The following is a 143,087-nucleotide window of genomic DNA, read 5'->3' as shown; positions in this document are numbered from 1 at the left end:
CTGAGGACAATGGTGAAGTCTCTTCCACTGAGAACCCCAGGAGCTGATGGGTGCTGAGGCCATTTGAAAACGTGGCACTACTGGAGAACCCTATTGGCATTCCTGCTGGAGGCATTAATCCATGATGATGGCTCCTAAAGTGCCCATCGCTGTAGCATCTAGGCATCATCTTCCTTCAGTCCCAACATGAAATCCCACGGGCAAGCCCCCAGCCCTTCTTCCCTGCATGGCTGGTTGGCTCACTTTTGGCACTAAGCTCACTAGCCAATAATAAACACATTGCCAACACACATCCTCTTCCCAGTCCGCTCTTCACTCATCCCCTTGCTCATTCACTCCATTTATTTCAGGGTGAGGGGTAAAGTTCTACCTGGATTAGAAAAGGGGTAGCAGGGGAGGGAAGGTGGCTTAGTGGCTACAGCACTGGGCTGGGATACAGGAGAGCTGGGTTCAATTTCCCAGTCAGCTACCCCTTCCCTTGAAACCTTGGTCAAATCACTTAATCTGCCATGACTGTCAGTTCCGCATCCATAAAAAGGGGCTAAACCCATTGCTGCCTCACAGGGCTAGTGTGATGGTAACAAGCCATTGAGGCTTGGCTGGTGCTACCTTGATGGGGCCATGTAAACGGACAGAAAACAAACAGCAATGAGTGGTTGGGGTCTGTGGTACTGGGTGCAGACATTTATTAATGATCAGGAACTGAGCGGTGAGCCGCAAATTAGCCGGGTTTACATCTGCCGCACAATGAGTGGGGGGCTTTCTGCAGGCCACATGGGAACAAAGCTAGGTGACACACCCACGAGAAGGATGGCAAAGGGAATCACATTGGGGCAGAACATCCCTCAGCAAGTCATGGGCAGGAACTGAGCCCAAGACCGCAGGATCGAATGCATGAGTCTCTACAGCTTGAGCCAGTTGTAACTAGCTGGGGGCAGCAGCCTCAGAAACATCCAAACCTGGGCTAGCCATCAAAGGGAGACAAAGCACCATAGTGTTTGTGTGTGTGTGGAAACCCCTCTACTGCTGCTCTGACAGTGTCTGAACCCTGGCTGTTGGGTGGTTTGCTGTCTGAATATACTGGGGTCCATGCAGTGAAGGGCAGAAAGGAAAAATGATCTGGATGCAGAAAGAATGGCTCAAGAGAAGTCTCTTGAGGGTTGTTAAGAGACAATGCCAGGACAGGGGACGGCTCACACACCCCAGAGATCTGAAGGATTGGGGCAGATTTAGAAAGGAGCACTCGAGATGGAGATGTCATTCAGGGGTACCGGCAGGGATTCTGGAGAAGTCAGGCCTGCCATTGGGGGATGGGAAGGCCTCAGGTCAGACAGAGAGCTGTGCAGACTGTTTTCAAATCACTTTTTCTCTAAATGCTGCATCTCTGCTGATAAAATAAACAATCCTGGGGGTTAAGGAGCCTGGCAGATCCCTGGGAACCGCTGGTCCCAGCTTCCCAAAGGGGGGAATGGCCGGTGTCTGAACCCAGTCAGACCTGCTGGGTAAGCACAGTTGTAGCCCTGAGCTCCATCTAAGAGGGGGACGGATGTAAAATTCCAGCCCAGGATAGGGAAAGGCCTGAGAGGGTGAACTCAGGGAGCCCAGCAAGGGGACAGCGTGCAGCTAGACCCATAATTGTGGCAGCCTCCACAGGGAGATGAAAAAGATAAGGACAATCTAGTCTAAAGGGAAGCTAAATAAGAGGAGATGATACAGAGATGCATAACATAATGGAAAGTGTAGGGCAGGTCAGTCAGGTGCACCTGCGTACCCTCTCAGAATAAAATAAACAAGGGGGAAGCCTCTGAAATTAACCGACAAAAAAAAATTAAAGCCCACCCAAAGAAGTCCTGTTTGATATAAGGTATTTTACCTGTGGAACTCACTGCCACAAGGTATCAAGGCAGAGAGATTAGCAGGATTTGTAAAAAAAGGCTTAGCCATTCATATGAATAATAAAGATCTTGTCCTACAGCGATGCCAGCCCCGCCATGAACCAGCCACGCAGACACCAGGTTTTCAAATGAGTTCTGAACATCTGGCCATGTCAATGCAGTGGCCAGCTGTTCAGAAGTGTTCAGCATTTAGTAGCAAGCCATGAGACCAAGGGAGACTCCCTGTGTTGGGTGCTGAAGGAATGGAATGGAAAGGCACCACTGTCTCGTAGTGTAAGCACCAGAGCAGGCCAGTTCCTGCGGGTGATGCAGCCGCATCACGGGTGAGTGGGTAAGTCCAATTCTCGAGCAACCATCCTTGCCACCGATAATGCAGGTGTAAGGTGCAGGGCCAGAGGATGAAACTGGCACACTACTAGAGCGTGAGCCTGGCAGCACTTTTCACTATCTTCCCTTTCCTCTCTCTCAAGCACGTCTCTTCAGCCTCTTTGCCTCCCTGGCACAGCACTGTGAACCAACGGGGCCTCTTGCTAGGTGCGTCTTTCCAGCTTGCCGTGATGATATTCTATGTTTTCAAGTCCCTCTTGCAAACATCCTCGAACCTGAGCTGAGGTCGTCCCAGTGTCCTTGGAGCAGCCACCAGTTCTCCGTGCAGGACATACTTTGGAATGCATCCAATGATCCAGTGCAGGTGACCAAGCTGGTGTTTGAAAATCTGGTCATCAGAACCACAGTGATCAGCATCCAAGAAAAACCTAAGTCAGATGATCAGCTAGAACAGAGAACAATCCACTGGCTCCGCCACCGGTGCATCTGTTAATGGCTCCACACTTGCACTTACCCTCAGCCCACTAAGACATGAGAGAGACGCAGCTGAACACACCACAGATGGCCCAGGGGATCAGAGCAACATCCTCCAAACCACTTGCACTCAGCCGAATACCCAGCATGGCAGCCTCCCTTCCCACACAGTGCACTGCTGAATTAGTGATGGGATCACCTGTCAGTCAGCCGAGCTACTAGCACCTAGTTCAATTCAGTGCTTAGTAACTGCAACCAGAGACCAACAGGGGAAGGGAGAGAAGCCATCATCCAGGGATGCTCTCAGTCAGGCCTGGACTGCCGCTGTGACAGCACTGCTCACACGCCTGCTCTGAGGGATCACGAAAACGGTGAATGCCTCCTTAGCACCACATGTGGCAGTGCCCCTTTCCACACGAAACACAGCCAAGCTGACTCCAACGGGCCTACTCAGAGCACTAGACTGGGACTCGGGTTCTATTCCTGCCATCGGCTAGCAGGGTGACCTTGAGCACGTCACTTCACAGCCCTGTACCTCAGTTTCCCCATTTGTGAAGTAGGAATAAAGATGCTGGCCCCTTTGGGGAGCACTCGGAGATCCACAGCTAAGCAGTGCTGTAGAAGAGCTAAGGATTACTATGATACAGTTAACCCTATGCTGGACCAGGGACCACATGCTCAGCACTTTGCAGAATCAAGCCCTTAGTAGAGACAGTGAGGCTAACGCTCTGAGTGCTGGTATCATGCGTCTCGCCTCCCCCTTGGCACTGAATCTTCTGTGGGGCAGGTGACTTGGGCAGCAGCAAAGGAGTGGGCTAAGATCTATGGGACCCTCTCCCTGCCCCTGTCAGGAGCTGCCTGTTTGGGGTATAGGATGCAGCAATAGATTTGCAGGCAGCAGGGGGGCGAGTTCAGGGGATCCCCTCCTACCTTAAGCCATTCAAAAGGGAGCAGGAGCCAGCTCCAGGGCATGGTCTGTCCTCACTGTGCAGGAAGCCCGTCGAAACAGGACCTGGGTTGGGGGCTGTCTCCCTGCCCTCCACACCCCCAACCTCTCTGTATCTGCCCACTGATTCTTTCCATACCTGCAGTAATTGACCAGTTAAAGCCCTGGATACTAAACATGCCTCCAGCCAATCAGGGTGTTACCTTTCTCTGATGCACCCTCCATCCCTCCCACAAGGCCTCTCTTTGGAGGTTGTGATTGTTCAAGACTACAACAAGCTGATTTGACATACTGTCAGCATTAATACCTAGGGCTCATATGTCCCATTCAGTCATAGACCTCCAAGCCCTTTACAAAGGACGCCAGTATCATGACGCCTATTGTACACAGGGGGAAACTGAGGCATTAAGTGGTGACGTGACTTGCCCAAGGTTACCTGGCTGAGCCAGGAACAGAACCTAGGTCTCCTGGCTCCGAGGCCTGTGCTCTATCAACGAGGCAACACTGCCTGTCCTCTGCATTCGTTAGCATGTATCCCAACGTTATCGTAGTGTATTTAGTGATCTCACTGTTAAGCTTTTGTTTTCTGAGCAACTCACCTTTCTATTCCTAGCCCGATGCCATTTTGCGTTTGGTTCAGATGCTGCCTGGGCAGACAGAGAGAGACAGGGCTCTAGGGAGCCTTGATGTTCCTTTCTTGTTTGGCAGCTTCTGTGCGCAAGGACAATGGTACAGCCAACCCCACACTCGCCTCAGAGCGGCGCCGCCTCAGAGCTGTGGCTGCCCTTTGGGGAGCTCACACGGGACGTGTGAATGCAGAGAGGATGTTGGAAGGATGATTCTTTTCCAGCTGCGGCAGCAGCGCACTTCAGAGGCTCCGGCTCCCAAGGGCCCTTGAGGCTCTGTAGCTGCTGGTCCCTCAGAAGGCAGCAGAGCTAAATGCACCTGACGAAGGAAATGCAGCGATCAAAGTGATGCGAGCCATCGCAGCTTCCCTGCTTGGCTTGGTCACTTTTGGCGGAGCAGGTCTTTTTGAAAACACATAGCGCAAGTGGGCAGGGTGGGGCCATAGTGGAATGGTAGCGGCTGGGCATTAGTACAAGAGGGCAGGTGTTTCTAAAAGCTCTTCTCTGGGAATTACTGGGGGGGTAGGACGCAACACAAGACCTCCTGCTCCCAAAGCCCAGGTGCCTGGAGTGAAAGGAAGCTCACCAGGCGCTGTTAGCAGGGCCAGGCCTCTGACACGCACTGGAGCCATTCCAATGCCATCCAGCAGAGGGCAGCACACTGTTCATTTAAATACTATCATCATCTTTGGTAGTGTCAAGCGCTGGGAAATGGCAACCCATTGGTCGAAGGCAGTACCTGCCCAGCTCGGGGCACAAAGTACTGATGAAGGGCAATAGGGCTACCGGCCCTTTCCTGGGGTACCTGCCCCTCTCTGCGGGGTGTTGTCAAGGGGGGGTATACAGGAGTACCTGCCCCTCTCTGGAGGAGGGTGTCGGGGGGGTATACAGGGGTACCTGCCCCTCTCTGGAGGGAGGTGTTGGAGAGGGGGGCTATACAGAGGTACCTGCCCCTCTCTGGAAGAGTGTCGGAGACAGGGGTATACACGGGTACCTGCCCCTCTCTGGGGGGGGAGTTTGGGGGGTATACAGGGTTTGACTGGGGGCAGGGGGCAACCTGCCAGGCCCTCAGCAGCACCCATGCAGCTTGTTGGGTCCTTGGATCCTTGCCCCAACAAGTCTCCATGGGGAGCCCTGGTGGTGAATACAGGGTGGGTGTGGGGGTAGGTCATTCTCTGCAGGGCCCCGCAGTGCAGGAGGGACTGCATGATCATTCAGGAAGGGAGGAGCTCATGACTCAGGCTTCTCCTCCCACTCGGGCCCTTCTCAGGGGCTCTCCTTTCATGGGGTGGGGGCAGAGACTGGGGGGCCTTTGTTCTGAACCACACAGCTCCCATCCCTGCCATGAACCCCAGGATCCGACTCCCTTGTGCCCCAGAAGGAGCTGGCACCCTGGGCAGGGGTTGGGGTGGGTGCCCATCTGAGTGACCCATGCAAGTGGCTGGGAGCGGGCAGCCCATCCATGGCTAGTAACGACTGATACCCTGGGAGCAGCCAGAGGCCCAGCCAGGATCGAGACCCCGTTGTGCTCAACACTGCCCAAACACACATGGGGATATGGCCCTGAGGGGCTCACATTGGCAGTGACAGCACAGAGTGCACATAGTGGGCACGGCGGGGCAATGAATGAGGGGACGGGGACATGGGGCAGTGGCACAACAAGAATTCATCCAGTCTGTGAGTGGAAGTTGTAGCTCTAGCGGGTTCCTGGGGCCCATGATCCCCGACCTGGCCTCCCGAGGCTCCATACCAGGCCGGCCCCCACTCCTGCGGCGGTAGCCACATTGGTGTGACAGAGCATTTTGAAAAGCGCTGATCCACCAGCATGGGGGGCTCTGGCCATCCCCCCCCCAGGCAGGTGGGAGGCAGGAGCGCACCGGCTGCGGCTGGCTCCTCGGGATAGCAGCACACGCTGCGTGATCTGTTGTGGCAGCTTCCCTGCAGCCTGGAGCCAGCCTGGAGCTAGCACTGAGGATGGCTTTAATTGCTTTCAGATTCGCTAGTGAGCCCGTGACAGCCTGGGCTGTGCAACTGGAGCAGCTGCAGCGCAGCCAACTGCCCCCGCTTTACTAGGGACAGGGCCCGGTTTTCATCCCTCTTCCGGCTGCTTTTGAAAGGAAAGAACGAAAGGAAGGAAAGATGCCGCCTGTGCCCCTTTCCAGACTGGCAACCTCTTCGCTTCGAGCCCGGTGCTCTAGCAGCTTCAGGCGGCCCCTCTGGCCCAGCGCCTCCAAACCGCTGTGACATGGGGACCCCCCAATCTTCCATTAACTCTATTGGGCGGTAACAACACAACCAGTAGCAACCTGCTTCCCCTCACCCGCCAGCTGAGGTTTCCATGGCATGGCACACACCTCAACTGAGCCTCATGTCCCTGCTACAGTGTCTGGTCATCAAGCCCATTTTACAGAGGGGGAAACTGAGGCACAGAGCAATGACATGATTTGCCCACGGTGACGAGAGTCAGGGGCTCCCAGAACCCTGTTGTAACTTCGCCATGGCTTCTGGGCCCTGAACTTCCACCCAACTAAGCAGGCTAATGCTCTGTAAAACTCAGCTTGCCTCCCACCCCCACAGTTAACCATCTGAAGGCTGGAAATGGGGCTTTAGCTCTCACCAAGGGGCTGTGATGTTTGCCCTGAGATGAGCGATAACAGGAGTGTCACAGAGGGATGGGGGGGGTTCAGGGGGGATCAGACCCCTAAGAATGTCAAGCAGGCGAGGGTGATGACAGAGCGATGATAGAGCCAATGGGAATATTCAGTCTGAAGGGCAGAGAGCGCAGTCTAGTAGGGGTCATCATGCCTCAACTCTGCCTGGGATCATGGGCAAATCACTGCCCTTCTCTGCTCCTCGGTTTCCCTGCCTGGCTCCTGGGGTGAGACGACGCTGGGGAGGCACACTGGGATTCTCAGCCTGAAAGCGCTGTAATATTATTACTGAACAGCCACGTGACTGCGGGACAGGAGAAACAGGGGCCATTCTTTTTGAAAGGGACAATTGCCATCTGACATCATGCACCCCTCCCTCCCGCTCTCCTCAGGGCTCAGGCAAGTTCCCCCTCCCCGCCCACCTGGGCATGGTCAGCAGGGCTCACTGGGCAAGGGGCTCCACAATTAAAAGCCTACACCCGATTGAAGCTGCGTGGGTTGGCCCCTCTTCACCATGATTCCTGCCATAGAACAGCATTCACGTTCAGCCCGCCTCTCCCCAAGCACCACTAAAGCGCTAGCCAGGCCAAAGCTGTCCTGCGTGGTCCAGCACCCCCGGGGGATAGAACCGGGCACCCAACCTTCTGCTACCTGAAGTAAAGGGGGTGCCTAGTACAGCTCTGGCAGCAGTAGCCCCGTACACCACTCACTGTTATCAACCACTGGAGGGAGACAAAGGCCCCCACCTTAGCCTGGGGGAGTGGAGCTGTAGCATCACAGGCTTTTAAAAGGCTCAGCCCTGTTTGCACCGCACCCGGGGCCCATCACTGCAGGACTGTAGCAAGGACTCCCACCCGCTGCACAGCGCTGTATGTAACAGTTTGGGCACAGCGTAGAGGGGCTCAGCAGCCATCCCCTCTGTCACAGATCCCCAACAAGCACCTCCTGTCAACCGCTCCCCAGATGCTGTGAGGGAACCCAGCTGCTGGGCCCCAGGTGTTTTAAACTTGAAAAGAGTCCAGGAATTTCCTGCAGTCTTGGGGTCCCTAGGCTCACACTCAGGGCACAGACCCTCTATCTTGCACACACACACCCCCCGAGACCTGGACCCTGCTTGTCCGGCTATCTGGCCCCTTGGCTCAGACGCCCCCATCCCATAAACACAGCCTCCTGCAGACGTGAGCCTTCTGGGTTAGTCTAACTCTCTCAGGGGGGCCGTGGTCAATGTAACCATACAATCCAGAGAGCCATTCTGCTCCGGAGCTAACGCCATCTCTCATTTACGTAACAGATACAGCACAGGAGAGGACAGATCCCATAGAACACAACAACCTGCCATGCTCACCCCCATCAGCTCATCTGGACCTTGGGAAGCCTGGGTGATCGCCTGTGCTCAGGTAGGCAGGACCCCTGCCTCCTCAGGCCCCTACATACTGGGTTGCATCTCCCTGCTCCTGAACTGAAGAAAAATGGATCCTGAGCAGCTCCTGGTCTTTTATAACTTTCAGCCCTGCCCACCCCCAATCAGGTGATGTCCTTCTCAGGTGATCACAGACCTCGGCCAAGTGACTTCGTTGCCAAGACAACTTCTCCCCTGCTAAACCAGTTCTCCTGATTGAAGCCATCTATTGTTTAGAGCTATTCCATTGCAATAGAGAACACTTAACATCAACAAGCCTCTTTTGCTGGCCCTTTGCCACCAGTCTTGGGCATTTCAGTCTGTTGTGGAGGCAACCAGCCAATGGAGAAAGCAAAGGGGGGCTGCACATTCAAAACGGAGTCTGTGGTCTGGTAAAGTTCCCTACAGAGAGGGTTCCTAAGCTCACACAGCATTCACACATTGTATGGCCAGATCCCCCAAATCCTCACATCTCACCCACCTGACTTACCCTGTGACAGCTCAGTACAATGTCTATGCAAGTGAGCCAGCCCTCTTCAATACCATGGCAGCCCTGGCTGACTCTGGCAATGAGGAGCAGGCTCTTGGTCCAGGCAGACTTTCTTTTTAAACCCAAATTCCATGGACATCAGCCAGGCTGGGGGAGGAAATGCTGCTGGATGCATTGACATCCTGCTTGCTAGACAGGAGCACCAGAGCAGCCACAGATTTATGGCTCTGGCATTCCCATCTTCCCCAAGCCACCCCAGCAGGTAACGAGCCCTTCTGCAAATGCTCTCAATAGTTCTGTCACTAGAGCCACAGATCTGTGCAATAACTGACCCCGATCAAGGCAGGAGGGGGTGGGAGGGGTAACTGGGAATCAGGACTCCTGGGTTCTATTCCCATCCACTGGCAGGAGCGTGGGCTAGTGCATCAGAGCTGGGGCGAGGGAATCAGGACTCTTGGGTTCTGTTCCCGGATCGGGGAGTGGGGTCTAGTAGTTAGACTGGGGGCTGAGAGGCAGGACTCCTGGGTTCTGTTCACATTACCTGGCAGGAGTGTGGTCTAGTGGATTACAGCAGGGATTCTATTCCCAGCTCTGGGGAGTGGGGTAGAGCATGGGGGACTGAGAGTCAGGACACTGGGTTTTAGTCACAGCACCTGGAAGGAGTGGGGGTTAGTGGTCTGAGACTCAGGCTTGTTGGGTTCTGTTCCCAGCTCAGAGGATTAGGGTCAAGTGGTTGGAACTAGGGCCTGAGGGTCAGGACTCCTGGGTTCTCCTAGCGCTGCCCCTGACCTGATCTGTGGCCTTAGGCACATCACCTCTGTCTGGTCATCCAAACTGCCAATCTTAGGTGTGTTTAATTTGTCTGTCACCCCCACAACCTGCAGGTGCTAAGACCTCCACCTACCCTGCGCCTCAGTTTACAATGGAGAGAATGGCTCTTCCCCAAGGGCAGTGGGAGACGGCATTAATGGCAGAACGGGCGTCAGATTCTTGGTGGCCAGGTGCTAGAGGAGCAAAGGGGCTCAGCAGCAGTGGGTGGCGATGGGGAGGACACCCCACTGTGAAACAGGGCAGGCCTCATGGCAGACTGGGCATGATGTGCACACACACAACGCTCCAGGAAAGGCTTTGCCCAGGTGGCTGAATGGCAATGGCAGCTATTCCCAGGTCAGCTCTCTGAGCAGTGTTATCCGAAATTGGGCCAGCCAGTAAGCTTAGGGAGGACTAATGACCCACCAGAGTTTGGCAGAAAGCAGCACGTTTATTATACTGATAGCTAAGCTCAAAAGAAGGGTGTTGGGGGTCACACTCACACTCGCATATTCACGCTCCCAGGACAGGCACAGCACTGGAGATGTCATAATCCTTCAAGGTAAGTGTCCCACAGCGCAGCCATGGACAGTGCGATGAAAGTAAGTCTTCCCAAGGCACCATGGAATACAACACTGTGAACCACTGGCCAGGCGGTCCGGAGGTACAATCTTGTGAGTGCACTTCTGAGCACATGGCCCCTTCCCCTTTTACGGACCTGCTCCTCATGGCCTGCAACTAGAGATGACTTGGCCACATACGGTTGGTCACACTCCACCACAGGCAGTGTCCGTGCATTGGGCGTGTGATCGCTGCCTAATCAGACTGCCAGACACCTTGTCTACCTGGGAGCTCTTCTGATCTTCCAGCTGCTCAAGCAGCCCATACATCCCACAAGCATTCCAGGAGGGTGGGAGAGGGAGAAAGCCATTTCACAGGTATTCAAGGAGGGAGAGGAGACAAAACGGGGGGTGGGACAGGTGTAACAGACCTTTTGAGCATACAGGTTATACACTGGAGTCCATTGGCAGAGCTGGGGGCAGAGGGTCAGGTTAGGGGTCTGAGGTACATGGAGTGTGGAGGAGGTGGAGCCCAGCACTAGAGTAGCAGGGGGCTGTGGGTCAGGACTGAGGGGTATCGGCAGAGCTGGGGGGGCAGGTCCCCTGCACACATAGCTCTGCCAATGCCCCTCAATCCCGACCCAAAGCCTCTGCTAGCCCAGCCCTAGGCTGCCCTTGAGCAGACACTCCCCGTCCCACTAGCATGGCATTCTACTTCTGTGCCTGGGGTTTGAACTCACGTAGCATAGTACCAGTGTGTCACCTCACTGCCCCATTCCCTCTCTAGAGGTAATTACCTGCCTGGTCATTTCTGCCCCCCCCCCCCGTGCTAGGCAGGTGATGCATGAGCCAGCAGAACCATCAATAAATCCCTTAGCCCCGCCACCTTTGGGCAGTTTTCCCAGGCCCCCCTCCAGAGACGCCAGCCCTTCCTGCTGGTTCATAAACCCCTCTGCCCCCTTCTCCACAGGAGAGCTGTGCCCGAGGCCAGCCAGGGGAGGGCTGGGCAGGTCCAGCGAGAGACCTCGAAGCCTCCTCAAGTGGGTGGGGTGAGGGGTTGACATGTTCCCCTGTGAGGATTTACACTGTCAGTGCCCACAGCAGAAGCCGGGGGCTGCTGGAGGTGCTGGCTTTCAAGGATGGGACAACCCCTTGGGTGTGACAGCTTTGGGGGCTGCGCTGGAACCCACTCAGGTGGGGTGTGAGTTGGGCCATTGATCCTGCTGTCCCTGTTGTGTGCAAGGAGCTGCATTTGAACCACCAGCGGCACAGGGACTGCAGGCCCAGAGGAGACCTGGGCCAGGGATGTCTTGGCCAGCAGCTCAGGAGACCTGGGCCCAGGCCTGGGGGGAAGAGGAGGAGGCCGAGGCTAAAGCTGGAATCTTTCCTGCTGGGGAGTGGAGGCACTGGCAGCTGCGTACGGCCTGGAGGCCCATTAACCTGGCTGCGAGCGGCCTGCATTATTGACAAGGTTGAAGCCAGGCCCTGGCGCAGGCAACCACCGAGCCAGCCCGGCTGCATGTGCGTGGGGCCGAGTGTGCGGCAGGCAGCCCCCAGGCAAAGCACTCTGCCTGCTCCACAGAGCCCCGCTCCCCGGCAGCTGGGCAGGGGCTGGGGGGGGAGGCTGCTCAAAGGAGTCTCTGAGTCTGGGGAGTGTTTCGTGGCAAGAGGCTCCTTTTTGGAGTGGCTGGAAGGTGTCCAGCATCTGAGCAGGCCTGGATTGCTCTGGACCCAGGGTATGGGGGGTGGTGGCTTGGTCCAGAGACAGGGATCCCAGGGGACAGCACTGTGTGATTCCTTCCCCCCGTCCCCCGCTCACCAGGCTTTGGCTGCCCTGGCAGGGGTTTCATAGGCAAGATCCTGGCCAGAGACATGCTCAGTGCCCAGAGCATGGAGATGCTGTGCCCATGGTTACCCTGCCCAGCCAGCACCGCTCCTCCATACTGACAGACACATCACATGCGGGTGATGTCACATAGGGATGGTGCATGTGGGCAACACAAGGTATCACATGGGCACAGGGGTCCTCACATGGAGGTAACACAGGGGGATGGTACAGGGGATATCACATGCGAAGGCATGGGGGGTATCGGGTGGCATGGAGATGGCTCAGGGTGGCATAGGGATTATCTCTAAGGGGTGACACAGAGTTGGCATAGGGGCATCATCCATTGCAGAGCACCACACTGAAGCTGGGGTGGGGGAGGCGCTGAGGCCCCTTGCAAACCCTGTCTGTTCACCCAGATACTGAAACCACCAGCCCCGCCGGTTGTTCTTTTCAAGCCTCCCCTCGTCTCAGCGGAGCTCCACGGCGTGAAATGCACAATATGCTCTATCTGCCCTGTGGGAGCCATAAAATATTCACCAGCAGCTCCCATTATCGTCAGATGCAATCAAAGAGACAGAGCGCGTGCGAGGCCCTGCTCGGTGACACGGTCCCGCGCTCTCCTGAACGGGGCAAACTGGCCACATGGCCCGGCCGTCACTGGCCCCCGCCCAGCAAGACAGGGAGACTGCTAAACAGGCTCTGCTCAAGGGGAGCAGAATCCACCGCAGATGAGGCACCGGTGCTAGCACCTGACAGGTGGCCAGAACCCTTCCAGGTCAGCGACTGCATGCGTACGGAGAGGGGCCACTGAGGCTGCCCTGGTGCACGTCTGCCAGGGCACAGGGTGAGGATGGGGTTTGGCGGATGTAGCCCAGGCCGAGTGTTGTCCTGATTTTACAGTGCTCTTCTCCCATCATGCACTACACCCAGCCAGGCTGCCCTTCCCCTAGTCACAGTCACCACTGCTGCACAGCTCCACCTGCCCTTCCCGCCCAGCACAGGCATCGCCTTCCAGGACGTCCTGGCCTTGCCAGAGTTCAAGGGCGGGATCCTCCACTGTCGGCGCTGAGGTCCTGCCCCACTCCATGCCCATGGCCCTGGGGCAAACGCCTGCCTTTGTGCCCTGCCCAGCTGGCCCAACACTGGAGCAGGTGAGGAGGCGAGCTGGCCAGTTCTAAGCCACCAGTGCTGTTTTTCTGAAGCATTGTCCCCTGCCCGGTAGCGATTAAGACCTGGATGTGGGTTTGTCTTGTATTCTTATGTGGAGTCACTGGGGACATGTTGGGGGCTGTTTTTTACAGCGTGCCAACCCACCCCCGCCAGCGTGACGGTGCATGCAAGGTCATGCTGCTGGGAGCAGGGCGCTCTCAGCAATGGGGTCCGCTCACAGCAGCACCAGAATGTCTGATATTCTGGAGATGCAGCAGTGCGCACGCTACCCCGTGACCGCTGTCAGCCTCTCTGCAGGGGCTGATGCCCTGCGGCAGGGCAGTAACACATGCAGGCTTTGCCCTACAGGATGATGGGAAGAAAGTGGCCATGCCCCAATCCCAGCTCCTGCACCAGGAGCTACTGCCTTTAGTGGATCCGCGTGCGCACAAACACACGAGGCGAATCGGGACCAGGCCGGCCAACGGGGCAATTGACAATCCCACAGAAATCACTTTAAAGGTCTTTCCTCATGGCAGCCAGCTTTGGCCTTGACTCCAGCTGACTCTGAGCGAAGGACATCGCCTATGGACTCATCAGCACCACTTCCCTGGAGGCCTCCTATCGCTACATCTAATTACCACCACGGGGGACAGAACTTCAGCTAAACAAGTAGCTTGATCCTCTCTGGCAGCAGGAGTAGGCTCTTATCCTCTCTGCAGAGTAGCCACCAGAGGGGGAGGTGCTAGACCTAGCTAGAGCAGGGTGTTGGAGCTTGTTGGCATGGCCAATTGTTGACTGCATAGCCCCAGATGATCTGGCTCCAGGACGGTCACTCCCCAGCATGTGTTGTGTGAACTGACAGCTGGTAGGGTCATGCACAGTCCCTGAGCTGCAAAGCAGGATACTGTGCAGTGGTGAATAATATATTTATATTGTATAAGGGGGAGTTGCCAACAGAGCTGGACGCTGAGGCCACCAGGTGCCATCACACTGCTCTTTAATAACTAAGTGTTGCCATTGTACAAATACTGACAGAGAAATATGGAGAAACCCAGACATTGTTTGTCCTGGCAGATTTTTTAAAGGAGTCTTTAGAGATAACGGGTGGCAATAGAGCCGGGTAAAATATTTTGCGTGAAAAATTTTTCTGGCACAAAATGAAGATCCAGCAACACCTAAACATTTCCCACATCTGTGTCAACTTCACCGACCTGGCCATTTTCCAAATACCCTACCAAAAAAATTCTGAAATACCCCAAACTTTTCATCTTCACATTTTTCAAATGAAATGTTTCAATGTTTTGGTTTGAAACAACTTTTCATTTCAAAATTTCCTTTAATTTTATTTTTGAAAATTCAAAAATGTTTTTAAATGGTCATAATGGAAATGTTTTTCCACTTTGTCACAATGAAACATTTCATTCAACCCCAACAGGGTTTTTTCAACTTTTCAATTCCCCAAAACTTTTAAAAAGTTTTCATTTGCCATCTGAACCAACACTAATTTTCTTCTGACTTCTTGCCAGTGAACCCAAAACTCCATTATTCACCCATCTCTACTTGGCAACGCCTCTGTTTGCCAGCGGCAGAGAAATCGGCACCCTATTTTGGTTGTGAATGTGACCATTATGGTTACAAAACCTTTCTATAGCTCTGAGTTTTGACTGTTGACTGGTAATGATGGGGACTTGTATGTGAGGTCATTAAGGCTCAGACAGCATCTATGGTCTCAAACTGGGGTCCCTGGATTGCTGGTGGCTCATGGGGCATCTTTGCTTTTCCTCAGCGCTGGTTGATGAATCTGTGAGTCTCCAAGAAGTGCCTAGTCCAGAAATTTAGCCAAGCACATCTGCTGGGCATGCCAATCCATCGTTGGCTGGGCAAAAAATTATATCAAAAAGAACCTCAGCATCAACTAATCTGTGTTGCCACTGTCCGTGTTCTTGAGAAGTCAGCACTAGGCCAGATAGATACTGCGGTGATGGGCACCTTAGAGATGTGGACGGTCAATAGCAGAAGCTGCTGTTGCTGCTGTTGAGGGAATCCAGTGCTTGGCTGTGTGCACTGATGGAGGGCCACCTACATATTTAGTCTGCAGAAGAGAAGAGTGAGGGGGGATTTAATAGCAGCCTTCAACTACCTGAAGGGGGATTCCAAAGAAGATGGAGCTAGTCTGTTCTCAGTGGCGGCAGATGATAGAACAAGAAGCAACGGTCTCAAGTTGCAGTGCGGGAGGTCTAGGTTGTATATTAGGAAAAACTATTTCACTAGGAGAGTGATGAAGCACTGGAATGGGTTACCTAGGGAGGTGGTAGAATCTCCATCCTTAGAGGTTTTAAGGCCCAGCTTGACAAAGCCCTCGCTGGGATGATTTAGTTGGGGTTGGTCCTGCTTTGAACAAGGGGTTAGACTAGATGACCTCCTGTGGTCTCTTCCAACTCTAATCTTCTATGATTCTATATCTCCAGACAGAGGTCTTCGACTGCCAGCAACAAGGAAGACTCAGGCCAGACAGCGGGTGCTGTCCTCATTTTAAAGACAGGTTCAATCATCAAATAATAATTAATTAATTGCTCAATTGCTCATTGAAAGGCAATTTCCCACACCCCTCTCTCTCAGAGCTGTGCCCCCACAGCTTACCCAGTGCCCCTCAATCCTGATCCCCAGCTCCCCCACTATCCCTGCCCGGAGGGACCTGCACAATAGATGGCCACAGCTGCCTCAGCTTAAATCCAGGCTCAGGACACCTCTCTCAGTTTGGGCCCCCCCAAGTCTGACTCCAGCACCAAACAGCACCCCTCCCCCTCTTGTCTCCACCCTGCTTCTCTCTAGTTTGACAGCCAGATCTGGTTGTTCCTGTATCGCTCCCATCACAGTGTTGTGAGCTATTTGGGGGTCTCTGGCATTGAGTCGTCCTTGTCAGGATCAACAAGGAGTCTGGTGGCACCTTAAAGACTAACACATTTATTTGGGCATAAGCTTTCGTGGGTAAAAACCTCACTTCTTCAGATGCATAGAGTGAAAGTTACAGATGCAGGCATTATATACTGACACATGGAGAGCAGGGAGTTACTTCGCAAGTGGAGAACCAGTGTTGACAGGGCCAATTCAATCAGGGTGGATGTAGTCCACTCCCAATAATAGATGAGGAGGTGTCAATTCCAGGAGAGGAAAAGCTGCTTCTGTAATGAGCCAGCCACTCCCAGTCCCTATTGAAGCCCAGATTAATGGTGTTAAATTTGCAAATGAATTTTAGTTCTGCTGTTTCTCTGTGAAGTCTGTTTCTGAAGTTTTTTTGTTCAATGATAGTGACTTTTAAATCTGTAATAGAATGACCAGGGAGATTGAAGTGTTCACTTACTGGCTTTTGTATGTTACCATTCCTGATGTCCGATTTGTGTCCATTTATTCTTTTGCGGAGGGACTGTCCGGTTTGGCCAATGTACATGGCAGAGGGGCATTGCTGGCACATGATGGCATATATCACATTTAGTAGATGTGCAGGTGAATGAGCCCTTGATGGTGTGGGCTGATATAGTTGGGTCCTCTGATGGTGTCGCCAGAGTAGATATGGGGACAGAATAGGCAACGAGGTTTGCTACAGGGATTGGTTCCTGGGTTGGTGTTTCTGTGGTGTGGTGTGTAGTTGCTGGTGAGTATTTGCTTCAGGTTGGGGGGTTGTCTGTAAGCGAGGGTTGGCCTGCCTCCCAAGGTCTGTGAGAGTGAGGGATCATTTTCCAGGATAGGTTGTAGATCATGGATAATGCACTGGAGAGGTTTTAGCTGGGGACTGTATGTGATGGCCAGTGGTGTTCTGTTATTGTCCTTGTTGGGCCTGTCCTGTAGTAGGTGATTTCTGGGTACCCGTCTTGCTCTGTCAATCTGTTTCCTCACTTCCCCAGGTGGGTATTGTAGTTTTAAGAATGCATTCTTAAGAATGCACCCTGATTGAATTGGCCCTGTCAACACTGGTTCTCCACTTGCGAAGTAACTCCCTGCTCTCCATGTGTCAGTATATAATGCCTGCATCTGTAACTTTCACTCTATGCATCTGAAGAAGTGAGGTTTTTACCCATGAAAGCTTATGCCCAAATAAATCTGTTAGTCTTTAAGGTGCCACCAGACTCCTTGTTGTTTTTGTAGATACAGACTAACACGGCTACCCCCTGATCCTTGTCAGGATCTGTCTCAGTCACTTAGCTTTGCTCCGCAGCTCTCTGGGTTGTGAACCATACCTCAACGTGCGTCAGGCCTGAAATCCTGCTTGCCACAGGCTGGCCCGACCAGCTTCCAACCCCCTTCCCTTGCTCTTCCTGCAGACCTTCCCTTTCACGTCCCCCACCCTCAAGATTTAGCCTGGCAATAGGCTCAAAAGGGGCAGCTGATTTCATGGTTAGACGGTGATGGCTTCCATTCTGTCTTGGGGTAGTCCATCAGCCATAGCCCTGTTTCAGGTATCCCCACCACTAGTACCAGCAGGTTATTATCCAATGTAGCCCTGGCTAGTTAACTTGCCTCATGGTGGTCAGGGCCCCTAAAAGGCAGCTAACCCCAATATTGCATTTTAGTATGAATGGGAATTTGTCCAAACATTTGTATGGGAAAGCGTGTTACTTGCTCATTCCTAGGCCTGTGTTGTATGTCATCTAGTAAGAAAGCAGACGTGCCATCATGTGACCTTTGGTAACCAACCACAGGACAGAGATGGCAAAGAGTCAAGGCAAACAGTTGGCAAGGGTCCCCTCGTCTGAAAATGCTGCGGTGAAAACTTGCGAAGAAGAGAATGAGGTGCACCAACCAAACTGGGACTGCAATGCACCAGGAATCGTTCTCTGCTAATACCCACACCTACAATAAAGGGAAATCCTCTCACAACATCACAGTTTTGCTTTGGTCTGGCACGGGAATTAGACGCCAGAGAAAACCGGCCTTGTGGGAATATTTCAGAGGGAGCCCAGTGAGCAGTGCAGTGATCAGAAAGTGGAGTGAGGGTGCTCTTGGAGGAGCAGTAACGTCCTAGGTGGCAGGGAGACAACGCCCCAATTCTGGAGTCCCCTGAAAGGCTCAGGCCATCCTGTATAATTCACACCTCAGCTGCCAGCACTGCTGGTAACAAGCATCAGCCACAGCCACCATTATCTTCTTGGTGACTGTCTCCAAAACCACCATCATTGCTGCTGCTGGCTGCAGTCCCCGCATGCCTTCCGTCCACACTGCCAAGAACGGAGACTCAACAGCCTCTCAAACAAATGGGGGACGCAGCTAGGGTAGAAGCGACAGGCTCTCTTCCATGACTGCTCGACAGGGGCTGTAGGGGCCCCTGTGTAGGGACAGGATGCGTTAATCATTCAAGGAGTTAGTATCCCCCTTTTTACTCAGCCTTACTGACCCCAGCCTGTCTCCTCTCTTCGCTGAGGGACAGGACAGAGGTAAGGCCTAGCTGGTGGAGGAGTGGGGTGAGCTAAGGAAACCAAGGGCAACTTGAACCTTGTCGGTGGGTGGCTGCAGAGCGCACCCCGACACAGCACTAGGGTCTATGGCAGAACACTGAGGCAGCATCGAACGGGTCCTCCCTTCACTCTGCCCCCTGTATTTGACACTGCCCCCCATGCTCCAGCAAGAGATGTCGGGAAGCTGATGGGACGCAGCAGGGAGGGGAAGCAGCTGAGGGGGACAAGGCATTGAAATAATAACTCCCTCCCTCTCTGAGATGTCCCTTCCTGACCAGAGCCAGGCCCCAAAGCAATGGGGAAAGGCGGGGAAGCCGAGGAGACGCTGTGCCTGCCCCCCTCCCCCACCCCAAATTAACTCTCCATCTGTTTCTTCTTGGCTGAGGCTGATGGCTTATGACAAGGCCTCCTCACTGCAAAGCTGTTTTGCCAGGAAAATCTATTACAAGTTGCTCTAAGAAAGACAGAAATTCTCTCCTTCTGTCTCGCCGCACTGGTCTCTCAAGGTGCCCACCCCAGGCAAGAGAGAGGTTTGGGAGCTGGCGTGCGCGGTCTGCTGCCTCCATCGAGGTGGAAAGCTCGCCTGCTGACCGTGAGGCCAGGACTTGGGCTGCCTCCCTTTCTCCCCTAGGCTCTTGGAGGTGGAGGGCATCCTGTCCATCTCAGGGGGCCAGGCCTACCTTGCCTGTTACAGTCAACAAGAGGACACCCCATTGTACCCCTGTGCGGGGGGGGGAGAATGGGGATTCAGCCTTTTAGGGGCTGTAAATGAGAACTCCACACAGTCCAAAATAGACAGGCAATGCAAATCCCATCGGCTATTCTAGTGCTGGGCCACCCTTCCCTCCCAGCACTGCTAATGCAAATCCCATCCCTTGACTATTCCAATGCTGGGCCACCCGGCTCCTCATCACTGCTAATGCAAATCCCATAAGTACCTACATGGGAAACAAATATTTAATAATGGGCTCTTCAATCTAGCACAGAAAGTATAACACAATTCAAAGGTTGGAAGTTGAAACTAGACAAATTCAGATTGGAAATAAGGTGTACATTTTTAGCAATGAGGGTAATTAACCACTGGAACAATTTACCAAGAGTCAACTCATGGTAGATTCTCCAGTGCTGGCAATTTTAAAATCCAGACTGGCTGTTTTTCTAGGAATTGTTTTGGGCAGGTCTCTGGCCTATGCTATGCAGGAGGTCAGTTTCAATGTCCCCAGCTCCCCAGAATCTAATGAATTTGGAAACTGGGGTCAAATTCACCAAACTGTTGTGGGGGGGGGGGGGGGGAAAACCTAAAAAAGAATTCCAAAGAAATTGAAACCCTGTTTTTTTCAATTTGAAACGATTCCTCCTTTCAACACCTTCAACTTAATTAAAGAATATTTTAAAAATGCACTCAGGAAAAGAAAAAGAAAATGTTTCCTATGAACCAAAATTTATTTATTTATTTAATTTTAAGTTCACTGAAACTTTCAGAAACTTTTCATGTTGGATCATCATCAACTTGAAATGAAAACTTTCTTCTACATTTTTTCAGAACAGCCAGCGAACTGAAAAATCAGGTACCTCCCCAGCGCTAGTGTTTAGTACTAATGCCAGCTGTGCCACTGGATCCCTTTATAGATTAAGCTAAAGTACGGCCCTTCCGTGCCTCAGTTTCCCCATCGATGCCATGGGGTTAGAAGGATTGGTCTACCTCCCAGGCAATCATGAGTGTTCATTACTCACACACTCGTATGTAATCCCAAGACCAGCGATAAGCTGCACACCCCACACCACCGTAGGAGCCAGGAGGGGGGTTGATTAGCACTTTTGGGGCCTCTTTTGCTCTATTAATAACTTCATAGCAGTGGTGCACAGACAAGGCAACAGGCTTCTCAGTGAGTCACAGCTACAACGCAGCACTCAGCCACACATTGCCCAGGTGTAATGACCAGGTGGGTAACGAGGGCAAAGTCCCCTCGTGGAGTGTTGCTCACTGATGGGTGTCAGAGGCAGCTGTGGGTCAGAGCCCACACACTGTGGGGTGCACAGTCCTCTCTGGGGGCACACGCAATATCAGGGGCAGAGGAGTGAGCTGCAAAGGCCTAGCAGCCCCCAGAGTCCATCCCCTTCCATGCACAGAGCAGGGCTACGGAAAATCCAGGCATTGTGCTGATGGCCAGTGGGATAGCAGGCCTGGTGGAGAACAAGCCAAACCTCTCTGGCTCTGGCTGTCTCAGTGTGGAGCCAGCCCTGAACCCACTCTGCTGGCGTAACTTGGCAGGCTTTGGATCCTAAGGCAATGACTCCAGTTGACTGACACAGGGATGAGCTGGGGCAATTGGCTCTCTGGAGCTGCCTTCTGGGCCATGCTGAAAGCAGCAAGTCATGTGGCTGGGGATGGTTCTCACCTGGGTAGTGCTGCACTCGGTGCAGCCACATGCTTTGCTGTGCTTTATTATTTACAGGGGATTTAGTGACCCCACTGCCCCTCCTCCAGTCCCTTGGGGTCCCAAGAGTAAAGGCTCCAGGCCCAGTGCAGTCCCAGTGGCAGGCTGAGACAGAGGAGGGAAGTATGGCCTGGGAGACTAGAGAAGGGCTAATGGGGCACCCATCTTTAAATAGGGGGAAAAGGAGGAGCCGGGGAAGTATAGACCAGTCAGCCTGACCTCAATACCTGGGAAACGACTACAGCAATGTATGAAACATTCCATTTGTGAGTACCTGGAGGATGAAGGGGTGATCGCTAGCAGCCAGCATGGATTTACCAGAAATAGGGTAACTGGTTTGGTGGATAGGTGGAATGTGGTGGACATAATATACCTGGACTTCAGCAAGGCTTCTCCCACAGTCCCACAAGACAGTCTGATAGGTAAGCTGGAAATATGCAGACTCAATGGAACTACCATTAAGTGGATTCAAAATTGGTTAAACAACCACAAACAAAGTATTAATGGACTGATGTCAGATTGGAGGGAGGTCTCAAGTGGGGTTCCACAGGGATCTGTTCTGGGGCCAGTGTTGTTTAACATGTTTATTAATGATTTGGATGTAGGTATAGACAGCATATTGATCAAATCTGCAGCTGACACAAAGCTGTGGGGGGCGTTGCCAATATTTTGAAGAATAGATCTAAAATTCAGAGGGTTCTTGATAAATGGGAGAACTGGGCTAAAGACGACAAAATGAAATTCAACAAAGACAAATGTAAGGTGCTACGCTTAGGGAAGGAAAACCAGAGACAAAAATAGAGAATGGGGGGAAACTGGCTTGGCAGCAGCACTGCTGAAAAGGATCTGGGACATATGGTGGATCACAACCTCAACATGAGTCAGCAACGTGCGAAAAAAGCAAGTGCAGTTTTAGGTTGCATTAACAGGCATAGCATGCAAGTCACAATGATAGTACCGTTCTACTGGGCGCTGATTGGGTCTCACCTGGAGTATTGTGTCCTGTTGTGGGGGGAAGGGACAGAGTGAGGGCAGCTGGCTTCAGCAGTGTTATTGAGCATGCTCAGTACAAGCCAAGCAGCAAATTGGGGGGGGGTGGAGGGGGCATGTGACCCTGCACCCTCTTCCCACCCACCCCTACGCGTTGTCTGTGCACCAATGTATAGAAAGGATGTAGAGAAACTGGAAAGAATCCAGAGGCAAGCAACAAAGATGATCCAAGGGATGGAATCTAAGCCATGTGAGCAAAGGCTGAAAGAACGGGGGATGTTTAATTTGGAAAAGAGGAGATTAAAAGAGGGACATGATAGCGGTCTTCAGATATTTGAAAGGCTGCCATAAAAAAAATGGAGAAAAGTTGCCCTCTTTCACCACAGAAGGCAGGTCAAGAGATAATGGGTTCAAACTAGAGCATAGCAGATCTAGATTGAATCTCAGGAAAAACTTCCTAACTAAGAACAGTCGGACAATGGAAAAGACTCCTAGGGAGGTCGTGGAAGCTCCTTCACTGGAGGTTTTCAAAAGGAGGCTGGACAGACATCTGTCTGGGATGGGTTAGACACAACCCTGCATCTTGGCAGGGGGTAAGACTAGCTGACCCTTGCGGTCCCTTCTCACCATATAGGTCTATGGCCCTGTGGGTAGGCCACTCGCCAGGAACTCAGAAGATCTGGACTTAATGCCCGGCTCTGTCACTGAGTGACTTTAGACACTCAGGTCCAGATCCTCCAAGGTATTTCAGCACCTAACTCCCAGTGATTTCCCTTTGAGACACTGGGCCTCAGCACCCCACCTGTGCGCTGGGGTGAATACCCGACTATCTCACTGGGGCGCTGGGTCATTAAAGATGGTGATGCACGCACATACTCTGCTGTTCTAGGGACTGCGCTGGCGCATGCCCCGTTCCACAGTGACTAGCCCATCAACCCAGGGCGGGGACGTTGGGTGTGGGCCTGCTCAAAATGTATCATGGGGAACTTTTTCTTGTCCCTTCACAAAACCAGCCTACTCTCAAAGATGAACACCTCTGCAACATTTGGCTTTTTTTTCAAAATTTTCTAAACCCCCCCCCCCCATTTTCCTTTTCTTCTTCCCCTCCCCTGTCTGTTTGTTCAGAACCTGCAGAACCAAAACAACTTTGGCTTTTTCGCAATGAATCACTACCATCCTCTCCCGCCCCGTAACTGACCCCTTTCCCCATGGGATTCCCCATCACCACGGGACCGATGACCCCTCAACACCCTTACCACCACCTCCGGTTTCAATTAAAGCGGGATGACTGCCTAAATCCCAGCTCCTGGAGCCCCTGGTAAGCCCAGGAACCTAGGAGTGGCTTTAAAGGTGGCTCAGAGCCTGTGGCGGGGGCTGAGTTGGTATGATGGCCCCAGCATCACGCCCGTAAGGTTGTGACTGGCTGTGGCGGAGGAACCCCGTGAGATCCATGTAGCAATGCAGAAGCTGCTGATCCCCACACTGCACACCGCTCTTAGCGCCAGGTGGCCTGCAAAGGTGCTGTTCGTGCCCCAATCGACAAGCTGCCAAATGCAGTGTAGCACTGAGTGAGATGCAGCACTTGCCTCCCTCCCGGTCTGGCATCTCGGGGCACAGAACTCCCTGGGTCTGAACCTCCCATCAGTGCACAAACCCTTGGCTCCCATGAACACGTTAATCCTACAGTCCCCAGAGGGGGGGAATGAGGGGCAGAGCCTGCCAGCCCGTGATGTGTGACCCCTGGATTTTTCTCCCCAGTGACAGTAGCTGGCGCTGCCCCCACTCGGTCCTGCTCCACTGAGAGATCAAAGAACCTCTCCACTCTTTGTCTGGCTCCCAGACCTCCTGGTTGCTAGGGCACCCTGACATTGCCAAGGGTGGATCAGTGCGGCTGAGTTGCACTAGGTATAATGCACCCACCTCTGCCCCCTTCACCTTTGTTCCCACCACTAGGCCGGGCGGCTGGGGACATCCACTCGCTGGGCTGAACAAAGTGATGGCCAGCTCTGCTGTCAGCAGGCCCTTCATCCAGGCCAGCACGCAGGAGACCCAGCGTGGAGCCAGCACAGGCAGGGAGCCAGAGCAAACCACAGGGTCTGTCCGTGTCCAAAGCCTCCCACCCCACGCCCCACGCTTTATAGGCACTACAGCCACATCCTCACCCTTTCTCCACCACTAGGAGGTGCTAGAGATCCCTGGGCACCCATTCAGTCCTGCAATTAAATTGATGCCACTGCAACCAGTGTTTTAGCTGGCTGGGGGCAGCACCCTGTAATGCAGCACAGGGCTCTCTCCCAGGAGGCTGGCAGGTGTTACAGGCTAGAGGAGTCATCCCCAACCCTCCACGAGGGACCCCTCCCCCTGAAAGCACCGCCCCCCTGGCCCCCAGGTGCCCCTTCTGCCCAGCAATCTTTGGTTCTGCCTTGGCACTGAGTCCTCTGTGCACAGGGCAGATACAGCCCCTTCGCCAGAGGGACCCCGGGAAGTCAGACTCCAGGGCTCAGTCAGTCCTTGGCCTTTCACTGGCACTGCCAATAAGGGGGACACTCATTGCCAATGGCACTGAACTCACCCCCCAAGCAGGCGTTGCCATGGAGACACCCACCAACCACCGTTGACTTGGTCTGGATTTGAATTAGCAACCCAGCACAGAGGCTCCTTAGCCCGGTCCAGCACCCTAAGAGTTCGGACATTGTCCCTCCAAATGCCTGGGTCTGGACAGCAGATGGCTAAGAGAGGCGATGCCAGTGGGCTATGAATTCAGGCGTGGTGTAGAGAACGTGACTAGGAACACGTCATTCACCCTTTCATGCAATATGAAAACCAGGGGTCACCCTATGACCTTAATAGGCTGCAGGCAGCATACAAACAAGAGGAAGTATTTCTTCACTCAACGCACAGCCAACCAGTGGAATTCATTGCTAGGGGATGTTGTGAAGGCCAAAAGGCTAACCAGGGGTCAAACAAGCCCCGACTACGTTCATGGATGATGGGTCCATCAATGGCTATTAGCCAAGATGGGCAGGGACATAATCCCACGCTCTGGGTGTCCCTAAACCTCTGGGTGCCAGAAGCCAGGCGTGGCAGATGGGTGGATCACTCCATAACTGCCCTGCTCTGTACACACCCTAAGACTCTGGCACAGGCCAGTGTCGGAGCCAGCAGAGCAGCTCCCGAGTTCTTCGATCCCCTGGGCTTCCCTGCGCTGGCTGGGCAGACAGCCTGAATGAGGTGGGCAGCAGCTTTGGGGAATCTTGGTCCAATGGTCCATTCCAAGACTTGGAATGATCCTCGTCCTTCCCAGCTGGCGGCAGTGATTGGCTGCAGGGCTGGCACCCTGCGAGCACTGCAAACTGGTCTCCAGGAGGGCAGTCTGGAATGCCATGGGGCCAGGCCCCCAGCACTGCCATGTGCCAGATAACCCCACCCTTTTCTCCAGCGTAGCCACAGGTTAACCCCGTTTACTGGGCACGGTCACACCTGGGGGCAGGGGGAGGGAGCTTCACCTTCCGGTGAAATGCATGAGGCCAAGATGCCCATGGCTGGAGTTTGGGGAGGGCTCAGAACCCAGCCTGCCTCATTGCAGCTGAGGATCAGGCCCTGCTGTGCAGGGTATGGTCAAGAGGGCTGGGCAGAGATCTGTGGGAGGGGAGGGGGGGACAGTAGGAGGCGGTGGGGTGGGATTCCACAAAGGCTTGGGAAGTGCTGAGCTAGGAAGGCCAGACAAGTCCCCTGGCCAGACAGAATCCCTGAAGCAGGGATAGAGAATATGCAATGAAGACCCACAAATGGGATGCCTAGCCCAGATTCCCCACCACCTGCCCACTGCTCCCACAGCCACCCCACCCGACAGGAAAGGGCAGGGCGGCGCAAGAATGCTTGGTGGGCTGTGACAGCCCCTGAGCACTGCCGACATGGGGACATGCACCGAACAGAGCGCCCTGCCCCAGCAACCAAAGGAAAACCCCGGGATGATCCAGGGCTCAGGCAGAGCAGGTTGGTATCTTAGAGAGGGAACCAGGAACCAGGCCAATGTATTTCTTGTGACTATGCTGCCCCTCGCTGGCTGGTCTCAAAACAGATCTCTGCACAGACATTTATTTCAGAGTAACAGCCGTGTTAGTCTGTATCCGCAAAAAGAAGAACAGGAGTACTTGTGGCACCTTAGAGACTAACAAATTTATTAGAGCATAAGCTTTCGAGTGGGCTGTAGTCCACGAAAGCTTATGCTCTAATAAATTTGTTAGTCTCTAAGGTGCCACAAATACTCCTGTTCTTCTTTTTGCAGACATTTATTTGTATTTCCGCAGGCCCTAGCCAGGGCCTAGCTCATGCGCTACCCAAGCAGCAAGGAAAGGTCTGGCCAGTGTTTCCATGATGGCATCAGAGAGGTTTAGCCCCACCCAGGACATCTCTCAGTGACTCAGTCCAGCTGGGAATAGGGCAAACACGTTTGCAGCAATTGGGGCGTTATGGATTTAAATCAGTTTGTTTCTGTCCATCCAGGAACTCTCTCTCTCTCTCACACATACACATGTAAAGGGACTGTTGCCCCCTTACTAACACTCAGTGGGGGTGTTTTGGTTGGCTAGCTCCCAGCACTAAAAGGGGAAGGGTCGATGGCAAATCAGGAGCCTGAGACTGACTGTCCCCGGGAACAATGGGGAGAGGCCAATGCTCCAGGTCAGCCTGATTGACAGGGCGGGCAGCTAATCAGAGAGTCAGGAGGCCGGGGGGGTCCCGTCCTCCGTGTGAACTGGAATGGCCTGAATCAGACAGAGTGGGGCCGAGCTAAGGAGAGAGCAGGGGCCCGAGCTGAGCTGCTGGGAGCAGAGCTGCAGCCCCAAAGCCAGAGCACAGCCCAGAGAGAGCAGCCCTGCCCTGGGAACAGAGCTGTAGCAACCAGAGCCAGCGGGGCCAGACAAGCAGCCAGGAAGCAGGTCAGAGCTGGGAGCAGAGTCACAGAAGCAGCCTGCAGAGCAGAGCTGTCCTGGGAGCAGAGCTGCAGCAACCAGAGCCAGAGAAGCAGCCCAGGGAGCTGAAGGCAGAGCAGCAGCAGCAGCCGTGCTGAGGCAGAGTGAAGCTGGAGCTGGGGCAGTCCGGAGCTGGGGCTGGGGCAGTCCGGAGCCGTGTGCAGTCAGAGTGCGGTGAGCAGCTGGGGAGAGTGAGGGGGACCCTGGGCAGTGGGCCCAGCACAGGGAGACGCCTCAGCCAAGAGGCCTTGCAGGCCAAACTTGCAGGGGGATCATAACCCCGACCGGGCGGGGGCGACGCTGGGAAGAAGGGTCCTGCCACCTAGAGCCTGAGAGCGTGTGGCCACCGCCAGAGCAAGTGTCCAACCCACAGCGTCCCTGCAGCACAGCCAGGGACTGAGAAGGAGCCTGGGACCTACAAGGAACAGACTGAACTGCCCTGACGTTCCAGAGACACTGTTTGTAATGTTCCCTGCCACAGAGCAGGGTGATGTGTTTTCCTTTAACCTTTCCCATTTTTCCTTATTCTTTTTTAAAATTAATTGTTAATTAAACAACTTGTATTTGCTTTAAATTGTATGGAATAATCAGTGGGTCAGGGAGGTGCCCAGTGCAGAGAGAGTACCCCGGAGTGGGGACACCCTAGCCCCTGTCCTAGGTGACCACAGCAGGGTTGGGGGGTCGAGCCCCCCAGGAATCCTGGGCCCAGCCTTGTTGGGGTTACGAGGACTCAGCCAGACAGGAGAGTGGAAGGGGAGCCCTCAAGGGCAGGGAGGCCTCTGGGTAAAGGAAGTGGGAGCGGGGACTCAGATCCTTTCGCTAGCCCACCTCACCGGGGTAGTGCAGAAGTCAGGAAATTTCCCCACAATAGCGGGACCATTCCCCCGCTTACACACATACACACAGTGAGTTGCCAACACTTGCACTTTTATCATGAGTCTCACAATAAGTGATGTTTTTTCTCAAAGCCCCAGCTCCTGGATTCAAATGAAAGGCAAAAATCCCACCTGTCATTTAAAAACAAACAATGTTGAGCTTAAAACAGGCCCCAACCACCCACAAAAGGGAAAGAAATGAGAAGACAAAGAAAATGAGCCCCAGGTTTTGTTTTGTTTTGTTTTAAAAGCTCATGATTTTGAGGCCTGACTCCTGATTCTTGAACCGTCGGGGTTAGGAAAACACAGGCCATTTTATAACTCACCTTTATGCAGACCCTTGGGCCCAGATTCCAACGTGGTGTGAGCGAGTGGCACTGCTGAACTGCGTCCCCTTACAGCAGTGGCAATGGCAATTAGCTGAAAAGAAGCTGCTAGAAACTAGTAAGGGTGGATATTATCATAAGGAATCTCGGGAAATGCTGCCTAGATTAACAACAAGGAGTCTGGTGGCACCTTAAAGACTAACAGATTTATGTTAGTTCGGATGTTCGGATGCATCCGAAGAGGTGAGGTTTTTACCCACGAAAGCTTATGCCCAAATAAATGTTAGTCTTTAAGGTGCCACCAGACTCCTTGTTGTTTTTGTAGATACAGACTAACACGGCTACCCCCTGATACTTGTCTAGATTAAATTACTCTAAAATGGATACGAACCTGTTTGAAAGAATGTATTGAAAGCGTAGTTATCAATGGTTCACTGTCAAATGGGGGCCACCATAGCTAGTGCGGTCCCACCGGGGGCAGTCCTGCATCTGATGCTATTCACTATTTTGATTAAATAATGAATAATGGAGTGGAGCCTGTGCTTACAAAACATGTGGCTGACATGCAGCCACGAGGGGTCGCTCGCACTAGAACTCAAAAACAACCTCGATAAATTGGAGACTTGCTCTGAAATGAGCAAGATGAAATTCAATAAAAAGACAAGTGAAACGTACTACATTTATGAAAGACAAATCAAATACACAGCTACAAAATGGGGACTAGCTGTCTAGGTAGTAGTATGGCTGAAAAGGATCTCTGGGTTAGAGTGAATCCCAAATTGAATAAGAGTCAACAATAGGATGCAATTGCAAAAAAGGCTAATATTAATCTGGGGTGAATTAACAGGAGTGTTGTAAGAGACAGGAGATAATCATCCGGCTCTACTCAGCATTGGTGAGGCCCCAGCTGGAGTCCTGTGTCCAGTTCTAGGCACCCCACACTTTCGGAAAGATGAGCAGCCTCAGTTCAAGCACCTGTGCCCAGCCACACAGCACACTATATCCCCGGTGCCAGTATGAATGCAAACATCCCTGATCTCAATATCATGGGTCCTGCTCCCAGCATGTCCCCCAGGCCAGATGTGCTGGTCAAAGCAGTAATAATGCCCTCACCCACACAGCGATTGCTGCACTGACCACTTCCCCTTGCTAAGGAGTCTGCTGGCCCAGGGACTGTTTAGGAGGCAGCAGGTCCAAGATTTCTCAAGGGTTAAAAGAACCAGAGCGGCATGGGGCTGCTGGCCTGATCCACGGGCCAGTTAAGGAACATAGCAATAACAGACATGGCAAGCTGATGGTGTGTTACTGCTACCATCTAGTGGACAGAATTAGCACTGCTGCACAGGCCCTATGCTACTAGCTACCAGGAATTCTCTTAGCTCGGGGCAGGACAGATCCAAATTCAGTCCTTTTCGTTGCAGTGAGGCTTCAAGTGACAACAGGGTGCAGCACAGTTAGAATACCACATAGCATTTATGTCCTGCCAACTCTTTAGGGCCCACAGCTCTTTACAAAGGTGTCATTATTCCCATTATACAGATGGGGAAACAGAGGCACAGAGTGAGGCAGGCTCTTGCCCAAGGTCACCCAGAGAGCCAGGAATAGAACCCTCCTCTCCTGCTTCCCAGATCAGTACCATACCCACCCAGTCACATCACTGTGCCATCCCAGCAGGCCACGAATTTATTAACTAAAGTTTAGAATTCACAGGATTTGGAAAATTTGAGGAAGAACCACCATAAAATTGGTGAATTGTAGGAACTGCCAGAACAACTCAGACCAAGGGTTCATCTACATCAGCATCCAGTCTCAGTACTAGCTGCTTTAGAGGAAGATAGGAGAAACCCTGCAGTAGCAGTTATGGGATGACAAACCCTCAGAGAAAGTTTCCTCCTGACCCCCATTATGGAGAGGTTGACTTGTGCCCTGAAGCATGAGTGTTTATATTTCCTCCCCAAACTCTTGTTTAGTTTTTAATGTTTACTATAACAGCTCTAGATACTCATGTTATCCCTAGATGTGTCCAGTCCCTCTTTGAATCTTCCTAGGTTCTTGGCCTCTGTGACATCTTGTGGCAATTAATTCCACAGGCTAACTGTGCACAGTGTGAAGTCATTTCATCTTAGTTTTGAACTATCAATTTCACTGTTCTTGTACGAAACCTACCAAACCCTGCTTCCCAGTGTGGGCTTCCAAGTGTATGACTGAAAATGACCTACACAAACAACAACAGAGTAAACGAGGGGCTTAATTAAAAAACAAAACTTTATTTGGTCCGTTGGAACCTGAGTTTGAAAACCACCCATGGATAATTTGTATCATACAGGGATTACAGATCTGATTTACAATTGATAAAATAGCCTGTGTTTCATAAGAGCTGGACAGTATTTACAGGGTTAAAAATATTCACAGCTCAGAGAGAGAGAGAGAGAGAGAGAGAAAAGAAAAGGACGGAATTGTCCAAAGGAGGAAAGGAAAGAACAGAACAGATCGTTTGACAAATAAAAACTACAAATGACAGAGCTTGGCTCAGCTGCTCCCTGCCATTGGGGGGCCAGCAGGGTCTGAGAGGCAGCGCAAGTGAAGGGGCAATATCCCCACAGCAGGGATCCCCCATTCCCACCTCCCTCCTTCCCAAGGAGCACAGTGCAGATCATAAAAACAGAAGGGAGGAGAGAAGTGTCCCACGCTCACAGCCTGGAGGATAAACATAAAACCTGGGATCAAAATAAGCCTTGGCACTGCCAACCTCCTCGGTGCCCAGCAGAACGCCAGTCTGCCCCCACTCTGGGTCTCTACAGCACAGCTGATCTCTCAGGGTGAGACGACTGCTCAGGGGGGACAGCCTGGCAAGCTACCTGGGCAGGCCTCAGGCCTTCCTGTGCTGGAGAATCTGACCAGAGGCCTGACTGCCTAGGGACCGAGCGCCTGTTTCAGGACCTCGGAAAAGCATCATGTTAATAAGGGCAGGTAAATGAAATGGGTGGTTCCAGGGCTGAGCTAGGGCTGATTCCGTCTGAGCATTGCCCCCCCTCATTAAAAACACAGAACATTTCCCAGGAGCCTTTGGGGGGAGATTAGTGCAAAGCTTAAAACCAGAGTTAAAACCGCCCTGGGATTTTCATGTCAAAGGGCCTGCTATGGGGGAGAGGCTTTGCTGGGCCAGGGGAGTCACCTGCCATGGGACCCGGCTGGCTCGGAATCCCACACGCAGAGGTGCCAGCATGGGGGGCTTGGGCCCACCTCGCTAATCAGTCATGAGCACGGATCTCCTGCTAGCACCCAGTGGCCCCAGGGACTGCACTGTCACTCCCATGATACCCCATGCCCACGCTCTCCAACGGGCCCCATGACGTCTACTGCACAAGGCATTTGCTGCCGTTCCAGCCTCGCTGCCTCTGCTCTGGACATGACCCTCAGCCCCTGCTCCCTCTGCCCTGCAAACCCCACAAGGTGCCTGGGCAGAACCCCCTGCCCCACCAGCAGCTCTGGGACCCCTGCAGAGTGGGGCACCTGGGGGGCAGGGATTCCCTGCCTAAACCAGCTGGGATTTGATTGGCCGTTCAAAGTAATGATCATTTAAAAAAAATAAAAGTCAGTGCATGGCAAAACTTTCAAACAATGAGGGAGGGGCGCGAGTCTGCTCAGCCCCCAGCCTGTGTCCGAACCCCAGTGCTGGCTGGTGTACCCGCTATGCTGTACCTACCCCATACACTGATAGCCCTGGAGAATCCCCCGCTCCAGCTGCGCCTTTCACCTGGGCCCAGCCATGTGCTCCACTGAACCATCAGTCAAGCTCAATTGTTTGTGCAGCGGCAGCTCCGTTGGCTTCCCTGGTGCAGAGCAGGCCAGGATCAGGCCTGACAGCCTGTAGTCAGGCCATCTCTGGCTGGCCTCCCTACGCAGCTGGGGCAGTGGTGCCAGGGGTTGAGAGGCGCGCTGGGGAAGGCTGGACTGTCAGTGCCAGGGGACGGTTCTCCAGCACGGCTCATGGCTTCTCTCCTAACACTGCTCCCCATGGCCAGTACTGCATAGTACACGTGTGTTCCTCGCACACACTGAGCGTGGGGGCTGGAATCCCACACATGCCCCATGTCTCACGACACAGCGCAGAAAAGGGCTGTTTCACTCCATTTTGGTAAAAGACGCTTTGTAAAACGCTAACAGCTGCTTTTCAGATGAAATCACCACCCCCACTCCTAAGGGGAAAAGCAGCTCCGAGCAGCCTCGTTCTGCCCACTGCAGGAGGGGGCTGCCCCCAAATACTGTTCTTTGCCCTGGTGAAATGTAGACAAACATCCCCCTGCAGGCCACGGGACAAAAAACTACTGGTCCCAGAAACCTCTGGGGCATAAGGCTTTACCCAGAGTTGGTTTGGGGGCACAGAGATCAGAGGCGGGGGCACTGACCAGCAACTTTTACCAGATTTGTAGGTCATGTAAATTCCCAGCCTGATCTTCCTCTCCCTGATCTTCACCATCAGCCTCCTGTCAAGCCGCTGGCATGAGAGGCGGCTGGAGGCAGAGATGTCAGCGCCCCAGGCCAGGCCGGGCCGAGGCGATTCCATGTACCCATGGCCATTTAAAGCAGCAGCACTTTCCCGACAGCCCATGCGAGCCCACTTCGACTGGGCTGGCCCCCTGGCCGCCTCTGTCCTTGCCAGGAGCTCGGTCTCACACTAGCTCTCAATTCTCTTTTGCTGGCAAATAGCCGACAGGAGGACAAGGCAGGGCCCAAGGCTGGCTCCACCGGGCCCCAACCAGCTTGCTGCAGCCCTGCTTCCACAGCGTCCAGGCGGGCATCACGGAGCCAGGTCCCACAGTGCCAGGTGGGCAGCAGGGAGCATACACAGATGGACAGACGTCAGTCAGAGGTATATTGTTTTTTGCAGCATCAGGTGCCTGACGCTAGCGGGGGGAGCAGAGTCCTGAGTGGCCGTAGGGTTTGGAAGGAACCTGCCTCCCCGCCCCCGTTCTCCTTCCCCAGCCTGGCCAAGGCTCCCGGCTGCCCTGGCAATTGTTGGCCATTCCTCCAGACCAAGCGCATGCACCGGAGGGGCGGGGGAAGGGCCAGGATCCTGAGACTGCCCCCGCCCGGCTCCCTGTAAAGTGCGTGCGTTGGTGGAGGGGGGTTGTGCGGAGGCAGGGAGGGGAGCGGGGGGAGAGGGGGGATCCCCAGCCCTGAGGGAAAGGCGCTTGGCAGGATGCTGTGGCGCTGCCTCCTGGTGGCTCAGCACCGCCGGGTCGGGAAGCAGCCTGAAGCAGCCGGGGCCAGAGCCTTGGTTAAAGCGAGAAGGCAGAAGCAGGAGAGGGGCAGGGATGGCTGGGCTGGTTGTCATAGCGGCCGGGGCCCGTGCAGCCCTGCCACCTCGGGGGTGAGCAGCGGGTTGTGGGTCCCTTTTGTTGCCATCCAGTCATTGAGGAAGGCCTGGGCGGCTTTGCGGTGCGCCAGGCGGTGGGTGATGGAGAAGCCGGCGTTGCCTTCCAGCTGGGAGAGGATCACCAGCACCTGTCTACAGGGGGAGAGGGGTTAGTGGGGGTGCAGCCAGAGCCTGCTCTCAGCCCATGGGTGCAGCTACTGAGAGACACGTGCTCTTATGTGGGGCTCCCTCATGCAGGGCCTTGCTAGGGCCATGGCCGGAAGCTAGGTTCCCTCGCCAGCCCATGCCCCGGCCACCCCGGCACCGGATTCCCTGCCCAGCCCGTGCCCCATAGGGGTCTCTGTGGTCGAGCTGGTAGCACCAGATCCCCTCGCCAGGCCATGCCCCAGGGGGAGGGGTCTCTCAGTCCGGGTCGGCATTGCAGGCCCCGTCACACGGCAGCCTCATTCCTGGCATTCCCCGAGGTGCCCTTCGCCCCAGTGGGGTGCCCCTCACCTGTGCAGCGGTGGCACGCTATCCTGTGTTTTCAGGCTGCCACGCGTGGACACCACATTGAAACTGTCTGTGCAGTCACACTGGACATGCAGGTAGGACTTAGGGTGCCGGTTCTCCACCACCACGATCAGCCCTGCCCAGCCATGCGTCAAGTAGTAGCAGGTCATCCCCTCGCGGCCCTGCCGGGACAACCAGCAGAGTCAGATGGGCAGGCCCCTCCCAGCCCCTGTGCCAGAGCCACAGAGTCAGTGCCTGGTGCCTGCCGTCACAACAGGAACCCTGCCAACCAGAGAGCTGCCGGCCTCTCCTGCTCACCCCAAGCTATCCAAGGCACCTGCCCTCGCTATGCATCACCAGTATTTACCCACCTCGGCACCCAGGGGAGGGAGGGATGATCTTGCAGGCGCAGGGATGCCCTGTGTCCCTATCCCCTGCCCTCCCTGCTCTCCAAGGACTGAGCCCATTCACACCCCCATGCACCCCAAGCAGGGTGCCTGCGGGATCCGCCAGGCAGGCACTGCCCTCCCACCAGCCCGCCCTACCCGCCTGGAGGGAAGCCTGGCCCCCAGAGGTCAGGGCACACGACTGAGCTTAGCCGGGCACCCTGTGGGTGAGGGACAGAGAACCTGCAGCAAAGGGGAGACCCTCTCCAGCCACAAGCAGCTGGGGGCAGCGGTAAGCTAGGGGCGAGCAGGCAGAGCGCCAGCTGGAGCTGCAACATCCACCCAGTTATTTGTAGTGCGCTAGCTCCAGCCCGCTAGCGTGCGTCCCTCTCCCCGGGCTGGGAGGCTGCAGCACAGACGGACCCGGGGGTAGCCCGTGTGTACCGACCCGTCAGCCAGCAGCTTGGGACTCAGCTGGGCCCTGCACCCACCTCGTGCCGCTCGCCCTTGTTCTCGGTCAGCAGGATGATGGCGTCGGCCAGCGTGGTGGGCTGCGCCTCGACCTGCTCCACCATCACCAGGCGGGAGCTGTAGATGGCCAGGATGTAACTGGCGCTGTCGGCAGGGGGGCTGGAGACTGGGGATACAAAGATGGTTCAATGAGGGGGCGCACCAGGCCACCTGGCCCCCACCATACTGCCAGTGCTTCCCCCTGCATCCAGCTCGTCCATCAGATTCCAATTCAGCTCCTGCTGCTCGGGACAGGATGCTGCCCAGGGCACCCTGTTCCCTTCACCAGCACCTCGCCGAGCTCCACCGACATCACAGCCCCCTTGGGACAGGCCTTAGTCACCCCCGGACAGGGGAAATCGAGGCACAGGGTGGCGCTGTTACTGGCCCAAGTCACATAGCGCCTGGAACAGGAAATTCTTGAGTCAGTCTGCAGTGATTGGAGGTGACTCACTAGCCAACTGCTGGTACAGCTGGCTCTAGGGGAGCTCCTAGGAGGCAGAGGACTGGCAGGGCTGGCATTGGGCACTCAGCCTGGCAGAGGGATCTCTGTGCCTGGAGGTACCAGGCTGGGGAAGGGCAGGGTGAGCTGTTCTGATGGTGGCCCTCTTTCCCCCGTGAGATCGCAGGAGATCGCTTGTGTCTCATGAAACGGAGATGGGGCGCAGTGCTGGAGAGACAAGGACCTGGACTCTCGCCAAGGGACTCTCTTCCCTCTCCGACTCACCCACACCACAGCCCCTCAGGGCAGGCTGCAGGGACATGCCCAGCCAATGGGGGAAGCCACACGAAGATACCACTGCCCCCCCATCCCCTCTGCCCCTGCCTGCAGCACGGGATCGAGGCGGCAGTGCAGCCGGACCCACAGCCCGTCCCTGCAGGGCATGCTCAGCGGGCTGGTGTGCCGAGCCGGGAGTGCGCCTGGGGCCTCACCCTGGCCAGAGGACGTGCTCGGCAGCGGGGCGTTCCAGTGGTTGAAGGCACAGCACACGACAGCGTACTCGCCCGGCTCCAGCATGACGTCGCAGTTCACAAACTTCTTCACCGCCCGCTTGCTGTGGGCCACCAGACGGCCCAGGGTCAGCTTGTTCCCGCTGGTGAAGGTGGCGCGGAACACCATGATGCACAGGTCCAGCAAGTGGCTGTCCACCGTGTCGGAGCGCCTGCCAGGGGAGAGGGGGGAAGAAGTCAGGACTGCGCCAGCCATGCCTCTGCCCACCCGGATGGGGAGGCTCTAACCAGGGGATATGGCTTTACTGCCAAGCTGAGCTGTGCTGCCGTGAGCAGGACAGGTCAAGCAGAACAGATCCACCAGCTGGGCCTGGGGAAAGCATGGCAGAAGCGCCCCCTAGCAGCAGCCAGAGTGCTTTGCAGGCATAGTTTTGTAATCCAGGGTAGGGCTACAGGGGGCAAGTGTGTACCCAAGAAAGGCTCCCCCTGCTGCCCGGATGCCCTTTGCCTGACAAACCCCTCCTGCCTGCAGACAGCTCAGGCAGAGGGAGACACAGATCTTGGTCATCTTTCCCCTTCATGTGTCTCCTGAACCGAGTCAGTGCTTTACACCCGCCGCCGGCAGATGGGGCAGAGCGCTTCCTGCCAGGCCCTGTTCTCATCCGCAGTAAGCAGCGCCGAGGCATCTCAGCAGAGCCACCTTCCCAAGCCAGCCCCAGGAGGGAGGCTGGGAGATTGCTGGGGGAAACGCTGATCCAGGCCATTCCCAGCCCAGGCTGCTTTGGACAGTCAGGGAATAACAACAGCTGGCCTGTCGCCAGCACCACTTGAACAAGGATCCCAAAGAGCTTTGCAAATGTTAATGGCAGGGCAGGATTATTATCACCATTTACAGTGGGGAAACTGAGGCCCGGAGCATGGCAGTGACTTGCCCATGGTCACCCAGGGGCAAGGGGCAGAGCTGAGAATGGAACCTCAGACTCCTGTCTCCCAGATCTGTTCCCCCCTGCACTGCTTGTCTGAACTAGATCCAAGGTGTTGCTCCTTGCCCAAGTGTCAGACCTGGTTTCCCTGCCTCACCTGCTGCCCTCCTGGAAGAGAGCGAACTCCAGCGCAGCACGCTCCAGCACCGTCAGCGAGGTCACCGTCACGGGTCCACTGGCCTTGTTGGGGAAGGTCCCCTGCACCCGAACCTCATGCCAGTCTGAGTGGAGCTTGCAGATATCCACTGAGTCAAAATATCTGCCAGGAGTGGGGCCAAAGCCGGTGTCAGTTCCAGGCAACGGCAGCCATGGCTGGACTGGGGCTTGCAAACCCAGGCTGCACCAGGGCCTTGGTGAGTAGATCCAGTCCCACCCCACTCCAGCCCCTACCCACCGCTGGGCAACAGAGCACCTCCAAGGAGGATGCAGATGGCTACCCATGGACAGGAGCCGCACCAGGGGTGGGTCAGGGTGGCACGATCCACATCCTCTGCAATGGAGAAGGGCTTCCCAGTGAGCAGGGGCCAGGCCAGACTCGCCCCAGCCAGCATGCTCAGCCCCTCTCCTTCCACGGCTCCCAGGCTGGAGCCAGAGCCCGACGGGGTGGCCAGCAGGGGGTGCTACAGGGATTGCCCATGGAGACCTGGCCCAGGCTCCCCAGCCCCTGGCATTCCCGGTGGAAGAGGCAAGGAGTGGGTGGGAAAGAGGGAAGGAGCGGCAGAAACAAAGGAGAGCAGCACTGAGGGACTGGGGGATTAAATGGCTCTTCCCCCAACTAGTACAGCCCCTGCCCCGACACCCAAGAGCCTCAAAGGACCATGAGGGACTAGAGGCGTTTTAGAGGGAGAGGATTTCCCCCTTCAGGAGACGGCACCGGCATGCTGATCACCACTAGGTGGCGCCAAAGCACCGCGCTTGGCAAGGGACAGGTGATGTGGGCACAGCCCAGCCAGCGCTGCACCAGACCCTGCCAGCCCTGCCCCTGGGGCCCTGAAGGCCCACAAACAGCCAGGCACTCGGGTTTAAGTCTCCTCTAAGGTGGCACACACCACTGGCCTGGGCCCACGAATCGCCAGCAGCACATCTGGCAGGAGACAGGCAGGACTTCCCCATCCCAACACTGGCCAGGTCTGACCCTGCGCCACATACTGGACCCACTGGGATCACGGGCGGGAACCAACACAGACCCCTGCCACAGGGGCCAACCCGCTGCACTGCCATGGCCAGAGGGGCTAGCGAGGACTATCTTAGCTCAGAGACCTCCCAGCCCCTGGAGCATTTACTACCGACTCCGAATGGGGCATTTTAATGCAGTCTGTGTATCTGTCCATGTCTGACCTCGTGCCCAACTACCCACGCTCATGAGCCTCGGCCCCAGGCTGCCATGGGAACCCAGGGGTCCTCTCCACAGGCTCTGGGCTTGCCTTGCCGTGGAGTACACGGGAGCCCGGGGACAGGGCAGGGCAGGGTTCAGCCCTCAGGATTTCTCCAGAGCTGTGTCCTGTCCCAAGTGACAGCTTCCCCAATGCCCCACGAGAAGCTCTGAGAGAGCTCAAAAGCAGCCAGTTTTTTCCTGATTTAGGGGCTAAATTTCCCCTTTTGTAATTTTATCCTGTTGCCCCTTCTCCTTCCCTTTAAGCCACCTCCCTCGTCCCACACAAACCTCAGTACCCTCCCACCCCCAGCTGCCACTCAGCCAAGCTCTGCCTAGCTTGGCTTTTTTTGAAGCTGGACTCTCAGTGCAGATGGCAGCAGAGTCTGATCTGAGCCCAGGGATGTTGGGATCTGGGGCTCTCGCTAGATTCAGTCCCAGGGGAAGCAGGACAGGCCCGGGGGGCAGCTGCCCAGCTCCTGTCTCCTGTTCTATAATAGATAACGGTGAGGCCAGGAATTCGGAGTCCAGCAGGGCGAGGGGGACCCAGTGTAGCCCCCAGGCGCTGGCATGCGGGGAGCCCCTGCTCGGCTTTACCTGATGAAGTCGCCATACTCCATCCAGAAAACGCCCTCGCTGCTCCCGTGGGGCATCAGATCGTGACGCAAGTGCACCGGCCAGTGGGGCCACTCATCGGACCAGCTGCCATTCCAGGAGAAGCGGCCCCAGGGGTTCCGGAGCCGCAGGAGTCTGATGGGGCAGAGGGAACAGCCCCCAGAATCACAGCAGTGCCAGGTGAAGGGCACAGCTACTGCACTCGTCAGCTACAACCCACTAGACAGTTTTCATCTCCCGAGACTCTCTCCCTCCACCCCCCGGGAGTGAGCCAGCACAAAAGCACAGCATCCCCAAAACCAGGGGACTGAAAGCATGGCCTGACCCAGGCCTAGTGCAGGCAGGGGCTGTGCAATCTCCTGTCCTCACTCTGCCACTACCCCACTCCTGGGCTCCCAGCACAGCTCTGCCCTGCCAGTGCACCTCAGTTCAGACCCCACAGCCCCCTGCCTGCTATCCCAGCCCTGGGCCCCCCACACCTCCGCCAGTGCCCCTCCATCCTGTATCTGCTGCGACCCATATACCGTCCTTACGCTGCACTCAGCAGAGGCCACTTGCACAACAGCACCGAGGGCAGGGTGGTGTGATGTAGGCGAGCCATTAAAGAGATCCCAAACTGAGCCCGCTGAGCTAGCTTTGAAAGCAGGTCTCCCATAGCATGCCCCCTCTCTTCCCCTCCCCCCGTAAGCCCAGCATTGCTGCCAGTGAGGATGAGGTGGCAGACCCACCCCAAGGCCCTTACAGCTGCAGCTGGAGGCTGGCCTGTTTGTACCAGACAAACAGACAAAATCAGGGGGGCAGGCGGGGAACCTCTCTGTGCAGCTCCCTCCCCCCTGGCCAGTAAAGATTGGGCCGGCTAGTCCAGCTAGATCAGGGCCATCCAGCATGCAGCGGGCAAGGATGCCGGGGGGGCCGGCCTACAGCACAGCAGCACCCCAAAACATAAACCAGTTTGTGTGACACCAAGGGACAGAGCAAGGGATTCCACTGGGGGGACTTGGCCAGTGTTTGTTATTGGGGTTCCTGGGGTCCCCTCGGGGCCAAGGCCTGCAGGGGGGCCATTCAGCACAGACAGTCCCTTAACCCAACACCCCTATCCTCAGCCACGTGACACACCCTCTCCCTTTCCCCCAGGATTTCAGCTAAGCCCTAGGCTGACACCACGAACCCAACTAGAGCAAGGCTCGGTCTCAGTAACCCCTGGGCAGGCGCAGGGGGCTGAACAATTTCTCTGTGCTGCTCTCCCCGCCCCCCGAGCACAGAGGGGGCTGGTGACATGACACCCTGTACACCGTGGCTAAGCTCACCTGTAGCCCTGCACGTCTCGCACGTCCAGTATTGAGTAGGCGTGCCGCGGGCGAAGGCCCATGCTCTCGTAGGCTGCATCATCCACCTTCATGTTGCCCCCACCGCATGAGGCGCCCATCAGAAACCTGCAATGGGCAGGGAGGAAAACAGAGGAGATTGGCACCGCACTGTGTGGCACTGACAGGGATGGGAGGAGAGGCTGGGAGCTGGCCCTCCCCCTCCACATAAGGGCACGGAGCCAGGGACAATCAATCATTCTCGAACCCCAAGAGGAGCTCCCCTGGTTCAGTGACAGGCGGCCCGGTGCCAGCCCACAGCTGCTAGTGCCAGCCACACATTCCGCTCTCGGGAACATTCGCTCTCTATTCACCCTACAGCCCCCCAGGTCTCCCCGTACTTTGCTCCAGCCCAGGGCCCCATTGGCAATGCCTAGGGCTAGGGCTGCCCATGCCAGGCATACAGCGGAACAGACTGCAGCCACCCCATGGAGATGGCGCCTGCTGAGACCACTGGCCTGGCACACAGCACTCCAGTCTGCTTGGAGCAGGTTATAGACCACTGCGTGCTGCACTCTAGAGCTTCCACTGGGCACCCCACTTCAGGCACAGAGAAGCACTGCATGCTGGGATCTGTAGTCTCTGCAGGCGGCATTACATCGTTAAAGAAAAGGGCAGCTGATGAACTGTGCAGCAGAACCCTGGGCATCACAAATGGTCTGTTTTGCCATCCCGCTCCAACCTTTCCTGCCAGAGAGAAATATCACCAGTTTCCAGCACATAACACTACCTGCCATCCAGGACCCTAACTTCCCTCTCTTCTCCCTGCATCTCCCAACGCCCTTCAGATCCAAATGAACCCTGCCTTCTCCTAGTCTCACAGATCCGGTTTCACTTCTCACGGCAGCAATGTTACGCCCCAATGGGGGAATATGCAGGGGTGGGGCCTTAATAATATAGAAGATTGGAAAACAAAACTCAAGTATAGCAAAAACATCAAATGAATCATCAGGTTAACGATCAGCCGTTAAAACCCAACCCAGCCTGGGGATAACTATGGGAGGGAAGTTCATCAGGGTTGGATTTTCTGTACAAAAACGAACAAGGTGAAAGTCACTTCCTAGCACTATGCCCAGGGCCCTGGTGCCAAAATTTATCAGGGCTGCCAAGTGGGGCAGGTTGCCTCCTGGGTTGACACTCTAGCCTCTCTTCTGTGCTCTCTATGAATGAGAGCTGACACTCTAGCCTCTCTTCTACAACTCTATGCTCCTGACAGCTGAACGTGAACCCCTCCCGCCTCGTCTTACCCAGCCTCCTTAGAACTCAGCATTTTGGCCCAGATGAGGTCAGTGTCAATGGGCTCCTCGCGAGGGTTAGTGGAGCTGACCTGCAGCATCAGGCTCTCGCAGGGGGCGCCGGTTAGTGTAGCCAGGCCTTCGATGGCGCGCCCCGCCTGGAGGGCAAAGTACGAACCATGCAGCTTGGCCAGAGCCTTCTCAATGAGGGCTACCCACAGCTGCTTCCTCTGGGCCTGGGAAAGGGAAAGAACCAGGGGTTACAACCACATGGAGGCGTGGGGCCAGCTACACAGAATCGCACTCACCCACTAATGCAAGTCAGGACCTTTGTGCGAAAGTTCCCCCCAAGTCTCCTTGACCCCACCCTGCAAAGATCACACAGCATTATCTGACCAGCATCTTGTTCCTGTGGCATCACTTCCCCCCCCCAAATGCTGGAGTTGACCCAAGAAGCTGTGAAGACTCCACCGACAGTGTGGTGCAGAGATGTATTTGGATAGGTTTTCAAACACAGGCTAATGGCCCCACTTCCCAGTAAATCTGGATTTAGGAATGTTTAATACGAAAAGGGGATTTCAAACGAGTCCTGAAATGCCTGGATTCACACCCGCCCCCCCCCCAAACCCAGCCCCATGGATTAGGCTGACTACAGAGCACTTACAGATGGAATCAATTACATTTCACACAACGTAGAGACGAGATTGCTTCAAGGACAAATAGATGACAGCTCAGAGATGTCAGAGACACAACAGCAAACTTCTCTCCCCCGCAGCGCGGGGACAATGGGGAGAACTAATTAGACAGAGGCTGCTTTGCAGGAGGAGCGTACCCTTAAGTTGCTTTGTTATGGTGCTAGGCTATGGCATTATTACTGGTGCTAGGCTGTGGCATTGATTATATATTCATAAATAAATGCAAAGACTGCATGAATACAACTAGAAATCTGCAAAGGTTCCATCAGCACTAGCCACAAGGCACAGCCTGTATGATTGATTGTGCAGCACCTAGCACAATGGGGTCCTGGTCTATGCCTGGGGCTCCTAGACACTACCACAATCCACATAATAAATAATCCTATGGCATGTGCTTTGTTAGATGAGTGAGGCACTTTGCAAACACCCGGCAGCTCCCCACCCAAGCGGCTTACAGCCTATGGAGATAAAAAAAACAGAGGAGGAGCAGATGACAGCAAAGTGACTGAGGCGCTATCTGGCATGTCTCTTGTTGGGGCTAGATGTTAAGTTACACATTTCAAAAAGCAAAGGAAAATACTGCCTACATGCAACCTGGCTGAGCTAACACCATGCTGCAGGAACCGTGGTAAAGTGCTTTGAGATCAACAGATGAAGCGCACCCTATGATTATCCACATTGCGTGACTGAAAAGTGACATTCCAGGAGGAGGTGACTGGGGTGGGACCTTCCAAGACGGGGGAGAAGAATGAGGTTTCCTTATGGTCTATAAAGAAAGCCTGAAAGTGCATTTGTGTTTTGTTTTTAAAAGTCCCTTCCTCCCTGCCCCCCCAAAATGTTATTTATCTCTGCTTGAGATCCCATACAAGTGGGCCTTGATGCCACTCTTATTTTGACTTTTTAAAACGCAGCTTTTGGTTCACATTGCTTATCGCTTATAACTCCAAAACCTAATAAACATCCAAGAGAAAAAATCCTTTTCTTAAAGATTCAATTCTGCTCCTCCACCCAAGACCAAAGAAAGTTCAATCCACATGCAAGACCTGCAAGGAAACCTCCAGAAAACTTGGGGAAGGCCTGACTTAATATTTCTGATATTTCAAAGGTGAAATAAAAACACACTTTATTTTGAAAATATATACACGTAATTCTTATCCAGCCTTCTCTGTGCTTCATGAGGAGGCACAAGCTGGGCACAGATCTATTTCCCCCCTTTTTAGTTCCCTTTTAATGGTGTCCTGGCTTTCCTACAGATCTCAGTGCACTCACGTGGGAGTTGGAACATATGCCTGCAGAAATCCAGCCCACGGTTGTTTTGATTTTGAAATGAATGCTGAGGATTTGCAGAAAGCTGCCAGCCTAGCAGAGACCCACACAGCTTTCTGTGCCCCTGATTTTCTCGGGTCTCTGACACTGAGGCAGTGCAGTTTGTCCGGAGGATTTTCCGGTCTGTGTTTCAGAAAGGACACTTCCAATCTCCTTCATGCAAACAAGCCCAGCAAGCTGCCCCTGGGCCTGTCAGACTGGGCAGGGAGAACAGGCAGTGATGTCCCAAAGGGGCCGAGCCTTTTTTAATCAGTCACAATCCGAGCAGATGCCAGCTGAGCATGCCCAGAAGCGATCTGACAATTGCTCAGAGTGTGTTTATGTCTAACGTGCCCCTCAAACTAAGCAAAGGTTAACGGAGGCAGTCCTCACTGAGAACAGGGCCCTGCCCTGCTTCAAACTGCGGCCCTCTTTGCTCCCATCCCAAGGCTCAAAAACAGCTCATGCTTAAAAAACAGAATAGTCTGTAAGTGGAGAAGGGAGGAAGGAAACTCAGCAAGTTACATGCATGTGAGACCCAGGAGGCTGCAATGGAGACAGCTTGGCAGCCTAACACAGGCACCGCCTGCAGCTACTGTAATAAAGGGAGAAACTCACCCCATAGCAGGCTGTGGAGCGTGACTGTTCCCCATTACCCACTCCACAGCCAACGGCGAGGCACGGGGTGGACTGTGATCAGCATCCCCCTAGCCCTGTGATTTTGATCTACATGTCCTGGTGGAAGGGGCTATTCCTGCTGCGTCGCTCTCTGTCCCAGCACACGCCCGTCAGAGCTCCCCGACCGCTCGCCCATGGAACATCAACCCCTCCTGTCAGCTGCCCAGTGGCCAATGGCTGCTAAGGCAGGAGAAGGGGGTGCTGACCTGAGAGAAGAGGAGGTAGCCGCACTCATCACAGGGCAGCATGTCATCCACCAGCACTGTGGTCCACGTGCCATCTTTGCACAGCCGCACCTGATAGGCTCCCTCCGGGCACATGGTCCGTGTAATCATCACCTTCTCCACCAGCTCGGGCCGCTCTGCCAGCACCGCCAGGGCACTCAAGAACCTGGGGAGAGACCAGACAAGAGGCCTCAGAAACTGTGCTGGGGGAGGCATGTCTGCGGCATTGGCATGGAGAGACAGCCTTGAGAGGGGGCACAGGGCCTGGTGGGTGGGGGGGAAAAGGGAACATTCACCTCGGGGATATTCCTGCACCTGCTCCGCAGAGGAGCCAGGAGCTGACTGGATGTGCCCTCGGATTCCACCAACCTAGCTGGGCCCCTGGAACAGAAAGGTCCCTCCAGCTGGAGTCCTGCCTTCTCAGTCAGCTGCGGGACTCCCCAGCCCCAGGGTACCTGTGATCTGGCTGGGGCGGGCGAAGTGCCAGCCTAACCCTGGGAGCTTTGCCAGGGACTCCAGCTGCAGCACACTTGGCCCCTGTGCTGTATCCAGCCCTATGGGGCAAGGAGTGTTTTGCACACTGGCCCTGCCCAATGGATTAGCCCTTTTCACGCTTTCTGCCTTCAGGAAGAATAGCAGAACGGTGTCCGGGTTGGCTAAGCATACACACGTACACAGCCTGGCACTGCCAGCAGGGAGTGCCCTCCACCTACAGTCAACACCCAAAAAACTCTGCCTTACATTCCCCATGGGCTGCAGAGAGGAAAGAGACGAGGCAGCTCCAGAGACCAAGGAGAGAGCTGGCTTTCTGAGCTATCCCGGCCACTCACTGCCAAGTCCAGGGGGCAAACATGTAGATGGGCACGGAACATGCCAAGTGCTCATCAGCAACCATTCTGGAAGGGACATTAAACCTTGTGCTTCAGGGTTTGAGCCAATTGCTAGCTATTAAGTAGCAGGATGAGGCAAATGATCCCACATCTGCCACTGCGGGGTTCTTCCCTCGGCATCTAAACCTCCAGACAGGCCACTGTAAAACAGCCAAGGTCCTTCCCGCCCAGTGTCCTCTTATCCTTCCTGGCCACCCAGTGTCCTCTTATCCTTCCTGGCCATGCCCACGTCATCTTACAGCCATGCACATGCAGCCACTGCAAAGGGGCAGGGACCGCGAGGGAGTGGGACAGATCCCTGCGGCCCTGTCTGAACTGGTCCAGCAGGAGATCAGGAATGGGACGCGGGAGATCATCCATAGATGCAGACACAAAATAGGAGAGGAGACTTTGGCTTTATAATGAGGGGCGAGGGCACGCTAGGGATTGGGATAGCAGCGGATGTAGGGGGTAGATGAAGAGGACTGGGGTCCGTGATGGGATGAGGGATGGCAGCTGGCACAGGGTGTTTGTGTGAACACAAGAGAGGGTTGGTGTGGCTGGAGCGATCTCAGCCCCTTACCAGCAGTTTCCCAGGAGTCCCTGCAGAATGTCCGAGGGCCGTGGTGTCCGGAACACTGACCACTTGACTGACCAGTCCTTGGAGATGCTACAGTTGATTTCATGGGGCCGCAGCCACAGCTTCACCCTCTGCTGCACGCTGTCCCCATCAGGGAACCCCACCGCCTTGGGCCCTGGGTGAAAACTGTCATCCACAAAGTTGACCTTGTTCTGTAAACACAAGCATACTGTAAGGCAGGAGCATGTCTACACAGCCCCCCACAGCACTGTCAGTGCACCTCCAATGGGAGGGGACTCCTGGCTCCCCACGTCCCCCAAGAGGAAGAGCCGAGGTGTATCTGCCACTGCCCTGGCTGGGAGGGTAGGACACCCTGGAGGCTGAGCCCTCAAGTTGCTGCCAAGGAGAGTGGCACCTCAAACACTCCCCTAAGGCTGGCATTCAGAGTAAGGTGCCCGGAGACTGTAGCGGAGAGGGCACAGCAGCATTAGACCTCAGCAGGCTTTTCCCAGGGCTGCTGCTGAGTGGAGCATCTCTGATGGAGGAAGTAGGTCCCTGCAGGAAGCTGAGCCAGGCTGAAGGGACCATCCCGCTATTCCCCATGGGTCAGGGGGTATCTCACAAAGAGCAGGAATTCGCCCTCGCACAAGGAATGTGCAGCCCTATGAACACATGGGAACCACAACTGCTTTCCACCCTCCCGAGAGCAAGGCCGGTCTCGTGGCTAAGGAATGAGGAGACCTGGGGTCAATTCCCCGCTCTGCTAGACTCCCTGTGTGATCATGGGCTTGTCGGTCAGTCTGGAGCTGTGGAGTGGGATGGATACTCCTGCCTTTCTCACACCGTGTCCGTCTTGGCGAGTTAGGTTGGGCAGTTTTGGGGCAGGGCCTGTCTCTCACCATGTGCCGCACACCGGGGCCTCGAGACGATAAGAATAGCAGCAAACAGGGCTTTGGAGCGGAGCACGGAGCAGCTCTGGAGCAGTGGAGCTGCAGGTTTTTGCCTGGAGCTGGAGCGGAGCCGGAGCACAGTTCCAAAGCCCTGGCAGCAAATCTCCAAGGAAACCTCTACTCTAAACCATGCTCTAAACGCTCACTGCTCTGTACCATCAAGGAGACTTTGCCAGCTGCTCCCTTGTGGTCTCTGAGTCATGGAAGCTGCAGGCTGCTCAGAAGCACTCAGCTTGAGGTGGCAGAGCGGGGGAGGAGCCATTGACCAAGGACACATGGAGCACAGAGATTAGACAATGGAGATAAAAATCAGAGGGCTGCTGCCCCAGCCCCGGCCCGTCCAATTCCCTTCCCATCATAGGCCGGGCTGAGCACTGGGAGGGTTTCCCCAGGAAGCCAGTGCACCCATAGGAAGAGGATCTACTGGAGCTCTGGGAACTGACAGACGCAGTACAGGAAGAGGGCTGGGTTGAAGGATTTGTGTAGGAGATAAAGAAGAAAGCGATTTGGGGGCTGACATTCAGGTCTACTCTTGGAGACCCTGTGGCCAGCTAGAGAACTGTTGGTGTATCTGTTGTCATAACCCTAAGGGAGCAGCCCCTGACAGAGGAGAGATGACATTTACTCAGACTATTCACAACTGGCTGGATACAAACCAGGATCTTTTTAAATTAAAGAAAAATCGAATTGTTACAATAGAAAACAAATGTGATTTAAATGACATTCTCTATCTATGGCAGGGGAGGGCAAATTTTTTTGTCCGAGGGCCACATCTGGGAATAGAAATTGTATGGTGGGCCATGAATGCTCACAAAATGGGGGTTGGGAGTGTGGGAGGGGTTGAGGGCTCTGGCTGGGGGTGCGGGCTCTGGGGTGGGGCAGAGGAGTTTGGGGTGTAGGAGGGTGCTCAGGCTGGGACCAAGGGGTTTGGAGGGCGATCAGGGATGGGGCTCTGGCTGGGGATGCAGGCTCTGGAGTGGGGTTGGGAATGAGGGGTTTGGGGTGCAGGAGGTGCTCTGGGCTGGGATCAAGGTGTTCGGAGGGCAGGAGGGGAATCAGGGCTGGGGCAGGGGGTTGGGGCAGAGGGAGAGGCTCAGGGGTGCAGGCTTCGGGCAGGGCTTACCTCAAGCGGCTCCCAGAAGCAGCGGCACGTCCCTTCTCCGGCTCCTATGCGGAGGCGCAGCCATGCGGCTCTGCACGTTGCCCCATCCGCAGGGACCACCCTGCAGCTCCCATTGACTGCAGTTCCCGGTCAGTGGAGCTGCAGGGGTCGCGCTTGGGATGGGGGCAGATTGTAGAGCTGAGGCCCCGAGGTGTTCCTATGCCAGCGGTGGGCAAACTATGGCCCGCGGGCCAGATCCGGCCTGTCAAGGCTTTGGATCTGGCCCGCGGAATTGCCCCCCGTGGCACCGTGGGCCCTGCACTGCTCTCAGAAGTGGCCGGCTCCACATCCCTGCAGCCCCCGGGCGGAATGAGCAGAAGACTTCGTGCATTGCCCTTGCCTCCAAGCACGACCCCCCGCAGCTCCCATCGGCCGGGAATGGGGAACTGCAGCCAATGGAAGCTTCGGGGGAGATACCTGGAGCCGCTTTAGGTAAGCGGCGCCGGCACAGAGCCCGAACCCCACCTGCCCCCTAACTCCCTTCCCTGAGCCCCCTTGTATGCCCTGCACCCCAACCCCTTGCCCTAAGCTCCCTGCTGCACCTGTATCCCCTTGTTCCCCCACCCCCCTGCCGCACCCCACACCCCTCCTGCACCCCTGCCTTGAGCCCCCTCCCGCAGTCTGCACAGCTCCTGCACCCCTGCCCTGAGCCCCTCCTGCACTCTGCACCCCAACCCCCTGCCTTGAGCCCCCTCATGCACTCCTCCTCTGCCCCAATCCCTTGCCCTGAGCTCCTTCCTGCACACCACACCCCCTCCCACACCCCACACTCCCTCCTGCACCCCAAACCCCTGCCCCGGCCCTGCATACAATTTCCCCACCAGGATGTGGCCCTTGGCTCAAAAAGTTTGCCCACCTCTGTCCTATGCATTGCAGCCAGAGGCTGGGGCATGCCACTGCTTCCGGGAGCAAGGTCCCTGACACTGCTGGAGCGGGGCCATGCTGCTGCTTCCGGGAGCCACGTGGAGCGGTCCCCAACCCTGCTCCCCGGATGGAGCGCCGGAGCAGGGCAAGCCCCAGATCCTGCTCCTCAGCAGGAGCTCGAGGGTCGGATTAAAATGGCTGGCAGACAAGATCCAGCCCACGGGCTGTAGTTTGCCCACCCCGATCTATGGGGCTAGTTCTTTTGGCTCCTGTTCCAGTCTGAAATCACTGTGGGAGGTGGGGGGTTGCTCGTTTCTTTAATTAGTGTTTCCTAATTGTTCACAGCCTTCCTGATTTTGCAGAGGGTTTTTTCCTACTAACAAGTTTCACACTTACAATATTCATCTGTATCGAACAATAGAAGTCCCAGGGCCTCCTTAGTCTTCTCTGGGGGGACCTTGCCACACATTCAGAGACTAAATTGATGAGCAAATGACCTGTGCTCTATTTGCAACCAGCACCATCTGATGTACTGCACATGCAAAGGTGGGTCTGTGTCAGGATCCCCGCTGGACAGATGGGGAAACTGAGGCACAGGTCGGTAGCAATGAGAGTGTCAGAGCCAGGAACAGAACCTTGTTCTCCTGACTCTCATTCAAGCACCCTCGTCACTGGACCAGGAGTGATACCATCGAGATTGGAGCAGTTACCATTTATCTAGCGCGCGGGGTCCCTGTCACCACCCCTTCCTTTGTGCTCGCTGAGGCTTCCCACCCAGCTGCCTTTCTGGATGCGATGCTTGATCTGGTCTAGAGAGACATGGGCTAGCTCCTAACAGCAGCAGTGGGCCCCGGTGGCACAGGCAGCCGCCCGAGTACATACCAAGGATTGGGCAGGAGGGTACCTGAGCAGAGCTGGCGTGGGTATGTCAGCCCACACTAGGAATTACACCTCCCAGCTGCTGTGTCCACACACCCTGGACATGACTGTGGGCAAGTCATTCCTGCTCTGTTTCTCAGTTTCCCCCTTTGTACAACAGTCTGCTCGATTACCAGAGGGGGGGGTCGTGAGGATTAGCCAATGGGGCAGATTCTCAAGTGGTGTAAACTGCCACAGCTTTCCTGACTTTGATGGAGCTCTGACAATTTGCATCAACCCAGCATCTGCCCCAGTGTCTGTGCAGTGCTTTAAAACAGAATGTGCTTTATTAGTGCCAGGTGTTACCATTAGAAAGGAAGGGAGGGATGCAGGATCAGGGGATCCAGACAGCATAAGGTAGAGAGAGAAATGAGAAGGGGAAACAATGCCAGGCGAAGAGACAAAAGAAATGGGAGAACCTGAACGAGTTTTGTGCCAAAGGGGGCAGGGCAGAAATAAGACTGTAGGTGGGGAGATTAAATCTTACTCTGTTCTGGGACACAGAGGAAGGACAAGGCTAAAAAGGAATAAAGCCAGGGCCCTGTTGGTTAATACACAGACCCAGGGAGAAATATTTTGAAATGTACGAGCAAAACAGAGCAAGACAAGAGCAGAATGCCATCATCAGTGAATTCAAGCAGAACTTCCTCGCTCAGAGGGCTACTAACATATGGAATAAACGGCCAGAGAAGACTGCTGATGCAAATAGCATCAATGGGCTTCAAGAGGTTACTCCATATATTTTGGATGCTTGGGACTAGTCCAAATAGGAACTGCCATACCAGAACAGAGCAATGGTCCATCCAGTCTGGAGTCCGGACTCCGGCAGCGGTCTGTACAAAACATAGCCATTGCAATGATTTGCTCTGATAGGATGCTTTGATGGCAACCTTCATTCATTGCTTCTACTAAATAAATCTCTAATCTCTCCTGCTTTCCTCACTGTAATGTAGGAGCACCTTATGGAGAAAGCATCCAGCTGATCTGGGCTAGTGGGAGGCACTTGCTAGTGGCAAGAACCTTGGACTGGGACTTGGGAAACATGGATGTCACTCCTGGCTCTGCCACTGGTTTGCTTGGTGACCTTGGGCAAGTCACTTTCCTGCCCAGTGCCTCAGTTTCCCCATCTGTAAAATGGGATAATGATACTGACCTCTGTAAAGCACTTTGAGATCTACTTATTTAAAGCGCTATAGAATACCTAGACATTGTAGCTTTTATTGTGGGTGGAATCTGGGTACCATCAAACACAGCGGCAGATCGTTAACCTTCTCTTAAATTCAGGCACAGAGCGGGAATGAATTCAGTCAGGCAGAATCTTTCATGCTGTTATGATGGGAGCACAGATTGAGACCCAGCACACGAGAGGAGAGGAACAGGAAAGAGTGGGGGAAATCTGGAGATGACGAGAGGTTTACTGCTTTATTAATTATCCATCATGGTGTATTTCTTTCAGGTCCCAGAACCCTGTTAAGCTTCTCCTGTTGCAGGAATTCTGATCAGTTTGGCTGATCTAGCTGCAAGCTTCAGGGATAATACCTTCACTGCTGACCAGAGAGAGTTCGCTGTGCCTCTGGGGTCTGGTGAGCTGCAGGGCACTGGGCTAGACCTCTCTGTCTGATCAGGCTTGGATTAGCCATCAGGGAATGAGGTGAATTATTCTCTACTTGACTGTTTTAGGTCCTGATTCAGCAATACACTTAACATGCCAGTAGCTCCAATGATTCCAAATTCACTTGCTTAAAGTTAGGCACATGTGTAAATACCTTCCTGAGTCAGGGCCTTATGGATGTAAAGGTGCCTAGCTGCCTTGGCAAAGATGGGTGTCGATAAAAATAAATGTAGACCATAATTTTCTACAGCCTCATATTCAGAGTCAGCATTCCGGTGGTCAATAATCTCCAGTGGGGAGCTGTAAGGGGAAAACCCCAGCAGGGCTCAGTGAGGATGGAGGTGAATTCCTCACCAGCAAAAGGGAGCGATGGTACCCAGATTCCACCCACAATAAAAGCTACAATGTCTAGGTATTCTATAGCGCTTTAAATAAGTAGATCTCAAAGTGCTTTACAGAGGTCAGTATCATTATCCCATTTTACAGATGGGGAAACTGAGGCACTGGGCAGGAAAGTGACTTGCCCAAGGTCACCAAGCAAACCAGTGGCAGAGCCAGGAGTGACATCCATGTTTCCCAAGTCCCAGTCCAAGGTTCTTGCCACTAGCAAGTGCCTCCCACTAGCCCAGATCAGCTGGATGCTTTCTCCATAAGGTGCTCCTACATTACAGTGAGGAAAGCAGGAGAGATTAGAGATTTATTTAGTAGAAGCAATGAATGAAGGTTGCCATCAAAGCATCCTATCAGAGCAAATCATTGCAACATGGCCAATTCTTATGGCAAATCTCATGTTGTTGTTTTTTCTTAAAGCCCTAAAACCTGGGAGTCACATGAATACAACAGAATTGCAGCTTTCATTTAAAAACAAAACCAAATCAAGAAATGCCTAGCCTTCCTGGCTGCAAACAGAAGCTTAAGAGCGTGAACCCTAAAAGTTAAAAAGTCAGAAAGCAAATAAGAGCTCCGAATGAATGATTTTTAAAACCTCATGTTTTTTAAGTCAATATCATGACTTTTTAGGCCCCAAGTCACAGATTTTTAAATTCTTGGGGTTGGCAATGATGGTATTATTGCTATCAGTCTGCATTCACCCTTTTTGTCTCTTGTTTTATTCTTGGACTATAAGTTCTCTGGGGAAAGAACCATTTTTGTTCTGTTTGTACATCACCTAGCACAATGGGGTCCTGGTCCACAGCTGGGTCTCCTAGGCAGTACCAGAATACAAATAATAAATAATAATGTTCCTTTATAGCATCATTAGGTTTCAGAGTGAACACACATTGAGTAGAACTGGGCAGTGCACACATCTCAGAACTATTGTTTTGGGCTCTCTGCAGACTCAGACAGACAGCATTGCAATGGGTCACTCTGTGAAAGTATCCTCTGCAACCATAAGGGCTAGAAACTTAAAGGGAAGGTTAAATTGAGCAGACCCTCCTGGGCTTGCCAGAGAGGTGCCAGGCTCGATGGCCCAGAACCAGCTCATTCTCCCCACCCACTATGCAGAGTGCCCGGAGGAGTACAGGCACAGAGAGCAGAGTAAGGCTGTGGGGTACTAAGGGGCCTGGCAAGCACTCACCTCCTGGCAGAAGCTCACAATGTTTTCCCACAGGGCCTTGGCCTCCCCCTCGTCCGTCTGCCGCCGCTTCTCCGCATCCATGCTCTCCCGCCTCTTGAGCGGCTTGGCCCCCTTGCGCTGCATCATGTACAGCTGCGGGGTGTGGCAGGCTGCACAGTGCTTGGCCTTGAGTTCGTTGAGCAGGGTACAAGCAGGGCAAGACCACTGGCTCGGGCTGTCCTGTACCAAGGGCAGCTGAGAAGGGAAGAGGCGGGCCATTTTCCGGGCCGATGGGGCCTTGCTGCCGCAAGAGGCGCAACCCCCTTTGTCGGAGCCGCAGTCGACGCACTTGGGGGCAGGCTCGCCCTGTGCCCCATGTTCCTGGAAGCCATGCAGTTTGGAGCAACCACAGGCTTTGCACTTCTGCACCAGTGTGGGGTTCTTTAGGGTGCACTTGGAACAGGCCCAGGTGGTGAAGTCGGGGCTGGAAGGGCTGCAGGGGGTGAAGCGCACTGAGTCCCCCGCCAGGTCAATAGTGTCACTGCCTTTCAGAGCACTGCAGGCCTCACACTTGCTCGACCCAGCCGAGTTGAGCAGGGCACAGGTGTTGCACTGCCAGTGGGACGGGCTGACCTCCATCTCCTCCTCCAGCACGCTCAGCCGCTTGTTGGACAGCAGCTCCTGGAAGCGGGCAGCTGGAGGTGCCCTGGCCTGGCCCTGCGGAGACCCCTTCTGCCCAGATGTGGGCTGAGAGGCGTCAGGCACCTGTGGCTGCAGCTGGGGTGGCACCTCCCTGCGGCTCCTGGGCACGGGGTTGTTCTGGAGGCCAGGGGAAAAGGGGCTGAAGGTTGGCATCTTCTGAACGTCCTGCTCCATGATCGCCGGGCTCTGACTGGCAACAGGGTCACTTTCCAGAGTTTCTATGGCAACACCGGGCTGCGGGGGAGCTGGGACCACATGGAACCCTGCTGGGGCAATGACTTCGGGGACTACCAGCGCCTCCGGGGGGATCTTGGGTAGCGAGAGCTTGCGTGGCCCCCCACAAGCAGAGCAGGAGTTGGCCACGGGGGTGTTGTGCAGAGTGCAGCGCTGGCAGGCCCAGCCATCCTCCAGCTCCGCCTCATCGGGGCTCTTCCCCCCAGACTCTTCGCTGTTGATCTCCGTCTTGCATGCCTCCTCAGTGGCGATCCCCTTGGGCTCCACCAGGTCAGCGGGCTTGGGCAGGACACCATTGATGATGGGCAGCGGGGAGCTGCCAGGCCCAGGCTCCGGTGTGAAGCCGCACACCTCACAGGCCTCCTTGCCCAGGAAGTTCCTGAAGGTGCAGCGGGCGCACGGCCATTTCTGCTCCTCCACACTGAGCCGCAGGATGTGGTTGAGGTCTGGCTTCTGGCGGGGGGCCTCACAGATGGAGCACTGGCGCTGGCCCACTGGGTTCAGAAAAGTGCAGCGGGTGCAGGACCACTCCCTCACAGCAGCCATAGAACCAGGAGAGTGGGTGTGACTGCAAGAGAACAGGAGAAGAGACCGTTACCAACCTGCAGCATAGGGAGGGGAACAAAGAGAGCCTAGAACTCTGTGCAAAGGAGCCTCGAACCAGCTGCCATCAGATGGGCTTCTGGTAGCGGGATGGACTAGGATGCTCTCTCTGCACTAGCCAGGGAGAATGTGTGCACACATCTGTAGCAAACACACATAGCTCCTGCTAGAAAGGTGCTCACGTGCTTACGTAGACGGGACCTTGCTTACAGTACGGGAATATACAGGAGTCCAGCATACTAGGGACTGGTTTCTCTGGCACTGACAACCCATTTCAACAAGCCCACAGCACCAAGCTGGCTTCCTACCAAACGACTTGAGGAGCAGCAGAAAGGCAGCCATCCAATGCTGTGCAATGGCTGTGGTCCCTCCCCGGACAGAGGAACACCCCCGCCCCACAAGGGCATGCCAGGCTCTCAGTGGATCCATCAAAGACCTGGAAGTGATCCTACTTTCTTCCCTTCCCTCTTGCTTTTCACGCCGAGATTTCACGTGTCAGCAGAACTTCCCTGGGCAGTTCTCTGAGTAATCACATGACACCAGGCAACACAACATAGATTCAATCGCACTCTGGACCCTACTGCACAGAAGTAGTGCTTTGGCTTAGAACTGTAGAGAAATGCATAGGCACATCTCGGAGCACAGGCTGAGAAGTATGTTAATACCACACCTCCAAGCAGCTTTTCTAAAGCACCTTTCTCCAGCTTACTCTTGATTAGTTTAAACTGCACCTGTGCCCATTCACCTTAAGTGAAGATCTGGATTATTTACAGACAGGGCCGGTGTAACCGCTAGGTGAACTACACGACCGACTAGGGTGCCAAGATTTGGGGCTGCCAAAAAGGGGCGCCCAAAAAAATTTTTTTACACTACAGTGGAGTCACAACTTACATGGGGGTTAGGTTCTAAAGTCACCGTGTAAGAGGAAAATCGCGTATAGTGAAAATTACCATAAAGTACAGTATACACTAGAACAGGGGTCCTCAACCTACGGCATGCGTGCCAAAGGTGGCATGCAAGCCGATTATTTTTTTTTAAATGGCAGGCTGCAGGTCCCGGCTGCCGCTGAGCCTGCTGCCGACCTGGGGTTCTGTTCACTCAGCTGGCAGCGGGCTGAGCAGGGCCAGCAGTGGGCCGGCTCCTGCCAGCTGGGGTCCCAGCCGTGCTCAGCCCGCTCAGCCTCCTGCCAGCCTGGGTGAATGGCCTGGGGTTCCATTCACCCAGGATTCCGTCCGCCGGCCTGGGGTTCTGTTCACGCAGGCCGGCAGGAGGCTGAGCAGAGCCGGCGGCTGGAACCCCAGCTGGCAGCGGGCTGAGGTCCCAGCCACTGGCCCCACTCAGCCCGCTGCCAATCTGCGGTTCTGGCTGCCAGCCCCTTGCCAGTCTGGGTCCCGGCCACTGGCCCCGCTCAGCCTCCTGCTGGCCTGGGGTTCCGTTCACCCAGGTCGCCAGGAGGCTGAGCGGATCTGGCGGCTGGGACCCCGGCTGGCAGCGGGCTGAGCAGGCTGAGTGGGGCCGACGGCTGGGCCCCCGGCTGGCAGGAGCCAGCGGATGGAACCCCAGATTGGCAGCAGGCTGAGCAGCTCAGCCTGCTGCCGGTCTGGGGTCCCGGCCGCCAGCCCTGCTCAGCCCGCTGACGATCTGGGATTCCAGCTGCCGGCCCCTTGCCAGCAAGGGTCTCGGCCACTGGCCCTGCTCAGCTTCCTGCTGGCCTGAGTGAATGGCAGGAGGCTGAGCGGAGCCGCCGGCTGGGACCCCGGCTGGCAGCTGAGTGAACGGAACCCCAGGCCGGCAGCAGGCTCAGCGGTGGCCAGGACCCGCAGCCTGCCATTAAAAAAAAAAAAAAATCAGCTCGCGTGCCACCTTTGGCACGTGTGCTGTAGGTTGAGGACCCCGTTCTAGTGTAGACAGTGTATACTATGTATACTGTGTGTACTGTAGTTTATGGAAATTTTCATTATACACGATTTTCCTCTTATGCGCTGACCTTAGAACCTAACCCCCGCATAAGATGTTACTCCACTGTATTCATTTTTGAAAATTTATAATAAGCGATGCTCCGGAGGGGGAGGGAGAGCGCAAGGTGGAAGTTTCACTTAAGGTGCAAAATATCCTTGCACCAGCCCTGTTTACAGGCAGACACAATGATCATGTAACAGAAGCCCCTGTTGTAAGACAGATATGCAAGGGGAAGAAAGAGACACTCTGGTTAAAAAATCAGGCTTTTAAAAGAAACAAATGTACTTACCTGGGTAATTCATAACAATGTCGCTTATTAAAACTTGAACACATTTTAAAAATCTAATCTACATCTCACCCTGAATGGTGAATATTTGCTTTGTTCCCACTACTCAACTGTGGCACTAGCCAGTTTCACTTCTGGTCCCAGACTCTTTCTAGTAGCACAGGGAAACTGCTACAAGGTTTGCAATGTAACACTTCAAGGGAAGCTTTAAATCCTAACCGGGCAAAAAACAAACCCAAACCACTTTTTATTGGAAAAGGAAACAAAAGTGATGGACACACAGCTAGTGAGCTTAGATTTTGTTGGATCTTTTAGTACAGAAACATTTGGTAAAACGTTGAGCCTATGCGAAGCTGGCTGTTCCCTCAATGCTGGGGAAGCCTTTACTTGGAGCTGTATGCTTGAAGATTAAGCTCTCTGCCTTACCGTTGCACTAGTAGTGTTTTCTGCCTGAGAAACGCACAATCTCCCCTAGCAGGGATGCAGGGTCAGATGTATACCCACCAGAGTAGCAATGTCCTTTCCAGCTTGTAGCACTTACTAACAGGTGCCAGAAAACGCAGGGTCTGCGCCAACACCCCAGAGCATGAGCGAAGGTCAGCACATCAGGCTGAAATGGGAACTTCCTGCCTCTTTCCTCATTTACGGGAGGGATTTGAGGGTTGGAAAAATTATAAATCTAAACAGAAAAATTGTGAAAAGACAGAGAGAAAAATCCCAATCTGTGTCAAGAGGATGGGACCCTTGAAGGGGGAGCGGGGCCCGTACACCTGACTGGTCAGCTGCCTCCTAAATGGGTATTAAGAGAAGGCACCTGGGGTAACTCAAGAAAGAGCAGGAGAAAGCTGCCTGAGAAGGACACAGGAGCAGCAGAGGAGAGCTGGGCCAGGGAACCACCGCAAAGACTGAAAGGTGAAGAACATTGTTTGTGAGGACTGGCCAGAGCTGGGGGTGCCCTGGAAAGTTTCAGGAGAGCTTGTGCAGAGGCCCCTAGGAACAAGGGGAAGAACCAGCCTCTGTAAGGGAAGCTGAGCCTGATTGATGCTGGAAAGTGGACTTGCAGGCAAGGGACCCCTGGGGGAGTGGAACATTGCAGGAAGCCCCCTTGCGACAGGCTGGAGCAGAGGGCTGTGGGAAGCTGAGCCCTGGCCCACGGGGTGGTCCTGCAGGGATGTCCCCTGAGCAGGGGTAGGAGTCCCAAGTAGGAAGGAGGCCAGACGTGGGGCTACGGAAGAAGAGTTGTGGGAAGGAAGCGATTCTGGGAGCAATCAGGAGGGTGATCCAGAGCCAAAGGCAGAAAGAGGAGAGGGACAGACTGGTTAACGGAATGGTTTCATCATAAGGGTTTTTCGGGTTATTGCATGTACACTATGCCTACAAGCAGGCTTTTGAATTGGCCATTGAGAGAGACCGAGCTCCTTGTATGGCTGGACCATGCCATGCCATGGCCTGCCACAGGAGAGCGCCCCAGATTGGGGTCGCCCTAGGACACCCAAGCCCAATGGGCCCTCAGCAAACAGCCCTGATCCTGCCATCATGTCCATTGAGGCAAACCCTTTCCCCCCACTGGGGATCAGTGCAGCACAAGGGTCCACCTGTGCAGGTCTGACTGCAAGATCAGGCTTGCAAAGAGAAACCCAGCAATTCTACAGCAAAGGAAGCTACACCCCAGGATGCTAAATAGCACCTCCTTGCAGCACTTCTCCCTTGGAAAGAAGAGCTTTGCAGCATGCTCTGAAGGCTGACAAGTTCAGGCTACTCTGGGCAACAGGGCAGGAGCAAGGTCCAGACCTGAGGGGCTCTCACACTGGATGACAGCCAGCAGCTCCCTCTCTGTTATGCCAAGGCGCCTCTGGCTTCCAGTTCAAGTACTCCTACTGATCTCAACTGCAACAGAGCAGCATGGGGAGTGAGGGATCTCAACCCTCAGCCAGGCAGTCCCAGAGCTTTAGGAGTTAGCACAAACACCTTCAACTCAGCCCAGATCTCTACAAGTAGCCAATGCAGGGCCATTGTGTCCCGGGCACAGCACCCTGATTCCCGAGCAGCCCAGCCCCTTCTGCGCCAGCTGCACTTTCCAAAACACAGCCCCAAGTTGAGCACTTAGAGGCAACAAACCCATGCAATAGGGTATTGAGAGCCACACAGGTGGGGAAAAGAGACAGCCTCCTGGCCACATGCAAATGAAAACGGCTGTCCTCACCAGCGCTGGAAGACAAGCCAACAACCGCTTAACAGCGACACTCCCAAGTGGAAAGCCCAGGTAACCAAGAGTGGGCATGTCTCCCCCACCCCCACCAGAAGGGCCGCTGTGATCTTTGCCATCTCTTCTACTAGATTTCCTCAACCCCCCAAGAGAATACTTGAATATATATATTTCAAAACAAAGTCCTTCTCAGAGACTCATATTAATTCTGAGAGCCCGCACAAAATCTCTTTCTGGTTCACATCATGCTCTTTAATAGTTTGTACTTTACCAGGCGTTTATTGGAGTTATTTCGGGAAACTTTCATAACAAGGTGAAATATAAAAATTGATTTTCCTTTCTTCTGCCTTGAGTCATACAGCTCTGAGCTACCACGAGATGATCAACAGCCTCTCATGCACGTCTCCAGCTTACTGGAGTCCACTCTAGCTATTGCTACCCACTATTTCCATCTGTGTGCTCTACACATACAGATACACACCTGCAAACACACACACTTACTTACCAGTCTCTGTACTGCAGCTGAGGCCAACTGCCTCAATTAGGACGAGGGCCACAGTGTGGTAGGGGCTGTACAAACCCATGAGGAGACATGGTCCTTGGCCCTAAGATATGTGTGCGCATGCAGACAGACAGACAGAGTGACTGACTGACAGACCCTCATCTCATACTCTGATCTGCATGGGTGGGCCCCTTTGGAGCCCCGACTTCCTGTAAAACACACACGAATGTGAAAATCCAGTTGTTCCGCCAGCCCTGTGGCCACCTCCCTCTGCTTCCTGATATCACAGACACTTCTCAACTCTGGGGGAAGCAAATGAGACAAACAAACGGTCTGTGCTCTCCCTGTCCTGCCATGTCCAGCCTGGAGGCGTTTGATTTACAAAGATCAGTCACCGCTCAGCAAACCAGACCCAAAACATGCAGCACCAAGGAATTAAATGGCTCCTTACTGCCCGGTGCTACACACGGGGGTGTCTTAACACACGCAGCTGCCACCTGGGAACAATCAAGTGCAAAACCTGCTGCAGCTCACCAGTGGAATGAGCTTTGTCTCAGTGCAGCCCCTTGCCACACGATGGCTCAGCACAATCACATGAACCAGGGGCGCTGATAGCAACCAGAGGCTACCACCACTTGACAGCTGTTAGCTTACATACATAAATGAAGCTGGCAGCTGCAGCCACACCATCAACATGCCACTGCAGTTGGTGCCACGTTCAGCACAGAAGCCATAGATGGACTGGGCTGCAGAGACTGAATTAGCCCATCCCTGCTGTGGAGCAGGGCTGCGGCATGTCACTGGAGAAGCCTGCGCTGCTGTATCTATCCTCTTGGCTGAGACAACAAGAGTCAGGGACCGTCAAGCGGGGGGAAGGAGAAAAGGAATCCGCATGGATCTCATCATATACTGGCCACGGACAGATTAGGCACCTCAACGCTCCCGTGCTCAAAATGGGGCAGCATCCCACGTCTGTCAGCATCTGCCATTACCAGACCCGAGATGCTAAACCACAAACATCCCCGTCTCACGAGCACGCTGCAGGCCCAGAGGAACTTTTACCTTTGCTCTTCACCTGGGTGAGTATGGGGTGTGCCCCTCAAGTGCTGCAGGGTTGTACATTGATGGTAGACCTTCAAGGAAAGCCAGTGGGGTTCATGATCAGTAGACCGCCCTTTTCCCACACGAGTTCAGGACTGAAACCAGACTTGTGCGTGATAGGGGACACGGGTGGGATATAAATGCAGGGACCCTAACTAGGAACAGGAGTCTATGGAACTTCTTGGAAGAACAGGGCTAGAACCCGTGATGCCCTAAGTAAACTTCACTCTGGGTTACCCCAGGTTCTGCTTCTTGTGCCTGAAGTCTCCCGCTGCAGTTTTGATTGAAGGTGGTATTCTTCCCTTCCTGCCTTACATCATTGTGTAATACTGCTGTGGGGTGTTAACCAGCCACGAAGTTTCACCCCAGAGCTGGCTCCATTTCAGTGGTGGACAGAATTAGCCTTTGCTATACATTTGGCAAAGTGCTTTGCGATCCTTTGGCACTGTAATACATTATTATTACTGCTCCAAGGAGAACGACAGCCTGCTAGCCTCTGTGAACGTGGACACTGGTGCAGGGAAAGATTTGAACAGATCCCACACACCATGCAGACCTCCCATCTAAATCACAGGACTCAACAGGTCTGTCCTCTCAATTAAAAAACAATGCCCTTTATATTTACACTACAGCCAAGTCCACTCCCCTCTTCATCACCAGGGGCCTGGCTCAGAAAAAGAAACATGTATCTAAAATCTCACTGATGGTGTATTCACCATGCCGGCAGCCCCCAGCAAATTCTCATCAGCCAGGTGGACAATGCCCATTTTCTTATGATATGAGCCAAGAAGGATGGGGAATGGGCATCAGTAGCATCAGGTAATACTGACTGAACTGCCCAGAAGCACAGTGCCCATTGCAAAAGCCGAGCTGCTTAAGTTGGGGAGGTGGGGATCAGATGAACCGATTCCTGCTCCACTAAATCACAGACAAACCGGGGGATGCTCTGCCTAGCTGCTTCCAATGGGAGCTGAGGGCATCAGCAATTTGCAGGGAGAAGATCTTAATTACGAGCCTCTGCCCTGGGCCACCCTGTCTGTCTCTGATTCAGCCCGTACACACACTGACCCACTCTACCAGTCCTCCTCGATGCTGACCCTGCTCTCCAAGTCACAGAGAAACCAGCTGCTGTTCCCATCCCCCACCCCAGCCTGACCCTCCTCTTCTCCTCTCAGCCCCTCCAATCAGCCTGACCCCCAGAAGTTCCTACACCCACCCCTCCCAGGAGCGTGCCCTTGAGGGAGCCCCCCCCAAAACCATCCCCTCCTAGGAATTCCTGCCTCCCACAGCCCAGTCCCTGCTCCTTACCCCGCCCTGCTGGTGAGCCTCAGGTCTACCCACCCCGCTTCCCTGGCACTGAGAGGAGCCGGAGCCCAAGCCGCTGTGGTTTCAGCGCACCAAGGGTCCAGCATGCACAGCGGCACACGGCACTTACAAAATTGCTCCATGGCCACTGGCGTGGACATGTGTATGCACAGCTTGCAAGGAATGGGGAGGGTGAGGAACCAGCACATTTCATTGGCAACTGGCAAGGCAGTAGAAAAACCAGCCACCTGGCAACCCTGCACTCCAGCCACTGGTCTCGTGAGCAGGTGCAGCCCACGTCCTGTGGCACAGCCGAGAATGCACAAAAGGCCCCATGGGACGGCTGGGGAACCATTGAACTACACACAAAGGCCTGGCCTACACCAGACAGTTGTACCACTTTAACTACACCCGCAGAGCTTAACCAACACAACCCCCTCGTGTGAATGCACTTACACTGGTACGAAGGTGCTTGGGAGTCACACCCCCGAGCTGACTCAGTTATACCACACAACTTCCCAACTTGCATGGAGGACAGGTCCATCAATGGCTGTTAGCAACCCCATGCTCTGGGTGTCCCTAGCCTCTGACTGCCAGAAGCTGGGACTGGACAACAGGGGATTCCACTCGATGGCGTGAGTTCACCTCTCCGAGAGATGGTCGCTAGGTCGACAGAAAAATTCTAGCTGCCCTATGCTGAGAGTTCGGCGACCTAACCACTGCGCTCAGGGTGTCCGATTTTTAAGTGTAGAGCAGGCCTTAGAAAACTCAATTGCTGCAGTGCTTTACACCACCTCGAGTTCCCAATCTGCCAGGTGCGGGTGTGTGAGCTCGAGTTCCATCCATCCACGTCACAGTCCGGCTGTAAGAAGGCAGTTCATGAACCAATACGGTCTGGGAGCTGCTGTTTAGAGCCTTCACAAGGGACGATTTCAAGCAATGCCGGGGGAGAGAGCAAAAGGAATACGAGTCTCAGATCAGATGGGGCCCGGCAGAAAGTGTGGGGCATTCATAGCAGCAAAGGAAAAGGAACCGTGAGACTGGACCTGCCTCAAGTGGCAAGAGGCTCCTTGTGGAAGCTCCAGGACATGGGACTGGAGGGAAAACTGCATGGTATTGCCTCAGGGAGACTTCCCTTCCGATAACATTTCCAAGGGCACGGATGTGTCAGAAGGCCGCTGCAGTTGGAATTTTCCAGCTGAGCACCACCCCCTCCCCATGCAAGAGGCAGTCTGGAGCATTCCCAGAAGTATAAGGAGAGACAGATGGAGAGAAAGGAGAGCCCATTACAGAGCTACAATTGTTCCTCTGTTGATCTGTCCCTTAACTAAACGGGACAATGTGACTCGGGCTAGATGATGCAGAGGGGAAAGCACTAGCCAGTCCCCTTTGGAGTGCTGGGCTCCCATCCTGCCTGACCAGCTCTCGGCTGTGATGAGTTTGGTGGCCTCAGCTGAGCTGGTAGTGGATATTTGCCCACCACCACCTTTGGCATGCTTGTGAGGGAGGCCCAGGGCTGGAATAAGCCAGGGGGCTGCTAGTGAGGCAGAGTTGGGGGATTGGTGCAGGACTAGAATAGCAGCATCCGGATAGTACTGACGGCCGCTGGCAGGATTGGGAGGGGGGGCCCTGGAACAGCAGTCCCCACCCCCTGCAGCTCAGAAGTGAGGGGCATTGGCAGGGCTGTGTGGGATCAGCTGGTACATCAGCTGTTTCCAGCCCTTGCTACCCAACCCAGTACATTCATCTACTCTAAAAAGAGGAGGACAACAGATCAGATGGGAGAGGGAAGTGGACTCTTACTCTCTTGAAGGGGCAGCATCCACCCCTGCCCGAGCCATCCCTATTCTGTAACAACATCCAGCAGGCAAGGGGCAGATGACAAGGCCCTTCCTGGGGACTTACAGTACAGTAAGACTGGAGGTCTAACTAGAGCAGGGATCAAAAAGAGCAAGAAACAAGGTGAGGTAGGGGACTACTACGTTACACTGCTGCTTTGCAGGGAAACGAGCAAGCTAGGGGCTGGCACACTGCCACCAGATGGAGCAGATGCATACTGGCTTCTCCCAGGTGAAGGGTGCTAGCCATGTCCCCCCTATCTAGATGTGCCCTCTGCTAGCAGGTTAAAGGAGTTTTGGTACAGTGTGATGAGAGAGAGGAGATCCAAGAATCAGAGTGAAAACACAATGGTCCCCATTACCTCAGTACTAGCCCAGAGCGACTGCATTGACTGGCACAGAGTTATTCACCATCTACAGCTGCTCAAGGGTCACCAGAATCAGTTCCTCTCTCTACAGAAAATTCTTCCAAAAGATCTAAAGCCTTTAAACTTGTTGTCTCAGTTCTCTCTAGTGGAAAAATCAATTGTTCTTGTTAACAAGGTGCAAACTCAGAATTCTCTAATACACAATATATTCCAGCCAAATCCTCCTGCTTGACAACACAAGGAAAGCACTAAGCTTCTTTATAGAAGCTATCTGGCTTGATTTTCCTCTAGCAACAAATCACTTCCCCTCTCCCCAGAACAACCCTTCGGCATTCACTGATATTTCCAATCTCAGACATTGCTCCACAACGGTAGCATGGACTGCTCTGCAGCACGTGGATCTCAGCGTGGCCCCACGGCTGTTTCACAAAAGCTCCACCCAGGAGGCCCAAGAGACAGTATCTTCTCGTGAGAGATGCCCCATGATTGTAAAAGCAGGAGATGCTGTCAATTGGGTAACAAGCCATTCTGCATTGACAGAGCTGTATATGCACCCAAGATTGGAAATAGGCGGCTTGAGGTCAGGCTGAAGTGCAGGCATCAAAACTGAGATTAACAAATTCACATCGCTTATAATCTAATGCAGAGCTAACCCTCCTGTCTTCTGGGTGAAATGCCAGAGTGTTCACCCACCACTAGCATGTCACAAAACATGGTTTGGCAAGTATTTTACACCCTTCCTGCCGTGACCCCAACACCCGATGAGAAAAGAACAGCTGTCTAAATGAGACAGGACCCAAGCAGGGACCCTCATCAAATCCTGGTAAATTACAGTACAGGCAGGAAGAGTCTGACCATTATCCCAACATTTCCAAGCCTGTTCCAGACAGCCAACCACGCCGCCCCTGCCAGAAGTAGGCACTGACAGCCAGGGCTGCCCAACATGGAAATAAGAGAGCTGTTCCTTTTTCCTTTCCACTCTCCGCACCCAATTCACCTCCTAACCCGTGCCCCCAGCTGTGCTGGGGATTTGCTGTGAAGCCAGTCACCGCTGCCTGAATACAGCTGTTCATGCTAGATCCAGGCAGGGAGCCCATTTCCCAAGAGGAGCCGGTCTTCTAGATCAGCAGCCAAACAATGCCATCCTGCTTCTCCAGGAAGACCCATTGTGATGTCACAAGTGTTGCTTCGTACATGGGTGACTCGCCCACCTTGAGCCAGAAGAGTTTCCTCTGCACAAGCTGCATTTCCAGCTACCCTTTGGCTTCACTGTACTCAGACTTCCCCACATCTCTGTTGACTTCAGAGATCAGCTCTGCTTTATCCACCACGGACGGAGGCACCAGGCTTTCTAGCAAGATCCTACTGAATCTCTCTCAGCCTCAGCAGCGTGCCCTGAGCCATCCTCATCCCCTGGAAACTACTCCAGGACTTGAAGCTCCTAGAGTTGACTCCTGAGCCACCAGCCAAGTCAAGTAGTGCTCCACCTTCCTCTAAAGCAGTAGTGTGCTTGTGCAAAGGAATTTAATAGAGCGTAAATCCCCACGGTCTTTTAGAAACATACAGACTTCTTCGTAAGGGAAAGGGCACTAAAGCCAATGACTGGAGATCACAAGTCCTGGGTTCAGCTCCCAGCTCTGCTACTGACTCCCCTATGTGACCCTGGGCAAGTCACTCTGCTTGCACGTGCCTCGATTTCCCCATGCAAAACAGGGATAGTAATTTACCTGTCCCTCAGGTGGAGAGAGACTCAGGCCCATTGAGGTACAGATTCTGTGTACACCGGGTGAAAAGCCATTGGGGCTAGAATGCCTTGAGCTCACAGGGCACACCCTCCGTTATCCCATGGGTTTTTAAAGCACTGTTTGTAACCCCTGGGCAGCCAGGTTTAACTCAGGTCCTCCACTGTTTACAATAGCTGCTCCCTGACCCATGCAGGAAGCCAACAAACTTTGCAGATCCAATAGTCTGGCCGATTCTACTCCACCCTACAGCACAGCACCTTGAGTTTGGAAGTTACCCATCAGTCCCAACCTGCCCTGCTCAAGCCACTGTGCTGGGTACCCTGGAGCAGACACCGCAGGACTCCAGCATGCATTGGTACAATTGCGCCCAACAAGCAGATGCTCTGGGCAGATGTGCCAAAAGCCATGCTGCTGAAAGGTTGAGCAAGAAAAACGCCTGGTCCATGAAACCGCAGTCTCACTGTGTGTGGCCGCACCAACCACAAGCACGGATGGGGCTGCGGTTTGAACCACTGCAAACCTAGGCTATGCCTGGGTTCCCTCGGTCCAGTAGAAAGGGGGGAGGGGTACAAAAATCCATCCTCTTGTTGATCCTGTTGATGAAATAAAAGCTTCTTGTTCCTGAAATATTAATTGAGTGCTCCAGAGCTTTATTATAAATTTATACCTTCTCCAATGCCTGCCTACTCTTTGGAGTCAGCCTAGGCCAAACCAGCCACCAGCTCCCAAGAAAGCAACTCAGAAGGGGAAGAAATTTACCAGGGGTCAGGTCATTAGTCCTTCACGCCAAACTCTCATCCAGCCGGCCCTCGTCCTTCCAGAAGTTTCACTCCCCTGAATGCAGCAGACTCAGAGTTATGGGCCATTTATTGAAGCATTTGTGCTGAAAATGGCACTTTCCACTGGTAATAACTTGTGAATGAGTTGAAGCATGAGGACTGTATTTGCAGAGTTTAATAAGGACATGGGAATAGGAGGGTTATTCATCAAAATATAAAAGTGTAAGAAATCCAATTCTGCGGCTATAGAATGGGCAAAGGTGTATGATTGGAGGGCAAACTATAAGAGGGGGCAGCGGTGTTAAGAGGACCATTAATGCATTCATGTCACTGTCACACACACACACACACACACACACACACCAGCCTACAACAGATACGAAGTGCCTAACTCGAGATGGTGTATCAATCCCTCCACAGCTTCAGTTTAGCAGCCTTCCTGCCCTAGTAGGGTTAGTTCTACTAGCTCTATCGTAGCACACACATCAGTAAGTATACTGTGGAATCCCACAAAATATACCCAACTGGAGGATACAGAGGACTGTGACTTTTAAGCAAAGGTTTCTGGTCAAAATATAAGAACCCAATCAATGAGAACCCTGTAATAAAAACAGACTCAGAAAACAGGGAGTTTATTTTACAGGATACTTTGGCACTAGCAAAATAATGCAGAGAACGCACGGTAAACTGCAGTGTTTTGGGCACTAATTTACATCAGTTGACGTATTTCATAAAGCATTTCTTACACCTTTAACTTGCCATTCTTCTGATCAAACAGGAAAGCTGGGGGCTTTGGAAAGCACTCTGCTGCAACATGGAACGAAATGAAGTTTTTTTTCTCCTGCTGGTAATAGCCCACCTTAATTGATTACGCTCGTTATAGTTAATATGGCAACACCCATTTTTTCATGTTCTCTGTGCATATATATCTTCTTATTGTATTTTCCACTGCATGCATCCGATGAAGTGGGTTTTAGCCCACGAAAGCTTATGCTCAAATAAATGTGTTAGTCTCTAAGGTGCCACAAGTACTCTTCGTTCTTTTTGCTGATACAGACTAACACGGCTACCACTCTGAAATCCAGCTACTGTGGCTTTGAGCAGGGGGTTGGACTAGATGACCTCCTGAGGTCCCTTCCAACCCTGATATTCTATGATTGTATGTCTAGCTCCTGGATTGGTGACAGCAAATGTTTAAAGATGACTTATTTGCATCCACAAAACTGCAGGTACAAACATTGCCAATCAAAACTGGAGGTGCCATTCTAGAGACTAGCGGGTGAGTCCTCAGCTGTGACCAAGCACTTGCCCTGGCACAAATCAGAGCAGCCCAAGGGTCTAAGTTGCACTGCCAGGCAGCAGTCTCTCACTTCACCCCCAGTACCCATTCTGTCAGGCAGTGACACACAGAGGATAGCAGAGTTTCAACCACACTGCCTTTTTCCGGCTATGGCCTCTGCACCAGGGCCAGAATGAGGGGCCAAGTTAGGAAATCCCTTACTAGCCAGTTAAGCTCTGCACTGCAGGTGGAGGGAGGGGGGCAGGATCTAGTAGAGGTTACAGTGTATCTGAAAATATAGCCCTTGGAGTTCTAAGCCTGGCACCAAGTTTTAAGTGTCCAGAAAGGGGACTCTTCTCCAACCTCCCTGTACCCTGTAGCTCTAGCATACTGCACAGCCTCTGATGTTCCTACCCAACAGCTAAACACAGAGGAGACCCAGGACTTTATTATTTCTCCCATAAAATCATCAAAGCGGGATCTCAATTTTTAAGGTCTGCCTGATGAGAAAAACTAGGATGTGCATCGTTAGCCTTTAATTGGTCTTAATATCTCAGGACACTGAAGCAATTACCTTTCAGGAGGAAACCGGTTTGGCTAGCAGTGAGCTGTGCAGTTACAGACATGTCGAGACACTGTAATCTTCAAAGGCTCACTCACAAGTGAAAAGGTTACCCAGTTCTCCATCTGGGGCAATTGGTACAATCTCTAGGGGTATGAAAGGAATGAAGACAGCCCAGAAATTATTTCAAGGAGGTGTGCAAAGTCAGCAGTCCATCCTGCGCTAACAGTTGGTCTTGTCACAGATTATATAAAATCTGGGCTTAAAATCCTGTGGTGAAGAATTCTCTTCTTAACATGAAGGGAAAGTCACCCACCCCACATGTGCTCCTGGATGTAAGATGATAGAGGGTGGGGCAGATGGGAAAGATGCCCAGTGAGGAGAGTCTAAAACCTGAGTTCAATTCCTTGCTCTGCCACAGTCTGCCACAGACTTGCTGTGTGACCTTGCGCAAATCACTGAGTCTCGCTCTGCCTGATTCCCCATCTGTATAAGAGGGACAAGAGCCCTGCCCTCCCGCACAGGTGGTTAGAGGAGAGACACGTTAAAGATTGTGAGGTGCATAGATACTGCTGTAATAGGGGCTGTACCTCAGAGAGAGTCTGATTTGGGGATCTGGATTCCATGTTTTTCTTTTAATAGAGATGGATTTCAAACATTCTTCACTGGAACTATTGCCAGATGCAATAAGCTTCATACGAAATGGAAAGGAGGAGGAGGGGCGGACTCAGAAATCTCTCCCATGATTAAAGCATCTGCATCAAGATCCCAAATCATAACAGTTTTGGGGAGATTTACAGTCAGGCTCTGGAGCCTTAATAATAGAATATATGGAGATATACCTATCTCATAGAACTGGAAGGGACCCTGAAAGGTCATTGAGTTGAGTCCAGCCCCCAGCCTTCACTAGCAGGACCAAGTACTGATTTTGTCACAGATCTTTAAGTGGTCCCATCAAGGATTGAACTCGCAACCCTGGGTTTAGCAGGCCAATGCTCAAACCACTGAGCTATCCCTCCCCCCAGCCTTAAGCCTTTCTAGTTACAATATTTTTAAAAAATACATGTAAGACCAATTATATCCAATTGGTCAACTGAATAAACTAAACCTCACTCCTTGGGTCTGAGAGAGACATTTCTGCAGCCAGAGCTACAGCCTAACAGCTTTTCAGTGTGGCCAAGTCAACATTGCTGTTTAAGTTCAGTCATTTTTGGACTCCACATAGTTGATTTCTCAAGCTCAATAATGCATTAGCACAAGGTTTTTTGCATTTAATTTCCCTAAAGTTTTGAAGGGGGGGGGGGAATAAGAAGAAAGCACTATTAAGGCCGGTTTACATCTAAAAATTGCACCAATTTAACTCATCTGGGGCACAAACTGATGTGGTCAAATTGTGCATAGCAGGGGGCTGTATTTTCATAAATGGGTTCAACAGCACCTTATCTATAGAATTAGCTTCAATCAGTGAGGAACTAACCGTAGAGCCATTTATGAGTGTCCACACCAGCAGATTGCACGGACCACCACCAACGCCTACCTAGTGCTTTTCATCAGTAGATCTCCAAGCACCTACAAAGGGGGGGGCAGTACTACCATCTCCATTTTTCAGATGGGGAAACTTAGGCTCAGAAAGGTGAAGTGATTTGCCCAAGGTCACCCAGCAGAGCCAGGATTAGAACCTCATTTAACTACATCAGTTTCTTCACCAATTTAGTTGAATCAGTGCAACTTTGGAGCATAGACAAGGCCTAAATCTCTCTAAAGATTCTATGGCTCTGCAAAAGCACCTTAAATGTAGACCGGGGTGGCCAACCTGTGGCTCTGGAGCCACATGCAGCTCTTCAGAAGTTAATATGCAGCTCCTTGTATAGGCACCGACTCTGGGGCTGGAGCTACCAGCTCCAACTTTCCAATGTGCCAGGGGGTGCTCACTGCTCAACCCCTGGCTCTGCCACAGGCCATGCTCCCACTCCACCCCTTCCCACCCCCTCCCCTGAGCCTGCCCTGCCTTCACTCCCCCACCCCCCCAGCCTCCTGCATGTCACGAAACAGCTGATCGGGAGCTGTGGGGAGGGAGCAGGAGGCGCTGATCAGCGGGGCTGCCAGTAGGTGGGAGGCACTGCGGGAGAAGCTGAGGTGGGGCTTCTGATGTATTATTGTGGCTCTTTGGCAATGTACATTGGTAAATACTGGCTCCTTCTCAGGCTCAGGTTGGTCACCCCTGATGTAGACCCTTAAACACATGCATCCCTGAGGATAGTTCTTTAAAAGGCACCTGGGGAAAAAAAATCCTATAGAAAACGTAGTGCATGTGAATTCAGGAGTTGACAACTTTAAAATGACCAGAACCAACGCACCAAAACTTGAACAATTTCCACTGTCCTGATCCTACAAAGTTCCAAGCAACCTTAAATCCAATGGGATTAGAGGGCACTCGGCACCTGAGAGAATCGGGCCCACAATGCAGACTACAGAACAAGTCGGATATTTCTAGCTTCAGGTTTTGTTCCATTTGTAATGGAAGAGCAAAAATTCCAGTCAGAACACAAGGAGAAAAGTTGTTTTGTTTATTTAGAAAGTTGGAGGAAAGTTGGTTCAGCTTGTTATGTTTATATTTTAAAGAAAGAAAATTCAAATATTTGGCCTGAGAAGAGACATGGAAAATTTCAGCCCAAAAGGAATTTGTCTGATAAATTTATGAGCAAGTGAAAATGGGGAGGATTACGAAGGAGGGCAGAACTCCCTTGCTAGATCCTGTGGTGACTGGTGCTGCAGAAATATCATTAGATAAAATAGGTAAGACAGCTCCCAAGGTTGAAAACGAAGATCTGAGCCCTAACTAAAGAACAGCGGAGGCTAACAGAGGGAGTTTGCCTGGGAGTTCGCCTGTGGAGAGCCCACTGAGCCCTTCATCTCGCGGGCTTCTGTAAGGTGCTGAAACAGCTGAGGAAGCTCTTAGAAGGAAGGTGATATGGAAGATGAGCGTTCAGTTGTTGTAACTGGCACAGGTTGTGCCATGTTTGTCTTTCTTCCACCAGGACAGAAGTGACTTTGTCTGTACAAAGTGCAAGCTGGTCTCCATATTGGAAGAGAAGGTTAGAGGTCTGGAGAAACAAGTATCGACCCTGCGTTGCATACGAGAAAATGAAGATTTCCTGGACAGACATCAGGATATGCTTCTACAGGCACAACGGTCTCAAGAATCGGAGCAGGTTGCGCAGAGGGGACTGAGGGGCGGTGAAGAAAATTGGCAGCATGTGACCTCCAGAAGAAGAAAGAGGAGCGTCCATGTACCAGCAATGGAGATACAGGTGAGCAACCATTTTCATGTTCTCTCCACAGGTACTAATGCAGAGAGTGGAGTAGATGATACATCTGAGGGAAGGGAGCAGAAGGAGACTCCACCGATTGGAAGGCATGAGATGCACTGTCCTAGGGATGGGGGTTCCATGACCACCACTCCCAAGAGAAGGAGGAGGGTGATGGTGGTCGGGGACTCCCTCCTCAGGGGGACTGAGTTATCTATCTGCCGCCCCGACCGAGAAAACAGAGAGGTCTGCTGCTTGCCAGGAGCTAGGATTCACGATGTGACTGAGAGACTGCAGAGACTCATCAAGCCCTCAGATTGCTATCCCTTCCTGCTTCTCCACGTGGGCACCAATGATACTGCCAAGAATGACCTTGAGCGGATCACTGCAGACTACGTGGCTCTGGGAAGAAGGATAAAGGAGTTTGAGGCGCAAGTGGTGTTCTCGTCCATCCTTCCTGTGCAGGGAAAAGGCCTGGGTAGAGACCATCGAATTGTGGAAGTCAACAAATGGCTACGCAGGTGGTGTCAGAGAGAAGGCTTTGGATTCTTCGACCATGGGATGGGTGTTCCAAGAAGGTGGAGTGCTAGGCAGAGACGGGCTCCACCTAACGAAGAGAAGGAAGAACATCTTCGCAAGCAGGATGGCTAACCTAGTGAGGAGGGCTTTAAACTAGGTTCACCGGGGGAAGGAGACCAAAGCCCTGAGGTAAGTGGGGAAATGGGATACCGGGAGGAAGCACGAGCAGGAGAGTGCAAGAGGGGAGGACTCCTGTCTCAGACTGAGAAAGCGGGACAATCAGAGAGTTATCTTAAGTGCCCATACACAAATGCAAGAAGCCTGGGAAACAAGCAGGGAGAACTGGAAGTCCTGGCACAGTCAAGGAACTATGATGTCATTGGAATAACAGAGACTTGGTGGGATAACTCACATGACTGGAGTACTGTCATGGATGGATATAAACTGTTCAGTAAGGACAGGCAGGGCAGAAAAGGTGGGGGAGTTGCATTGTATGTAAGAGAGGAGTATGACTGCTCAGAGCTCCGGTATGAAACTGCAAAAAAACCTGAGAGTCTCTGGATTAAGTTTAGAAGTGTGAGCAACAAGGTGATGTTGTGGTGGGAGTCTGCTATAGACCACCAGACCAGGGGGATGAGGTGGATGAGGCTTTCTTCCGGCAACTAGCAGAAGTTACTAGATTACAGGCCCTGGTTCTCATGGGAGACTTTAATCACCCTGATATCTGCTGGGAGAGCAATACAGCGGTGCACAGACAATCCAGGAAAGTGTAGGGGACAATTTCCTGGTGCAAGTGCTGGAGGAACCAACTAGGGGCAGAGCTCTTCTAGACCTGCTGCTCACAAACTGGGAAGAATTAGTAGGGGAAGCAAAAGTGGATGGGAACCTGGGAGGCAGTGAGATGGTAGAGTTCAGAATCCTGACACAAGGAAGAAAGGAGAGCAGCAGAATACGGACCCTGGACTTCAGAAAAGCAGACTTTGACTCCCTCAGGGATGGACAGTTTACCCTGGGAGAATAACATGAGGGGGAAAGGAGTCCAGGAGAGCTGGCTGTATTTTAAAGAATCCTTATTGAGGTTGCAGGAAAAAAACATCCCAATGTGTAGAAAGAACAGTAAATATGGCAGGCGACCAGCTTGGCTTAACAGTGAAATCCTTGCTGATCTTAAACACAAAAAAGAAGCTTACAAGAAGTGGAAGATTGGACAAAAGACCAGGGAGGAGTATAAAAATATTGCTCAGGCATGCAGGAATGAAATCAGGAAGGCCAAATCACACTTGGAATTGCAGCTAGCAAGAGATGTTAAGAGTAACAAGAAGGGTTTCTTCAGGTATGTTAGCAACAAGAAGAAAGTCAAGGAAAGTGTGGGCCCCTTACTGAATGAGGGAGACAACCTAGTAACAGAGGATGTGGAAAAAGCTAATGTACTTAATGGATTTTTTTGCCTCTGTCTTCACAAACAAGGTCAGCTCCCAGACTGGTCAGCTCCTGCTGGGCAGCACAGTATGGGGAGAAGGTGACCAGCCCTCTGTGGAGAAAGAAGTGGTTCGGGACTATTTAGAAAAACTGGATGAGCACAAGTCCATGGAGCCGGATGCGCTGCATCCAAGGGTGCTAAAGGAGTTGGCGGATGTGATTACAGAGCCATTGGCCATTATCTTTGAACACTCATGGTGATCGGGGGAGGTCCCGGATGACTGGAAAAAGGCTAATGTAGTGCCCATCTTTAAAAAAGGGAAGGAGGAGGATCCAGGGAACTACAGGCCAGTCAGCCTCACCTCAGTCCCTGGAAAAATCATGGAGCAGGTCCTCAAGGAATCAATTCTGAAGCACTTAAAGAGGAGAGGAAAGTGATCAGGAACAGTCAGCATGGATTCACCAAGGGCAAGTCATGCCTGATTAACCTAGCAGTGGATGTGTTATTCCTTGACTTTAGCAAAGCTTTTGATACGGTCTCCCACAGGATTCTTGCCCCCAAGTTAAAGAAATATGGGCTGGATGAATGGACTATAAGGTGGATAGAAAGCCGGCTAGATCATCAGGCTCAACGGGTAGTGATCAACGGCTCTATGTCTAGCTGGCGGCCGGTTTCAAGTGGTGTGCCCCAGGGGTCGGTCCTGGGGCCGGTTTTGTTCAATATCTTCATTAATGATCTGGAGGATGGCGTGGACTGCACTCTCAGCAAGTTTGCAGATGACACTAAACTGGGAGGAGTGGTAGATACGCTGGAGGGTAGGGACAGGATACAGAGGGACCTAGACAAATTAGAGGATTGGGCCAAAAGAAACCTGATGAGATTCAATAAGGACCAAGTGCAGAGTCCTGCACTTAGGACGGAAGAATCCCATGCACTGTTACAGACTAGGGACCGAATGGCTAGGAAGCAGTTCTGCAGAAAAGGACCTAGGGGTTACAGTGGATGAGAAGCTGGATATGAATCGACAGTGTGCCCTTGTTGCCAAGAAGGCTAACGGCATTTTGGGCTATATAAGTAGGGGCATTGCCAGCAGATCGAGGAACGTGATCGTTCCCCTCTATTCGACATTGGTGAGGCCTCATCTGGAGTACTGTGTCCAGTTTTGGGCCCCACACTACAAGAAGGATGTGGAAAAATTGGAAAGAGTCCAGTGGAGGGCAACAAAAATGATTAGAGGGTTGGAGCACATGACTTATGAGGAGAGGCTGAGGGAACTGGGAATGTTTAGTCTGCAGAAGAGAAGAATGAGGGGGGATTTGATAGCTGCTTTCAACTACCTGAAAGGGGATTCCAAAGAGGATGGATCTAGACTGTTCTCAGTGGTACCTGATGATAGAACAAGGAGTAATGGTCTCAAGTTGCAGTTGGGGAGGTTTAGGTTGGATATTAGGAAAAACTTTTCACTAGGAGGGTGGTGAAGCACTGGAATGGGTTACCTAGGGAGGTGGTGGAATCTCCTTTCTTAGAGGTTTTTAAGGTCAGGCTTGACAAAGCCCTGGCTGGGATGATTTAGTTGGGAATTGGTCCTGCTTTGAGCAGGGGGTTGGACTAGATGACCGCCGGAGGTCCCTTCCAACTATGATTCTAACTCAGAGCCAACAGCAGCACGTGTGTTAGATTAAAAAAGGACATGCACTGATTCACCGTTACAGCTGAGATTTGAAAACCCGAGGGGCCAGATTCTCAGCCAGCTGTAAAACAGGATAGTGCCACTGGATTTCAAAGGACCTGGGCTGACTTTCACCAGCTAAGAAGCTGGTCCATAAAAAATCAAGAGATGCAAAGCCATTTTACTACAGCAACTGTAACTTGGCCTCAGGCCCCTATGGGTTACCCTATTGGGTAGCACTAGATCACTATTTCAGTTTAAAACCTTGATACATAGGTGCCACCTTGCCAAGTTAAGGCTGCTTTGGGAGCCATAATGGGCTTTTTGCATTATATTGCTTTGTGAAGAGTTGACTTTTTTGAGGGGGGATAAAAAGAAAATGGAGCTTGATCACATTTTCCACATCCATGTGATGTGCTTTGTTGGAGTGTGTGATGGGAGTGGAATATTCCACAACATGTTGAAATGTTCACATTGCCTCAGGACTGGAGGTATCTCACTCCAAAGTACATCAGAGGGAGCCTTTCCCTCCATGGGGCCTGTAGGATCAAGCAAATTCTGAGGAGTGTTTTACATATGGGACTGTATGTTCAAGGGCACACTTGGAGAATATTAGACAACAGCCCCAGACTTATTTCAGGGTAGGGACTTCCAGACGAAGACGGCACCACTAAAAACTCCACAGCTCTACCATTGTGGGGCCAAGGACTGGATCCAAAGCCCACCGAACTCAATGATAAGACTCCCACTGATTTCAATAGGATTCAGATCACAGCACACCAGCATCTCCTGTTCCAAATATAGGAAGATACTGGTTACAGCAGGGGCTTCAGGCTGGAGTATAGCATGGGCTGCCTGTGCACAAGGGGACATCTCTGGAGCTCCACATGCAGTTCATTATTGCTGTTGGCAGCAGGTTGGTATGCTGTGCGACTTCCGAACGTTGTAATTTCATAGGTCACAGCCAGAGGGAGTTCTGAGAACTAGCTGCCAGTTACCCAAGCACAGAGTAAGTCTGGACAATCTTGTAGCTGATGAAACCCCCCAGAACAGCCATGCAGAATTTTACCAAAACACCCCCAAAGGCTGATGGGTTTGGAGAGTGTATTGGCTTGAAGTTGGGGCGTGGGATGCTGATGCTCTTGTCTGAATGAAGTTTTGGCACTGATGGGGTTTAATTGTTCTCTCACTGCACTGTAGATCCTCTGCCTCCTCAAATCACCTTCAAAGGACACAACTAATACAAGATCCAGTGAATCAGTCAACACGTTCCTCCTGTACCCATGCCAGTGAGCAGCCGGCTGAGTGGAGGGGGAAGTCAGCACGAAGGGATCTGCAGCTTGGTAGCCACAAAGTAAGGCAGGCTGTGCTCAAAGGCAGCCAGCTGCAACAGCATGCCAGGGATTTGTGCTCCTGGGCTCTGGTGAGCATCGGGAGTGCTGCAGAGCCGGCATACGCAGAGCCCCACGGGGTGAAATACTTGCACCACTCAACACCGAGTACTTCCAGAGGATTGACTGGCACGAAAGGGCATTGAGATGCAGGAGCTCAAAAGGGGCCAGAGAGCCTGGTTAGTATGCAAGAACAATGGGGAGAGTCCCCAAGGCTCCAGAAAGGATCTGGAGATCCCAGAGTCAAGGTACAAGAAAATCTAGAGATATGTTGAATGTTTCCCCTCCCACCCCAATACCCTGCTCTGTCCTCCTCGGGCAACCCAGCCCACGCTGCACCAGGCTGAGACACTGGCAGTACTGCAGCGAGAAGTGGATGACACCTAGCCCTCACTCTTCAGCCACTGCCACCACTCGGTCTCTTGGTGACTTCTCCTACACCTGGAGTTCCAGTCTCTTCCAGCTCCTCCTCAAACACCACCCCAAAAGTCCTATCGCCTCCCCATCGAGGCAGTGCCCTGCTGACCCTTCCCGGCAGCCTTCCTCTCTGACAGACACTTGGCTCTCCCACCTTCATCCTCAGTGCCTGCAATGTCCTCTCCCTTGCTGCCTCATTTGACCTTCACCCCGATCAGTTCTCCTAACAGTGAAATTGGCTGCCCTTGTCTTTGCTAAATATTGCTCCTGCCATCAGTCTCTCCACCATCATGCTCTCTCTCTCTCTCTACTCATCACCTCATCTCCCTCAGCACCACCCGCTTGCCCCTCTTCCAGGCTTTTTGATCAGACAACATCCATGTCTTCTCCACCCCCGCCAGTCCCCTTCTCCCATGTCAAATTCCTCCACTCCCCACTGCCCTCTCCTGCCACAAAGTCCACGCTGCTAAGCCCCTGCCTCCCAAGTCCTCCATGTCCCACTGATTACCTCTCAGCATCTCCCACTTCGAGTACTGCAACCCCCCCCCCCACACACACACACCCCTACTTCTCACACCCCCTACAAGACACAACAGCTAGGACCATCTTTCTTGCCCATTGACGCAGCCATGGTAACCAAAATGCCAGGAATCGGGTCCCTGGTCCAGGCAGAGTAGTAGAATAAAAGCAGCCCTGCCAGGCATCAGGAAAGTTTGCATTGAGTGGAAGAGAGCAGCTCCACATACCGGCTATGGCTAAGCTACAGTGCGACGTACTGGAAGCCAGAGGAAATCAATACCAGCATGGAATATGTTGTGGGCATCCTCTCAGAGCTGGGAAGTTAACTCTACATGTTAGCTTTTTAAATCAAAAACAGCAAAAATCTCTGTCCTTTTAAGAGGGCACAAACCTCAGGAACAGTGCCACAGAGCCTGGCACAACCAGGAGAGGAGTGAAGACTATGTGATGTGGCTAGCTCCTCTCAAAACAGCATTACGAATAGCTTGGGGGTGCTGAAGGGTATCACTCTCGCTGGCCGAGGTTTCAGCACTGCTTTCTGAGCCCTTCATTCATGCCAGGACATGCCCACCAGGGAGACTCCATCAGCTCCGATTTATAGCTGAGTTCCATGGGAAGTTGGTATAGCAAGGAGAGGTGTCCTTTCCACTCCGGCCAAGGATGCAACTCCTCCCCTTGGCACGGGCTTGTGTAACTTGGCGGTTGGGGATGCACGGCTTTTTCCCCCCCCCCCGAGTGTTTTTCTCAATTGCCCATCTTAACCTTTTACCTTCAAGAGTCACTGAGCTGGCTCTTCTCCAGATGCACACTCACCTCTCCTCCCAGCTAGCCCGGCTATGGCACCTGGCATATACCAGCCCTGTACATAAACTTGCTGCATCAGCCAATGGATGTGATAGGGTGTAGATGGCTGATGCACTGGCCTGTCACTTCTAGAACCACAAGGTCAATGCTGGATTTAGACATAATTAAAGGAAAAGATCTCAGCTTTTTCCTAGTGGATCTCGGAGCCACGACACAAGACTTCCCTATAATTTGGACACAGTTGAGGATAAATGCTTGAGAGGCCCACTTCTGGAATAGCAGGGGATGCTGTCGATCAGGATTGAGGGGCAGTAGTAGAGCTGGGTATGGGGAGCAACGGGACCAGACTAGCAGGAGCTGCTCAGGGGAGAGGTGCACTGGACAGAACTGGGCCTCGGCAGAGCTCTGTGCAGGAAACTGCACAACCCGGCCTGAACGTAGCCAGCACTAACAGCCCCTCACTTTGAAGGGCAAAACACTACCCCCGATTTAAGACACTGAATTTCCATTTCGCCTTGGGAAGAAGGAGTTTAAAGTTATTTGCTGCCTTTGAGGCCTGAAAGACAAATACTTTTGTGTTTAAGGAATCCTGCTGTGTCTAATGCTCTACAGAGCAGCCCCCCTAAGCCCCTGCTGGGAGTAGCTGTTCTGCACAGTGGGCACAAAGCTTCACAGCTCCCACCACCACATAAGACCTAACTAACATCTCCCTTTCCATTTGCTTCTGCCTTGACCTGATGTGAAGAGCTGTGCCATTCCCTAGCCCCTGCTCTGTCCCTGAGCAATAGAGAATGCTCTGGTTCTTGATCCCCCCACCAGGGGGGCCTGCAACACAAACATCTGGCCTACCCAGAGAACTTTACAAAGCCCTAACAAATCAGGCCTCAAAAGCCAGGGGAATGAGCCCCATTGCACAGATGGGGAAACTGAGGCACAGACAGGCATGCATGGCAAAGCCCTTCTCTCCATCTTCCACATTAGCCTTCCTCCTTCTCACGCCCTTCTCTCAGCCTGCCAGCTCTTACTGGCTTTGACCTCACAGGCGGCAAGCGCCACAAGGCAGGGTTCTTAATTTGTCCAACAGGCTTGGCCCAGCTGTGGGGTTAGAGTCTAATCAAGTGAGAACGCCGTGGCTACACGGCGAGTCAATGGCAGAGAAGGGAACAGAAGCCAGATCTCTCAGCCCACAGTCTTGTGCTTCCAGCTCCCAGGCTGAGATTCCAGAACACTTGCACGACATGGGCCACCTCCCAACAGACTGCTTCCCTCCCACTGGGAGTCTGCTGGACACACTTCCCGCTGGTGACAGCAGCGGCGTCATCCCTGTGGAAACAGGCTCTCTCTTGCTGGGAGGAACTGCAGACCAAGAGTGACTCTGATCCAGGCAGTGCCATCTGCCTCCCTGGGGCAGGTTGATGACTCAAGAAGAGCAATGCTATATGCCTTTGCCACCACTGATGGTGCTCTCGGGGGCAACTTGTGAGCAGGAGCTGGGACCTTCCAGCTGGAGAAGGCCTGGCAGGGGAAGCACTGGGCCTGGGGCAGGTGGAGATGGTCAGTGCCTCCCTCCAAGAGGGCCAGCTGTCCTAAAGGAAGCTACAGCAAGGCCTCTGCTCAGGGCACCATCTCTTGCTGCAGACATTGACAATTCTCTTTTAGGGAAGAGACCACTGAGCAGGCTGCTGACTCTGGTGGTGTCTGACATCCCCAGGTTTCCCTGAGTCCAGTTGATCTGGTTTCTGACTGGGGTACATTACACAAACTGCACTAGTGCCCCTGTAGATGATCTCCTTCTAGTGATGGACAAGGGTCAGGTGTTCATTGCAATTCTCTGCAAGCAGCCAGCTGTCATTGATGCCACTGATCATGGGGTTCTGCTGACGTGTCTGTGGTCTCTATGGATGTCATTACTGGAGTGGCTCTGCTGCTTTCAAGGCAAGTGATTCCAGGGCAGATAAGAACAGCATCCCTCCAGGGTACACTGGATATGCATTTCTATGTGTAGCCACCATGAGCAGAGGAGTAGTGACCCTACCAGGAAACGCCAATTGCAGTGCAGGACTCACAATATGAGTATTCCTAGACCATGCTCACGCCATCGTAGGTAATGTAACTAGGTACAGGAGCTCTCTGTCACACACACATACCCTATCCCCTTCCACAGGACACAGCATTAGAACAAGCTCACATTTGCTATCAGCTGCTAGGAAAGAGATGTGCTGGGAGATTTGGTTTATCTTGCTGGATAGGAGAGCCTGGTGTCCATGGGTCTGCCTGACCTGGCGACTGATTGAAGGGAACTGTAGCCTTACTTTGTGTCTATGCAGAGAAGATTGTTGGGGCTGCCTGACCTCCAAGGGACTTCAGTGTTTTGAGCAATGACAGATCCCATTAGCCTCATAGCAGCCCCTACCTCTCCCATCCCCACCTCCTCTCTCCTGGATCTTCCTTCCTCCATCCCTTCCCAAGGTGTTTCAGGGCTAGCAGACAAGTGCAACAAAGCACAAAATTGTCTGCTGCTGCCACGCTGCATCCATCCGACAGCCTCTGCCTTCCCCATGGACTGGAGGCGGAGGCAGGGAGGGGACCATGTAGCTGCTGCAGACGCTGTGCAAACTCGGCACAACATTTTCCCACCCACGGGATGGTGGGAAGTAATTCACTTCGACAAATGGCTAAACCCTGCTTTAGACTCTGCCTTCTCTGACAAAAGCTACTGCCACAAGTCCAGTCCTCCACAGACTCTACGCACTTCTACCATGACACACCGGAAGCAGGAGGGGCAGAAGCCACTGGGCCAAATGCTGCGCTGGGGTAAGCAATGTAACTTCACCCATTATTAAGAGAGAAGAGAAAAGAATCATGAAGAAAAAAAATATAAAACCACCCCCCCCTTTGCACAAAAAACTGTCCCCCAGTGGGGACTGAACTGACAACATCCTTACATTGGTGACTGTGTTGCAATATCTGGGCCTACAAATTTACCAAGCAAGTGGATGTTCACAAAAAGTCACAACAACCTAGAACAATAAATGCTGACAGGAAAAGGTAAAAAGGGAGACAGAGACTGAATCAGGTCTAATTGGCGAACAAAATAACGAGGGGATGGGCTATTCTGCCCACCACAGTCTTTCGCAGCTCTTAACAAGAGAAGACTTTTGTAGGGGACATTATCAGAAGCAGCTGTCTGCCAACTACTGCTACAGAGAGCTTTACTATCAGGGCTTCCACCCCCACTTTTTCCTGGGAGCCTGGAATCTAGCGCGACATCACTGGGCCTTCATCATCCTGATCCTCTTCTTGACCAGGCTGGGCCAAAAAAGGGACCCAGATCATGTTCTCACCTCCACAGGCTTTGGCTAAATCCCAGCCACCACCCGGGTTGTGAGACTGCCACCCCACCTCACTCCCCTGTATGCGTGTTCTCTTTCCTATCCCTCTCCTTTTGCCTAGTAAGAGTCTGGCTTACCTGGGCAAACTGTATATGCTACAACACTGCTGTCAGCCTGTGGCCAGAAAGGCACCTACAAGCAATGCCCTAAAGAGCTAGACATTAGTACAAGTTTGCCAGGTCTCAGAAGGTGTTTTTCCAGCAATGAGGCATTTTCTATCCTTGCTGTTCTTTCCTTCTCCCTCGTGCGCGCTTTTGGCTTGTTTGGTCTGTCAGGGAATGGGATGGGAGTTTAACAGCAAGAGCAATGACAACAGCTCCAGCCCATCTCAGCTAACTCGCTCTCTTTGGCAAAAAGGACTTATTACTATTTTTAATACCATCTAATCGACTGTCAAGCAAGGGGGTTTTCCCCTCTAAAGATATGATCTAGCTAAGGGAAAGGGAGCAAGGGACACTGTTAAAATGAAAGGCTTACTTAACACTTCACATTTCAATGCTTTCACTGTTTTTCCAGATCTTCAATAAAGGGTTAAAAGGCTTGGTAGCGGTGTTTGCGCCAGTACTAACCAGGCTGAGCTCTCTGTATGCCAAACCCTGAACCTTGTTTCACACAGGGTTGTGTTATCACCTTTGACTCTTTGGGCCCAAATATTCCATTGAAGTTAATACAACAGCTCTCCATACGCTGGCCTTGCAGCACTCGTTAGTAATCCTGCCTCCTCCAGTAAACCTAATGTGGAGAGGCAAGTAGCTGCTAGACCTGGATTTATGGTGGCCCTGCCAGTGTAACACATGCCAGCCAGCCAGCCACTGCAACAGCAGAGCTCAGCTCCAGGACGGCAGGCTGGCTGACTGTACACGCGTGCTTGTCCCGAGATGCCGTCAGTCAGCACTGTAGGACGCTGCTGCTGAGAACTGCAACTTAGCTAAGTGATAAATGGGTTAGTGAGTTTCAGCCCCAAGCATCTGAGGGGTGCACTGTGGAATTCCTTCAGTCCTTAAATGCAGCCCCCTCTGGAGTGAGGCACCGCAGCAACACTGCACAGCAGCTCAAGAGAGGAAGGGATGAACACCATACCGAATCAAACCTGCAGAGAAGTTTACATAGGCTGCCTGGAACTTGGCCAGGACACCAGGACTAACACATCTAACTCTTAGGAGATGAATCATGGAACCTTTAACGGCAAAAGCTAGTCAGGCCCCACCATGGTCAGGTTTCTTGCCAGCTATACAGCACCCCCCCAGCGTTGTGATGGATTATTGATTCAGAACAGATGCAGACACTAGCTACCTATGAAGCAACACCACCACCACCACCACCACCGAGTATCCCCTGATAGCGAGTCTACCATCAAAATGCTGAGATGGCTGGACACTGCTTGACTTGTAATGCCAGACTAGCTCACAAACCAAGGGGATGTGGCAGCAGAACAGGCTGAACATAGCGATGGGACTGAATTTCCCCCTCCCTCTCCCACACCATAAGGCCTCTGGCTGCCATGTCCCCTTCTCCCCACTGGACCTATGGGGCTGCAACAGCAGCAGCATGAAAAGAGCCAGCGGGCTATGCCCATACCCCTGTATCCTGGCGTCTCACAAACATCCCTGAATTCAGCCTCACAGGCAGGTTGGTGTTACCCCATTTTACAGGTGTGCACCAAGAAACCACAGGATGTGCCCAAGGCCAAACGGTGTGTGTGGCAGAGCCAGGAACCCAGGCAAATCTCCAGGCTCTCAGGCCAGTGCCTTACCCACAAAGGCCATTCTTCCTCCTGCCCTCGTGGGCAGACATGCACATCCTCAAACCACCAATACAACTGATGCTCCACTTCCCCTGTTTTCAGTCAGCAAACAGCAAAGATTAGATGGGCCATGGAGCCTGAACTCTCCACTCGCCCTGGGCGGTGCAGCTCTGCCAGGTCAGCACTGGAATCTCTGGCAGACCAGCACAGGGAGCCTGCATAGCTGCTGCCAAGGCTTCCTAGACACGGCAGGGCTGTCAGTCAGGCACCTTTGCATAGCACTAAAGTCACATCCTGCCGTCCCAGCTTTTCCTTGGCTCGCTGGCGGCCCAGTCAGCCAGCCGGCAGCCACCGCGCCTCAGTGGGTCTGAGAGTATCTCACCTCAGGAGCAGGAAGATGAAAGACCTAAGAGCACTCCCATCATTCCACTGACAGTGCCTTTATGGGCTTTCCCTCTATCCTGCCAGATACACGACTCCTTTTATTGCCAATTTTCCACGGGCAGTGAAGTTCCGGATGCTCCGGGGTGGCCTCTCCAACTTTATTTAAATCACATGGGCATATGGTATATTACTGCAATTAAGGAGGGCAGCGGGGAGGAGGAGGGATTTTAAAAGGACAAACCACCAAACTGCTTCTGCAATTCAACAATGTGAGGGGCTGTGTGACCAAGCACCCTTTAGCACTGCAGGCAGCAGCATCTGAGTGGATGGGCTTAGCGCATTAGAACAGGGACTGGTGGACCCTCTTCCAGGCCTTGGCCTGCTTCACACACGACCCTCCAGGGAGATTCACACCAGCAAACTGCTATTTGTGGCACTGCCATGGGCTTCCTCCCACCGTCAGCTATAGCAGCTACTTCTCCATAGAGCTCTGTGGTCCTACAATGTAGGGAAGTGGCTGCGCTCACACTGAGACGCTGGGAGGACAAGAGCGGTCAGAGCCTGAGAAAGAGGGCAGACAAATGGGGTCTGATCCAAGGCTGAATCGGCCACCCTGGGCAAATCTATACATCCCAAGCCCCAGTTTTATGATAACTACAAATCCCAGCATGCTGTGCACCATCTCCCTACAAGCAGCCAGGCCTTACTATGAACTCCATGCCCTCTCATGCCTAAGCTTGACTTGCAGCCTGCAGCAGAGTGAGACCCTGTTTAGGGAAACTGGGGGCAACCTCAAGCAACAGAGACCCCCAGACTTCAGCATCCTGAGGCAGCCTTCCACGCAGAGGATCTTTTCATCACCCCACAGACTGATGGCGGAACCATGCATGGCATGGCAGACTTGGCAGGCGCATCAGACTAGCACAGAGCAGCAGTACGCTTCCCTCTCTGTCCCAGGGCCATGTATCGTTAACAGCTGGCAATCTAGCAGGAAAAGCTTTCCCTGGAGACAGGGGATCCATACAGGGCCAGCTGCTCTACTGACCCAAACTGTGCAGCGCACTTTCAAACAGTGGACTCCATGGGGGAAGCCAGCAACCCCACTGAGAAGCCTTTTCAAAAGAGCCCTCAAAGGGCTTCAGCTCTGCCCACGAGCAACCACTGGGCAGTGGTACCACAGACTGATCTTCAGATACATTTCCAGGGGGATCCAAACAGGATCTGAACTTGTTCCCTCCTCCTGGAGCATGGGGGGGAGTCATAGTGATGAGAGCAGAAAGGACCGAGAACAAAACAGCTGAAATGAACCCATCCCATTCAGTGTTGCCAACTTAGCGACTTTGTCACTAGATTTAGTGACTTTTTGGTTTCCCCAGAGAGAAAATAAGTGTCAAAGTGACCAGTGACAAATCTAGCAAATTTCACTGCCAATTACAGTGACATTCAGAGAAAAAAAGTCACCAATATCTATAGTCACAAAATCATTCAAAGCAGTCAATAATGTTAATAAAATCAATTCCATGCTCTTCTATTGCACACCAAGTCAATGTCATTGCACCTCAATTAGGCATGTCCTCGGAAGGAATCACATTCCAGGGCTTCTTGGGCTGAGATCACTATAATCTGTAGGCGAGGAAAAGAAGTGGAGGCTAATTAAATAGTTTGCTAAAGCCAGGCGCACTTTGGAGAGAGCAGCACATTAGCCAGGGCTTGTTTTTACTCATATGTGTTCTTTCTCACTGCACCATAGTAGATAGTACAGCCTGTGATGCAGAGAAAGATGGCTAATGTAGTGGGCAGGGCGGGAGAGGCAGGTAAGCCAGTGAGGAGAGCCGCACGGATGGAAGGTGGGGTGGGATGAGACAGGGCCATGTACCCCAATGGGATGGGGGGCACCGTGCCTCCAAGAACGAAGCCCTTACTACAGGATCAAAGGTGGAGCTAGCTTGATTTCAGTTGCCCTTTATTCCTTCCCCTGGCTTGGCCTGGGGTTAGCTGTCCAGCTGTTCTCAGAAATCAAACCCTGGAAGCGGGTGGAAGGGGTCCGGCTAGTGGATTTTTGTTTTTAAATCTCTTTCTTGGCTCCCTGCAGCGCCAAGCTCAGGTCAGGAGAATGCCCTCTTCACTCTGGCTCTGGGCTCTCCCTTTCACTCACCCGTAGGCTCAAATCCAGGCTGGCAAGAAAGGAAGGCTCAGCTGAAATTAACCAACACCAGCCAGCCTGGGCTGCAGTGTTCAGAGCGCCCTTCCCAATGAGCAGAGGGCTGCAGTTTCCTTCCCAATGAGCAGAGGGCGCCCTCCTAATCATGATAGTGTACTGTTGTAGTTGCTTCTGATGTGCACCAGAATGTAGTAAGAAGAGCATGGAAGAGCTGCTTGTGAATGGAAATTTTGTTCGGTGACATTTTTGACTCCTTTTGAGTGCTTAAACAGCTACATCTAGTGACTTTTCAGGGTTTGTCTGGTAACTTCCTGCTATGTGGAGTTGGCAACACTGAATTTAACTGGGGAACCGAAAGGGTGAGTTGGCTCAGAGAGGAAGGATGGCCTTGCGGTTAGTACGAGGAGTCGGCGCCTTGGGCTCTCTTCCTAGCACTGCCACTGACTTGCCATGCATCTTTGGGCAAGTCACTTAAAAAGAGGCCCGCGGAGAGGAAAGAAACTGGGTTCATGCCCTTTTCTGCTTCTTTATGAATTGACTCCAGTCGAAAGTCAAAAAATGTGTGAAGGGTTGTGGTTTGTTTATTTTTTTAATTAGACATGTAGGTCTCATCTATCCTGGATGACTACAGATTTGGAGCCAGAATGCTTCATATTCAAGTATTTGACAGCACGTCAACCACTGCTACTTCGGTTAGGTTAAGATTCTCAGCAAACATCCTGCAGAGCTGCAAGAAGTCCCCCTGCAAAACTAGGGACAGCCAGATGTGCCCAGCATGGTGTTTCTATGCTTAATAGCATGACTATTAAAGCTCTCTCACTTGCACACCACTTTCCACCATTCTTCATTCGTCTTAAAGAAACAAAGGGAGCACACAAACATGCGCTTTTCCCAAGCTCCTTTGCAGATTACCCGGAACCTTAATTTCCTCCTCAGTAAAACATGCCTAACGATGCTCAGCTACCTCCAAAGGAAGTTGTGATGAAGATGTATTAATGTTTGTGTAGTGCTTTAAGATCCTGAGATGGAAGGTGCCAAAGAAACACGAAGCACTGTAAAGCACAGGCAGAGATGCTTGCATGCTCTGTTACTCTAGCTAGCCCCTTCCCAGCTTTATAAAGGGGTGTTATTGTCCCCTAGGGACTTAGTGCATTGACGAGGGGCAATGGTATTATAGGACAGAGAGGGCTATATGGGGGCATGGAGGGCATGTGTCCAAGGAAACATCTCAACACTGGGGTGATCAGCCAGAGATAACATGGGCCTAGTTCTTCTCTAACCTACACTAATGTAACATCATACACAGGGGAGCAGTTCCTGATTTACACCAGTGAGAACAGAAACTCAGACCTATAGATTTCGGTGTTAGGAGTCCATCGTCAATTCCAGACATGCAGGATCTTTCCCACTAGGGACAGCACCTCAGAGGCATCTTATTTGAGGGAGAAGAATTTCACAGCTTGTGCAGACAGTCATGAGATGAAGTTACGGGGGCTCGATGGCCCACAGAGGGGAGAATCGGAGGAAAGCTGCTGGGATAATGAGACAGACGCAGGAGTTTCTATTCCCTATGGAATCAGGACCAGCTGAGGTGCTCACCCACAGCCTCCATTCCCAGCGACAGTTCTCCAGTGCAGAGGGCGGGGAGGAGCTTTACTGGTGGCTGCCCACTTGGGATTTATGCTGCAATTTGTAGCACTGCTAAATAAAGTCATCTAAGAAAAAGGAGGGAGGGGGGTGAATGGGTCAGTGGTGGCAGCAGGCTTCCAAAGCTCCCATCCCTCACATCTCCATTCACTGAATCACAAGGCATTTCCAGCTGTTGGGCTCCAGCCTCCAGTGCCTGAAATGCTAAATACCTGGCTTCACTTCACACGGAAACACACGCAGGGTACCTCGAACAGGAAGCCTCCCTGCCTCTACACCATTCCAGGGGTCAGACTCACTGAGAGTGTACAGGCACAGGGAATGCAAGCAACTGCCCAGGGGCTCACAGAGGCCCATGTCCAGATTTGTACAATGTTTCCCAGGCTCCTTGAATCAAGCGAGTGACAACTCCGCCAACATCTCTCCATCACCCATCAGCACGCTTCTCTGCAATCCCTAGGAGGAGCGTGGCAAAGGGCTCTACAAACTAACTGACATGTGGACTCAGGCCCTGATGCAGAAAGGTAGCAGAGCACATGCACAGCCCCACAGAAGCCAGACAAAGTTAAACACATATTTAGGCCTTAATTCAGCAAGGTACTTGAGGGCACAATCCTGCAAGGTGCCAAGTAACTCACAGGGAGTGTCTCCTGGGTAGAAGTCAACCATTGTCGAGGGCACTCGGCAGATCCCATGGAACATTCACTGCATGCTGCAGAATTAAACTCTGTCGTGTTCCCACTGAAACAGCAAAATTTCCATTGGACTTCAATGGTAGCTGCATCCCTTTGTCATCAATGAAATGCAGCCTGCTCTAGGGCAGCCTGTCTGACAGCACCAAACAAAATTCAGGGAGAGAGTAATTACCCCTACTAGAATGTAATCCGCTCACTGGGGCTCAACATCCCAGCTCCCACAAGTGCTGCGTGATCTTTAAGGACCACGAGCGGTCAGGACCACAGTTTCACATCTCGTCAGACCCAGCCCCACTACCATTCTGGTAGATGTGGCTCGGGACCAACTCCAAGGGCACCTGTGAGCTTATAAGTACTATTTCCTGAAGCACCTCCTTGAAGTGTGCCACCCAACTACTGACCAGGCCCAATTCCGTTTAGCTTGGGCGGTCAGATGGGATCACAGCAGTGGATAGGATCTGCAGACAGCAGCTCACTAGGTCTGGATCAGTTCATACACACAGCTGCTCCATAAAGGTCATTTAATTCTTATATGTGACACTCCTGCCCACTGGATATTGTTCATCTCTTTGGCTACCTCTTATATTGGTGACAGCCTCTGAGAAGCTCAAAGGATAAACGCTTCTATCCATATTGGTCTCATCCTTTGCTAATCAGCCAACATTCCTTCCCCTCTCCTCCTTGTGCGTCTCCTGGAGGTGTTTAAACAGACCCCAGGTTGTGGTGCTTCCTCTCTTCCCTGTGCCGATGACAGCAGCTATGGGGCTAGCATGCTAACTGATCCTAATGGGCCAGTGCAAGGATATGAAATATTGCTTTGGGCTAGAGGTGCTGACTAGCGAGTTGCAAAGCTGAGACGGAAATTCACCTCAGCTATATCTGCTCCAGAGAGCACCCTGCACAGTAAAGAGGGGGCACTAGTCTATGTGATCCCAGGGCCTGCGAGACAGAAACCTTCTGGACTTCCTGCTTCACTAAAGAGGACAGTAGAATGCACCATAAAATGCCAGGATTCTTGCTGCTGTCCCTGGTATTTGTGATGTCACAGGATGCTCCATTATGGGATACCATCAGTGAGCCAGGAAACACCAAGAGGATGTCATGGGGTGGAAGTGTACCTTATAGTATGGGGAAACCTGACTTCCTTGGTGCCTGCCCATTCAGGGGAACATTCTGCACAGAAATCCAGGCTGTTCAGCTTTGCTGTGTGGTTCATCTATAAAACTGTCGCTCTTTTGGCTTTTCAGGCACAGCAAGGTGAATTAAAAGGATTACACTGAACCAGAAAGGACAGCAGGGACAGACTAAATGGCGTTGTTGACAGCAGCTGGACTGTACATGTATTCATAGAATCATAGAATATCAGGGTTGGAAGGGACCTCAGGAGGTCATCTAGTCCAACCCCCTGCTCACAGCAGGACCAATTCCCAACTAAATCATCCCAGCCAGGGCTTTGTCAAGCCTGACCTTAAAAACCTCTAAGGAAGGAGATTCCACCACCTCCCTAGGTAACCCATTCCAGTGCTGTAACCCATTCCAGTGCTACCCTCCTACCCTCCAGTTCTCCTTCTGGGACATCAGCACTGGATGCCCACAGCAAAGATACCCCTGGGAGGCCAAGGTGGCCATCTTCCCAGAAGGAAGACCTTCATTTGCCCCAGCCACACCTCCGAAATACTCACTCCTGTGACATTTCAGTAAGACAGTAATTACCAATGAAACACCTATGAATTATACTGTACCCTGGAAGACTTTGGACTCAGACTTTATTTAGCCCAACATACTGTTTACTGCCTCCTTCAGAGTATGACTGCTCAAGTTAGCGGCTAAATAGCTAGAATCCAGAGGTTGGTCACTGTCCAACCATAACCAATTAACCCCTTAATTGCCACGTGCCATAGAAACAGCACACCAGGAACAACCTGATTCCCAGGCAATCCCACTGCACTACATCCCTCACTATACAATGTCTGCTCCCCCCACCTGCAGCTTCCCTCCCGCTCTCCCCACTGACTGGTAGCCACAGGCAGCTGTGTGGTGTACTGACCAGCCTGCCATCACTCTGGGCTCCCCAGATCACTGCATTTTCCACTCTTCACTCCACCCCCCACAGCTCCAGCTCGCCTCCAACCCTACAGTCCTCCTTCCCATCCCATCCCCCACGCACACAGCTGCTAAATAAATCCAGGCACATCATCATTCTTCGATTTTTTTTTTTTTTTTTGAAAGTTCCACGATTAAGGGGTTAAGGCAGGTCAAATTCTGCAGCCTGTTTAAACGCACATCTCCTGTCCCTCCTGCCAAGGATTCCCCCCCCCCCCCAAGTAATCTTGGCACAAGCTGGCATGTGCACACTCCGAGGGGAAGGAGGGAAGGTTAAGCATCACCGCTGCCAGCCCATGGGTCACAGATGAAGGAGAGAGAGAGAGAGAGAGAGAGAGAGTCAGCATTCTGCCCGCAAGAGACTTAACACTACACATGACAGATGGGGCTTGTCGGCCGCTGTGACCGCTTAGCCACCTTACTATGGACAGTGCACTCGCAGACAGCCTATTAAACACACAGAGCAAGCTGAGACACTCCCCTCCTCCCCTACGGCTGGCTCCAGAGCCCATGCTAGCACTCCAAAGGAGTGAAGCATCTACATGACTGCTGTGAACCAGAGCATCGTGACCCAATTTTATTTGCTCATTAGGAGATTCTGTACTGTCCACGTGCTCTGCGTCATGCCTAATTCACCCATCGCCATGGCACCTGGGGGCCAGGGAAGCTGCTGTCAATACGTTGGCGGTGCTGATGTTCAGGCTCTCACGCCAGAGGATGGATGGAATCCCAAGGTTCGTGCTAATTATTTTTTTTAAACACCCCAGAAGCATTATGTGCTTCTAAATCCAGCCCTCTCTGCAGAGACACACTAAAGCCACCAGGCAACGCAGCTGTAAAAAACTTTTCGCTCAGCTTCCTAGCATGTAACGACAACCCACTTGCTGCAACAAGTAGCTACGGTCTGATGAGACCTCCTACCCCAGCCAAGGCTGCGTGTAGAGTAGGTGATCCTCAGCACAGGGACCAGAACAAGCACAGAATTGCCTGTGCACATAACCTTGGTCCCCTAAATGCAGTCTGAATGGAGATGCCGCCTCCTCTGACTCAGGGAAAAGAAGCTGCTGCTTTCCTGCCAGCCTGCTTTTGGCCTGCATGGCTATCTGGAGGCATTCTCATCATGCCAAGGGGCAGCTGGAAAGAAACTGCTTGCATCACAACTCAGCCTGGGCGGACCAATGCATCGCTCACACCAGGCTCTAAGGGGGACCACAATAGCCATTCAGGGAGATTTTCGAAGACACAAACTCTCACTGACCGTCAATGGGAGTGAGACACCAAAGCGATACTGGTGTACCCATTGTCTTTAATACAAAGGCGTAGTCCTGTGGAAACTACAGGGCCCAGCAAGCACTGCCACTCTGAGCACTGCATGCTGGGAGCTGTAGTCTCCCGGGTCTGACTCACTGCATTGAAGATGAGGGGGGCTGCAATCTGATCCATTGTACACAAGGCAGAGGCAGCCCTTGGGCTTCCAGCAGGTTGTCAGGCTGGCCCTCCACAGGGCAAACTTTGCCTGCTTCTGGCACCTATCCATCCCCACAGCTGTACCTTTCTGTGAAGCTCTGTCAGTATGTGTGGGCGTGGGAAGGGAGGTAAATGGCTGGGAAAGGAGGCACATAGGGTACACCCTGAAACACCTTGAACTGCCCAGCAAAGGCACAGACCCCAAAGGCCTACACACTGCATGTGAATGTGAATGGGGCTGCAGGCAGTTTGCTTCTGGATTTAATAATCTGCTGTACCAGAGAAGAGCTTCCATCTAGTACAGGCCATCTGTACACAGTCTCTTTTCCCCGCCACCTTCAGCTGGTTTCTTCATAACTCGTCATTGCCTACTTCAGTTCCACTCCCAGGGATGCAGAGAGAGACCATTTCTGGCATGAATGACGGGATGTTCTGTTAGCTATTCCTTGCCAGCTGCATTATTTGTACTCTGCTAGTACTATGCCTGGAGGCTTGCAGTGGGTCACTGGGCAGCTGTAGTCCTGGGGGAAGGTGCCCTAGCAGTTATTGGGAAGGCTACGCACTAGAGGGAAGATGGCTAGAACGATGCAGCAGCAAGGCCTCACTCAGAGCAGAGCACAGATGCACAATGTAATCTACAGCCCAGGGACTTTTACATTCCAACAGCACTGACACCTCCTTCTCCCAGTCCTGATTAATTCTCTTGTCGTACTCCCAACCCCAGAACAGTCGTCCTCCCCATCACATTGGCCACCTCACAGTGGATTCAGATAGATCACTTGCAATGGACATGGCTTCCAGAAGTCTGTTTCCCCCAGTACAGCAAATAAGCTTCCATTTGAGACAAGATGAATGCAGCTCTGACAGAGCCCTTCTATCCCACTCCATGAGCTGCCCAGGGATTTGGGGGCGGGGAAAAATCACTACCTTTTAACTGTTCTTCTGTTGGCTTCTGAACCATCTTGTTAACCAAGACCTGACTTTCCATTCTGTAGGAGCGTAGGTGGTGTCAGAGCAGATCACACTCAAATCCTGCCTCCTGCAGCAGCCCATATCTGATGCTTCAAAGCAAAGCAAAACAACAACCAAACAATCCAAGAAGCTTCCTGCCTGACCCCTGCTGTGATCAGTTGTCACCTCAAAGCCCCTTACCCTTGGCTGCTGGCACACAATGCAGTGGGAGTTCAGGGGTGTCGTGGAAAAAATCACCCACGCATTGATTTTAGTTCACAGACTCAAGCCTGAGGCCAGTTTATTGCAAAACATACCAACGCGTTGGGGTAGCAGTCCGAAAACTACCACACCTAGCACAGCACACAGGCTGCTTTATTTGCTCAAACCGCAAGCATAGTACAAATAATACGTCATTTATTCATCATTTATGCGAACATAAGAGTTGGGATCTGTCCCTTTTTCCCAGTAGTTCCCTCATTATTTACGAGAATTGGGTGCCTGTTGGGTGGGGGGTTTCCAACATGGGTGGTACTTGGCACCAGTTAGAGTGTTGTTTTCGTCAGGGTACATATTGCTTTTTTCCAGGGTTCTCTGGTTAAGGGCATGGGACGCCCAAAGATGATATATGATTGGCAGATAGCTGGAACTATAGGGGAAGTTGGCTTTTACTAGAGGTAATTTCTTCATATAAGCCGTTATCTTTCATAAACAAGCAGTTATGTTTTTACAGATAGGTAGTTATGTTTCACAACAAGCGGCTATCATGTTTTTCATAAACAAGCAGTTATTATGTTGCTAAGCCTTTCGCATTGCTCCCTCCCCCCTCCCTTCCCCACTCTGGTTATAGCCTTGACAGGGGCTTGTATAGCTTAGTTTTGTTCAGGCCCTGGCCTGTACTGTTTTATGTAGAGGCCCGTCTGTATAGTCAGCTTCTGTCAGAGGGCCTGAATTGGGCCTTCGGTGTTACTTTGGCTGTCTTAAAGAGGGCCACCTAGTTCTTCTTCCCCACAAGGGTTAACACAGCCAGTTTCTCAGAGGGGCAGACATTCCCCAGCACTCCGCAGGCGCAATATTGGCTCTCTCATTTCCCCAGCCCTTAGCATGACCCCTGGGGAATCTTCTTACCCAGGGCTCGCTCTACTGTTTTTGCCGCCACAAGCAGCGCGCTGAATTGCCGCCGTGGATGGCGGGGGCAGTCCGTGTGCTGTTAGGGCAGCACACGCGTTTCCGCGGCAGCAGCAATTCGGCACCAGCTTCTGTCCTCAGCCGGAAGACAGAAGCTGCCGAATTGCCGCCGCGGGCAGCTGAACATAAAAGCTGCCGCCAAATTGCCACCGCCACGGAAACGCGAGTGCCGCCCTAACGGCACACGACTGCCCCCGCTGTCTGCGGCGGCAATTCAGCGCGCTGCTTGGGGCGGCAAACACACACAGAATGCCGCCCCTTGCAGATTGCCACCCCAAGCACTTGCTTGGAATTCTGGTGCCTGGAGCCGGGCCTGTTCCTACCTTTGCCTTCCTTGAAGTGGCTGAGCCGTGCCTGGGAGCTCAGCAGGTTCCCCCTTCCTGCTGCCAGCATATTAATTCCATAGTTACTTCTGGGAGGCAGCTGTGCACAATGCCTCTCGGCAGCCCCAGAGCTCCTTCGGGATGATCTGCCCTGAAATGCTGGCCCACACTTCCGCCCCAAACCTGTTTCCTTTCAGGCAGCAGAGGAGTTTGCAGTGAAGCTGATAGAGCTGTTCAGGGGAGACTCAGAGCATTCTTTTTACAGTGCTTGCTCTGCCCCCTCCTGCCAATCCCCTCTCCCTTCCCGGCCCCCAAACCCCCAAGGACTTTTGTCCAGGCATCAATGAGGAGAAATGCATCCAGAATGCTCCAAACCCATCTCCAGACCCCTCCCCTAGGGGGTACAGCAAGCAGTTCCAGTGGCATGGGGGACCCACCAGCTGCCAGAGCAACCTTCTCACACACACACACAAGATTGCTTCCTTGGCAACCAGCCCACAGCTCTGGGATCATGAGGACAGGACCGTGGACCTGAGTGTATTCACAGCAAAATGCTAACCTGCTTCTGTAAAGCAAAACCATCAAGACCCTTGCAGACTGGGAGACAGCCACAGATCTGCGTGCACATGCACCTTGGGAGTATCAGAATGCTCAGATATCACAGCGATGGGTGCAGCAAGAACCTAGAGCAGGGGTCGGCAACCTATGGCACGCGTGCCAAAGAAGGCATTCGAGCCGATTTTTAATGGCACGCTGCTGCCTGCCGGGGTCCCGCTCAGCCCGCTGCCGAACCCTGACAGCGGGCTGAGGCGGACCCCGGCAGGTAGCAGCGTGCCATTAAAAATCCTGCCCGACCCAGCCCGCTCTTCTCCGCCCCCTGCCTACCGCTCTCTCTGGCGGGGGAAGGGGGCAGAAGCAAGCTTGGTCCTGCCAGCTGCTGCTGAAGGGCAGGCTCCCCCGGCAGCCAAGCTTCCCCCTCCCCCGCCTCTTCTTCCCCCTCCCCGCCCATGCTGCGTCGAGCCCCGCCTCCTCTCCCTCCCCGCCACCGATGGCCCTTGCAAGGGAAGGGAGAAGAACAACCCCAGCGCTCTCGGTGCTCAGACCGGTAAGGAGGCGGAGAAGAGGCAGGGGGAAGGAAGGTAGGAGCGGGGCATATCCCTCCAGCCCCCTGCCGTGAGCCGCTCAGGGAGCGGGGGGGCTGGGAGCACCCCCCTGATCTCAGCCCACCCCCCCAGCCCTCTGCCCTGACCCCTGCACCCCCCTTACACCGCAGCCCCCTGCACCTCCCCCACGACCCCATCCCTGACTCCTGCACCCCCTCACATGCCCCCAGCTCTCTGCCCTGACTCCTGCATCCCCCACACATCCCATGCCCTGACTCTTGCTCCCCTCACATCCCCACCCCGAGCACCAGGTTGGCAGAGGGCTGAGCGGGGCCGGCAGCTGGGACCACAGCTGGCAAGGGGCCGGCAGCCAGAACCCCAGACCGGCAACGGGCTGAGCGGGGCTGGCAGCCAGGACCCTGGCTGGCAGGAGCTAGCTGACAGAACCTCAGACCGGCAGCGGGCTGAGCCGCTCGGCCCGCTACTGGTCTGGGGCGCCGGCCCCGCTCAGCCCGCTGCCGGCCCGGGGTCCCGGCCCCTGGCCCCGCTCAGCCCGCTGCCGGCCTGGGGTTCTGGCTGCCGGCCCAGGGTTCTGGCTGCCGGCCCCTTGCCAGCCGGGGTCCCAGCCGCTGGCCCCGCTCAGCCCGCTGCCGGCCTACGTGAACGGAACCCCAGGCTGGCAGCGAGCTGAGCGGGCCGGCGGTGTAAGATCAGCATTTTAATTTAATTTTAAATGAAGCTTCTTAAACATTTTGAAAACCTTGTGTACTTTACATACAACAGTAGTTTAGTTATAGTATATATAGACTTATAGAGAGAAACCTTCTAAAAAACGTTAAAATGTATTACCGGCACGCAAAACCTTAAATTAAAGTGAATAAATGCAGACTTGGCACACCACTTCTGAAAGGTTGCCGACCCTTGACCTAGAAGAAGTGGCAAGGCCACTGGTCTCTTGCTACGCCAATGGTGAGCATCTTGACATTAACACTATTTAAAACACAGGCCAGCTATGCTTTTTCTACTGCTCTATAGCACAGCTCTGTGCTGCCACAGCCCAGGCAAAGGGTCTCAGTATTTGCATTCGAAATCCAATCCACGGGCTCTAAATGCAGCCATTAGATTTTGCACTGGACTGGCCCTTGCCATGCAAGTTCTGAGTCCATATGCAGATTCCTGGGGAGGGCCACAGGAAAGAAAAGTTATAAAACCCTTCCATTGCCCTGGAAAGAGGATACAGAGCCTTTCACTTCTAGGTCCTGGCTTGGAATCCAGCCCAGGTTGGTAGGGCCCAAACTCCATTACCACTGGAGGGCTGATAAGTGACCTGCATGTGGCTCAGGCCAGGCCCCAGTGAACAAGCATCCGCCCATCACCCCACCATCAATAGCGAAGCCAGGGCCTGCATGGGCCAGAGACACCAGACTCCCTTTTTGTCCAGGCTTATTGCAAGGGCAGCACAAGGGGGAAGCTTGTCCTTGTGGTGCTGCTGCTGCTGTTTGTGGGCAAACTGAGCGCGTCAGTCTTCAGAACTACCACGCCACCACAAGTCACCAGCACTAAGGTGCACATGCATGGACTCCACAACCCTGCCCCTCCCCACAAGTATGTCCTCTGAGCTCTCCACAGCTCCAGAGCAGTGTTCAAAATAGCGACAATTTAAACAACCAAGAAGCTTTGCAGACCAGTGCCCGGGTCAAGCTGCCTGTGTGCTAAACATACAGGTGCTACTGAAAGGCTGGGGATGTCTCAGGAGCAGCTGGGGGGTCGTGAGGAAGCCAAGATATCACCCCAAGCACCACGTGTTTCAGAAAGACCTGGCACACAGAGTTACAACCCAGCATTCCCAACCAGATGGTATCCCTGGCAACAAGCAACAGTCTTACTCCACCAAGTCCCAGCTGAAGTTAAACACCATGATGATTCCCAGAGGGAATAACAGCGAAGCGCACAGAGCTAAACCAGACGTGCCCACCTCACTGCTACCATACCACCTGCTGCTGGGGGTCTCAGTATTGGAATTACAGAGGGATCCCAGTCAGATGACAGCCCTGAGGGAAGCAGAGAAGACCAGGAGACCAGGTGAACCCTGGACCCATGTTTAGCATGAGCAGGAAGTGCACCCCGAGACACACAGGCCATGTCTGTTCCATTACAGTTTGGGAGACAGGGTCTCTCTTCCCTGCTCCACACATGGAAACAAGCAGCATAATCTGTTGCAACTCAGACACATCATGAGTCAAACCAGAGCTAGGTCTTCTCTAGCCACACCTTAGCCAGGGGCCTCTTTGAGCCCGGTCTGAGAGACCTGGAAGCAGTTTGCCAATTCCAGAATCCCCATGCACACCAGCCAATTTTGGCTGGCTGGCGCTGCACAGAAGTGGCTCCACTCATATCCAGAAGCTCTGGGAATACACCCCTGACATTCCTAACTGAATCTCCCATCTCAGAGCAGAGTCCCTGGTTTGTGCTGTTCAAATTAAATGGATCAGAGAAGAGGGGAGTTTAGAGGGTAAAGAGCAGAGGGGAAATAATAAAAAGTTTCTGGTAGGTCTAACCCTGCTCAGTGTATAATTGAGGTGAGGGAGCTCTCAAAAACATGAGCCACCCAGTAGGCAGTTGTGACCTCTGGAAATAAGGTAGTCAGCTCTGTTTGAGTCGGGCCAGAATTAACTGGGCTGCTAGAGAGACTGAGGGATCCTCACAACTCCATACAAAAATTCCCCTACAAAAACCACCGGTTAGAGCCAAATTTCCCATATAAACTTATTTACACAAGACCTGGAGAAACTGTCCCAAACTAGCGATTGTATCGTTTTTACCTATACGGTAAGAGACATGGCCCAAGGTCTGAGCAAACAGGCTGGAAGCCAGGAAACTCATAAGACTGATGCAGACTCTGCCACTAACTCCTTTTTGTGACTTTGAGCAAATCGCTTCCCCTCTCTGCCTCAAATGTAAAGCGTGACCAGCCAATCCTCCCAGCGCCCTTTTGGGGTAAAGCCATTTACATCTGTAAAGTTCCAGCCCCCGAGCCTCCACCTCGGATGACACACATGTGCAGGAGCAGCCCGCCTGCTCCGACAACGACAAATATCAGTTCTGCTAATCTCCCTAAATAAAACCACCTGGTAACCCTGTGCATGGAGATGTGCTGGGACACCACAGGATGGGAGGGGACCAGAGATTTGGCTGCCTTCCCCCAGTTAATATACAGAACACCACTGAAATCAATGATCAGCTAACGGCACCATGTGCAAATTAAGAAATCAGGAGAGTTTACAGCCATCCTTCACCACTTGTTAATACTCCCAATGGCCTTGTAGGCACGCTGAGCAGCAAGGGCAGAAGCACAGAGCCTGCAGAACCCCACCCAGGAGAGCCAATTGTCCAATGCTAGCCAGGCCGCTGTGGCTGCTCCAGATTTGGTGATGGCCATGCTGATCTGTGCAGGACTGGAGAGAACCCCGAAGCAGCTTGTGGCTGTAGGTAGCAGCACTGCCCAGGCCACTGCTGGCAGGAGCAGAGGTCGCTGGCTCTCAGCCAGCTACCAACAGCTAAGCCAGCTCCTTGCCAAGCAGCCAGCATGATCACTGGCCATAAGGAGGGGTGGTGCAGTGGACAAAGCACAGGAGTGCTCCTGTATTTTAATCCTGGCTTTGGAAGACCCAGTTTGTGGACAAATCACTTTCTCCCACCACCCCCACTCCAGTGCCTCAGTTTCCCCATCAGTAAAATGGGGAGAATACCATCCCCTTTGCAAGGGTGCTCTGATGACTAATGTCTTTTGAGCCAAAAATTCAGTAGAAGTCATGCTCCACTCCCTTCGGTGATTGGGGCCCAGCAATATTTAATTTAATAAAAGCCTTTTTAAAATGTATTTGATGCTGCAGCAGAATTTTGAGAATTTCTACAGTGCTGGAAAAGTTGAGAGACTGTGCTGCAGAATTCAGCTCCAGCTTTCCACAGAGACCATGGGGCTATGGGCTGGAACAAAACTGGCTGCAGTCAAGGCAACCAGAAAAACCCAGATTCAGCTGGGAGTTGTCTCACCACAACCTTCCTCAAAAGAGGAAGATTGGCAACACAGGTGACAAAAAAAATTTCAGTGTTAAATTAAATGCATTTTCACAGCAAATTCCATCCAAACTGCTTCACAAGGTGTCTTCACACAGGAGCTATTGGTAAACCACTAAAATGCAGTCATCTCTGGGGTATAACACAGCAGCTATTTAACAACGCATGGCAACACAACAGATTAGTACAGAAGGTACCATATCAGTCTGCAATTACAGGGGGGAATTCGGAGAGGCAGAATGCAATTACTCAAGATTGAATTGAGCAAGAATTTTTTTTACCTCTCTTTGCTTGTGAAAAATGCCATGAGAATTCATGACAAGCAACTACAACCTCTTTCAAGTCTCACTGCAAAGACAGCCCAGAGCACTCTAACACCAACTCTAGTTCAATACTGATGGAAGAGTGCACCTTAACGAGCCACCAACACCAGCACCTAAATCAGGGGTGGGCCAACTTTTTGGCCTGCGGGCCACATCGGGGTTCCAAAACTGTATGGAGGGCCAGGTAGGGAAGGCTGTGCCTCCCCAAACAGCCTGGCCTCCGCCCCCTCCCACTTCCCGTCCCCTTACTGCCCCCCTCAGAATCCCCGACCCATCCAACACCCCCCTGCTCCTTGTCCTCTGACTGCCCCCTCCCGGGACCCCCCACCCCCATCCAACCTCCCCTGCTCCCTGTCCCCTATCCACACGCCCTGACAGGCCCCCCAGAACTCCCACGCCTATCCAACCCTGCCATTCCCCGTCCCCTGACCGCCCCTCCCCGAACCTCTGCCCCATGCAACTGCCCACTGCTCTCCATCCCCTGACTGCCCCCCGGAATCCCCTGCCCCTTATCCAACCCCCTGCTCCCCATCCCCCGCCCCCTTACCATGCTGCTCAGAGCAGCAGGACTGGCAGCCACACCGCCACGCAGGAGCTTGCAGCTCCGCCATCCAGAGCGTTGGCAGCACAGTGAGCTGAGGCTGCGGGGAAGGGGGGGGGGACAGCATGGGAGGGGCTGGGGGCTAGCCTCCCCTGCTGGGAACTCAAGGGCCAGGCAGGACAGTCCCGTTGGCCAGATGTGGCCTGCGGGTCATAGTTTGCCCACCTCTGACCTAAAAATGGCCATAGAAAGGTCTCATCCAAGGACTGACTCCACCTGACTCCATTTAGCTTCAAAGATGTGATGAAATCACAGGCAAAGGCGACTCCAGGCTAATCAGAGATTTCAACAACAGAACAATAACCTCAAACCCCAGGGGTTCCCACTCTATAGAAGGCACTTAGGTAGCTCCCAGCACCACAGCATCTCGCTAGCTTTAGTAGGGTGACCAGACAGCAAATGTAAAAAATCGGGATGGGGTGGGGAGGGTAATAGGAGCCTATATAAGAAAAAGACCCAAAAATAGGGACATCTGGTCATCCTAAGCTTTAGCAATACACAGTTTCACAACTCCCAGGGAGGCAGAGCAGTGCTGTTATCCCCTCTCCATGATGGGGAACTGAGGCCCAGAGGCGCTAACTGATTTGTTCAATGTCACACAGGAAATTTACGCAGAGTAGAGCCTTCTCCCACATTCTAAGCCAACGCCCTAACCACTGGGCCACCCCTTTCTTTCCCCCAGGTCCTTTTGTCTTGAGCATAAGAGCTACCAAATGCCAAACATGAGGCCTACCCAGTCTGCAGTATCAGCATCTTTAAAGGCATTGCCTGCCTCATTCCAGCCTATAAACCCCTAAAGGGGGAAGGCACCTTTTCCTCCCTCCCCACCATGCTGCAAGTCTCTGCTCTCCCCCACACTCTACTCACAATCACCACCTACCAAGCAATTTTCTTGAGTAAACAGATCAGTGTTCATTCAGAATATGCAAGCCGAGTAGAGTCCTTTGCTCTGCACTGGATTACACAGACCAATGTATTATTAGCTCAGAAGCTGGCTGTACCCAGGGAGGAAATCAGCAGGCAAAGTCAAGTCAATCGTAGAACTTCACTCTAGCCTCAGATTGACTGTGCAGTACTGTACTTCCTTCCTGCTCTGCTGGGCTCCAGGGGACAGGACATTCAAAGGCAAGAGCCGATGCCGTCTGCTCGGATTTGTTTTATTTATTTTTATTTTTTTTTAGAAGAGCATACTCATCCACCCTGCTCTGGATACAGATTAGTTGCCTTTGCTTAATATTGTTGCTCCACAGGCCTCGAGCTGGGAACTGTAGGCACTTTGATGTATGGACTGAAAGACTGTCTAATTTCACTGGGGCTTCTGAACCTAGCTCTGGAACCACTGCCTAAAAGCAAGTTCTTCCCACATAAGAATTCTTTGGTGAATCACAACTGGAGATCTTCCTGCCTGCTATAGCCACAGTCTACTTTGGAGGGAAGAGGGGGTTATTTCTGTACTCCTGCTCTAGCGGGAAACACACAGCTCTCATACAGCCCCCCTAACAAGACACCGGCTTTATCTGCTCAGAAACCAGTTGATCCTCCTCTTGAACACCACATCCATCACACCTTTTCCACCACAGAGGCTGACCAGTTAGGAAACTTACATCCATGCTCCAGTATCCCACAATGCACCACCTCACCACACAGGTTCTCAAGTCCTCCAAAATCTGAATCAAATGCTGCACTGAATTAGATCAGTCAGATCTTCTACAAGAGAAGCACACATTGATGTGTGCTTTTGATATCACGCAGGCCCATGAGCAGCAGACTGGCTCAGCCCTGCAGACCCTGGCTCCTGCCTCTCCAGTGTATGCTGCTCAGAAGTTTCAGCCAGAGGAGGAACGGTTGTTTGTGCCATTGTTTCTCTCCCCTGTGGGAGGTTTGGAAATTCAGTTTCCGAACCCTGATGTGCAGTACAGATTAGAAGCAAGCATTTAAACTGGGAGAAGAACAACTGTTGCACAGACATAGAAGGTACACTCTTGAGATCTACACAAGTTAACAAGGGGCCAGCCCCAGAGGCTGGTGGCACAGCTATAATGGCACAAACTACATGACATGGCCTTTTTAAAGCCCTCTGGAGCATTGCTGCAAATCTGGTCACATGGCCGAGAGCAAATGTAACAATTGATTAAATTACACAGTTGCCAGCTTTACAGGAAACCCAAGGCAGAGCTGGGAAGGAGCACAGCATGAAATTGTTTGCCCGAGGGTCTCCCCGTGTCTGTGCCAGTAAGTCCCAGATGCCACAAAGCAGGGCAAAAAAAACTCACTGGGATTTACAGCAGTGAGCAAAAGACAGGTACACAACATACACAAACACTGTCAACACAGCAAACACTTTCAGAGTGAAGCCATAACAGCTCAGAGACGCTTGGAAGCAAGCTGCTACTCCTACAGTCTCTATACAGACTCAGGCAGGTACAGTCACCCTACAAGCCGAGAAGCTATAAAAAGCAAGCATTAACCAGAGGCTCAAATATTATTAGTGCAAAACAGAGCAGCCTTTATAGCCAAGGCCCCCCAGGCAGCACACTGTTAGATGCTGTCAACATACCTCTCAACCTGCAAGAGACTATATATAGGACACCAGCCGCCTAATAGGAGGAAAAATCTTAATTGCGAGCAGCTCGCAGGGAGAAAAGATAGTGGGACGTATAGTGTGATTCAGCTGCAGTTTGATCTGCAGATCTCACTGGAGAAGGGGGGATTGGTGATGCGGGACAAGTTCCCCTTGGAGGTAATTGTCTCTGAGGCCTGTTTGGTTTTTAGCGTGTGATTTTTATTTTCCTCTTGTTATTTCTTGCCAAGGGCATTAGCATGAAAACACCATATCTCGCTCTTAGGAGTTCATGGACTCTTGCTGTTTATCCCCACCATCCTGGAGTCATAATCCTCCATTTGTGATACTGTCATCACTTCTATAGCAACCAGTTGGGAGGTCACAAGAAAGAAGAGGGGCCATAAGCAGCAGGACCAGGGCCAATGCTTAAAGGCATCGAGAGCCCATTCTCATGAAGGCAGCTCTGCTATTAAATGGAGCAGGGAAATTCGGGATAGACACGCAGAAGGTTTTCCATGAGACATCAGCTGCTCTTTAAAAGGACACAACCTGGCCCTACTGATGTCAATAGGAATTTGGCCCCAGATTTCAACTGGACCAAGATCTGGCCTCAGTAAAGCTGATTCAGCACCAGGGCCAAGCAGGGCAAAAGGTAATTTAGCCCCAAAGTGTACTATCCTAGGTTCAGGGCACAGCTGAGAGGTATGTGATCAGGCTCCTTTCCCTCTTTCTTACCTTCGTGCCCGGTGCTGTAAGTGCTGATGCTGCCGTGTTATAAGGGCACTTTCCCAAACAGGGCCACTGTGGCTACTCCTATACCAGCTCGCAACCGGGTGCCCCGGGTAGGGTGGGCTAGTGAAGCCATGGTCCGACTCCGTCTCTGCAGCCAGCGATGAGGCAGAGCTCCCCATGGTTCCCCCCTACCCAGATCACGCCAAGATTTATCCTAGGTTAGGTCCGAGCCAGTGGAAAGGGGCGAGGTGCTGCGGCATGGACTGGCGTAAAGATCCCAACACCGTAGAAAGGGAGGTCGGTTCTGATCAAAAGAAGGGGAAAAAAAAGGAAAGGAAAGGAAAAGAGAAAGAAACATGGTATGATATAGATCACCATCACTGGGGTTCCCAAAACCTGCTAATGAACTCTCTGAACAAGACAGTTCCAGAGTTTACCAGGGGATGGGGAGGTTTTGTTTTAACAGGCCAGTCCAACCCAGTCTGGAGGAAGGAGATACAGGGTGGTTTCATAGAGGTTTCCTCTGGTTAAACACCATAGACCCCTAGCTCCCTAACTTCGGGGGGCAACTGTACCAGTTTACCAACCTAAGACCTTGGGTGTGATTTGCAATGCCTGTTGCCGCCTACTCAACTGTTCCCACCCCACCAGGAAGCGCAGTTGGTGGAAGATGACCCAGCAGAGCCAAGCACAGAGGACTGTCATTAAAAAAGGAGTCTAAGGATAAACTGTAGAGTCCCAATCACAATGCCTGAAGCACCAGCACTTGGGAATGACTAGCACAGAAAGGGTTTTCTGAAGGCCCCAAACTCTAAAAATCTGACAAACCAATTAAGTCAACCCTGAAAAGTAGGACTTGTCTGTTTGTCTAGGGCAGTGGTTCTTAAACTTTTTTTTACTGGTGACTCCTTTCACATAGCAAGCCTCTGAGTGCGACTTTTTAATTTAACACTATTATAAATGCTGGAGGCAAAGCGGGGTTTGGGGGTGGAGGCTGACAGCTTGCGACCCCCCATGTAATAGCCTCGTGACCCCCTGAGGGTCCTGACCCCTCAGTTTGAGAACCCCTGGTCTAGGTCAAGAAGGAGGTTTTTTTGTTTTGTTTTGATTTTTTAAAGGAATAAAGTTTAATTCCTTTTTTTCAGCATCATCATAGTAAAAGGGATGGCAAGCAGATTTTGTGCTTAGGCTGGTAAATTTTCCACAACCATTTTGCATAGTGGAATGAAATGTGCAACGTTTACACCCTTTCAGGTAGACTAGATTTCTAACAAACATTCAACAACAAAAAGGGCAGCCCTTATTCTTTCTTGTTCTTCCAATTTTCACAATTTACTGCATCAAACTTCCACAAAACAGAAGTATAGAAACATTTACTCTCCTTTGGTCTTCAAAGACTATATATGTATATACATACATATACACACACACACACACACACACGTCTTTTCTTAAGGAAAAATAAATATCTTACAGTCTTGATTTGTGTAAGAAGGAAAAGGATCAAGGGAACATTTATCAGAGGAAAAAAAAAGGAAGAAGAAACAAGAAGGGGGAAAATTTCACAGCAGAGCTTATTCAATTACCCACCAGGATTTGCAGAGACGAATGAATTGTAGGAAGACCTTCATGAAGAAGCTGCTTAGTACAATAAAAGACTGAAACAAAAAGACTGTAAAATACAGTTTTTCATTCCTAGGATTGTTTCAGGGGATCAAGAAAGGTCTCGATGGATAGCAGACCCCAGAACACTGGAGCTCTTGCAACAGGTGCAGTTTTGCTAAGAGCTTAGCACCAAAACTAAATATATTCGTTATTAAATGGACATTATTAACTACCTTTTAAATGGTTTCTTCTTTATTCTCTATGGTAATTATCAGTTTAAAAAAAAAAAAGTCCAAGAATAATTATTTCTTTGCCCTTCCTTGATTTTGTCTCCCTAATCGGCCAGCACAGATTCTGTGCATCTAGTACGTTGCCACCATCACAGAGCCAACACGAGGAACTCATTGATTATTGGGGGACTGGCAAAAATGGTCCCTTGTTTTTTCCTTCAATAACTGCCAACTGAGCAGTTAAGTTGTAAGAAGTTATATTTTCCCTGCTGGGGGGGGGGGTGGAATTTAAAAAAAAAAAGAAAGATACTTAACATCCAGAGGACATTTATCCTAAGTTTATTATAATTGTAAAGGTAGGTCAGATTTGAGACATGGTGTGTTTTGCGTCTATAAAAAGCCTTAACCTTCTGCCTCAACCTTTGATAATTTCAACAGTGCCACTCTCCTATATGTTCCAGCAAAACAGCTGAAGGGACTGAGAAGTGTTTGGCATATGACCTATAGGGGTGGTAGACTGAAACTTTTTTCCCCTCCAGGATTCAAATTTTAAACAGGCAAGAGGGAAATCAAGATCAGAAAAATGCAGATACTAATGATTCACCAAATTAAAACACAAGCAAAGGATGGGAAGGAAATCTAATGTTAAAAATCTTTCCGAGCAAAGAGTTGCACAACCAGATAAAGCAACTCAACAGTCTCGTTTGAAACCATTTCCTCAGCAACTCACCCAAGTTGAAAAGGCCAAAGCCACTCCTCTTCCCCCTTCTAGAAGAAAAAGCCTCAGGGACATGCAAGTTTTAACTCCTCAGACTCTGCTAAGTGGAAGACAAGTTAGCAATGGTGCAAGCAGCTGGCATCCAGCGTATTACTGCTGCTCTGTCCCATTCCTCCTCCCCTGTCCCTCCAGGTCTGTTACAGGAAGTCTGATCAGCCACCCTGAATGCAAATGTATTTTGGGAAACAGAGATGATGGAATCCTGGTTTAATACTACTCAGTAAACCTCTGTGGTGGGTGGAGTTGGGTGAAGGAAGGAATCTATAAATAGTGGCAGGATAACCTAGCTAAGCTGTAGCTGTCTCCAACTCTATTTGGGCTACTTTTCTGTCAGCACTGTGAAATCGGATTGCTTTGGGCAAAGCATTAAATCCCTCATCTTGGGCTGGACCCCTCAGCACTAAGAATGGCCCTCCCTTTAACCAACAGGAAACCCCGTTATTAAGATCCAGTTTGCAAACAAGCAAGAGCAGGATCGCAGTGTCAGCGTTGGACGCCTCCTCATTTCAACTTTATGCAGAACTCATGTCTGCTCCCATGCCTAGAACAGTGGTCAGGGAATGGCTTAATAATCCAACCCACCGTTTGCCCTTCAGAAAAATAAGTGATGTTTTTAAAAAATGAATGCAAGTTCTAATAATTACATGCTACTTCACATGGGTATTTAGCCAGGATTAGTTAATTCTTTGCAGCACTGTGAAAAGTGCAATATAAGTGCTGAGTATTATTATTAAGGGTCTTGCATTCAGTGATTTGTAAAACTCCGAGGGTGGAGAGGGCACACAGACGGGTAAATAATGTGTGTTAAATATATTTAGCAAGTGATACAGCAAGCCACAGAAAACTTCACACAGGTAGAGGGGAGAAAGAACAAACACAGGCTCTCACTCCCTAGTTAGGAAATTCCTGGACATCTGGAGCTGGGGGACAGCAGATTTTTCCTCCTAGTGAAGAAGGCACTGCTTGTATTGATGTAATTTATATTTGTATTGATCTAATTTGCCCCTTGACACAGGGGTAACACAAGGAAGAACAGATGGGGGGGGGGGGTTAGCTAGTAGAAATGAATAGTTAAGCACCTAACTATGTGTTTTCTTTGAGGGTTTTAAAGCGCAGTAATTACTAGGTTTGGAGTGGTACAGTTAATTGCTCCGGAAATACTGTTTTCCAAACAAACTGATTGGATTTTTGGAAGTAAATTACCCCTATCACCACCCCCCATACATCCCTCCCCAAAGCCACCAGCAGCAGCCTCCCTAAAAGCGGAGCAGCAGGCGGCGGGATCGTTGCAGCAATACCCGCTTCGGGGTCACGCCGCTGCGAAGCCGATGCCCCGGTTCTCGCTCACACAGTGGCTCGGGGCGGCACGCCGGCTCCCGGGAAGGAAAGCGAAGCGGGCTCCGGAGCTACAGGTGGGCGGCTGGTAGCGCTCCGGGCCTCGCAGCGAAGAGTGGCCGTGACCCTGCCCCGCCCCCGCTAGGGAGACAGCGCGCCCGGGGCAACGCAGCAGCGGCGCAGTCCGCACCGACCCCCACTTCGCTTGCTCCGCCGCTGCCCAGCCCGGGTGGGGTCGCTCCGCTCACCGGTCCTTCGGCTGCAGCTGCTCCGAGCCCGCGGGACCGCAGGGTGTGCACCCTCTTCCCCGCAAACTGTGCGCCGGCGGGGGGAGGTGGAGCCTCGGGGATGGCAGCTGCAATTGCCCGGCCACCTCGCCCCGCACGAGAAATCCCCCGTCCGCCTACCCCTCTCCCGGGAAGAGCAGCGTGCAGCGCCGGACACTCGCTCCCGGCAGGAGGAAACGGGAGAGCGCCGGGCTGGCCCCACAACGCGGTGCTTGCAGGCTGAGCCCAGGGTCCGGATGGCTCACAGCTCCCACAGCGCTTCCCAGCCCCGAGCAGATGCGCCCAGGGCCAGCTGCACACTACCCTGGAAACAAAGCCTGGTGCGGGGGGCATCGAGGGGCTGTATTTCAGGCCTGCATGACTGAATGTCACACAGCGAGGGATGTAAGGGAGTGCACAGGGGCAGATTTAGAGTTAGTGGGACCCTACGCCCAGCTTTATTTTCAGGGGCCCACCCCTCAGGACCCAGCCAAGAAAGAACATTCTCTCCTCTCCCCCCCCCCCCGGTTTTTCATTTTTCCCCCCCTTCATCCTCCTCCTCCATTATAAGTAACGGGAAATAAATTAAAATAAAATGAGGTACCTTGATTGGGGCAGGTGTGCAGGGGGCAGGCTCTGGGCTGGAGGTTGGGGTGTGGGGGTGCAGGCTCTGGGCTGGGGCAGGGGGTTGGAGGGCAGCGCTTACCTCAGGTGGCATGGCTCCCAAAGCAACCGGCACATACAGCCCTCTGGCAGCGGCTCCTAGGCAGGGGGGAGGGGATCTCCACATGCCACTGCCCGCAGGCTCCGCCTCTGCAGCTCCCAGCCAATGGGAGCTGCAGAGTCGGCACTCGGGCGGGAGCAGCACATGAAGAGACACACATGCATACCCCAGGGGCCTCAAGGACATGCCGGCCGCTTCCAGGAGCAAAGAGGCACAGAGGGAGGGAGGCAGAGTGGGCAGGGAGCCGCCTTAGCCCTGCTACTGGCACATCTCTGCGTGCCCCTTGGGGGGGGGGATGGAGACTGCGGGTCTCCATGCGCTGCCCGGGGCAGGAGCAGCGCACAGAGCCCCCCTCCTCCCCACCAGGGGCGCACAGAGACAGAATATTAGGGTTGGAAGAGACCTCAGGAGGTCATCTAGTCCAATCCCCTGCTCAAAGCAGGACCAATCCCCAACTAAATCATCCCAGCCAAGGCTTTGTCAAGACAGGCCTTAAAAACCTCTAAGGAAGGAAATTCCACCACTTCCCTAGGTAACCCATTCCAGTGCTTCACCACCCTCCTAGTGAAATAAGGCGCAGCAGGGCTGCATGCCAGCAGCTGGCCTGTTCCGGGAGCAGCGTGGGCCAGCAGCCATGACATGCAGGCAGCCTGCCTGCGCCCTGCTGCGTCACCGGCTGGAACTTGAGGGCAGGTTGTCAGATATTTGTCCTGCATTTTGGGGGGCCCCCTGTCATTGGGGGCCCCATGCCACCGCACCATTTCATGGTAAATCCTCTCCTAGGTATGCTGTAAAGGGGGGTGGGGGTTACACACTGATCTGTGTATAGTTACAGGGTGTGTGTGTGTGTGTGTGTGTGTGTGTGTGTGTGTGTGTGTGTGTGTGTAAGGGGGGGGTCAGAGTGAGGGGTGTAAGGGAGTGCACAGCTACTGGGGGTGTGCGTGTAAGGGGGTCTCAGTAATGTGTGTGATGAGCTGTGCATAGCTACACAAGAGTGTTTATGTGTAATGGAATCACCCAGTGATGTGTGTATAGCTACAGGGGGTATATGTGTAAGGGGACTGTGTAAGAGTAACACAATGGCATGTGTTAGTGTAAGAGGATCATAGAGGTAAGGAGAGGGTCACACACAGTGATCAAGGGGATGTTACAGAGGATGTGATGTATGTGTGCATGGGTGTCTATTGCATGTGTAGGGGAGTGATGGGAAGGGGGGAAATGTAAATAAAATAAGTAGGCGTTCGGCTCCATTGGGCCAGGGCTGAAAGATGCCATATGGGTGCGAAGCAGTGTGTGGTTTCCAGAGGATGTGGATAGGACTTCAATAAGAAGCTACACTGGGGGGAGGAGAGGGGAAACAACTACGTTCCTTTCCATCCTCAGATGCCTTTAGGGAGTCACAGCTGCTGGACTGGGAAAGCAAACAGCCTCCCTAAGACAGCAGGAAAGTATTTAAGCAACAAAACGCCACCACTTTCAACCCTCTCCTCCCTATATTTTGAGGCCGAAATAAGGCCCTGAGACTCCGTGGTCATGACAGCAGACAGCCACTAGTCTGAATGGTCCTGTAGTACAATAGGTGGCCCCGTGGGCTTCCCTGCTGGCAGCTGCAGCAGCTTAAGGGCGGTTCAATTGAAAAGTGTCCAGGTAGAAATTGACACTTCCTTGTACAGTCAGTGCTCTGTGTGTAACTGCTGCCTTGGTGACAAAAAACAACATTTTCACTGCCCTTTCCTCCTGTTAACCCTGCAGAGTCAGCACAGCTAGGGAAAGGACAGACTCCAGATCACTGTGCATCAGTAAACAATGCTGTTGATAGTTTCTGATCAGTTACAAAGCTGTGCAAACCCCCTCACAACCTTTGGGACATCAATAGGGTTGCGAGACAGGATAGCCCCATGGCTAGGATACCAGCCTGGGACTTCAGAGACCAAAGTTCAATTCCGTGCTCTGCAACAAACTTCTTGTACGCTCTTGGCAAGTCACTTAGAGGGGGAACTAAGGCACAGAGAGGCTGACAACAGAACTGCAACATCCCTGGGAAGCAGGGCAAGGAAAAATACAGTAAAGATTTTGAGGTGCTCAGATAATACAGTAATGGGGGGCAGATAAGTACCTCTTGTAGAGAGCTGTAAAGGAAGGTAAAATTTGCCCTGCAGAGTCTATTACTGGTGGTGATGTGCCAAAAAGAGAGCACCCAGGTCCCTGTTACCAGGAAAAATCCTTTCTACAGAGTACATCAAATGTGGGGTCACTGAATAGCAATGCTTAAAACCATCCCTTTAACATCATAGGAGCTATGCACACGCCACCAAATAAAACCACATCTCTCAGTCCCACATCTGAACTCCCTGTAACCTGGGATCGTGGGGATTTGTTTGTGGAATACCTCGGGGGGAAGAACAAGCCAAGAGCCAGGCTGGCTTGAGCTCCATGTAATACCACTTCCTAATACTTTGCCACATTCACACAGAGAGAGTGGAATCAGAGTATGACACACAGAAAGGTCACAAGCAATAGAAATAGCAGTTTCAAGCCAGCGTCATGGCATAAACTCATTGCTGCTAAGGTCAAAGAAGTTTCCACTTCTTCTGTCTACAGCACGGTGAAAAGTCAAGTAGTGGCCACAGCTGGAAGCAGGACACCAGGGCTAGACAGCAACTGTCTGATCAGGTACAGTAAATCTATCATGCCTAACAAACTTCAAGACAGGGGATTATACAGATTTGAAAGGGAAATCAAAATCCTAATTAAAAGCAACAAAAAAGCAGCTGACTGTGTCCTTTTAAGTGGCAACTAATCCCAGCACCCATTTCTGTCATTGATTTATGAGCAGGAAGTTCATTTTATCTGAATAAGCACAGAGATCGCAAGCCAACTGCGATTAAGCAGGGCTGAGTGTACACAAATTTAAAAAAAAACAAACACTATAGAAGCCCGGTGCTCTACTAAGCCAATTAACATTACTTCAATGAGGTGCAATAGGGCTGCTCATATTTTCCAGTTTATTAGCCAATTGTGGATAGATTTTAAGCACAGAGTTAACAATAGCATGTGAACTGGCATGGCTGGTCTCATTAGCAACACTGCAGTAGTTTAAACAGGTGCCTCATGTGGTGGGGGGAGGAGGAGAAAGACAAGCCAGGCCACAGCATCCAATCTCTGCAGGCATTTAAGAGCAGGTCTAAATTTTCAGAACCTTTCCCCCTCTGCGTTTATAATCCTTGCAATAGACCCTTTATCATCTCGGTCAGCCCAGTGGTTTGCCTCACCTTTACAGTCTGCCTATTGAGAACAGTTGCATTATAAACAGGAAGCTTTAAGTTGTGTGCTACAAATGTGCTATATATTTAATAGGCATCGGAGTCTAACAAGAAGATTCCATGGAAGCAAAGCATGTGAGACTCTCATCAGGATAACGCTTCTTGGATGATGCACACACACGTTTCCTCTGTTTTTAGACAGGTTTATCCTAACTCTGAATTTCCCCTGCAGCCAGAAAACAAACAGTTTCTCTTTCCTGCTACAGTTGGGTGTCGATTGGTCAAGGGCTCATCCTCCCATCTGAGGCTGTGCCAGCCTGTGCAGGGTAGGATTGTTGTTATTGGACATTCACAGCTAGAGATAAACATGAGTAAGAACGAGGCACTGTCTCCTAACTCCATCCGCTTTATGGGATCTCCGTGATTCAGTGCGATGTCTGCTTCTGACGCCATCTTTCTGTACAGCAGCACCAACAGGCGAGCAACTAGAGCAATAACGAGGCAAAGCCAGATGAAAGTGACGCTAAAATGAAGAGAGATCGTCTGTATTTATTGCCATTTACAAACTATGCGCCCCCTCTGAACCGACTGCTCTTACGGTCGTTTAATGCCATGACGTTGGAAATAACCATGAACGAAGTCAACTAAAAACTCACCAGAAAACTATGCGAAAGAAACAGAATAAAGAATAAATAAAGAATAAAGAACCAAGCCTCTCTCTGTGCCCTAACAGTCATGAAAGGCTGGCTGTGTTAGATCAGTGGGGGAAGTGAATTCCCGAGTCGAGGATCACCCCCCATCAATGAGATGAGCAGATCTTAGCTACATTTTATACAGCATCATCTATTTCCCCACCCCTCCTCTAATAGGCCTCCCCATGGTGGGTAGAGTGATCCCAGGTATGGTTTGTATTTCAGTGAAGGTTTTAAAGCACATTGCACTCCATGGCACTGTACAAAGCTCAAGATATTCCACAGGATACAGGGAGTGTATGTTAATTGCATGCCAGCTAAGCCACAAAGATACGTGGAAGAAGGGCTGGCCTGTCAACACAGGACATGGCCAAGAGCTGCTATAAGATGTGGAGTTTCACAGTTACCAGAGGGAGGATGCATCAGGCAGGGACTGGAAGAGCCAGATCTCGGAGCAGGAAGAAGTAGGCATCCCACCCTCTGGCACTATCCCTTAGGCAATGCAGACCTAGATCTAGTTCTAGTTCATCTGGGGAACATTTGGATGCCAGAGTGATGGGTTCTATAGAAAATCCTATGGTAGCTATGTACAATACCTCACCTACAGAACGTATCCTGCAACGTGAGAGGCGAGGGCTATGCACAGCATCCATACTGCATCCCTGCCCTCTACAGAGCCGCTCTTAAGCCCTTGCTGTGCTTTATCAAGCCTCCTTTCATGACACAGGGAATGAAAAACTTACAGAAGTTAAGTTAGCCAGCTAAAGTTACCAAGAACCTTTCCTCCAGGTTACAGGGTTTGGAGTTTCCCTGAACTAGTCGTTTACTGTGTCCTAATTTCCAATTCACTGTTCTAAGTTTTGGAGGGCTGGTGTTTCGGAACTGGCCTCAAGCAGGTGCAGAGGTCGGATGAGCGTTACAGGCAGTAGGTTGTTATTTGGCATTTGCATTAGAAACAAACCAAAAAAAAGAAAGATATTGGAATAACTGAGAACTGCTCAAATATCTGCACACCCCCCCACACACCAGCCCCCTCTCTATAAAAGTACAAAGAGTCTGGTCTACACCACTGTAGACCAGTACACAGATTTTATATTGGTGTAACTATTTCAGTTCGGAGTGACTTCTTAATGAAATAGTTATACAGATACAATCCCTGGTGTGGATGCAGTTATATCAGTAGAAAGCGGCTGTATACTAATGCAGTTTATTCCCCTTCCCAAATGGGAAGAGCTATACAGGGAATGTAACTGTATCCACCCTTCAGGAGTTATGCCACTTTAACAACACCAGTATAACTGATGTGTTTAGACAAAGCCTTAGCAGCATTTAACCAGCACAGCAGCAATGAACAAAGAAAACAGTCATATGGGGAACAGATGACTTCCTAAAAGGCAAGACTTCAAAATAACATGGAGGCTTTCAGGGAGCGGGCGTGGCTATCCAGACCAGAGCATGAGCAATGGCATCGTACTCGCTAAAGCTAGGGTCTCCCTCCAAGAGAACGCACAATACAGAGGTGACCAGCAGCTGACCCCTATGAAGTGGGTGGGGAAGGAATCCACAATTACTTCAAGACCAACTCCCTAGATTCTCAGAGTGCCTTTAATGAGAGCAGCTCAGATATCACCTGCTGCAGATGTCACACTCAGGTGCTTGGTTAGACATGCAGTCACGCTGCATCACTGCTCCTTCTCAGCCCTCTCTCTCTCTCTTTCTCACAGGTAGTGGCCGCTACACCCAGTGACAGGCAGAAGAGTTTCACTCTGGAAAACGAGTTGTACGACAATAAGGCATGGGAGTCACAACACAAGAGTTGAGTTTGCAACTCACACCATACAGAAAGTGATCACAGAGGCTGCTGCATGCGTTGCAAGGAGACCACACTGCTGGGTCTGGGCAGTGGCCCAAGGGGCACACTGGCACGGGGTGCAAGCAGTAGACTAGAAGGGGGTCTGACAGGAACTAGCCAAGTCATTGACCCAGAGGCAACAAGTGGGGGGGCTGACCTCATCCTTCAAGGGCACCTGCCCACCTCTTGTGAAGGCAGTGCACAGCCATCACTGCTCCTCAGACAGCTGTAGTGACAGATGCCCGTAAATGGCCAGAAGATTATACCCCAAAGCTGGCCTCAGTGACCCAGGCTGAATCACCCCAACTCTTCACATGAGGCTGGATGCCAAGGCCACAGGAAGACTCCACCCAGTCCATACAGCGGGCTGACTTGGTGAAAGCATCTCACACAGGTACCCCTTGCAGTCTGACAGCTCCCCATTTGATTCCAGAGACAGTTCAAGGGCCTGGTTCTTAGCTACAAAGCTCTGGGTATCTTGGAGGCTTCCCCTCTTTGACAAGCTGACAGCATCCAAGGTGAAGCTTCCAGGCCCTGAAAATGGTCTGCCCCCAACACAGGGCCTGAAGGCATGGGATCCTTGCAAGGGAAGATCAGGATAAGTCCAACTTAGCCATGTTCCAAGGTCACCGGGATGTGAGGCTGGCCAAGAAAGAAGTCCTCTAGAGAAAGAGCAGCCAAGCCAATGCTGAAGGCGCAAGTCCAGCCCAAACACACCCACCTCCACTCCTTGGGCTGAGAAAAGGAGCAGGGGATGTTGCACTCCATATGTTTATGGAAATATGCTTATGCGTGTAAATATAATGTAACTGGAATATGCTTTATGCAAAAGGCCTCTACCGAGTGTGTTCATCTTATTTGTATGAATGTATCATTCTTGTATCTGAAGCTAGAAATATGAAGTATTATTCTGAAGTCCTATTGTAACTATGCAAAGTGTGGGCCATTAATGGTGGCTTGGAATCTTGATCGCTCCCATTAACTAGGACAACTGGTTGTGAATGGCTCTGTTTACTCGCAAATCTTCCTGGGTACCTGCAGGCCAGCTGTGAAAGAATGGAGAATGAGGTCTTACAGTGACATGTGATCATGTCACCTGGTACTGGAATCCATCTTAAACCTGGTGCTTTTCCATTTAGAAGGGGGGGGGGAATCCAGAGAGAGAGAAAAAATTCCCACCTTGTGCCAAAGATATAAAAGGGTGTGGAAGAGAATAAAGGGGGCTGCAGTCATGAGAAATCCCCTAGTTACCACCTGAGCTGGAACTAACAAGAACTGTACCAGGGGAAAGGATTGGGCCCAGATTAAGAAGGAGTCTAGTCTGTGAAAGAAGCTTATTGGAACATCTCTGAGGGTGAGATTTACCTGTACTCAGTTTCTTAAATGTTTTACACTTAGACTTGCGTGTTTTGTTTTATTTTGCTTGGTAACTTGCTTTGTTCTGTCTGTTATTACTTGAAACCACTTAAATCCTACTTTTTATACTTAATAAAATCACTTTGGTTTATTATTAAACCCAGAGTAAGTAATTAATACCCGGGGGAACAAACAGCTGTGCATATCTCTCTATCAGTGTTATAGAGGGCGGACAATTTATGAATTTATCCTGTATAAGCTTTATACAGAGTAAAACATTTATTTGGGGTTTGGATCCCATTGGGAGCTGGGTGTCTGGGTGCTGGAGATAGGAAACCTGCTGAGCAGTTTTGGTTAAAGTCTGCAGCTTTGGGGGCATGGTTCAGACCCTGGGTCTGTGTTGCAACAGAGTAGTGTGTCTGGCTCAACAAGGCAGGGTTCTGGAGTCACAAGCTGGCAGGGAAAACGGGCTCAGAGGTAGTTTCAGCACATCAGTTGACAGTCTCAAGGGGGTCTCTATGCCCGAACCCGTCACAATGGGATCCTTGCAAGGGAAGATCAGGATAAGCCCAACTTAGCCATGTTCCTAGGTCACTGGGATGTGAGGCTGGCCAAGAAAAGTCCTCCAGAGAAAGAGCAGCCAAGCCAACCCTGAAGGCACAAGTCCAGCCCAAACACACCCATCTCCACTCCTTGGGCAGAGAAAAGGAGCATTAAGACCTGCACTACCCTGGATCCATCTTCCCCTGCCGCTTCTCATCTCTGTCCCACTGATGGGCCCTGCTCCCCAAGCTGGAAATATCACATATGCTAGTGACTCCAGGCAAAGTAGCATGGGGCTCCTTAAAACCACTTGCCTGCCCTCCCGGTTCTGGAGACGGCCTCTGACACAGCCAACTGCCTAGGCAGCTCCAGTTTATAAGGCTGCAAATCTCAGGTCATCATCCCTCTGGGCCAAGGTTCTCTCCTCCACTGTTGCAGCACCACTTTGGTCACAAGAGCACATGCAACCAAGCCCCAGCAGCACAGAGCCTTCTGATACAAGGAGGGAGAATTACCAAAGAATGAAGGGAGAAAGCCAGAAAACAGACAGAGAAAAGGGGAGGTGGTGCGGACTGTATTGAGGAAAAGGGATGCGGAGGAGGAGGAGGAGAGAAAGGACAGAACCCCTTCTGCCCTCCATGATAAGAATAGAAAAGGATTGTGAACCAGTGGCTTGGGCCTTGGTTTCCAATCTATAGGCCAGATCCTCAGCTGGTGTAAGCCAGCAAAGTGCCACTGTAATCAATGCATGCCAGATGCACCAGCTGAGGATCTGGCCTGCTACTTAAATGACGGCTACAGTCTGCTAGGATCGGCACCAACTGACAGTGGTGTAGGATCTGTGAATGGAGGGAAAATGAATATATGAATAAACCGTTGTCGAGATACCTCGCTGATGAGCACCTCACCAATGCCTATAATACACTCCTTATTTTTAAGTCACTTACCATGCTTGTGGATTCTTCAGAACTACAACTCCCAGAAGGCTTTGGGGCTTCTTACAGCATCAGCGTTTGAACCTGCCTGGAGACAGGAGCTTATCTGTTGTGGTTAGGGGTTACACAGAGACTTTTCTCTCCGTTCAGAATGGGCTGTCGCCTCATTGTTCTGTTACCATTTCTGCTGCCACTCGCTCAGTGAGGGCTCTTTGACACCTAGAAAACTCAGCAGGATCCTAACAATATGGACTCTGGGCAGCTTCCTGCAATCAGCAACAGGGGCAGGATCTCCAGAGGGATCTGCATGTGCCCACCCGGCTCTCTGGATGGTCCCACTGCCTGCATGTTCAAATACAGTAATAGACAATTATTCTGCATGGCCAGTGTGTCATTAGCAATTGCATCTACTAGAAATGTATGAATAAAGATTCCTCTGAATAGGTTAAATGCACTTGTCCCCTGTGAGCACTAAGACCTTGTAAGCTTTGACGTTTAAAGGTTAATTTTTGTTATCCTACTGCAAAAAACAGCTATTTAAAAAAAAAAGATGCATTTCCCTCATGTTCTCAAATCTCTAAACCAGCTCAACTGATTTTAATAAAACCCACCATCTTCTCCCAGCCCCACTCCCAGTCTCCTTTGGGCTGAGACACCATATGAGAAATTATAGCCCCTGTGACAAAGTTGCGAAGAACCCCTGTTTGTAATTGTTTGACTCTTTTAATCTACATTTCAGAGTGGCCACAGTGACCCACAGAGACACTAGAACAGCTGCAGCTCAGGGTCTGTGGAGTGAATAAGAGTTAAAACCACAAGGCTACACACTTTTATGTATATACTTTGTGAATTGTACAAGGGGGTGAGGGGAGGGGAGTTAAAAAAAAACTCTCAAAACTTTCCAACAGTTTATCTTTAAAATTACAGGCATGTTTCTGCACCTGCCTTCAACCTTGTGCTGTCAGTTACACCTGTGCAAAGTGGGCAGCCATCAGCGCAGGCAGAGAATTTTATTTTGTAGTGTTTTGCAGATACTTTGCACAGGCACAATGTGGGATGCCAGATGCCAAGGCAATGAAGAATCGGACCCACTGCATGAATTCAAGCCTGGATGTAGGTACTGCTAATAGCATCTAACCAGCAGTCTACGAGATATGCTAAAAGTGATGCTGAGCAGGCAAGAAACTCCTCCAGACTCTGAGGCCCAGTACAAGTTCATAGATTAAGGCTGGAAGGGACCATTGCGAACATGAGGGCAGGGGACTGGACTCTATGACCGCTCGAGGTCCCTTCCAGTCCTAAAACCTATGAATCTTAGCCTGATCTCTTGCACAGGCCATAGAATCTCATTCAGTGATTCTTGAAGCAATCCCAGTATCTTCTGGCTGACCTAGAGTGTATCTTTTATAAGACAGCCAGCTATTCAAGCCATTCCAACTCAAGCTCCAAAACTATTTATTTCTGTTCCTCATGAAGATGGTCACTAACTCATCAGAGTTAATGAGACATTTTCAGATTGATGCCAGATGATAATATACAGCATAAGTGACGGTATCGGGATAGAGGGCTCCACATCACTTTTGGAAGCATGTGTCCACATTCGCACCTCCTAACTGTGCTTGGGCGCAGAGGGTCGCACATGGGTATGTCAGTCTCGCTACTCTGTCTGTCCACTCTGATCTTACAAGCAGGCGGCCGACTGATATGGACAAGAATTTGAGAGCAAGATCCTTGTCCATTTCAATCCTCCAGCCATTTGGGAAAACAGAGCTGACAGGGAGAGAAGTGCACAGCACAGCGCAACGGTCTTGCCTGCCACCACAAGGAAACCAATTGCCTCAAGTTGAATAATAGGACTTTACATCTTAACAGCGCTGCACAAACACAAGCTAGTTAATATGTCACCTGGCAGAGCATTTAATGATTTAGCTTCCATGTAAATCCTTATTTTATAGGATGGACAGATTTTCAGCAGAACAGTGTGGCTGAAAACAAAGTGGTGAGGCCTGCTATGATCTTGTCAGCTCTCAGTAGGCTAAGCAGGACTGGGCTGGGCTGATACTTAGATGCAAGATGTCTAGGTATTGCAGGAAGTGGTGGTTGGGTTTCAGTAGGTGGCGCTCTTCCCTTCCAGTCAGTTATGTTGCTGGCAGATGTTAGGGGGTGCTCTTTCACAAAGGCAGTAAAAACAAAGGTCCTGGCTATTTGTGGTCTTTGCTGATTCCACAGCAGTTTTTTAAGAAGAGAACCATTAGTCCCAGCGTCCTGGCACAATTCCAGCCTGGACCATTCAATTTGGCCTGCCTGAATTTTCACATGGATACAGTATTCCTCACATCCCATCCAAAGGCTCATGCAGTTTTGCTACGCACCATTAACCAGGTGTTACATGTTGTCCCAGAATCACCTGCATTTCAATGGTGAGCAAAGCAATTTTTATCTTGACATATACACGTCTCAGCCACACGACATCAGCATAAGTGCTGCAGGATCCATTTGGATGGAAATGAGCATACACAGGCCTGATCATCGTTACTTTGAAATGTAGGTAGAAAGATCCAACGTTCAGCTTGAGATTTCAGAGGTGAAACGTGATCATCTCAAGCTTTTCAAAAACAGCCTGCCAGTCCCAAAAGAAGCAAGATGCTGTTCTCCTCCCAAAGGCCCAGGATGCATGGCAATAAGAAACCCGCCAGGAAGTCTCAGTGGCGATGGACTTGACCCTCCGAAAGCCCGAAGGGCGCTGGAAAGGTCGCAGACACGCTCCTGTCCCACGGGAGCAGCTCTCCAGTCCTACTGTTGTATTTAGGAGATTTAGAGTGAAAAGCACAGTGCCCCTGAGACAAACAAGAAACCCCAGGTCCTGCTAATTACATCAATATAAAAGCATTATCTGGGCTGTCAAACATCAGCTCCATTGACAGGACAGCAATCCTCTGCGATGTAAAGGCAGGGGGAAAATCCCTCTTGCTGCTGGTGACCCTCTTCTCTGGATTGGATTCAATTCCCCTCCCGGTGCACTCCCCCTCCTCCAACCCAAAAAGAAGGCAGCTGCTCTTCCCCTGAGAGTGAGGAAATACACACACCCCACTCTCACCATCCTTTAACTCAGGAACAACAAGCGGCTTTAGGGAGCCACTGTGGCATTTCCCCTCCACTAAAGCAAGAGCCTCTAATACATGGGAGAGGTTGGGGGAGGCAAGAGTTATGCACAGGCCCCTATCTCTGTCTTTGCTTCCTCAACAGTGATCACCAAACACTAGACAAGCAATGGGATTCCAGATTACCCAGGACTCAATGTACTGGTAGCCTGTTCCACTCCACCCCACCCCTTCTAGTCCAAGGCAAAGATAAAAGCTCACATATATAGTATAACCCGATAGCCATATACAATACACTCCAGCCTCACAGAGGTACATCCCATGGAACTACATTTGGGATGGCAAGGGGAAGGAGGAGGATTAGTGAAAGAAAGCCAAGGAGGACATCTTTACTCATCTGCCTGAACTACATTACAAGCAGGATCTGCTTTGTCCAGGGGGATTCTCAAAGCTGGGCCATGTTCACGCGTCCTTGTCAGAGCTACGGTGCCCCTAGTTCCATCAACCAGATATTAGCTACTGCTACCGCCCAACGCTACTAGCTTAGAGCAATCAACGTCCTGAACTCCCTTCCTTTCCCTCTCCTCCCCAAGTGATACTGGGCCCTGATGCTAGCAATTCAGAATGGTCCCATCTCCCCCCATGCACGGCAAAAGTTCATGACGGGACACGGGACTAAGCAGAGAAGGGATCAGGGTTTAGATGGAAAGGAAGAGAGGAAAAATGTCTATTAATTTTGTTCTAGCCTAACTTAAAATAACCACATGCCCCAAAAGCGAGAGGCCAGATCCTTAGCGAGTGAGAGTTAGCATCGCTCTACTGACTTCAGTGGATCTATGCCAATTTGCAGCAGCTACAGATCTGGCCTGATCTCTCTCTAGGATATGAATATGGCTTGTGCTTGTAGGTGCCAATAACTCAGGGGAGAGGCACTGGCAACTCCTACCAGGATATCCCTCCCCAATGATTTCAACAGTCTCATATCAACAGACCCACAGAGGAGCAACCCAGCAAACTTGCTCAAAGCCCTCTTGACAAAACCCAGTGAAGTCTTTTCCATATGACAAAGCCGATTATACCATACATACTCCAGCCTGCCACAAGGACAAACAGTGCTGAGGTAATGCCGAGGGCTGGGCTTAAACTCCCAAAGTAGGAAGAATTCAGAGCAAAGATAAATGGTGTCCTCAGGATGCCCCAGTGCGCACACGATCCAGCACGTACCATCACTCATGCCTGTCTGTGTGGCAGGGATACCTGGCTGCCTACATGGGTCAGTCCAGCACCTCAGTAACACAGGGCCAGCCCCAAGCTTTAGCAGGATGCCAGACCCTTTTAGTGGTACTTCAAACTTTTCCAGGGCTTAATATTTATTCGGATTTACAAAGATAACACGCGCCTGGCACGTCCTGGGCTCCCTCCCTAACTGCACAATAAGTCATCAGAACAGGGAAGACTGCTCTTCCCACCCCAATGAATTGACACCCCCGAACACACATACAAATACATAAAACCTACCACTGCAATCAAAGGCCTCTCAGCCCCCAAACATCTGGGGAGTGGTGGGGGACGGTGGGCCATCCCTTGTGTCCCGAAAGGCAAGAGATTGAGGTTCTGACAGAGGTTGAGTGAAGCATATGAGACTTTTACTCATAAGGGTCATTAGGATCTCATATGTACTCAGGGATTTCAAGTATCAGTTCAATACAGGGTAACGTTTACATCCCAAATGAAGTTGGGTGATGCAAGTCACTTTGCCCAATACACTACTAGACTCTTGATCCTTTAACATCGCAAACTGGACTCGATTGTGGTCCCATGCCAGTCAATGGGAAAACTCCCATTGGCTTGAACGATGCGGGATCACGCTCAGACATGAACTAATTGATTACTGCTGTTTATCGTGCCAGTGGGTCCCACAATGCAGCAGCAAAGGAAGTCATCCAGCAGGCTCAGTGCAGCTGGTCCCCAGCATGTCTCAAGATGAAAGGGGAATGATTTCCTGGCCTTATAGATTTCTGTTACCATTTACAAAACGCCACACCTAATGCATACATTGAACAGATGGCAACCAGATTTGCCTTTAACACAACAGGCAACCCCTAGGAACTACAGGTCCCAACATGCACTGCTACACTGTGATCTGGTCACTCAGATTAATAAGTAGCATTGCATTCTAGGATGCGTAAGACTCTTGGGGCCACCCTGTCTGTATTAAAAGGCAGCTGTGGTCTACACTTTGCCCAACCTAGCCTTAAGTCTTAGGACATTAATAGCAGGGCCTCTGGTAACTCCTGAACAAACCATTACTATCTCCCACCATCAGTGGATAACATCTCTGTGCATGTGCAGTAGGTACATTAAGGAAAACCATTCATTATGTTTGGCTATTCACAGGCATTAGTGCATATCGTGGAGAAAAGCCTACAGGATATCAAGCACAAATGTATTCTCCTGTTGTAGAAATGAAAAAAAAAAAAAAAAAAAAAGGCATTTTTAAACACGCATGTGTGTAATCTTGTCTACCAGCTAGTACACAGGACAACCATTCCATGGAATTTGCTTTCAGGCTTAGCAAGGTGGAGGAGACGTAAAATTCAATTGTCTGAATGCAAGAAGGGCATATGAAAGTTATTTAAATAACAGAGGCTTTGGTTAGAGGAAAGAGCCCATTAAATGCCCTGTATCAGACTTACAGTGATGTATTTAAGTCTTATTTGTAGTGCAGTAACACCGAGGGGTCACAGACAGATCTAGGTCCCTGAAGAGCTTACAGTGTGAGACAGGTGACAACAGGTGGATACAATAAACAGGCAATAGCACCTAAACACTTGAACACATGACCCTGCTTCAGATAGTGACAGGAGTCCTGTTCTAGCGGTTAGATCACACAAGTGGGAGGCAAGATTTCTGGGTTCTTTTCCTAGCTCTGCCACTGATTCACTGTTCAACCACCAGGCAGTCATTTACTACACTGTGTTTCCATTTCCTTGATATAACCTGACGTGAACAATACTTCCCCAACTCTCAGTGAGATTGGGAGGCTAAATTTGTCCCTGTTTGTGAAGCATTCGGGGACTGGAATGCACCGCAGAAGTACAAAGCATTAATAAATAAATTCATTATAGTGGGAGGGATTCACTAAGGTTCCATGGCATTTTTTTTTAAGCAATCTGGCTCCAATTTTAAATAAAGTCAGAGATATTAAGGGGATAGGCATAATTTTAGGCTCATCATATGCACTATTATACAACAATAATTACAACCTCAGCAGTGCTGCCTGTTGATCCCATATTTACTGGACTATATTCCTATATGGGACTGCATCCAGGTTTTCTTATCCATATTTTATCCTGGCTATTAAGAAGCTGTTCCCACTGATCTGAGGCAGTCCAGCTTTCAGAATAGATCTACTTTGCCAATCCAGCTAAAAATTCCTCTTCATGCGAGGTGACCAGGTGTTAGTAGAAGAGAGCCCAGTGGCTCTGCCTACCTTGTGGTTTGTTATAAAGAGCACTCCCCTTGCTAGACAGCACATTTGGGCCAGGTCCCTGAGCAGTGAAAAGTGAGGTTGGGCAGGTAAGGGAGTGGTTGTTATTTACAAGAGGCGGAACAAACCACAGCAAAATACCGTGAGGAATAAAAAGCACAAAAAGCACGGGGGCCGACAAGGCATCATCAATTGAGTGTGAATTAAAAACAGCCAAAAAAAGCCAAGATTTTCAGTCCCAACCTTCCAGAGGGCTTTAAAATGCTTCTGAGAGGGCGATTAAGAGAGTCAGCGGGTTTCAAGCAGCAAACATCTCACTCATCCTGAAACCTCCTCTCTCCCAGTTCATTTAGCTTTTACCTTATTTCAACAAGAGGAGAGACTCTCCATTGCCCTGTCTGTAATGATCCAACCTGACACCCCAGCTATACCAATGCCCCCTACACCTACTGGACCTATTCCCAGCCAGGATAGGACAAGACAAACCTCTCCGCCCCCCCCCCCCTTCCCCCCTCCCTCTCCATTCCCAGTTAGACATGGGGGGGGGGGGGAAACACTCCTAGATAGGCTCAGAGCAAGATACAGCTCCACTCTTCTCTCCTAGTTATTCCTACCTGGGTAGGAATGCTGGGGATCCCCCTTTTTGGCTGGGCTCAGAAAGCTCGATAGGCTGTAGAGGGGCTGCCCCCCATTTGCTGACCACTCCCTCCTTTTAGCCAATGGTTTTACAGAAAGGATCCCCCTTTTCCAGCTGCAGAAAGCTCCTAGGGAGAGGACTCCCTGCCCCCATCCTTGCCTACCCTCCAAACTCGCCCGGCTCCCTGAAGAGGGGGGACTCCCTAGTGCCTCGTCGTCCCCCCAGCCCGGCTCCATTGGGGGGGGCTTCCCGGCCCCTGCGCCCCTCCCCCGCGGGTGGCACTTACCTTTGGCAAGAGGAGGCTGGGCTGCTGTTCGCGTCCCCCGGGCCCCTCACTTTCCCCCGGGCAGAGTAACTTTGACCCCCTCCCTTCACGGCTCCCAGCTGCTTCGGAAACTGTTTCCTCTCCCTTCCATGAGAAGCTCAAGCAGAGCCTGCCCGGGAGTCCAAAATCCCGGTCTTACGCCAACTCCGCAGCGCAGCGACCTATAGAGGACCAAAGGGGCTACGTCGCGAAAACAGCGTAAGAGCCACGGTGAATCGCTCAGGGAGACTACATGCCCCAGGGGGCTTTGCGAAGCCGGAGCGGAAGCCGCTGAGGAACGCGATGCATTGTGGGAATTGTAGTCCGTTCGGGTACACTGCCACCCCTGACAGTGGGTTTGTTGAGGCCGCGGCTACAGCGCCGAACCCAGGGGGGGCCTTCTGACCGGGGCGATTCATTGGCCTGAGGCGCCGGGGATGAGGCCCGAGAATGGGGGCCGGAGGGCAGAGGGACTCTAAGGTGGGAACTACAAGTCCCATGGTGCTCTGCGCTTGGGATGCAACTTCCTAGCCCAGGTTGCTGGGCACGTCCCCGTGCACTCACCTGGCGCTGCTGCCGCCCGCAGCTGGCCACAAGCGGCCTGCAGCGCCGCCCACCGCCGGCAGTGGGCGCTGCAGAGTCCGGCGGCTTAGCACCCACGCGGCCCCTGGAGCCGGCTCGCCCCGATCCTAGGGGCTCCGGCTAATGGAGCCAATGGGCTCTGACTGCCCCTACCCGACACACCAGGGCTGAGGTGCAGCAGCAGAGCGACTTGCACTGGGGAGCCCCCAGCACAGAGGGGAGCCCGGGATAGGGGGATACCTGGGGTGGGGAACAGGCAGGAAAGGAGAGAAGGTGGCTGCAGAGCTGTGCCGGGGGAAAGGGACATGTGTCCCGGTTATGGCCTGGTCACCCTGACTGCATCACAGATGCTGAGCCAGATGTGACCCTGCACTTCTACAGCACCTGAAATCCCAGACACTCAGCACTAGCCTAGCCCATTCCACCTGCGGAGCTCCAAGGGCTTTACAAAGTTGGTCATCCCTCACCCCCATTCTACAGCTGGAGAAAGCCAATGCACACTGAGTGTCAGAACCAACAATGGAACTCAGGAGTCCTAGCGCCAAGTCCCATTATAACCAGTAGACCATGCTGCCTTTCAAAACAACCCACACCCAATACCTAGAGGAATCACTTAATTCACTGCTGAAATGCAGCTACCTCTGGGCTGGAACACAGCACCTGGACTACGGTTTAAGACAGGAAGCTGTAGGAATTCTCTCCTCAATTCATTGGACTGTTTGGAGTCAGGAAAAAACAATGGAGTGCCAGGAGGAGCCCGAATTCAATCCTGGCCCAAGGCAAGGGCCTCTGCTTTGCATGCGGTTTATACTTAAAAAAAAATCAATACAAAATAATAAGACTTTGCAGCTTTGCTGCATCTGTAATCAGATTCCAAAGCACTTTACAGACTACCCCCTGCCAGGGAGCCGAAAGTTGTTATCCAATTTTTATTTACGGAAAAGGTAAGCAACTTGCCCAATGCCAGAGCAATTTCTTAGCAGAATCCAAGAGTCTCCGCATTTAGGCCCCACTTTTGCAATGAGCTCAGTCGTGTCAACTCCAGGCATTCAAACATCACAAGTCAGGCCCTTCAAAAAGTCATAAGACTTTTTTTTAGAAATAAATATGCATTCTTTTTATTTGCTTTCTCTCTTTTGAGCCTGTAAGGGTCATGTTTTTAAGCTTTTCTCCACAACCGTGAAGGCTAGAAACTTCCTTTTTTTAAAATGATAGCTGAGATTTTCACAGTCACCTGACTCCAGAAGCACCAAGGAGCTGCAGGAGCACTTCAAGAAGACACCAAATATGGAGACTTGTGATAAAATTGTAAGCATTGTCAGTGCACAAGGGTTGGAGCCTTTGACACTGCAATGACAGGCATTTTAGATGAGGTAGCTACACTTAGGGCTTGTCTACACAGGCACTTGACAGCACTGCAACTTTCTCGCTCAGGGGTGTGAAACCCACCACCCCTGAGCAATGCAAGATTCAGACTGTAAAGCGCCAATGTAGACGGTGCACCAGCGCTGGGAGCTGCGCTCCCAGTGCTGATAGCTACGCCCCTCATGGAGGTGAGTTTTTTAGAGAGCTGGGAGCTCCCTCTCAGCTGTCTGCCAGAACTACACAAGCCATGTTAAAGTGCTGCTGCGGCAGCGCTTTAACATTGCCAGTGTAGGCTAGCCCTTAGATTAGAATGCTGGCATCCATTCCCCTGCTCTAACCACTGAACCAGCCTGAACTGTCAATGGAAACCATACGCAGCATGCAAGCAAGATTATCATAGGTAAATCCCCCCAAAAATGCTACATCTGGGAATGTAGGGGCTGTACCTTTACCTGTGAAGACAACTGCCTTCAAAGTCATGTACTACAGACTCCACTTGGTACGTCACTGTGTTCAATTAAATTACACACAAACAGTTCCCAGCAATTTAGGCCTCAATTTTCACTTTTGAAAGTGTCCTATAATCTGAGAAACGTAAATGTGAAAATCCTCCTCATTCTAAATATCTACATCGCTTCCCCTTCCCTTGTTCTATTTATACTATAACTCAACCAGTTTATTGCAGAGAAATTAAGAAGAGAAATAGCCAGTATTTTTGAAGGACCTACCAAAATGGTAGTGAGTCGCTGTTCTTATTTTGTCACAGAAATTAAAGTGGAAATCATTATTCCCAGATGCTGATCCGCTAAGTAAGATGACTTGGCACAATACGACATTAGACAAATTGTTATTGTTCAAACAAAAACAGCTTTGTTAATTCAGCTGGATTCAGAAGGAGGAGAGAAATCAATGTTTGTTAAACAAAAAAGGACTGTCACTTATTTGGGGTAACATTATCTTTAGGCTTGCAAATAGTGGAGCCTTACAGGGAAAGGGACACGTTTTCTGGTTATGGCCTGGTCACCCTTTGTTTCCCTTTTACACTTTCACCCCCCTTTCACCCCCTTGGCCAGTGAAACTAAACCAGTCAGTTACATTTCAGTTTATAGTCAGTTTCACTTCCTGCTCCTTATGTCCTGCCCCACCCCACCAAGCACAAGGCATAAAAATCCAAATAAAAGAAAAAACACCCCACCCCTCCAAGAAAATCCTCCCCGCCCCCACATTTAACTGAAGGGTCAAATCCCCAAGAAGTCCACCCAAAGCCTTCCCTGCTTACCCCATCCCCACCCCTTTGAGGTTGTTTTTCAGAGAGGCAAATAGAAACCTTGCAGATAAGGACAGATTTTATCAGAGACTGGGATTGATTTATTTCTTTGTCCCCATCTAAATTTGGGCCCTAAACTTGACTTGACATGGGCCCCTTTAATGGGAATCTCTGCCAGAGGGACCCTAAGCTACTGATGGCTGAATAGTTTGGGTTCATTTAAGTCCCCCTATTTCTGTGTATAAGATCCTGTGTGCCTAGCAGAACAGTTGGCCCCTTGAAGAATCTGCATTCACAGCCCCGTGTCCAGCCTGATCTCTCAAGCTCATGGCAGCACACAGACCCTAGCCGGTGGAATGCACCCTGGGGCTGGGGCTTATAAATAAAATTAGTGGAGATATCCTATCTCCTAGAACTGGGAGGGACCTTGAAAGGTCATCAAGTCCAGCCCCCTGCCTTCACTAGCAGGCCCAAGTACTGATTTTGCCCCAGATCCCTAAGTGGCCCCCTCAATGATTGAACTCACAACCCAGGGTTTAGCAGGCCAATGCTCAAACCACTGAGCTATCCCTCCCCCCTTGGGCTTGGAACTGCACTGATGGAGCCGTGTCCCATTCTCATCAGCTAGGAGGAGGGGCACTGTCAGGTGGAGCATGTTTGTGTTCTGCGTAGGGGGATGGAATTTAGACTTCTCTCTCACACACACAAATCAGTATAACTGGCCTCCAAAAACTAAGTGAGAGCTAAGCTGCTAGTTTTTTTCTTTCCACCCCAGATTGGTTTAATGGCTGAGACACTGCCACTTACCTTCCTACCACCTGCCTGTGGTTTGGGAGGCTGAGTCCAGACAGAGCAGAACAGTCCCCAAACTGCATGCGTCAGGGAAAGCATCAGCACACTAGGAGAGGGAGGAACAGCTAATTACTGCTCCACCAGGAAACAGATCCTGGGTGTATGGATACCTCACTGACTCTATTTCCATGGCACAGAATGCAGAGAAATGAGACAGCTTGCATGAGACAGCACCCACCCAAACAGGAGTCAGAAATGTGGGAAACCTCAACCATGGGGATGGTTAAGCAGATGCAGGAGATCACTGATGGTGCAACTGATCCTGCAGCTTTATTCAGTTGTTTTGATACAGATCTATGGGGAGTTCCTGCCCCTCTCAGCCTCTTGCCCACCTTCCTTTCCCAATCCCTCACCTAGGGCATTGCACTGCCAGACTCCACTGCTGGGCTCTCTACCCCCAGCTCTTGTCCCCTGGAGTCTGAGTTTTAACAAGTATTGCAAAAGTTACAGTCACAACATAATGCAGCTCCACAGTAGGGCTCCGCACCAGCCACACTGCCCCGGTGCAGCTCGGAGACAGCCACAACGTGGGCAGTAAGTGACCTTTCTGACTCTCTGGTCCTAAGGACCAGCTTAGAGCAGCCTCAGGACTGCTCTAAATTGCACCAGCTGCAAAGAGCTGTTCCAGTAACCTAGGACAGCCAAAGTGCAGCAGCACTCCTAGCTACAGACGGGGGGCTACTGGAGCTAACACATGAACTGCATGCAATCTCGAGATTTCCTATGCCAGGTGAATCCCCCAGACAGCTGGCTAAGCCAAATTTAATGTTGCGGCACAAATTTGCCTTAGCATGCCAGGATCAGGCCCTTTTCCTTAAATTAACTGTAACCCATTCATCCCATTCCTTTGCTCCCATCTTCACTCCCTGCATTTGTCTAATTCCAACTGGAAGCTCTTAGGCGCAGGGGCTGTGCCTTCCTGTTTCTGCAAAGCGCTTTGTAAACGGCTGGCACTTTTCAGAGACAACCAGCCCGATTTGCCACTGCCCTGCACAATGGGCAGTGATTTACAAGGGTGAAAAGGAGGTGCGAAAGTAGATCCAGGGTGTACCATTCTGCACGAATGTGAAGGACTGCACAAGGGGTGGGGCAGTGGTCCCCAACGGAGACCCAGCCACCTCACTGGCAGCTCCACCTAGGGGATTTATGAAATGGAAGCAAAACTAGTTGTTTATTCCAGCTTTATGTAAACAGAGAGAACAGACGCACTGTGTCTGAGCTCAGCCCACTTGGGATCAGAAGCTCCTCTTAGATGATCAATTATATCACATCCACTTAGAACCATACAGAGGGTTCTCTCAGCTCATCTCCAGCTCCCTCGCACCAGTGGGAAGCACGTCTCTTCGGGACAAACAATCCATCGCTCACTCCAGTCTCTCAGGAAGAGTGATCAACAGCCTCTATTGATTTTAATACCTTCGCATTTGCTGCACTTCACAGGGAACAATAATTAGAAAATTGTCACTTGCAGCCAACCCGGCCTTTCCCTTTAGCTGCAATGTTACCAATTAAAATGGGTTAATAGTCAGCAATTTACACACATTAACCTTTACAATGCCCCCAGGAGGTAAATACTATCCCCATTTATAGATGGAGAAACTGAGGCACACAGAAGGGTGGGGACTTGCCTAAGGTCACACAGCAAGTCAGGGGCAGAGCTGGGAAAAGAACTCAAATTGTCTGACTTCCCCCTCAACTTTGGTTCCATACTAAAACCACTAGGCCACTAGTTCTCAACCAGGGGTCCGGGGCCGCCTGGGGTCCGGGGCCGCCTGGGGGGCCCAAGCAGGTTTCAGGGGGTCTGTCAAGCATGCCTTGCTAGGGCCCAGGGCAGAAAGCTAAAGCCCTGCTGTGCAGGCCTGCAGCCTGGGGCCCCAAACCCCACCACCTGGGGCTAAAGCCGAAGCCTGAGCAACTTAGCTTCACGACGCCCCCTGTAGCAGGGGACCCAGGGCAATTGCCCTGCTTGCTACCCCCTAATGCCGGCCCTGGCTTTTATATGCAGAAAAACAGTTGTTGTGGCACAGCTGGGCCGTGGAGTTTCTAGCAGGAGAGGCCAACCTGCAGCTCCGGAGTCACATGCGGCTCTTCAGAAGTTAATATGCGGCTCCTTGTATAGGCACCAACTCTGGGTCTGGAGCTACAGGCACCAACTTTCCAATGTGCCGAGGGGTGCTCACTGCTTAACCCCTGGCTCTGCCACAGGCCCCGCCCCCTCCCCTCAGCCTGCCATGCTCTTGCTCCTCCCCCTCCCCCGCCAGCCTCCTGCATGCCAAGAAACAGCTGATCGGGAGGTGCGGGGAGGCAGGGAGAGGCACTGATTGGCAGGGCTGCCGGTGAGCGGGAGGCGCGGGGAGCTGACGGGGGCGCTGCTGACGTATTACTGTGGCTCTTTGGCAATGTACATTGGTAAATTCTGGCTCCTTCTCAGGCTCAGGTTGGTCACCCCTGTTCTATAGCATGGTGGGGGGGGCCTCAGAAAGAAAAAGGTTGAGAACCCCTGCACCAGGCCACGCTACTGCTCCTGTCTGCATGGGTGAGGGTTCCAGAGCTGGAAGCTCCCGGGGGCTCTCACTGTGTGTTTGTACAGCGCCTGGCACAGCAGGGTCCCGATCTCAGTTGGGTGCTGCTGTAACAAAGGATCAGAGTGATTCTCTCCCAGGAGAGATGGACAGGGATCCATTGGCGGTTCTTACCTGATGCATGAGGCAAACTGATTTGTTTGGCCTGGGGCTTCCTCCAGCTACCAGCTGCTCGTGCTCAGGTGGGGTGTGAGACTGCACAGCATCTGACACTGCAATTGGCAGCACCTTCTATCATGCCTCCAACTTTGTCAGGTTCCCACGTGCCGCCTCGTCCCAGTGCCCAGTGTGGAACGTGCCTCCTACATCCCAGTCACCACTTCCCCCAAGGTCACTAAAAGCAAGAGAAGAAAAGTTGTTAGTTGCTTACAGCTGCACAGCCCGTTAAGCAAACCCAGGGGAGAGACGCAGAGCCAGGCAGGGGGCCTGAAAGGGGAGTGGTGAGCTGTGCAGGCCTGTGTGGGAGGTAGAAGGAGTCATCCCAAGCTCCCATCCCGGTAATATCAGGAGTTCAAGCCCTTTTCTCTTCCCTCTTTGATGCCTGCTTTCCCTGTGCAATTCCTCTCCCGCATCCACATGGCCCAGGCCAGCCCTACACTCTGGCATCAGCTCCTTGGCTGGGGCTGATAAGGGCAGGACCAACTTCCCTGCCCCTGCTATCCCTCAGCTATTCCCCTTTCCTTCCTCTCCCCCCTACCCGCAGCTGGGCTCTCCCCACCCCTCAGCCCCTGGTCATTTCTGGTGCTTTTCTCTGATCTCTTTGGCAAAGAGGTGCCTAGCCCGGCCACAGCATTCCCAGTGCAGCCCCACCAGAGTCATGGAGGGGAGGGGGGACTCTCTCCCCCTGCTCTGGGATGAGATGGCTCTGCATACACCCTCCCCAGATCTCAGCAGCCCTTTGTGCCTGCCAAACCTTTCAGCACCTGTTGAAACCGAGCTCTCCCTGTTGCCCCTTCGCTCCCTGCTGTGTGGGAAGCGGGTGCATTAGGGGACACATGGATCAGGAGCTCGCCAGCACTCAAAGGAGAGCCGGTGGGACCATGCTGGGGCTGCAGAGTGCTGTGTCTAGGTTTATATCCTCTGGGCTTATCTGGGGAGGAGGAGCTACAGGGTTTTACAAAATTGCTGAGGTCACAGCTCAGAGCACCCAAGATCCTGATGCCGGGGGTGGGGAAGGGTGCAGGGAATGCTGAGGTCTCAGCCCACAGAGCTCCCACCTTCTCTCCAATAGCTCATTTCCTGCATGCCATTCCCATAGTGGTGGCACCTCCCTAGCACCCACCAGCCAGCCAGCTCAGAGCGCTATGCCTGCGTCTAGCTGTGGAAACCCAGTATGAGCTACCTGCTGCAAAGGGGAGTTTCCGCCCACCCCCAGAGGCTCCTCGCATCAAGTCTGCAGTTTGCTGGGAAAAGACACCCAGGCCTTGATGCTGGAAGCCACAGGGCCCCCATGGTGGCTGTGGGGTATGCAGAGAAGGCTCCTTTGGAGCAGGAAGTGGGAACAACCTCTGGCTCCTGGCCTCACAAAAGGCCCTTGAGGAGGAAGATCCAAGGGGCACATGGCCACATAAGGGCTCCCTCTCCTCTGGCCAGGGCCCAGGGAGCGAGGACTTGGCTCTAGAGACCATGGATCCAAGTTGGGTCTTTCTGTCCAGCCTCATTAAGGGATGCCAGCCAGAGTATTCCTCTTCAACCCACTCCCCTGCCCCTGGGGCTGGAGCTAGAGCTACAGCTGGGGAGAGCAGACATGTTTGGAAGGAACTCACCAGCTGAGCAAAGCCCAGAAAACTGGGTTTGCAAAGTGCATAGGAGCTCCCCAGACAAGACCCAAAGACCCACTGCTGGTGGGGAGAGCCCTACCTTATAGAAAGCAGGAGATGGGAAGGCAGCGCAGCACTGTATAAATGCTCCTGGCCTGCCCAGCCTTGCAATGGTGGGAGTGTGTCAGTTAGACAGACAGCTGGATGATTGTTGCTGTTAGTGTGGCCCCTGTGTTTGACTTAGAGCCAGCTGCTGCAGTTGGGCAAGTCTGGGTTTGCTGAGCCTTTGGGGAGGGCCAGTAGGATCAGTAGCCAGGTCCCCACCATGCCCCACTCCATAGCCGCCTCAGCGAAACACAGCCATGAGGGAGGGTCCCAGTCTGTGTGTATCAATGGAATGGGGGGAGGGAGCAACAGTGCCAGTCAGAATGGGAGGACCCTGCCCTTCCTCCGGGGCCCTTCCACTCAGTTTCCCACCCAGCACTAGGGGTCCTGGCCCCAGGGAAGGGAGGGATAAGGAGATTGGCTGCAATGCAGAGGGAACAGTCCCTGGCCGGGGAGCCTGGACCCAGTGCAGGGAGGTGCCCTAGAGGGAGCTAGGCAGCCTCTCATTCCTTCCACCCCCTCTAATTTCCTAGTGAATTTGCTGCACCGCCTGCCCTCCCATCCTGCTGCAGCTGGGGGCCTTTGGGTCCCCACAGCCAGGAGCCCTCCCTCCACTCCCTGGCTGCACCACTCAGTGCCCCAGAGTCAGGACTGGAAAGAGGGGGGCACCCAAACCAGGCTCACCTGCTGCCTGGATGTGTGTGGAATAGGGGGGGAAGTGAGCTGAGGGGGGCTGGAGGGGACACACCACCACTCTCAATGCAGGACGAGCTCTGAGCCTGGCTCCTCGCAGGGATGCTGAGTCAGTCCCAGCTGGGCCGGTGTGGCTCTGAGAGCGAATGAAGGATGCTCGTTAGCCAGTTCCGTCCCCGCTTGGGGCTGACATGGCTTCGTGGGCCCAGCTGCATTTGGCTTGGGATCGTGCCAACTCCACAGGCGCTGCTCAACCGCTGCCAAGGGAGGCAAAGGCCCTGTGTGCTGCACACCGGGGATGTGGCATACAGCCCAGGCCAGCTGCAGGAGCAACACGCTTGCCCTGCAGAAGCCAGAAACCATCCCACAGTAAGAAGCCACGACTGCAGCCCCCACCCCGCAGGTGCCAGGCTGCCCTACCCCCAGCTCATGTCTGCATGGGAGACGTTCTACAACTCTCCTCTGACTCAGGGAGGGCGCTGGGCTGGCAAGGAGAGGCTTTGCCCAGCTGATGAATTGTTGTAGCGTCACCAACCCCAAACATTACAAAATCTCATGCCAGGCCCCGAAAATCATGAGATTTTGAAAATCGCATGATTAGGGCCCTACCAAATTCACAGCCATGAAAAACGTATCACGGACTGTTAAATCTGGTCTCTTGTGTGCTTTTACTCTATACTATACAGATTTCACAGGGGGAGACCAGTGTTTCTCAAATTGGGGGGCCTGACCCAAAAGAGAGTTGCGGGGGGGTTGCAAGGTTATTTTAGGGGGGCCCACAGTATTGCCACCCTTACTTCTGCGCTGCTGCCTTCAGAGCTGGGTGCCCAGCCCGCAGCCACCGCTCTCCAGCTTCCCAGCTCAGAAGGCAGCACCGCCACCTGCAGCAGCACAGAAGCAAGGGTAGCAGTACCGCAATCCCTTGCACCTCCCACCCCGCCCCCAACTCCTTTTTGGGTCAGGATCCCTATAATTACAACACTGTGACATTTCAGATTTAAATAGCTAAAATCATGAAATTTATGATTTTTAAAATCCTAGGACCGTGAAATTGACCAAAATGGACCGTGAATTTGGTAGGGTCCTAGGCATGATTTTTAACCAAACAAACCCTCTTGGGAGACGCTTATTTGCCTGCTGGATTTTGAGGCTGTGGAAGCAGAGAAAGAACTGACAGGAAGGGGATGCAATGCATGACAGTTCGAGTCACATTTTCATGTTTCTCTCTGCAAGCAGGAGGGCTAGAAACTCAGGGCTAGATGCTCAAAGGTATTTAGGCACCTAACTCCATCAAAATTCATGGGAGTTAGGTGCCTAAATACTGTTTGGGCCTTTCTTATATGAAAGCTGACAGTCTCCCATAATCCTATGACTCCTGGAGCTGGGGCTTTAGGAAAACACCAAAGATCTTGAGAGTCTCGCTAAAATAGCAAAAGTTGGGAATGTCGTGTGCAGTGACCATTGTGCCTTCTACTCTTTACACAACAAATGTAAGATGGACAGTCCCAGGGGCATGGTGGGCACCAGGGAACCATGCTTACTGAACATACACATCATGCAAGGCCGAGCTGGCTCGCCTCTGGTGTCTTCAAAAACATAGAACACTGGTATAACGTTTCACTCCATATTCTTTATGAAAATATGTTTAAGATATTAATATGACATAACTGAGATGTACTTTATACAAGATAGGTCTTGTAAGGTATCATTGGAAAGGTTATAATTTACTGAATGTGCTTATCCAATTTGTATGCCAGTATCATTTCTGTATCTGAAGTTAGGAATATTGACTATGTATCTGTATTTCAGCTATGCTACTTTGGGTGATGCCTACTGCTAACACTTCAGGTACAACAATGGAAAAGCCAGACAGGGCTGATGTCCCATTGGCGAAGATAGTGGACTGTGAAAAGGCTTGGCCTTCCTGCGGACATTCCATACTGCACTGACTCATGGACACTGTGATGCTACAGAATCAGGTGGTCTTGTCACCTGATACTAGGGTTACCATATTCAAACATTTAAAAAAGAGGACACTCCACGGGGCCCTGGTCTCACCCCCAGCCCTGCCCCAACTCCGCCCCTTCCCCGCCCCAACCCCACTCCCTCTCCACCCCCATTCCAACCCCTTCCCCAAAGTCCCTGCCCCAACTCTGCCCCCTCCTCTGAGCACCCCGCATTCCCCCTCCTCCCTCCCACTCTGATCTTGGTTGGGGGTTGCTAAGTGCTTCCCTGCTCCCCACTCGCCCCGCAGCCTCTATGCCCCTGCCTGCCCTGCTCTGCCTCACCCTGCAGCCTCTGTGCCCCCTGCTCCCCACTCGCCCTGCAGCCTCTGCGCCCCCTGCCTGCCCTGCCCCTGCAGCCTCGGCGCCCCCCCCGCCCCTGCAGCCTCTGTGCCCCCTGCTCCCCACTCGCCCTGCAGCCTCTATGCCCCTGCCTGCCCTGCTCCTCCTCGCCCTGCAGCCTCTGCACCCCACCGCCCCTGCAGCCCCTGTGCCCCCTGCCTGCCCTGCCCCTGTAGCCTCTACACCCCTCACCGCCACCGCCACCTGCCCTGCTCCCCCCGCTCACCAGGCAGAGGGAGAGCTACAGGCTCCAGGTGGACTCAAACACTGCCACGCTTCTCTGTGGGGGAGGAGGGAGTGGGGGAGGAGGAGGGACTCTGGCTGCTAGAGGCCCTAGTGGCTGCGAGCGGCTTTCAATCAGGGCAGGCGTCCAATCAGCCGCGCCGCACTCTGCATGAGGGGAAGGGGGAAATCCCGGACATTTCTACTTGATTAGAAATCTGCCCCCGGACGGCCATTTAAAGCTGAAAAACCCGGACGGATGGTAACCCTACCTGATACTAAACATTACCTGGGACTTCTTGTAACTTTCCACTGGAATGGGGTGTCAAGTTTGGGAAATAAAGGATTCCCACCTTATGTAAATCCTATTTAAGAGTGGGGAGGAAGACAAAGTTGGTGTTGGTCCTGCTTTGAGCAGGGGATTAGACTAGATGACCTCCTGAGGTCTCTTCTAACCCTAATCTTCTATGATTCTATAACTCCTCCTCTCCATGGCCTGACTGCCCAAGAAGAAAGATTGCTAAAGCCACCTGAAGGGAGGGAGGGAGTCCAGACTGAGACAGGGGTCCAGTCTGAAAAGGAATATAACTGGAACTCTGAACCACAGAAACTTTGCAACCTGCCTAAAATAACATTTAGGGTAAGAAATTACATTTTGTAACCTGTTTCTTAAGTATATTGAGCTTAGCTTGCATATTTTGTTTTATTTGCTCAGTAATCTGCTTTGTTCTGTCTGTTATTACAGTATATATACAGTATTCACTTAAAATTCACCTTTTGTAGTTAATAAAATTTGTTTTGTTTATTATTAAACCCAGTTTATGTCATTTCTAATGGGGGGAGGGTAAGAAGTTATACATATCTCCCTCCACATTGAGGGAGGGGGCAAATTTCATAAAACCTTTGGGTTTGTATCCCTTAAAGGGAGCGGGCACATGAGTGCTGGGGGAGGCCTCTCTGTGCAGCTAGGTGTGGCCCTGCCTGTGTGCTTGGCTGGAAGAGGCTTGTGAGCCTAACCCAGCAAGGCCAGGTAAAGGGGACCCAGGCTGGCAGAATAGGCTGATTGAGCAGGGGAGGCTCAGTTAAACCCCAGCACATCAGGTGGCGTCCCAGAAGGGGGGGTCCAACCCATCACAACTGGGACCGCCAAAAGTGGGCTCACAAGCTATTTGAAGGATAATGCTACTGCCTAGCTTTTATGCAGCGCTTTTCAGCTGTAGATCTCCAAGTGCTTCACAAAGGAGGGCAGCATCACTACTCCCATTTTACAGATGGGGAAACTGAGGCACGGGGAAATAAGTGATTAACTAAAGTGGCAGAGGTCTCCTGAGTCCCACTCCAGTGCCCAATCCACTAGGCTATGCTGTTCTACACCACCCTGTTCCTATACACTACAATAGTCCCTGTGCAGGATGAGTTTGGTGTGTGCTGGTTCCAGCACCAGCATCACAAACTCACCTCTGTGCATTGCACTAGCTGGCCAAGCGCTCCTTGGGCCATAGACTAACCTGCGCCATGGCCCCGAGAGGCAATCTTTCCTGGTCTGGCTTGAGCCCTGTGTGTAGATAAACAGAGGGTTTCTTTCTCCAAGGCACTCCCTTTCATCTACTCTAGATTCCCTCACCTGCTTGATGCAGGGCTCGAAACACACAGCCTTGAGCTTAGGGGTCACGTTGCCAGGACCACCAGGCTGATGCTTTCCACGTCACGTCTCAAAACGGGGGGTCATGCCAATATGGAAATTATCTTCAGATATGTAAATCAGTATATTAGCTAATTTGCATAAAAGTCTGACACAGCCCCACACAAACCTCGGCCAGAGCGCGCCAGGGTACCAGGGTCGTGTGCAGCTAGCAATGCAGTGTCAGGAAATGGTGCCTCCTGGCTGAGCAACACCACCTGAGTAACAGGGGCTGAGCTAATGCTCCTGCCCCCACAACAACCCCCATCCCCGCGCACACGCTGCCTTGGCTGCTGTTGCCACAACGCGCTGGCTGGATGTTTAGCACAGACGGGCTGATGAAGCGGCAGGTACCTGGTCAAAGATCTCACACCCACGTGACTGAAATGTACACAAAGACTTGGAAGCCATCCTACGCTGGAATCCACCATTTTTTGCTCCCAGCCAGAGCTCTCATCCAGTGCCATTCTGCTCTGCAGCAACCCCTGCTAGCCCAGTCCCGAGCCCCCCACTCCCAGCTCGGCCAGTCCACCTCGCTCCTGGCCAGCAATGCTGCAGCGGCCCCTTTGTGCTGAGGCAGAGGACAGGGCAGTGCCACTCTTCCTCCCCCTCAGCTGGGTTGCAGTACAGGCAGCACCTGTGGAGTTACATTTCCATATGTCACCAACGCCATTCAGTCACTCGTTTATCCCCCTCCTTGTTTATCTGCATTTGGAAGAGGTGATGCTACCCAGATCTCGCTCAAGCGTCCCTTTCAGCCTAATAAAAACATGCTGCTGAAACAGATTACTACATAGGTACAACAGTCAATTTGAAAAAACACTTAATTACTCCTGTGCTGGTGGGGGGATTTCAGTGTGGGTGTTCTCTGAAGACAAATATCAGGATTAGGACAGTAGCATCCAAGTGGTGGAAGAAAAGCTGCCTGGCTCAGTTCCAGTCATTCGCGATAATATATTATATAGCACTTACCGTCTGTAGATCTTCAAGCCCTTTACAACGGAGGTTGGCATCATTATCTCCCTTTTAAAGGTGGGGGAACTGAGGCACAGAACGGGGAAGTGACTTGCTCAAGCAGGCCAGCGCCAGCACCAGGAATAGACCCCATTCTCCTGAGCCCCTGCCCAATGCTCTTCCACTAGGCCATGCTGCCTCCCTAGAATTATTTTTCAAATGAAAACATGCCTCAAAGTAGGAGCTCTCAAAGCAGGTTCCAGAAATGCCTTTCCCAGTATTACTGTATGGCTGGGGCTGGCATCTCTGCCACTAGATGCTGCCATTTTACCAGGCGTTCTAAGCAGTGGGTCCTTTCTGCCATAGCTCAGAAGACCTGGCATCTGATTCTCCATTGCCTTGTACAATAGGCTGTCACTGCCAGGGTTGGCTCCAGGGTTTTGGCCGCCCCAAGCGGCCAAAACAAAAACAAAAAAACAAAAAAAGCCGCGATCGCGATCTGCGGCGGCCATTTGGCGGGAGGTCCTTCGCTCCCAGGTGGAGTGAGGGACCGTCCGCCGAATTGCCGCCGAATAGCTGGATGTGCCGTCCCCCTCCGGAGCCACCGCCCCAAGCACCTGCTTGAGAAGCTGGTGCCTGGAGCCGGCCCTGGTCACTGCAATGTGCAAATGCAATGTGAGTGAACAAAGCTATCACAGCAGCAGCCCGCTCCCCAGATGTGCATGAGGCACACGGTGCCAGCTAGCAGGCACACAGCTGCAGAAAGCATAGCTCATCTGGATGCATGAGGACGGGGAAGGGCTTCAAATTCCTTATTGGGTAAATTCTAAGGGTTTTTGCTCGTGCTTCCCATCTTTCTGGTGCATTCAAATGGGAACTGCATCTCCTGTCTCCTAAATAACATCAGCAAACTATGCAATGACACTAGGGCGACCAGATATTCCGATTTTATAGGGACAGTCCCGATTTTTGGATCTTTTTCTTATATAGGCCCCTATTACCCCCCACCCCGTCCCGATTTTTCACACTTGCTGTCTGGTCACCCTAAATTACACTGACTTCCTGGATTGTTGATTATTCTTTAGCAGATCTGCATTTGTCCTTGTCCCTACTGTTTTGTATCTGGTTGGAGCAAATGGAGTTTTACTGGCGTTTTCCTTTAAGGGCTAAATGAAATTAATGATGAGAGAGAGACACACAGAACCTGGTTTGCAGCTGAAAATCCCCAGGCATGGGACTGCATCTGCAGCTCCTAGCTAGGGAGATGTGCCCAGCCATTTGCCAATGGCCCAAGGTTTGGGCTGATGTGCGAGTGCAGGAGAGGTTATGAAGCACAACAGCCCCCATATGAGTGTGACAACACTGCTAACCTCCCTCCCAGGAAGCCTGAGGGTACCTTGGCCCCATGCAGTCATCCCAGCAGCTCCAGGGTGATGGCTACGGCTGTGTTACAGCGTCATCGCCTTTTAGTGGTTCCCCCCTTGCTCCAGCGGTATTGCCTCCATCAGGAGCAGGGCTGTGCAGGCAGCAGACACAGGGCGTTTCTCCTCCACCCCCACGGAGTTTCCAGTGGGAAGGCCAGGGAAGAACATGACCCCGAAGACCCAGCAGGGAAGTTCAGTAGGTGACGAGAGCTCCTGTCCTAAAGCACAAAGATCACCCAGTGGGCCAAAGTCAGGCTCCCTCAGACCCACTTCCACCCACTCGTTGCTCTGGCAGCAGATCTGGGCTGGTGCCAGCAATTGGCAAACAGCAAGGAGCCAGAGGAAGCCAGGAGCTTGAGTAGGATAGGCCTAGGGAGCGACTTTACATCACCCAGTCCCTGAGCTGCTAGTGGCTGTCCCTGCTGCTTTCCCAAGCCAGAGACTGGGGGGTGGGGGTCTCAGTTACAGCTTGCTAATGGGGTGCGAGTCTCAGAGCAGCCTGCACAAGGGGCTGGGAGAAGGCGTCAACTACACCCAGGGGCGGCTCCAGACACCAGCGCAGCAAGCGCATGCCTCCGGCAGCAAGCCGCAGGGGACGGCGTGCCGGTCGCTGTGAGGGCGGCAGTGAGGCAGCCTTCAGCGGCATGCCTGCCGGAGGTCTGCCAGTCCCACAGCTTCGGCGGAAATTCGGCAGCGGGCCTGAGGCAGGGGGTTGGGATGCGGGAGGGGGTAAGGGCTCCAGCTGGGGCCAGGGATCAGTGGCGTAGCCAGGATCTAAGAGTAGGGGGAGCAAACATAAAAAAGGCACCCCCCCCTTGGCTCCTCCTCTGGCCATGCCCCCCTGGGCTCCTCCTCCAGCCGCTCCGCGCCCCTCCCCCTTTGGCTGGCTCCTCTGGTTGGGCCGCCGCCCCCCCCCCACCATTGGCTGCCGGCTGCCATGCTGCGCCTCCCGCTCGCTCCTCCGGCCGCGGCTGCTGGCCACCCTGCCGCGCCCCCCATCGCTCCTCCGGCCATGGCTGCCAGCCACACTGCGGGCCACGCTGCAGGCCGCCTTGCTGCGCCCCCCCTCGCTCCTCCGGCCGCGGCTGCCAGCCACGCTGTGCAGGCCGCCTTGCTGCGCCCCCCCTCGCTCCTCCGGTCGTGCCACTTCCTCCCCATGGCTCCTCCGGTCGTGCTGCCCCCCCCTTTGCCTGGAGGAGGTCAGCGCCGGCTGGCAGGCATGCCACTTTTTGAAAAAGTGCTGAGGGGAAGTGGCTGCTTCCCCTGCACCCCTCTAGCTACGCTACTGCCTGGGATGAGGGGTTTGGGGTGCAAGAGAGGACTCGAGGCTGGGGGTTGGGGCCAAGGGGTTCGGAGTGTGGAAGGGAGCATTAGGCTGGCCCAGGGGGTTGGAGGGCTCCAGCTGGGTGTGCGGGCTCCAGGGTGGGTCCAGAAATGAGGGTGTGGTGCATGTGTGTGTTCTCCCTGTGTGCTGCCCCAGCACTGCGCAGACAGCCGGCAGAGCAGATCTCGAGCGAACTGTCCAATGACCACAAGATTCATTAAGGGACGAAGGCACCAGGTCAGGTATATTGTCAACAAAGCACGGTAATAGCACCTGACAGACTCTACGAGGATACTAAGACATGTATGCCCGTGACAATGAACTCAGCTCAGTGAATGGAAGGACTTTCCATTTCCCCCCTCAGCTGGACAAAGATACTCCCTATGAGATACATCTTTATACCCTGCTACAAACACGTTATGTACTGCCCTTCTGACATAGTTACTGCCCCCTGATGTGGCTAGTTTTTACCCATCACCTTTTACATGTTGGTTCGATCAAAACATTTTTATTACGTACTGTCATCCAAACCTTATCTTTTAGAAGGGGTCAGTTATTCCTGTTATCCCTGGGGAATGTTTTTGTACCATCCTTGATATCGGGATGGTCTGGTATAACTTGATTTCGGGATGTGTTTGCCTGAGTACTCTGTGCTTAGCACATTTTAGGAATATTTCTGCATTATCAGCCCTGTTCTTGCCAGATTCTGTGAGCAGGTCCTGCCTCATACCAGGCCTCTGATACAAGGGCTTATGTCTCAGGCTCTCTTCCTATTTCAGAGGGGTTTGGAGTCTGGGAGGGGGCTCCAGGCTGGAGCAGGGAGTTGGGGTGTGGGAAGGGGATTAGGGCGCCAGCTGGGGATGCAGACTCTGGTGTTGGGCCAGGGATGAGGGGTTTGGGGTACAGGAGGGGGCTCTGGGCTGTGGCCAAGGGGTTT

The 143,087-nt window shown here is 52.3% G+C and overlaps 1 protein-coding gene across 3 annotated transcripts; it reads right to left on the bottom strand.

Annotated features, from left to right (window-relative positions):
• Nucleotides 1-30,457: 30,457 nt before the first annotated feature.
• CAPN15 (calpain 15) lies at nucleotides 30,458-125,094 on the bottom strand. 3 transcript variants are annotated; one of them, XM_034784176.1, is made up of 13 exons: nucleotides 124,977-125,094; nucleotides 103,887-104,187; nucleotides 52,935-54,417; nucleotides 45,853-46,061; nucleotides 44,383-44,566; nucleotides 41,511-41,734; nucleotides 40,207-40,332; nucleotides 38,882-39,034; nucleotides 37,010-37,171; nucleotides 35,912-36,141; nucleotides 34,960-35,105; nucleotides 34,086-34,264; nucleotides 30,458-33,722 (listed from the first exon to the last, which is right to left on the bottom strand). In XM_034784176.1, the coding sequence occupies exons 2-13, from the start codon at nucleotides 104,060-104,062 to the stop codon at nucleotides 33,545-33,547; spliced, it is 3,450 nt and encodes a 1,149-aa protein (XP_034640067.1). In that variant the 5' UTR covers nucleotides 104,063-104,187; nucleotides 124,977-125,094; the 3' UTR covers nucleotides 30,458-33,544. The 3 variants fall into 3 exon arrangements, with proteins under 3 accessions (XP_034640067.1, XP_034640068.1, XP_034640069.1); XM_034784177.1 differs by lacking the exon at nucleotides 103,887-104,187 and having other exon boundaries at nucleotides 33,545-33,722; XM_034784178.1 differs by lacking the exons at nucleotides 103,887-104,187; nucleotides 124,977-125,094 and adding an exon at nucleotides 108,080-108,180 and having other exon boundaries at nucleotides 33,545-33,722.
• Between the last annotated feature and the right edge of the window lie 17,993 nt (nucleotides 125,095-143,087).

Source organism: Trachemys scripta, chromosome 10 (genome assembly GCF_013100865.1).
Source record: "Trachemys scripta elegans isolate TJP31775 chromosome 10, CAS_Tse_1.0, whole genome shotgun sequence".
In the NCBI taxonomy this organism is placed as follows: Eukaryota; Metazoa; Chordata; order Testudines; family Emydidae; genus Trachemys; species Trachemys scripta.
This window is presented reverse-complemented; position numbering and strand designations above follow the sequence as displayed.

Excerpts from the sequence above, each read along its gene's own strand:
- CAPN15 (XM_034784176.1), bottom strand. The coding sequence starts at position 104,062 with ATGGGGAGCTCTGCCTCATCGCTGGCTGCAGAGACGGAGTCGGACCAT. Across the intron at positions 54,418-103,886 it reads TTACAGCACCGGGCACGAAG|TCACACCCACTCTCCTGGTT; the intron begins GTAAGAAAGAGG and ends GTTCTCTTGCAG. Across the intron at positions 39,035-40,206 it reads CGAGACGTGCAGGGCTACAG|ACTCCTGCGGCTCCGGAACC; the intron begins GTGAGCTTAGCC and ends CTGCCCCATCAG.